The sequence below is a fragment of the Mastacembelus armatus genome, chromosome 8 (genome assembly GCF_900324485.2).
Source record: "Mastacembelus armatus chromosome 8, fMasArm1.2, whole genome shotgun sequence".
Taxonomy (NCBI): domain Eukaryota; kingdom Metazoa; phylum Chordata; class Actinopteri; order Synbranchiformes; family Mastacembelidae; genus Mastacembelus; species Mastacembelus armatus.
This window is the reverse complement of record NC_046640.1, coordinates 13,868,958-14,008,440: the sequence shown is the minus strand read 5'-3', so window position 1 is coordinate 14,008,440 and position 139,483 is coordinate 13,868,958. Positions and strand designations below refer to the sequence as shown.

Sequence of the window (139,483 nt, the reverse complement as noted above, 5' to 3'; positions counted from 1 at the left end):
TTGGACTTCTTGGACTCTTTGCAAAGAGCCAGGAGATCCACACAGAACTGATGACTTAGAAAACAAAGAGAGAACATCTTGAGCTCTCACAGATATCATCCACATTTTTTTCAAATAAAGCTGTCGCAACACTCACTTCTCTTGTGTGGTAAAGATTTCAAAGCAGCTGTTGGCAAGCATCTGATTGAGCATATTAAGAAACGGAATAACCACCCTAAAAAAGACAAGAAAATGCTGCTGAAGATATGTTATCCTATAAGAACTTGATTTGTGGTGACATACTGTATTAAGTGTTTTTAAATTAACTGTACCACAGAATACAGTGTGCCTGAGGTTATACATCTTGCAAGGTCAAGAAAAAGGCATGTGTGTATGTATGTTTGCACCTGTCATTGCGGAGGTTGTCTCTGAAGATACTCAGCAATGTATCTCCAAACTGCAACAGAGCAGCACAATTGTTCTGGATCCCTTTCAGATAGTCAAACAATGACTGGGAGGAAAAATGTACCTGAATGGAAGAAGCAGAATACAGCAGTAACTCAAGAGCAGATGAGAACGGTAGACCAGTACAGACAGAAAAAACTGCGGTGATGTTGTTTATCTGGTGTCATCACTGTCAATGTGAAATTTAGTTAGATTATTTGTACAGTGAGGCTGAATGTATAGACACTACCATGCTATAAAATTTTGTTCTTTGTCAGCAAATAGTATTGGTTTGAATATAAATATGACAAAAAAATGGAAAATTGTGTCTGTAATAAAATTATTTAAGCGCATAAGTGTGAACCTCAGGGGCCTTGAAAAGAAAAACAGTAAAATCAATGATTATCTCAGTCTCATGGCTTTTGCAGAACCATACTGAACGATCCCTTTACATTGCGGCTAGTCGTCAAACGAAGGCTTGGAAAGTTAGTGGATGCTTCATGCTCCGTCTCTCTCTGGCCTGTATGAATATGCGCCTGTGGTGTGAGAATGGTAATCTTGGCTCATGTATCGATGCAGTCTTGGATCAGTTTCCTTCATGCAACCCTGTACAAACATATCAGTACTTCCTGTCTCTGAGGATATATCTAAGGCAAAGACAGGGCTGGAAGAGTACGAGGTAAAAGCAAGATGTAAGCCAGATCATCTCCAAGGGAATTCGTTTACAGCCCCCATTGGCAAATGAGTTCAACTTTACTGACCTTGCTGCCGATATAAACTTATTTTTCTTTATTATATCCACACACTAAAAGTTAAAAATAACCTAACCATGACAAATCTTTGTGGGCAGGTTAGGTCATACTCGAAGAGGGAGAACTTGATCGACCTCAGTTTGGGGCCCCAGCTTAGCCTCCCAAGTGATGGTGAACTTAGGGTCAGGAGTGGAAAGTAGCAGACATGTTTCTAAACTGTTACTGAGAACTGCAATGCACAGATTCATCTGATGGGAAAGTCATTTTTGCCAGCAGCACATAGAACCGTTAGCTCAGGGTACTCTGGAACTGAAGTTTGAATCCATGCTTGAACCTCAGGTCGTTGCCACAATGTTGAGAGCAGGGATGGGGTGGAGATAGTCATGATATCTGTGATGTTAAAGGTTCATTAAAAATCAGGCATTCTAGAGAATGTAATGTTATTATGCTACAGAGGAGTAGACAACATTAGACACATGACTCCCCCTGCTGGTCTAAATTGGTCACACCTTATATTTATGATACATTTCTACAATAAAAGAGACCAGTGCTATATGTACAAATGGAGACCTGCTGATGGTGGTGGAGAGTGCTGCCATACTCATCAAAGCATTCAGTAATACCTCATGTCCTGTATGGAAGTGTCTGCTTTATGTGTTTTTGCTAAATGTATGAGCTTTCTGTACATCATATTGCTCTCATAAGGTCCTTCCATTACTGACTTACTGTGGACTCAGTGATCCCTCCCACAGACACAGTAAGCCCCAGCAGAGTGTGGTATTGATAGTGAGGCAGCCTCAGCAGCTGGGTGATATGCTGGAAAGCTTCAGATGGAGCATTCCAATTCAGGCTAGTTGTGGTCTCACTGAAAGAGAAAGCAAACAGTTGAAGTATACTCTAAATTATTATGCACAACATTATTCAGCTTTTGTATTTTATGCTTATTTGCTAAAGAGACAATACAGTCATGCATAAAAATCAAGTGTAATGCTCCTAAATGAGCTCTGGGCAGGGGTAACTTACACAGGAAAAATGCTCAAGAGCTCCTCCCGGTGGGGGATATGGGGTACTGCAGGCTCTGTGCTGTGCAGGAGATGCAGAAAGATGTTGCCAGCATGAGCCCTGTATCGGTCAATCTTCTCTGCCGCCTGCTGAGCCAGGCAACACATCATACACTTCACCCTGTATATCAGGGAAAAAGATAATATGCCATATCACCATAGTTCTAATAATCATAAAGCCTTCTCGGTTTTCACTCTAAACTTAACTAAGGAAAGACTGAATAACGAAGTTGGTTATTCCAGCTTCTATGGCCTTTTCAGCTGGAGTTCTGGTGACAGTAATGAAAGGTGGCATATAATTAACATGTTTTAAATAGGCATTACTGGGTACAAATTCTATTATGGGGTGACTTTCTGCACATCTAATATAATTACCAAAACTACATGATCCAAGTTGCTATACATTAAGACAGTTGCTATACATTAAGACAGTTGCTATACATTACAACATTAAACTGACACCAAAGATTAATCAAGATAATGAACAAAGCAGTGTGAAAGCAAATGACTTTACAAGTGTTATGGCCAGGTGCTGAGTCGGGAGTGTCAATAAAACATTAAAAGGTTTTTTTTTCAGATTCCTACTCACAGGTCTGGTGAGAGAATCTCTGGAGCACTGCTCGCCACCAGCACAGTCACATCCATCAGACTAGTTGCTGCCGCCTCTCTCACCCTGGGCAACGTGAAGTAATTGAAAATAATCTTTTAAAACACATATACAAATACAAACATAAGGGGGCACAAGGAAGCACACCATTATTTTTAGGAGTGTTGTGTCAGTGTCACCATATTTAGCTGTTTTACAGTCAAATCATGGCTGCAGGACAGGTTTATGTTTGTGTGAAATGGAAATTTGAGCATTCATTCAAAAGTCACACCCTGAAGCAGGTGCACAGATGACCGGTAGTTACTGGCCTGTTGGCAAACATTTCAGGGGAGATAAAAAGGAGAAAACAAGTAAAACAAAATCAAGAGAAAGAATGAAGGTAAGAGAGAAAAACACTAGTAGACAGCCCATCCCTTGTTCTGAGGACAAGTGACAAGCTTGGTGACATTCCTGGAGCGTCTGTAAGTATGGCCTGAGGCTACTAGTGAAACAGGCATCCATGTCATGTCTTTGGGTCCCCTAGGTGGAGGGACAGAAAAATACTAGAGGAACCACCCTAATCCCTAAGGCAAATTAAAATAAAATGCACAGAAGAAGATGTTAACTCACCAGGCCCCTACATCCCCTCTGCTGTCTTTTGTGTAGTCGTTCATGCTTTGGAGCAAAGTGCCGTACACGTCAGCTACATTCTCTGAGCACAAGGCAGAGTCTGGGGAGCCATTGGCACAAACACCTGCCTTCGTACACACTCTGATGGAGAATGAAAAACAAAAAAAATCACAAGAGCCAACAAGCACAATATTACATGAAACAGGGAAATAATTTTTAGGAATGATAGAATAAAGTCTTTGAGAAACCAATGGACAGACATGACAGGTCCTGCAGGTATAGCCAGTCAACTGTTTATTTTAGCATTACAGTCTACACAGCCACTCTGTTAAGCTAGAAGACAAAGGAGGCAGAGGCAGAGAATGAACAGTGAACTTCACAACATACTGAAACCCTGAACCATTACAAACAAACAAAATACAATTACAGGACAAAATGGACATAGAAGGTGTCATGATGAGAAATCAATAAAAATGTGTGCGAACACTCACTGAGCAATGGCTTTGACTGCATCTCTTCTCGCCTCTGTAAAACTCCCTTCTTTCTGGCTTACAGTGCACATCTGCTGGAGCCCTTCAAAGATCTAAAACAAACACACAGACCTCCACCTTATACCTGAACAGTGACAACGTGATGTGTCAAGTAGATTAGAAATATACAGAGTTCAAACACACCTGCTTTAGCTTGCTATGGATCATAAATCTTGGCAGGCACCCAAGGGCAAGGGCAGATCCACTACGAATGAGCATCTGTGGACTCTGCAATCCTTCAATGTACTGAGATACCAGGACATCTACACGTGTTCACAGACATGTCACACAGATTATTTCCACATGTATAGATACAATATAAACTAGTGGAACTAGGAAACATACTCAACCTGCCCTGTATTTGTGAGTCAGCCTGTCCTGCCTGGGCCTGGTAGTATTCCTCACACAAAGCAGACAAGGCTGATACCACTGCAGCCTGCAGACATGGGAGGATGATGATCAGTCATGATTAACCAACACATAGTGTTTCTAAGTGAAGGGCAGTTTTTTTTTTTTTTATATAAAGAGGTCTTGCTGATTATCTGATTATATTATAGATCTGTGCACCTGTTAATATGATTGTTTAATCACTGCCAACGAACTGTTTAAATTGGCAAATAAAAAGGAAAATTCACATTTTTTGATTCAGTTTTACAAAGAAATGTTACTCTTACTATAATGCCATCCTTGGCTCCACTAGAAATGAGATGCAGAGTTTTTATGGTGTCATCAATAAGCCACTGCCAGCCAGCTGAAACACAGTATCACAGGAGTACATACCTTTGGCCCTGATCCTGAATGAAATCTAATACAGCAACTTTCTAAAATAATTAACTTACCAATGACAGGTTCATTCTTAAAAGGCATTTTGGACAGGGACAACTTTTCTATGAGACCACACACTGTCAAAAAAGGGACACTGTCATTAACATTGTCAAAAAGATATAATCACTCATTCTTTACTGTAAAACCAGCAATGCTATTAATGCATTTCAGAATGTTCTTATTTACTTACTTGCTGGCCTCATTAGTTCTCCTCCAAACCCCCTACACAACAAACAAAATCTTACTATGAAGGCAAAACAATGTGTACATTTCTCTTTTTTTTTACCAAACTAACTCGAAGTTAAACTGAATCATTCTGCTTACCTGTACTGTTTCCTGTCATGTAGCTGAAAGTGTGTTAACAAATGAAACTCAGCAACAGAGGACACTGTGATCACAGTTTATTCAGCTTGAAGTAACAGTTGCTGCTAGCTCCTAAAGGTTCACTTACCATCTGGTGGATGTTCTTTAATGCATCCACACATTCTGAGGAAATCATGTCCACCACAGTTCTGCAGGACAAATACAGGGAAATAAAACATGGGACATATTAATGTTCAAAAAAATAAGAGGATTCTTATTGCACAAATAAGAGACATCTCTGTCTTGGTCAATGCTCTTTACAGTTTAAACGATCACAGTAATAATCCCAAAGACAAAACTGCAAAGGAATTCTGTGGTAAGGAAAAATGATGATGACCATGTTTTATCATCATATTTTCAGTGCTGTTGTCAGGGATGTAGACCTATATGATCACTTTACATTACTAGCAAGTCTAAATTGAATAATTCTGTGCATTTACCTAATTAGTTTCTCTACTGGCCTTTGCTTCCTCTGTTGCATTCGGCGCAATTCACAGTCTATTACTGCAACTGTATTTCTGGATACTATCAACTTTGTCTATTTGTACATTGTTTTAACTTTATGTATTTTATTGATTTTTATCCAATTTTATCTTAAATGATAAATCCTTTCATTAGGTTTTTAAATTGTTCTAATGCAATACTTTTCCTATGTAAAGCACTTGGCATTGTGTTTGAAATGTGCCCTACAATTTAATCTGCCATGGTTTGACTTACCTGTTCGTTTGAAGGCCCAGTTTGTACAGAGCATGTGTGATCTCTGCACATGCCAGGATGGCTCCATGGCGACCGTGGAGGTCAATTCCCACTGCCATAGGGAGCAGCTGTGACAAAACTGAGACCAACAAGGAAGAAAGCGCTTGGTATATCTGCTCATGAACAATAATTATATGTTCTAGTTAATCTCCAAAAGACATTTCTCTTTCACTGAAAGCTCTCCTGTACATTGCCTGGGGAAGAGGTAAGGTGACATTGTTTACCAGTTGTTGCCATATAATCGGGCGCTTGAGGCGTCAGGTTATGCAGTGCCTTAGTGGCAAGCTCCCGGATCACACTGCAAAAGAAATATGAATAGCCATAAAAACAGAGCTACACCATTTATTTCTTCTGAATCTATGAGAGTAGGTCAATGCAGTACTTACCTGTGCCAGTGGTTAATCTTCATGGATATTAAATGGTCTATCATGGCTTTGGTGTACTCTGGGAAACTGGCTATGTAAACACTGAGAACAACAAAAAAAAAACATATTTAGCTATAAAGAGAATATATACATTTTTTCTCAATTTATCTTGTCAATTTTGGCTCCTTTATCCTATTTTCTATTTATGTGCATTTCTATAGTCAGTCATACCCTGAGGTTAGCATCTTTCACCATTTTCACTGCTCGAATGTTTGCTCTGGTGACACAATTCTGCCAAAGGTAAATTCCTAAAAGGACTGAAGCTTTTCTCTTAGTGTGAATCCACACATTTCATTCCCTACAAGTCAGATGTCCATGGAGAATAATGCTGTTATATGAGGACAAGCAATACAGCAGAAATAATGTAATGTAATGTAAGTTGTTAACTGAAGTATTAGTTAACATTAACTTAATTAATTGCAACATGTCATTCTATTTTTCCGAAAAAAAAAATCATACATTTGAGGTACTTTAATAAACCAATCTCATGTAATGACCTCTGTACTTTTCTCATTGATTGCTGGGACAAAAGGAAAGGAAGGAATTATTTTGGCCACAAATTTCAAGTAGAAAGTTGGATTCGTTTCTATTACTGTGATAACCATAGGTGACATGAAACCTAAACTAGAATACATGAGGAAGCATGGGACAACACCTGCTGCCACCCTCACTTTATTTTGTTTCAGTCTTCTCTAATAAGTGCACTCTCTGAAGTGAAGCTTCAGTTATATGACTAAGATGATGTAATTGCACAGGACATGCCCTTGCAAACTGCCAATGTGAATACATAGATTCTTTATAGACGCTTACCTAATGTTCAAATAGCAGTTGCTGAGGTTCCCAACAGCGTAGTAGTCTGCTGCAGTCAAGATGTCAATACCATGAGGAAATGTCCCCTATTGAGACAGCAGCAAGCAACAAACACCTGAGACATTTTCGGTGCAATGTGTAAGAATTGTTCAAATTATGAGTATATCATAGTTGTGTTGTGAGATTTGAAATCAGTGATCTGTTTCCAAATTTATGTAATGACATAAGATTCTTAAGAGAAATTTATGGCTCAAGAATTTTGGCAAATCAAGTGTTTGGTTTTGCCCTGTACCTGTACTGGGAGGCTATTTCTTCTTTCCAAAACCTCTCATTAACAAGGCAAGTTTGAGCAAGACCTGGGTGTTTGGCAGCAAATAAACTTCACATCACAATAATACTATTACTCATAATGCACAAGCAGTGAACAGCACTGTCACAAACCTGTCTGCCGACATTTTCCTGGAAAGCAGCCTGAAACAAAATGAGACGTAAAAATGAATTTTTGGCCTGTAACTGCATATCACAAGTCAAATGACATTACGATGTTGACCAGAGAACTTACTGAGGCAGCTCTGCGGCAGTTCACATTTCGATCAAACACAGCTGTGATCAACAAAGCACTGCAAAGAGAAACAAAGTGCGAAGTGTACATCAGAAAATATACATTTTCAGATAAAAGATTTGCACCTACAACTGATGACTGACTGCACTGAAGGCAGCTCTTTAACTGTGCTTCTTTGCTTTGACACCTTGACACCTTGTTTTTTGACAGTTATTACTATTTCAATATTAATTTTACCCTCTATGTTTTTTATGCATAGACACAATTCTGTAATTAATACTTAACAGTCCAAAGCTGAATAACAATAATATATAAAAAAGATTTCATAAATCTTTTTTCCACTTGGAAAAATAGCCACACATTTATGCAAATTTTCCCACATTTCCTTTACTGAGATTATAACCCTATATATCTTTGTCCTGTTACAATGCACCAATAGTGCATCAGCATCTGAATAACTTAAAATGATGCCAACGTCTAGAATGCATCATCACTACAAAACTGATTTTTTTTGCTGCCGTTCACAGCAGATAAACGTAGTAAGACTATGATTAACCATGACTCCCCCTTGTACTGGAAGTTGTGCATGATTATGCTTTGACCTCAACATCTTTCCACATCACATCATGAAGACAAGTTTTAGCAGTGTAAATGTGAATGTTGTTGAGGAAGAGACAACTGACTCATACATCATGACAGCCTGAGACAACCTACTGTTTACCTTTTTTCCTCTATTTTTTATGTTCTCTGTCTCCAGCCTGGACCTCTAGTAATTCCCTCAGTTTGGCTTAACAATCTGCCCTGCGGGCTTCTGATTTCAGTCTGGATAATGCCCTAACGGATCTTCTGACATATGTCTGTGATTGCTACAGTTAACAATTACACAGTGTATCTGTGTAAATGTAACTGTGCATGCAGCCCACATACATTGTTTGCGTACGTGTGTGCCCCGAAGTCACTTAGTCCCACATTTACAAAAGTGAGTTTTCTGCAAATGTCATCAAGCTGTGATGAAAAGAGCAGGACCCAGCTTGTCTCAGCTTTGCTGCCAAACGGCGACCGAAACCTACAGCAACAGGCGAAACCTGGCAATCCTGTAGGCTAGAGAAAGGGAGGGTGTTGTCGCGACTGATGATGATAATGGGAGTCGCAGGGGTTCAATCTGACACCGCAGAGCTGGTCTGCACAGTCAGAGGCCACAGGTCCATACATGTATGGCAAAAAAAAAAAAAGATCCAGGAGGAGACAAGCCATTACTATTAACAAAGACAGAACATACTGTACGTCACTAGATATAATAGCACTTTTCTCTGCACTTGCTGCTGATCAGATCTCCATGTTTTAAGACGTTAGTTACTGGTTTTAAAGCTAGCTCCAGCTTCAGATCCTGGCTATTTTGCGTTCTAGCCTTTGTACCACAACAAAGCAAATGCTGTATAGTAAGACTGTTCACTGACAACCTTAAGATTTGAATCAGATAATTCATAAGTCCTTATCTGGCATGTTGCCTATACTTTGATTTATTTAACATGTCTGTCCCATGTCTAAATATGCACCGCAGACAGAATATTTCGTGAAAGACTCAACAGCAATCAAAGATTAATCTTGAATCAAATGTAACTCCTTTTTGCAAATGTGTCATCATGCCTGAATAAAGATGTAAGGTACGTTAATGTAATGTCCTCTATAACTAATGCAAGCTGCTGTTGTCAGGTGCACTATACCGACAATTCCCAAATTGTCCTGAAAGTCGCCACCAATGTGGAAACTGAATTCACAATTCACTTTCCCTTAACAGTTGGAGTGTATCACTGCTGTATCAGACAGGGCACACAGAAGCAAAAATGAAAGAGCCACTGGCACTGGGCCACAAACCGATCAAGATCTTTCACTACTACTACCAAGAGAAAAAGAAAACTTCATAGGTAATTTGATGTCAGAAAATATATGATGATCACCTTTTGATACCAGTTAAACTGACACAAAGTATGTTTATATATTTTACGTTTTATACAGATACAAAAACATCACACTCATATGTGAGCTGATTACATGGGGACTGGCAAGATTTATGTGGCACTGAAAACTGGTTTAAGGCAGTAAATAACTGCATTGAGGCAAACCATGCAACTGCTATGCAAATTACAATAATAACATAATTCACAATGAGTTGCAAAGTAAACATATTACTGCATTACACTGAAAGCTCTTTATGTTATTAAACCTACCCTTATCGATATAAACTCTTTGGACAAAACAAAAGAAATGCTTGTTAGCAGAAGGCGATGCAATTCCACAGCACCACAAGCTTCCACAGATGATCAGAAAGGTGAATCAACTCCTCTTTATATATGAAATTAATCATTTGGTACAGTTACCAACACATGACTGACTAAAAAGTCACTAAAAGCATTTTGGTTTTACAGCAATTGATTTAGTTGGTTTTATGGGAATGGGGAGTTATGATGGTTACCTGGCAATTTGATTGACAAAAGGCTCGAGTTCCTTGGGTTCATAAGCCCTGGCAAAAGACCAGCACACATAGCAGGCAGCGTCACGCACATTGGAACCAACGCTGCATGCCCCCCTCTTTTCCTCGTAGGTCAGGGACTTGATAATGAGTGGCACGACTGCAAGCAGACAAACACTATTTTAGCCTTTGATTTCACAACAGTACATAATATTAATTTTGCAATTAATTAATTATGGATCATTTATTATACAGTAAAATAATTATTTTCCATATATTTAGCCATACTGTGGTTAAGACTTCCAGATTTGAAGACAATAAAAATAAAAAACTCCTTTAAAATCATATATGGAACTGATATAACTCGTGTAAGTGCATTTTTACACCTTTTCACCGAATGACAGAGGTGAAAATCAGTTTCCAGTTTAAAACAGATAGAAGCCAAACTGAATGTAGACCATTCTCTGACCATCTTTCTCTTTTCAAGGTGAGAACATCGGTGAAATCAGTATTCTCACATAGCCAAGTAATAATTGATACTTGCATGAAATACACAAAGAAAGAACAAAATTATTACTGTGACATGTCTTGAATATTTTCTTTGAACACTGCTCACATAAAAAGAGAGGTAAAAGTAAACAATAGTAGCACCACTTGTACTTCGTGAATATGTAAATACAATGCTGGTGTTGCCAGGGTGCTGCTGAACTTTTCTTGAAACTTGATCCACTGATGTTGAATGAACATGTTATTATCAGGAGCTGCAGAGTGAGCTCTGTGCGGTCATTTCCACAAAAGAGAGAGATGGAGCGGGAAGGAGGAAGATGGAGCAAAAGCCCCCACCCCACCTCATCATGTAAATCATCGCTTGAGGCTTGACTAATATCAGGTACATCGGTGTTGCCTGAGGGCCCTGCTGTTTAGGCTGAAGCCCCACCCACTGGTGAGACAACACCTTAGAGAGAGGAACTTACCACAGTACTAACTAATCCACTCTGAACTCTAAGCACACACTGAAGCAAACGTCCTGTGATACACTAACACTGGCTGGGGAGACTGGAGCAACTCTCTGCGCGCCACACAGAAGAAGCCACTGTTGTTGAAACCACAGCAGGTATTTTTTTTTTTTTTTGCCTTTTTTTTGCCTTCATTAACAAGGAAGCGGAATTAAGTTACATTTGGTTATTACAGTGCTATGTCAAAGCCTTTCTGTGCTTTTGGAAATGACTACCATGAATAGCATTGTAAAAGTGCTTTCACTAGTTTGTAGGATGCATTTAGGGCATGCATTTTGGTACCTGCTACCTGTTACTGATGGACTCTAATTAGACCTCTGCCTCTACTGCCATTACTGATGCTGAGGTAGTACTGAATGCACCTTGCCTCTGCAGAACAGCTAAAAATGGTAAAGCTACCTAGAGAAATAACATAGCCTTTTCTTATAAGGTTGTTATAAATATAGATTGGTCTGTACAGTAACATTTATTAACTTATTAAAAAACACACACATACACCCTTATGCTTATGGGATTTTTCTAGGTTATAGTCACAGCGAACACAATGTTGAAAAGGAATTTTCAAATCAATTTTAGTTCTTAAGAAGGGAGTGGCTTTGCGTGCTACTGCAGTTGGACAGAAACTCGAGTGACAACTTCTTGCGACAGCGCATGACAAGCAGGTTCCTCCACGCGGCGCCCTGCAACACTTAACTCACAGCTTTAGGTGATGTTTCAAGGCAAACCTGCCACCTACTACACCTACTGCAGCTGGCCTGGGACATTACATGAAAAAAAGATATTAAAGAATTACTTCCTACAGTCAAGTATCTCCAGAAATGGGAAGCTCATCAGCATTTGATGACGATTAGGGAGCCGAGAGCCTTCTGCAGGTGTAGTCATGGGAAGCAGGTGGCTGGTGGTTCCCACGCCGACAACACAGTTTAGTAACGTTGAGAGCGAAAGCAAGTCTCTGCATGCCCTCCAGGTCTGTGTTAGCAAGTGCCTCATCTGCCCTACATCTGCCTACCTAGTGCCTTAGCGGCTCTCCGACTTTACAGCGCAGGTGACGGAAGTGATATCAAAACGGCACATGTGAACAGACAGGCCAAGTAGAGACAATGGTTGGTAGCTGCCAATCAACCAAAACCAAACTAAGACATATGCAAACATGCGGGTGAATTTTTACATACAGGAGACAGGTCTTCATATTTAACTATTTCTCTGCTTGGTGTCCTAGCCAGTGTGAACTAACAGTGGCAGAAATACATTAGCCTGAGGGTGCAGTGTTTTGTGCAGTTAGAGATTTTTCTGGCCGAGCAGCTAAAGAAAAACCAACAAGAACTACTCTCCACCTGAACCAGTCAGACAACTCTAATGAGAATCTGGTGCAAAGCCAGTCATGATTCACATGCTGCTTTTACATGCTTTAGCGTTACATTCCCCAACAGTGTCATCATATATGAAAAGAGAAATTTCAAGTAACAATTATTAACTGCTGAACCATAATGTGCTTTGTTTTTCTTTTCGAAAACACAGATTGGAAATGGAAACCCCTCAGGAACGCAAGCCAAAAAGGCCCCACTACATTCCCCGACCGCCAGGCAAGCCCTTCAAGTACCAGTGTTTCCAGTGTCCATTCACCTGTAATGAAAAGTCCCATCTCTTCAACCACATGAAATACAACTTGTGTAAAAACTCCATCTCCCTGATGTCACAGAAAAATGGGCAAACATCCCGACAGGTCAAGGCTGTGGCAACGGGAGTCCCCGTCAAATCTAAGGACTGCCTAAGCCCCCTGCCATTAGCTCAGAACAACAGACCTGAGAAACAGGGAGCTGAGGAGAACAAAGCTGAGAGCAAGGATGACACAGAAGTAGATGTCGGGTGTGACAGTCCAGCCATTAAGGACGGCCAAAGTGTGACAAAACCAAATACAGTTACAGAAGAAGAAAAGAGTGAAAGTAATGAGGCCAAATCTCTGCCGCGCCCATCTGCCTTCTCTCCTGTCACACCCAACCGTGACGGAGCAGAAGCCTTCAAGTCATCTGTGCAGCATTCAGAGGATTCACAAACTCCTGCTCCCACTTTCAACCATCCAGGCTTCCCATGGGGGACAGTTTCATCATCGATTTCCTTAAAACCTTTCCCACCTCCCATCGTTCCTGAATACTCTCCATATCTCCTGCCTGACCGACCTCTGTATCCACCGTACTACCTCTCAGGAAATCACCCTGCAAATGATCCCAACTCTCGTTTCCGGCCAGAGTTTCTGGATCCCCAGAGGCCTGTGATGCCACAACCAATTTCCCCACCTCACACTTCACTCTTTCATCCATACAGTTACAGATACTGCCACCCAATTCACCCAGGACCTCCTCTGCATTATACACTGTACAGGCCTCAGGATCTCTCTATATCAATTACAGGGCCCAGATATATTCCTCTGGAATTGTATGGCCAGACCCTGGGCCCCAAGGATTATGACTTATGCATGCACTCACGTTCCAGTCACAACAGCCTCAAAACATCTACAGAAGGGCAAAGCAACCATGGGCAAACTGGAGACAAAGCAACCAGACTAAGCCCAAAAGAGGGATGTTCAGCCTCAGGGTCCCCTGACAGACCCACCCACGCACACAGCATCCAGAGAGACACAGAGGCCTTGCATTACACCAATATGGATGAGTCACAGACCACCACCCACCCAGGACACACAGCTCCAGCCATGACACTGATCCATTCTGACCAAAGAGAAAAGGAGTCTGCAGAAAGCTTGCTGCAGTTAAGAAATCTGCATGTGGACCGAGGGTAAATAAAAGAACAAATATTTCTTCCTTAGCTGAATTGAGGTATATACTATTTAACATGAATGGTCAGTCTTTTAACCTCTTCTTTTTTTCTGTCTGTTCCAGATCAGCCGAGAGCAGCAGACATTCCTCTGTGAAAGCTGCTGAGCCATGTCATGAAACTACATCAGACCTGGATGATGAGGACAGCAGAGAAGATCTGACTCCCCTCAACCTCTCAACAAGAAACCCAAATAAAGAAAAATGTCCATCTGACTGCAGGCTGACATGCTCAGACACAGAGAAACTGGATGAGGTGCCTTTGAATCTCAGCATTCGAGCCACCCACAACAGCCCTGTACACAGCTCTGCCAATACTTCAGAAGATCTGCAGCAGAAGCCAGGCATCTACATGTGTGAAGAATCATGTGACCAGAGGCAGACTGCAGCACTGGCACTCTGTCAGCTAGCCATCGCAAGCTCTGCTGCCTCTTCACGTGACTTCAGCACTGCTGATAGGCCTCCAAAGGATTCCCCTGACTCTAGAAGCCTTGGATCTCAAGAGAAGACCAAGCACACCAAGGCAACTGGCACAAAAAGAGCAAACAGTCGCCAGGCTGAAAACAACTGCCATAAACCAAACAAGAGAGCAAAAGCACCTGGACGGGCTCTGAGGAGGAGGCCTCGTTGCTGCTAACTGCTAAACTCTAACTGTCATAATATTTAATTAAGGACAGAATATCTCTGACCCTTATTGCTTCAACAGTCAACATGAAAAGATCAACTTACTAAACATTAACATTAATAAATGTTAATTAAGCACTGATTATTCTAGCAGGAGCAAATGTGATATGTACAGAACTGTCATAAGATCAAGTGTAAAAAAAAAAATGTAAAAATGTACTTGTCACTGTGCGCTTGTGTACTCACATTTGATTGGAGTGTAAAAGCAAGTTTTACAGGGGTTTTCAATATTTAAATCTGGACACTTTTGTAATATAAAAATCTGAACATTAAAGATCTAGTAAAGTATTGTAAATGTAAACGCGTTTAATAAAGAAATAACAAAACTACCATGCTTGCAATAGTTCCTATATTCTATAACAAATATGTCACTGCAAATTTGTGGACACACACCATCTGTCAATCTGGAGGGAAGCAGCAGGCCTCTTCTACCAAGTTCTGCCAGTGCCAGGCAGCCTCCATGCCAAGCATTGTCTGTTTCCTGAAAGCTTGAATGAGAACACACATGCAGCATAGGTCAAAACCTGGGAACACGTTAGGGGAATACATGGTAGACAAGTGGAAAACTTGAAAAACTGTTCCCGATTAACAGGTATTTTAAAAACAAAATGGCAGAAAATGGCTGATGAACAGAGGAAATATGCCTCAGGTGTGAACATACCTGAAGCAGTCCATCACTGATCCAACTACCTCATCTGCTAGATCCTTGGGAAGCCTCCCAGTCACCCTCCCAATGCTGAGGAATATTTGGGATAAAGAAAAGTAAAGACAAGTAGCAACACAAATGACAGTTTAAAACAGTTCAGATTTCCTATGTGACATAAGGACAAACTGTTACCCCTTAGCTGCAGACCAGCGCACAATTGTTTCCTTATCTTTCAGTCCCACCAGCAGATGCTCTGTAAAGGAACATGCTAATTTGATATCCCGAGCACAAGTGCGGCAATAATAAACTCTTTACATTAAGTGGAGCCAGAAACCGACCAATAACTGTCTCCACTTCCTCAGGTATGTCATAGTCCTCCTCTTGTTCTTGACTCTCCAGTCCAGAAGTCACAGCACTGGTAGCTGTAGTAGACTGGGACATGGCAAGGTTTGCTGCCAAGGAGCGGCTTCCTCTCTGGTATCTGAAAACCATGCACAGGAACTTTTTTTAAGACACTTAACTCTGGGCTCCTATCTGATCAAGCCAGGTCAAACCAAAAAATGTGTTTAAGATGCCCATGTTTTCAGGTGTTATCAGGTTTTAAGCATTCACACAATGAATATATGTTTTGTATTTATGCTATAGAAAAAAATTTAAGTCAGCTGAGTGACTTTAGGGGTAGACCTAGTTTAACATTACGTATGATTGGATGGTAATACATCTGACATCTGACCTCCAAGTGGCCAAACGTGGTTTCAGGAAGTTAAGGCCAAGTCTCTGAATTAGTTTGACCCCGAGTTTCCTCAGCATAGCCTCACTGCTCTCAGATAGATGTTTCTGTTCCAAGCACTGAAGAACTGTAGGAGCTGGGAAAATTACATGTTGCAATACTAGAATGTCAATCCAGAAACATATAAATGAACATATACATACATGATTATATATATTTTTTTGGAGTCCTAGGTGAAGAAAGACATATTCTTCCAACTAGCAAGTTTGCACTGACTTTTGGCTAGAAATAAAGTAAATACTAGAAATGTGACAATAACATGCTCCAGGAACTCCTGCTAAAGAAAGACTGAAGAATACCATATTAACTCTGCCACCGTGCTGCCATCATTCAAAATAAATTATATTATAGGGATCTGAGCGTTCACCGTGGCAAAAGCAAAAATCAGTTCCATCATAATATTATAACAACTTCACTGAGGCTGAGCTGCTGCTATTCTGAAGATTTAGATTAATGGCCAATTAATTTGATCTTCTTTCATTACTTTAGTGAAAACAGAAAACCTACCATACTGCAGGAGGTCATCTCGTTTTCCATGTTTGAAAACCTTTGCCTATAGGACAGAAATAAAACAACGACCAATTCAATTTAAGATACAGCAGAGGGCACATGACAGCAGTGATATCTGGGACGTTATCAAGTTTTTTTTTCATTTTTGTTTTAACCTTGAATATTTTTTCCAGTATTTTACCTTCGATCTACACACAAAAAACACCTGTAGGCTTGTTGACTGAACACACAGAGCCAGTTTTGAATGCCCTAAGCAACACATAGGCTTGAGCCAGGTTCACTTAACAGACATTAAGTACACAGTGATGCTTTCTAAACATGTTATGCAAGTTTATGTGCCAATGATATCAATGTAATGTACTTGCTTGAGGGCTGCAATACATTACCTTCGCTGACAAGAAGTGATTTGACCACCTTACCCCCCACCCTCAAACTTAACATAAAGATTTGCATTGACAACAGGTGACAGACATCAGTCAGTTTCATTGGAAGGACATACCCTTAACCCTGTTTTCATTTGTTAAAGAACCGTTTAGCTTAAAGCAGTGGATTAAACTGACATCAGTCACTTGAAGTATTAGAGCCTACACATGCAGCAGGTGCACTACACACCTGCCAAACCACATTAGGTATTGTGTTATGCATACCAGGCATGTCAGCTCTTGTAAACTACCCTCTCCAGGTTTTAATACACCAGTGCTCACAAATTATACTGGCTTCAAATACGCACACAGACAGGTGTGCACTCAACACCACATGTGTTAGTTATCATTGGGTATGGGTGTTTACCAGAGACTGCAGAGCCCCATCCAGGACCACGATGTCTCTCAGTAACTGATCATTGGTCTGGGATATGGTGGTGAGACTCCAGTCTAAAAAGTCAGCAAGGTGCTTTTGTTTCACATCAGGGCGAGTCATGAACCTGTACAGTCATGCAGAATGAGACAGGAAAGCAATACAAGGTTTCATATGAATAAACAAACCCAAACACCTGTAAAGACATTTCAAGAACAACTTTTCCCTCTACTGGATAGACTATAGATTACAATTAAAAGCTTTACCAGGACTGTATTTTGCATTACATTGTTTAAAAAAAACAAAATAACACTGAACTGAACAGTGTTCTATGTCCACAGGTAGCAGACAGTGAATCAGAAATTATATCAAAATAAGCCCCATAATGATAAATGATTATCTATATGCTGTATATATGCACTGAATTCATTGACAGACTAATAACAATTACTCCAGAAATTATAATTAATCTGTGCCAGCTATAAATCCAGATGTTTAACAACAGTATTTTCCTTAATACAAAGCTTTCAGTTGTAAAACCTATCTAAACAAGACTGGATGTAAATATTAATTTGAAATACATTTTAAGATTTTTTTAAGATCTACAGACATGTCCTCTAGTGTACAATGAGTGCTAGCACACTTCCATCTCGCTTGTTAATTTCCTCTTATCCAAGAGTAATGCATACCCCATGAACTCTATAGCATTTAGGAAATCAGTTGAATTGGTTGGCTCTCAGTTTTCAGTGGCACTCACTTAATGGCAAAAATAGCGATTTGATTTCCTATTGGAGTAAACTGGGTACATTTTTCAGCTTCACATATTTTATTCATGTGTTATTCTCTAGGCCGCTTCAGGAGAACATCATTTAAGAATATTATTTCCTGCAAGTCCAGTTGCAAATACTGAAATGCTGAAGTTTGTATTTAAAGGAATTATGTTTCCACTGTTTCAAACAATGAAACATATTTTTGGAGATAAACATAAAATGATAATACTATGTAATTATCTGTGTTCTGCTTGTGCACTTACTTAGATACTAGTACAGATGCAGCATTTCTGGAACTGCCTCTGACGACTAGATAAGACTGCAAAAAACAAACATTTGTATGTTCATTAATAGTAATGACACACCAAGCTATCAAGGAAAACAAGGCCTACAGAGCATGTTCTCCATGACAACTGTCACATGTTCAACTTGCCTTTGCAATAGCTAGAATTTGGTCCATGATGGGTTCTCTGGCCTTCCCACCGCCTGACTCCAGATGGCCATCCAGACGGGACAGGTCAAAGGGTATGAGGCAGGTCATGGACAGCCAAAGCAACAGCATGTAGCGGGTTTCCCATGTCTGGAATGAGTACATGGTAAACAATGCAACTGGTAAAGCTCACAACACACATATATATGCTAAATGTGTACAAGAAAATGCACATTGGTGTGATTCTTTGAAGGCCCAAGTTATTATTTTACCCTTGAAAAGTAATGTCTGTCTCACCTCAGAGTCTTTTGGATCCTGTCTGGTCAGCAGGTCCAGAACTGGCTGGACATCTGCCACTTCATGGGGAAAAAGCTGCATGAAGATTTTATAGCCCCTGACCTAGCCACAAAAGAAAGGAATAAATGCAAACACCCTGTGGCCTGTATCATCAAGCAAGATTACTGAATTAGCTGCAGAACTTTGTAATGTGTGCAGAAGAAATAGTGTACAAAAGAAAGTCAACTTTCAAATTACGCATACAGCCCAGTACCATAAATTTGCCTCACGGGGCTTTACAAAATAGCTATACAGCAGGACTCCCTCTTTCCTATATGCAGTGCAGTCTCATAGGTTTTCACTAACATGGAAAGAGTCCAGTTTTTACTGACCTTACAGATGATGTAGAGAAACTTGAAGCCCAAATGAACAAGTGAAGGGGGAGAGCTCTCGCTCCTTACAAAATTCAGAATCATGTTCAACATCCATTCTAGACATAACAGTGAAAATGAGAGTTTTAATTATATATACAGTCTCCAAAGTTGTATGCAAAACCAATACCCATTGATTTCACACTTGTCATACTGCACCTAGATGTGGATCGAGCAGATGAGGCTGCTCTTGGTATCTGTTCATTATCACTGTGGAAAGAGATGGGCATGATGAGTGTGTTAAACTGCGACAGTGCTAAATCCAGACCATGGATTCATTTAAGGATTCATACACGGATGTCTGGCTCACCCAAAAACCGCTGTGTGGCGGGCTCGCTTGTCACCATGTCCCGGTGGACCTCCGGGAGGCTGGAGATCAGGGCTCTGGTCTCGTCGCTCTCAGCGAAGCCGCCCAAGACACAAGTTTTCACAATGACGTCCGAATCGCCTACTTCACCACCGGAACATCCATTCTCTGTCTCAGATAAAGCCATTCTGTCAGGTTTTCAGCCACAAAGAGTGCAGTTGTCGCAGAGGCTAACGCTAGCGTTTGTTACACGTTAACTTATTGGCCAGTTAGCTAAGATTAGCATTTAAGCCTAGCAAAAGCAACGAGTACGGATCCGCCTAAGATGTTTACAGAATGTAATTACAGAATCTATAGCGTATTAACGTGGAAAGTGGCGACTCATATTAGCTTCACTTAACCAAACGTAACGTCAGAAACAATTTCTCAAATCATCTGTTATGATGCTCCAAATGCATAGAACAGCATAGAACAGACGTCCCGCCCCTGTACGGCAAGCGAGAAGGTTCATGCTTCTCGAAAGTCACTTGAGCTCCGTTCAGTAGACGATGATGGAGAGCTTACAGTCTGATTAACATCAGTTTTTACCAGATAAAGCAGGACTGAACAAACACCTTGGATCATTCCATCATTTATTGTTGGTTAAAGCAGTGACCAGCTGTCATTACATAGCAACATTTTGTGGGTATTTGTAAAGTGTCAGGCTGTATGATGTCAACTGTAAAGCTATTAGAATAAAATCTAATGTTCCTTGCACAGCATTAAAATTGAGTCAGGTGCTTGTCAAATATAGGGACTGCAAAGGAAACAAGCATTCCAGGAGGGATTGCAGTATACAAAAAAAAAACACTCAGGTGGAAACTATGAAACTAACTTGAAACTTCTACTACTTGGTACATGTTCTTGTAATTTATTTTATTTCAGTAAGTCCTTCATAATCCTAATTGAAGATTCTCTGTAATCGTCACCAAAGTGATTCCAGTTATTCAGATAGTTGAAAAGTTGGTAAAGCTGGCTTCTTTTTGCAAACCCTGGTGCTTGAGGAATCTTTTTATGATAAGCAGAATAAAAATCATTGTTGAAGCCACCAAATATTCCTGTAATACCCAACTCATATTCTGAATGGCCATAGAAGGAAGAAGGGTCAAAGATGACTGGGCCTTCTGCACACTCTGCCACATTTTCTCTCCATAAGTCTCCATGAAGGAGTGCAGGAACAATGTCCACATCTGTGAAATACTGAGGAATCTTTAGCTGAAAATAACAGACACAATATGTAAATTGCACAGGTTAGTGGTGTAACCATAAACACGTGTAAAGCATGTTTGGTTTTTGATGAGATCACACAGAGGATGCACCTGTAGCTTGGCCCATAGTTCTCTGGCCTCTCTGTCTCCATAAGATTTCTCCACCATGTTAATCTGGTGCTGCAGCCTTTGCTGGGAAAAAAATGTCACCCAGTCATCCTGCCACTCATTTACCTGAAGAGGTAAAAACAACAACAAAGAAACTGAAGTGGAACTGCTGATAAGGATAATAAGCCCAGACTTAGAGACCATGCAAAACCACCCCCTTACAGTTACAGTGTACATATATTTTTACCTGTGACAGATATCCACAACATGTAGTTACACTGAAGCCAAACTTCTCAACACCAGGAGCCTCTGACTGCCCAGCCCCTTTTCCTGTATACAATCAAAGCAGTTATACTGTCAATCTTAATCTGCAGTTAACTTTGACTCAGAATTTGAGAATTACCTATTTAGCAATGTCATTACGTGTACCAGGTGAATAATATTTGTGCATTTGGCTTCATTTGCATGTATTATAATGAGATTAAGGTGAATTACCCACTGTCTGCTGCTCTTTCTTTAATTTTTCCAACTGTCTCTTGTTATAAAGATGCAGATCTGCCAGCTGTTCTCCTAGGTGCTTTGAATACCTACACGTTGGTTTGGACATTAAGTAATTCATTAAAAAATAACAAATATGCTTAAAGAACAATCTGCTTAGCATATTTTCATGATGCCCTCCACTCTAACCTGCATACAATGGTACAATATTGATAATGATACAGTGCCACACAGATGTGAGGGTTCTTACTTGCTAAGACCTCTCATGTCCAGATGTTCCATCACAAATACACAACCTCCTGTGTCAAGTTCAATCACCTTCACAGGCTTGGGGACTTTAACAATTTCTGTCATTAAAATGGCTTCCAAACTGGCCATCTCCCCATCAAACATCAACTTCGCCTGAATACAACAAAAACAAGTTTTGTGCTGATGAGCTGTGTGGTAGCACAGATTCACACTAGTTTGCATATTAACCCTCCTGTTGTCTTCAGGTCAATTTGACCCATTTAAAACAGTTAATATGGGATAACCTTGATTTTCTTTCATATAAATAACTAAAAATAACAAAAAATGATGTAGCCAGGTGGTAAACTTATGGTAAACTCATGCATAAGTAAATGACTAAGTAGTTTACCACCTGTATCAAAATGACCCCTAAACAAAGCAAGTTGTTTGTATTGTTCATGGTTATTTTAAGTTATCACTGTTTAAAGTTGACTTTCTGATGTGGGTAAATGTGCCTCAAGATGGAGAAAGCAATGCACTACATTTGGTCACAAGAGGGGAGTATTGCATACCTATCCCAGCTCTCTCTTGGGTGGAAGGCAGGGCTACACACTGGACAGGTCACCACTCCATTGCAGTGCCAAATATAGATAGACATGGGTTACTTCCTGTTTTTTTAATGTGATCCTGTAATGGAGATGTGCGGAGTGTTATTACGCATTGGTTTTCTATGTGAAATTGGCTGATGTTGGTGAGGACTCTGGAATTCTGGCCGCATGGTGATTACCCCTGTGATGAGGATTAGTGGAGCACCTTTTTAGCAAACTTGTTTCCAACATATTAACATATATTTTACACTTGTAGTAGGGAACCATCCATGACATTTTTTTGTTATTTTTAGTTATTTATATGAAAGAAAACCAAAGTTATCACATATTAACTTTTTTAAATGGGTCAAATTGACCCGAAGACAACAAGGGAGTTAAGGACATGAATAATTTGATTTTTCTCAGTTTCAAAATGTGCACATTCAGATTAATCACACGATCGGTGATCCACCCATGTCAATGTGTTTTTAATAATATAAAATACCTCGCTCTTGTGATTTATTTTCACAAACACTCTCCCTGTGTCGGTGTCATAACTCTGGCCCTGGCTGATACATCCACCTCCTGAGTGACCCGTTGACTTCAGCATGGATGTCCCCAACTCCTTCTTTAGCTTAGCTTCCATAGTTATTCCCGAACTCACGTCCAGTAGGAATATAGTGCATTTAATACAAAGCGCAGTATAAGTTCAGGAGGCGTTGTTTTCCTTCTTCCTAACGACCAGCTTTTATTTCTTCTGCTTCTTCTTCTTAGTTTAGATGCGTCTCGGGAAAATTGCAGCCCTTCGCATTTTGTACAATTAAACAGTGCGATTATATTTCAGTTCATGACGTATAAGATATTTTCATGGTAGTAACCATCTTTATTGGGATTTACGATGATCTTGTTTATTTGTCGTTATATTTATATTGGTGGTGGACTAATAAGCAATGAGAAACAAGACTGAAATTACTGTGTTTTTTTTTCTTTGCCCTATCAGAGCTGTATATCAGTGTCACGTGGACGTGGCCTTGTAAGACTTATTACTGTAAAAGGTGCAGCGTAGTTGTACCAGCAGGGGGCATAGGTGCACTATTGATGTTAAGAGAAATTATACATTGCAAAGCAAAGAACCAAGTGAAGAATGAAGCAGTGTCATAACCTATTTTTACAGTCAACAACTCACAACCAATAAATAAAATATTATCTTTATATTTTCTAATGTTGCCTTGAATTCTAAAGCAATGATTACTCCTCCCAAACTGTAATTATATCCAGTTAACTCGAACATATCATTTCATTATGATAAAATTAGACTTATGTAGATATTTTCATCAACTTGGATCTAACAGAAGTTCGAGAAAGTTAAATGAGTTGACTGATCCAGTAAGATCTCCAGAGCTTCCAAGATCTTTAAATACTGGTGTCCATTAGACATATGTTCTTTTTTCAGGGGCCAGAGATAGTATGGCTGCATAGAAGTGCGGCGACAACAAAATATTATGAAACTGTGCTTTTGTGAAGGTTTGAATTATGTCATGTTAGGCTATCCATATGTACCAGTGATGGTAACTAAGAGGCAGATCTGAGAGAACTGCAAAACGTTGTTTCTACAGGACTGGAAATTTAAAACTGACAAAACATTTCAGTTATCTAGGAGAAGGTATTGGAGGCGGTGGGACAGACAATAAGAGGCATAGTGGGTTTTTTATGATGGAGGTCTTACAGTCTCATTGGCTACATTTTCTAAACTAGATTGACACAAGCCACAGCACAACAGGACAAACAGCCTGGATCATCTCAGGGTTTATTGTTGGTTAAGCAGTGGAGAGCAACATATTGAACAGTCATTCTAACTATGCAACAACATTTTCAAGAAGTCTGTTGTATGTTAATCTGCATAACATTATCAGCCACAGGTGAATACTTAAGTTAGGTATTGATCAAACACAGGAACTGAGAATGACTTAAACATCAAGGAAGACATTGCAGCATATAAAACTTATTGGTACTGTATATGGTTTTCAAGCAAGCCTGATGAAAACATGTTTCTTGCTCTTCCACTTGCAGAAAATGCATGTCAAAATGTCATTGTAGGCAACCAACGCACAAATTGATTTACAGTCTTTAAAATACTAACAAAGTACATACACTTGGACTTGAACATGGATTTTAAATCTAAAGGTAGGTTGATGTAGGTGGAGTAGACCAAATAGAATTCTGTATTATCTACACAACTTACAATCTTAAAATGATATGCATAAACTCTTTAGCAATTAGCCACATCATTTTTGGTCAAATGTGCATATATCGAATATCTACATAATATGTAGAATTTCTGCAAGGACCTATAAGTGCAGTTATTTCAGTAGGTCCTTCATAATCCTAACTGAAGATCCTCTATAGCCACCACCAAAGTGGTTCCAGTGATTCAGATAGTGGAATAGTTGGTAAAGCTGGCTTCTTTTTGCAAACCCTGGTGCTTGAGGAATCTTTTCATGATAAGCAGAATAAAAAGTTTTGTTGAAACCACCAAATATTCCTGCAATACCCAACTCATATTCTGAATGGCCATAGAAGGAAGAAGGGTCAAAGATGACTGGGCCTTCTGCACACTCTGCCACATTTCCTCCCCATAGGTCTCCATGAAGGAGTGCAGGAACAATGTCCACATCTGTGAAATACTGAGGAATCTTTAGCTGAAAATAACAGACACAATATGTAAATTGCACAGGTTAGTGGTGTAACCATAAACACGTGTAAAGCATGTTTGGTTTTTGATGAGATCACAGAGGATGCACCTGTAGCTTGGCCCATAGTTCTCTGGTCTCTCTGTCTCCATAAGATTTCTCCACCATGTTAATCTGGTGCTGCAGCCTTTGCTGGGAAAAAAATGTCACCCAGTCATCCTGCCACTCATTTACCTGAAGAGGTAAAAACAACAACAAAGAAACTGAAGTGGAACTGCTGATAAGGATAATAAGCCCAGACTTAGAGACCATGCAAAACCACCCCCTTACAGTTACAGTGTACATATATTTTTACCTGTGACAGATATCCACAACATGTAGTTACACTGAAGCCAAACTTCTCAACACCAGGAGCCTCTGACTGCCCAGCCCCTTTTCCTGTATACAATCAAAGCAGTTATACTGTCAATCTTAATCTGCAGTTAACTTTGACTCAGAATTTGAGAATTACCTATTTAGTAATGTCAACACAGGTACCAGGTGAATAATATTTGTGCATTTGGCTTCATTTGCATGCATTATAATGAGGTTAAGGTGAATTACCCACTGTCTGCTGCTCTTTCTTTAATTTTTCCAACTGTCTCTTGTTGTGAAGATGCAGATCTGCCAGCTGTTCTCCTAGGTGCTTTGAATACCTACACGTTGGATTTGTACATTAAGTAATTCATTAATAATTAATTCATACCATGGTGGAATATTGGTAATGATACAGTGCCACACAGATGTGAGGGTTCTTACTTGCTAAGACCTCTCATGTCCAGATGTTCCATCACAAATACACAACCTCCTGTGTCAAGTTCAATCACCTTCACAGGCTTGGGGACCTTAACAGTTTCTGTCATTAAAATGGCTTCCAAACTGGCCATCTCCCCATCAAACATCAACTTTGCCTGAATAAACAAAAAAACAGGTTTTGTGCTGGTGACCAGTGTGGTATCACAGATTCACACTAGTTTGCATATTAACGACATCAATAATTTGATTTTTTTTTCTGTTTCATAATGTGCACAGTTACAGTCCCAATGTAGGTAATGTTAGCTACCTTTGGAACATATCCTATTCACTAATATGATGCCCATTCAGATTAATCACACGATTGGTGATCCACCCATGTCAATGTGTTTTTAATGATATAAAATACCTCGCTCTTGTGATTTATTTTCACAAACACTCTCCCTGTGTCGGTGTCATAACTCTGGCCCTGGCTGATACATCCACCTCCTGAGTGACCCGATGACTTCAGCATGGATGTCCCCAACTCCTTCTTTAGCTTAGCTTCCATGGTTATTTCCCGAACCTAGGAATATATAGCGCACTTAACACAACACGCAGTACAACTACAGCACCGTAAGTTAGAGGATCTCCGTTGTTTGAGCCAACGAAACGTCTTGCTGACAGTGATCTTGTTGTGCTTCCGTTATAATTATATAGGTGGATTGGTAACCAATCAGAAACGAGACTGAAATGTCCTCGTTGCCCTATCAGAACGATGGATCAGTGTCACGTGAACGTCGCCATGGTGCCAGAAGAGGCTACCTGCTACATCAATGGTTTCGCTATGCGTGTGCTGTAAAACTGAAATGAGCAGAAATGAAATCTGTTTGCTTCTTGGAGCGACTGGTGTCGGAAAAACGTTGTTGCTGAAACGCCTACAAAATATCCTTTCTGTCTAACTGAATGTTTTATAGTCACATTATTTTAAAGTCAGTAGTAACGTGCTGTGTATCTGAAGTAGTTAGCTAACGTTAGTTACTTTAGCCCGATGAGCTAACGTTTTAGCTAGTGAGTGGTAAACATTAGGTTAGATAATTAGTAAGTGTTACACAACGTTAGCTAACATCTACATAGTAACTCATTAAATATAAATAGCCTCTGTATTGGTCGAGGCTCAGATGGTTTTTCACCACTTTAGAGTACAAATGCAAAACAATGAAATGTTGCAAAACAAATTCTGAAGACGGGGCAGAACTGGGGCATGAAATTTTCCATCCCTGCTTGTAGATATTTGTATGTAGTAAGCTATACAAACAATAAGGTAATGGTACTGAAGTATAAAAAATTATTTCACATAGAAACCATTTGAAAAACGATCACCACAATGTTTTTCCTGACAGATCTTGTTTAAAGCTCAGTTTGCATGGATCAGGTGAGCTGGGAACACCTCCTTCTACTCAGCCAACGGTGAGTGTTAATAACATTTGTTAAAGATAAAGGTTTTAAAGAGTTTTTAGACTGTTTTGATGTGACTGCCAACCTTCCACAGGTAGGAACCAACCTGATAGACCTGACCCTGAAAAGGAAGAAAGTGACAGTGAGAGAGCTGGGAGGCTGCATGGGACCTATATGGCCCAGTTACTTTGAAGACTGCTCCTCAGTCATTGTATGTTTGTGTATACATACTGCATTTATTTGCTGAATTTAACAATAGTAAATAAATAGAGAAATTGAATAAGTTGATCAGATGTTTGTGTTTTTCCCTAGTTTATGGTGGACTCTGCAAATATCGCTCAGGTATCCTCCTCCTGTATTCAGCTGCTGACAGTGCTCTCTGCTGAAGCTCTGCGCAGTGCCTCTGTGCTTATTCTCTTCAACAAGATGTAAGACCCCTCCCAATCGGCCAAGGCTCCTAATTCTGTTGTACTTGCTCTTATGTAGTTTCTTTGCTTGTTTTCTTCCAGAGACATGCCCTGCAATATGGGTCTGGTGGAGATTAAATCCTTGTTCAGAATGGATGACATCATTGCATCTGCTACTCAGCCAATCACAACACTGGAACTCAGTGCCCGCTCTGGGCTGGGACTTCAGGAGGTGCTCCGCTGGCTGGAGTCCACCACAGTCAAGTGATTGATCATATATAGTATGTTTGTTCCTGAAAAGCCAATGCTGCATCTTAAGACTTAGAATAATGGTTTCAGGTCTTTTGGCAAGAGATTGTTTAATGTTGAAATCACTAAAAATGCAAGACTTATTACAAGAAAATGCAGTGAATACTGCATCTTAGCTATGTATTTGTTAAATCTTCACAATGACAAATCTTAGTGACTGTTTTTAATTCTGGCAACGTTTACTAATTAAATTCCGAACACAAGCAGTGAATTTCCAGGTTATATGTGCACTCATAGGACTTACATGTTATATTCTACAATATAGAATTTCTGCAAGTAGCTATGAGTGCAGTTATTTCAGTAAGTCCTTCATAATCCTAACTGAAGATCCTCTGTAGCTACCACCAAAGTGATTCCAGTGATTCAGATAGTTGAAAAGTTGGTAAAGCTGGCTTCTTTTTGCAAACCCTGGTGCTTGAGGAATCTTTTTATGATAAGCAGAATAAAAATCATTGTTAAAACCACCAAACATTCCTGCAATACCAAACTCAAACTCTGAATGGCCATAGAAGGAAGAAGGGTCAAAGATGACTGGGCCTTCTGCACACTCTGCCACATTTCCTGCCCATAAGTCTCCATGAAGGAGTGCAGGAACAATGTCCACATCTGTGAAATACTGAGGAATCTTTAGCTGAAAATAACAGACACAATATGTAAATTGCACAGGTTAGTGGTGTAACCATAAACACGTGTAGAGGCATGTTTGGTTTTTGATGAGATCACACAGAGGATGCACCTGTAGCTTGGCCCATAGTTCTCTGACCTCTCTGTCTCCATAAGATTTCTCCACCATGTTAATCTGGTGCTGCAGCCTTTGCTGGGAAAAAAATGTCACCCAGTCATCCTGCCACTCATTTACCTGAAGAGGTAAAAACAACAACAAAGAAACTGAAGTGGCACTGCTGATAAAGATAATAAGCCCAGACTTAGAGACCATGCAAAACCACCCCCTTACAGTTACAGTGTACATATATTTTTACCTGTGGCAGATATCCACAACATGTAGTTACACTGAAGCCAAACTTCTCAACACCAGGAGCCTCTGACTGCCCAGCCCCTTTTCCTGTATACAATCAAAGCAGTTATACTGTCAATCTTAATCTGCAGTTAACTTTGACCCAATTTGAGAATTACCTATTTAGTAATGTCAACACAGGTACCAGGTGAATAATATTTGTGCATTTGGCTTCATTTGCATGTATTATAATGAGGTTAAGGTGAATTACCCACTGTCTGCTGCTCTTTCTTTAATTTTTCCAACTGTCTCTTGTTATAAAGATGCAGCTCTGCCAGCTGTTCTCCTAGGTGCTTTGAATACCTACACGTTGGATTTGTACATTAAGTAATTCATTAATAATTAATTCATACCATGGTGGAATATTGATAATGATACAGTGCCACACAGATGTGAGGGTTCTTACTTGCTAAGACCTCTCATGTCCAGATGTTCCATCACAAATACACAACCTCCTGTGTCAAGTTCAATCACCTTCACAGGCTTGGGGACTTTAACAACTTCTGTCATTAAAATGGCTTCCAAACTGGCCATCTCCCCGTCAAACATCAACTTCGCCTGAATACAACAAAAACAGATTTTGTGTTGATGAGCAGTGTAATATTGGCTACCTCTGGAACATATCCTATTCACTAATATAATGTTCATTCAGATTAATCTCACGATCGGTGATCCACCCACTAATGAAATATGTCACTGTATTTTTAATAATATAAAATACCTCGTTCTTGTGATTTATTTTCACAAACACTTTCCCTGTGTCAGTGTCATAACTCTGGCCCTCGCAGATATAGCCACCTCCTGAGTGACCCGTTGACTTCAGCATAGATGTCCCCAACTCTTTCTTTAGCTTAGCTTCCATGGTTATTTCCCGAACTCACGTCCAGAAGGAATATAGCGCATTTAATACAAAAACAGGACAACTACAGCGCCATAAATTCAGGGGGCGTTTTAGGGGATTTCCGTCGTGTCATCCAAAGAGAAGTCTTGATAGTGAGCTTATTGTGTTTCCGCTATAATTACATAGGTGGATTGGTAACCAATCAGAAACGAGACTGATATGACAGATTTCTTCGCTGCCCTATCAGAGCGATGTATCAGTGTCACGTGAACGTCGCCATGGTACCCATCGAGGCTACATTTCACTATTCTTGAGCTGTAAAACTGAAATGCGCCGAAATGTAATCTGTTGCTTCTTGGAGCGACTGATGTCTGAAAAACGATGTTGCTGAAACATCTGTAAAATATCCTTTCTGTCTAAATGAATGTTTTAGAATCATTTATAGTAGAATCAAGTATAATATTAAAACCGATCATGTGATTTTTCAGTAACTAATGTAGCCTGTTAATATGTTAGAAGTAAACATTAGCCAACGCTACATAAACATAACATAAAGTCTAGCATTCCCCCACTGAAGGTGTTACAGTAATGAACCTGACTCAGCTGCTGACAGTGCATTCTGCTGAGCTTCTGCGCAGTGACTCTGCTTATTCTCTTCCACAGAAAGTGAGATGCACACACACACACACACACACATACATCAAACCTCATATGTGTCCAGTCTTATTATTCTGTTGTTCTTGCCATTAGGTGTTTTCTTCTTTGCTCCCCCCTCCCCCCAGGGACATGCCTTAAACTGTAAATCTTGTAGAGATAAAAGCTGACCACATCTGATCCAAGTAGTCTGCAGTGAGTACAACTGGGATAGGTGGCATGGGTTGGGTTGGGCACCCTTGCTGTAAGAGGTGCAGCATAGTGGTTATGAGTTATTACCAGCAGGGGGCATAAGTCATACAACAAATTCTCAAACTAGTACTGGGTGTGTCTCTTGTGATGATTTCACATCAAACGTACTGATATCAAGCACGATACAGTGCAAAGCAATAAACAAAGTGAAGAATGGAGAATTATAACCTTATATTTTTGAGAAATCAGTAGTTCACAAGCAATGAATAATATGAGTTCTACTTTTTCTAATGTTACCTTGAATTCTGAAGCACGTACAGTCCTCCCAACTCTTACTGTAATCAGTTAATCCCAACAATTGATGTGTGTTTATCAGTTCTGATCTAACAGAAGCTCCAGCAAGTTAACAGAGCTGACTTATGGAGTAACATCTCCAGAGCTCGACAGGAGTTTTAAGAAATGGGTGTCTATCACAAATATTTCTTTCAAGAGCCAGAGCATATGAGAGCAGCAAAGACCAGCTAAGCCAATCATACAGATAGCTGAGTAAACAGACTTGTTGACTAATTGAGAAGTCGTACTGTAACACATTTTCCAGGTTAATGTGGCTGTGCAGAAGTGTAGAAACATTTTTTCCAACTGTGCTTTTGCATAGGTTTGCCTCTGATTTCAGTTAGCAACAGGTTATGTCCTTAAAGACATTCACATGACAGTATTTTCTGATCTGATCTGTTATACCTTCCTTCTGTACAGCATGTGACAAAAGGAGCAGTGTAGGTAAGAGCAGAACCAGCTTGCATCAGTGTAGGGGTATTATACTGCAATATAAAAACAACTGGTTTTCATACAAGGCCTTGGGGCTGCTGTTTGGTCTGTAGTTATAGTGATATTTGAAGAGCATAACCTAATGGAATTCCCCTTTTTCTAAGCTGTTCCAGTTCATTTGGTCCTCATAAGAAAGGGTTCTGATTGCTCTGTGCAGCCTGTGGTCCCTGAGTGCTGGCTGAAGAGAAGGGCAACAACGGCTCAGGGAGGTTCCCTGGCAGGTCCAGACCAGGCTGGGTGGGATGAGTAAGTGACGAAGGGAGGCTGGCAGGCTGATGGCTCATAGGCAGGGGCAACGAGGCACTGTATGGAAGAGAAGTGGTGAGAGAAGCCGAGGAGGTGGAGCTGGATCCCAGTTGATTCAAAGTTAGTTTGGGCTGCTCAGTTTGGAATGGGTTAGTTGGTGAAGGAGCACTCAGGCCTGGACAAAGAAACAAAAAGAAATATTTTTTTTATTCAGTGATCCTTTCCAAAACTAGAATTACTGTTACTATAACTTTAGTAATGCTTAAAATACAATGACTACCTAAAAGCTCCAGTACATGGTTGACAGCATTGTACACATCATTTGCATTTAATGGGCTAAATTATAAAAAATGCTTAGGTGATTAAGGTTGCAGGTGCCAGATCACCTACTTTCCTGTCTTTTGCTGCAAAAACAACATACCTCGATAGTTAGTAGTACTAAAATACCTGATAAAAAGGGGTTCTTGTTCTTGGCTGCAGGATTCGCTGGGATCAAGATGTCAAGGTTTACCAAGGAAGCTCCTGTAGGGCCCAGGAAGGCCTCAGGTGTCCGGCATGTACGAGGACTGGGTTCAGCCAGACTTTCCCTGAGGTGTGACAGATCAAAGAGCTCAGGACTGTCATCACCTCGACCATTGGTATGACCTCCATCCATGGCTTCATCAAACAGATCTCCATCTAACAGAAGAAAAGGAGAGTGACAGTATAAGAAGATTGTAAGCGTCACAAAACCAGTATGAGTAAGAATAGTAAGAAAATGCAGTGTTTACCTGATGGACTTCCAGTTCGGGGTGAAGGTTCCTTGACAGTTCCCCTGACTGTTGTTTCTGATGGAGCTAAAAATGGATCAGTACCTGAAGAGGTTTGCAATAAACCACAATTCAGTTAATTATTTTGAAATATATAAAAAAAATCTTCGTGAAATTCTACAACTTTAGTCGTAGTTTGAATAGTTTGAATGAGATGTATGAGCACATGTATGCACATACATATACTGTACAATAACCTGTGTTTGCAGGGTGGGTCCATACTCGAGCTGTGTCATTGAGGTTGGAAACATTTGGCGAATCCCAGGGTTCAACTGGTGGCTCCCATGGTGGTGGGGGGCTGTTGGAAGTTGGCGGTACCATCCAGGGAGAATCTGCTCTTGAGGTGTTGGTGTTTCCTTCTTTAATAACAGTAGAAAGAAAATTTATCATAACGTGAGACAAACAAATTGTGATGTAAACTTGAAGAAAGAAGATCTGTGTTTCAAACACTACACTGTCCTGTAAATCCATTTTGTAAAGGACAATATAGTGAAATCAAAAATTTTATGAACATTGTATAATTTCATACATACAATTTAGAACTTTGTGCATAAACATGTCAGAGTAAGTTAACTATATGCTCACCCAGAGAGTCCCAGGGGTCTCTGACCCTCTGATATGCTGCTGATTGCTTGGAGGCATTATTCCAGCGATGGCCACTAGGAGGTGGATCTGAGGGCACTGCAAAAACTTCTACCAGGTCCATAAAGGCAGTCTGACCAAATCAACACATAAAGAAAACCAGTATAAGTTCAGCATTTTGCCTCATCACTCACTGATAGTTGCCTAATAATTTTATAGTAAAAGAATTGATAACTTATTCATTTTATAAACAAACATGTTTGAAGTTTTTACAATGTAAGTGAATGTTGGGCTACAAAACCTTATCAAACCAAAAAATCATAAAGTATTAGAGTTGGCTTGGTTTTGGTCCTGTTCTCAGCTGCACTATACCCAATATTTCATACCCCGCCTTTAGACTCCATCTCACGTTTGCTCTCCTCCAAGGCTTTCTGCAGCATCGACTCATCTCCTTGGCGACTGAGTTGCTCCTATCAACAGACAGAAACAAGGGTGCCTTTAGGTATGACAGCTTCAAACAAAATTAATATATTGTCCAATCATACTATATTTATGACTCAGCAAACGCACATAGGCACAAAAGCTAGTCTGTATTTTTCCTAGGCAACAAGTGACCTAGAGAAAGATGTATGCTATGAGCACAAACCAGACTTAATTGGTCAAAAAGTGGAGAAAGGATACAAGGATACTAGGACCATCACAGTGACCTCTAAGATCGCAATTCTAATATGTTACAATATATACGCATAATGAGAGAGAATAAAAGAATAGACAGAGTGAGACAGTAATAGAGAGGTGGGGACAGATTAATTGCTTAAAAATCATAAAGTCTAGCATTCCAATAAAATAAAAACAATACAATATCAAACTGTTAAGGTGTGACCTGTGTGATCTCCCCCCCCCCCCGAAGGAACACTACCTGCTGGTGCTCCTCCTTGCTGAGGCTCAGAGCCAGCTGGAGCTGGGCTTCCTCATCCATATCCACTGTGGCAGGCCCACGTTGGACTGGCTGTGGATGTGTTAATCGTGGAGGGAATAGGAATCAGTATTTGGTCAGCAAAGGTGGAAACAATGCTTAGACATCCCCGCAGTACACTGCATGCAATTCTACAGTTGCCTCAAGCAGAGTCAAACCCTTTGCCCTTCCATGACACCACAGAGGAGGTCAGTGCATGGGTATCTCTTAGTACTTGTCTAAAAGAAGAGATCAAATAGTTGGAGGAACACAAGGCCAAAGGCTCAATTGATTAGTCACTGGAAAAAAATACTTGTTGCTGTTCAAAAGTGAATAAGGAAGGCCATTGATTAAATTGAGGGAGGACAGAAAGTGAGTAGTACATGCAGTTGTTTCTCAGAAAAAAAAAGAGACTGTGCCATGATGTTGGTTTTAGTGAAAAGAGCAATAGATGTACTATAGAGCGAATGATGCAAAGGAAGGCTCATCCCTGGTCCCAGTGTACTGATACCTTCTGTGTCTCATCCTTGCTCAGTCTCATAGCGATCTGAAGCTGGGTCTGCTCATCAATATCCACTGAGGGAGGTGGCTAGGGTCAAGCAGGAAGGATTAGGAGGTAGACTAATCAAATGGAAAGGTAAAATCATTCTAGACCTTTTTGAAACGATTCATTAAAAATAATGAAAAGAATACAATTATTTGATATGACTGAAAAGAGAAGAATAGCACAGAGATCTAACATATAGATCTCAATTTTTTCATTAGAATTGCAGCCGATTTGCTTGATTACAGAACTGGAAATTGCTGTGCTCTATTATTTATTCCCATACAAACAAACAGAAGTCACACAAGGCAATGGCTGCCCTTGTCAAGGAAACTAGGGCAGGCCGTGGATCTCTGACTGGCTTCTCACTCTTTCACTCACTGTGTCCTCACTTCTCCGCAGTTATCACACTATTTGATCAAAATGCCATTACTGACCACATCAAGGTTGATGATATCCCTTTCTGCATCGGGTTTTTGGAAAATGGTGGCCTAGTCGACGGCAGTAGGAGTATTTCATCACCATGAAAGTGTCCAAACATGTGCAGAAGCTATTTAATGTTTAACCACAGAATTTCAATATAACATGTCAGCGCAGTGACTAAGGAGCCTCTTTCTGCCAGGCACACGTGTGCTACAGACAAGAGGGTTTGCTCAGTGTGTGTGTGTGTGTGTGTGTGTGTGTGTGTGAGATCCCAGTTAGAGGTACCTTTTCACTTTCTTCTCGGCTCATAGCCAGGGCCAGCTGCAGCTGCAGCTCCTCTTCTCCACTGGTTGCAGGCCGAGCTTGTTCCAGGTCTGGAGCAAGTCGAGGAGAAGAAGAGGAGGCTATAGGGAATTATATATAGGGTATTGAGGAAGGGGGAGCAGAAGAATGTAGACAGACATATTAGTAGAAAGAAACAGAGGGGGAAAGGAGAACGGAAACAACAATAAAAAACACTTTTGGATGATTTTAGAGCTGGCACTGTTTTTGCATGTTAATTTCTCCTCCATTGCCTGTTGTTTTGGGCCTTTGCTGGCATTGCTTGCCCCAGTCTGCCTAACTCTGCCTGAGAACAATGGTGTGCCTGTGTGGAGAGTTAGTGTGGTGGAGGGGGAGAGGAATGGATGGTTGGAGTGGGGCCCATCTTATTACCCTGAATCCTCTGGGTGTGATCCAGGACTTAGGTCCAGGTTTGGGAGAGGGGTTAAGGGAGCCAACAGTATACCAGTATAGGTGCCAGGCTGTTGGTCAGAATGGGTAAAAGGGGGCAGCAGGCCACACACTGGCAAAGTCAGGTCTAAGAAACTAATCATTTCCACTGTGTTGCCCCTCAATAGCCCCCATCTGAGCTGGAATGCTTACTGGCAATTAGCTTCTGCCAACCTCCAGACCCACACCCACACCATCCATCAGCATTTTGTCCAACACTCCAACCAGGTGCCAGTGCTCTGGAGTCTCTGAGAAACTACCACTACACCACTTCTTTTGCCTTTAAAATCACCCAAAGCAGAGTGAGAGGGTGCTGCTTTGAAGCAAAAACTGAATTAAATGAATTAAATTTAACAAATGGAATAACTGAATTTACTCCAGCTGATGGCACAAATACATGGTCATCACACCTGCCAATACACATTTGCACGCACACAAACACAAGTCTAAGTATTTAAACACCTGCAGCACACCAACAGTGCTTATTTTTTGTCTTTTATGCCATTTGATTGCATTCCTTTTTAGATAAAGTTTTTACTTGTTATGACGTTATGGAGTACGAACTTATTCAGCATGAAAATGAACCACATACACTTTAAGGCTTTAAGCTCAGCATTTTGCAGCGTAAGCTGATGTATTTACTGTTATGTGTACTGTAAACCATGCTTGTATTATAGCACCACTGAACCCCAGATCTTGAGCTTGGAAGTTGTATCTGGCCCCATGTTTCCACTGGCATTTGTCTGTCTATCAAGCAGAAAATGTATTGTAGAAAAAGGCCATTTAGGGAATAAATGGTAATAAAACATCCAGATACCATCTGTGTGCACGACACTGTTTACACCATGAAACAAGCCAAAGACATCAAAGTATAACATCTTAACCGGTGCCCTCATGAAGCCAGACTTGTGCTACTAATACCTTTGAAAAACCACCATACACCACACAGACCACTCAAAGGCTAGAGTTTATGGTGCACACCAGCCACACCATATTTACAAAGGCTACATACAGCTACCTGATGCTTACATGATATGCTCTCAGATGTGAACAAGTCAAGGGCATCAGATGTCCCTAACCCCTATACACCCACATCACTTGGGTCTTAAATAAACTGTCAGCAATATCGCTACAGGAGCAGATAGTATCACCACAGTCAAGCATGTTATCCAGTTCACATTAAACTGACAAATGCGTAACTACGGCCTCCTCTCTTTTGTGCATCCAGTTTAGCTGACATGAGTAACAGAAGAATGAAAGGAATGCAAATGTCTGGCTGTCACTAGAGAGCAAAACTGAAAGAGTTTCTATTACTGTACAACTCAAAGAACAGGTAATTTATTAATACTTTATTAAGGCTTAGAGTTGGAATGGTTTTAAAATAGCCTCTACATCAGTGAGAAATCACAGCTGAGAATAGGTTGAGGATTAATAAAGTTGATTTTATATTGTCTCATGGGGCATAAGCTGAACAGAGAATGAAATGATGTAAATGACAGTGTTGTCATAAATTTCCCTCCTCTTCACTTTTCAGACATCAAGTAAAAGATTGGAAGGTTTAAGGATCTAGAAATGCTGTTGCTGTGTTACTTTCATAATCCATAAGGTTTCATTTGAATTCACCTGATAAAGACAGGACCTGTCAGGTGCATTCCTGACACACTATCTGTGTCAAAAAGATCACGTCAAAGGAAATATTCAGGTATCTTACAGATATTTGTCCTTTGACACACTAAAGTATGTTACACTTATATATGTGTGTGTGTGTGTGTGTGTGTGTGTGTGTGTGTCAGATGTTCCTGCTACTCACAGTGAAAGGAGGATGGTGAGCCTCTGCACCTGCCAAAGTCATCCCCATACACTCCTGATGAACTGGGCTGGCTGGTGCGGCGGCCTGGATACGGAGGAGGCAGAGATCCAGAGCCTGCACTACTGCTAACCCCTGCCATGCGCGTCTTGGTCTTCAGTGCCTGGCTCCTCTCTTTCTTCAGCTTTTCTTCATCCCTCAAGAGAGCAACCAGCTGTTTGGCCTTCTCTCTGACATTGATACCCTGGTCACGTCCATCCCGATCTATGTACTGGAAGTCTCTCAGTGTCTGGATGGTGTATATGTTCTCCCGGCACTCCTGTGACACACGCTCAGAGCCCGTTTTGATCAGGTAGTCCAGCAGGGTCAGTGCCTTATAAACATGGCGCCAGTTTTTGCCATGATCATTGAGCCGCTTCCATATCATACCCATAACCTCAGTGAAAGCCACTACATTAAAAGTTAAGTCTGCTATTTCTGACATTAGCGTGCTGGACGGTCCCCAGTGGTCATTGGAGGTGGCCTCCCGGACCTTAATCTCAGCCTCTGTGTAGTTGTTGACCATGTTTTTCATCTGTCGGCGGAGCGATGAGGTCTGCATGATGGCTTGTACTGCTCAAGTTCAGTTGTTCAGATGGCAAAACAGTATAACAGCAGACCAGCTCAATGTGTCACCTTAGGCAAGGTAGCTTGTTAGAGATCAGTTCAGCAGAAAAATACAACTAAATCGTCCTTCACTCAGCAGCTTTAGTGATGTCCAAAAGTGTATTCCTGCTGGAAAGGAATACACAAATTAGAGCTACAGAAGATCTGAAACTGCACAGGGTTTATTACTCACATGTAGACATAGACTTTTCCATTGTAACAAATACAACACATCATCAGTATTGTTACTCCTTATGTAGGCTAATAGTAACAGTTACTGCAACTCTCACATATGATTTCACTTCGTGTTTGGAAGGGTAGAAGAAACAACTCAGCACCTCTGAGCATTGTGAAACACAACACCTGGGCTCTGCTTTCTCTGAAATAACTTCATCTGCGTGTGAATCATTCCCAATTAAGCAATGACACAGGGATCTTTGAAATTCAGTTTCACAAAACAAACTTTCCTTCCATGAAAAGCAAATATTAGTTTCAGACCATGGAACTACAGCCCAGTCTACTGGTTTACTTCAGTATTATTAGAAACAGGAGGGGTTCCTCCTCCCCTGTTTTTCTGACCTGATTACATCACTATATTAGCAGTTGGGCTTCAAAGTATTTGAAGACTCATAAAACTGAAATAAAAACAGATGAACTTCTACAGAGATAAAGTATCACCATCTAAGTTTTTTTTAATTATTTGACTTCATTAATACTAGATCAGTTTATTGTACCCTGAAGTATCTTTCCCTGGACAGTGGACATTAGCTAACATAAGAGGAATGAGTCAGTTGAACCAATAAATTGTCACGCCCACATCTGTCTCCTCTGTTTAACTAAACACTGTGATAGCATGAACATGAAGGATCATTTCCTTCACCTAAGAGCCAACGCTGTGTCATGAGTAAGCATTGCTAAAATATAGATGGGCTTCAAAGTGCTTTGTATCAACCCACTGAGTCAGTGAAATATTGAATATGACAAAATAACTTTTATCAGTATAAAAGTCTATTATGTTACATTGTAGATATTAGCCCTTAATGCAAAATTATTGATAATGTAATATGAAAAAAACCTCAGCAGCCTGTGGTTGTACTATGAATAAAAAATGTGGCAGTATTTGGTTGACCTGTAATATCTGGCGTAATATGAAAGTGCTTTCTATGCCCTAAGAGGACTGTAACTAGATTGTGGAGTAGGAGTCAAAAGGTTTAACCGCAGGTTAAATCTCAAGTGATGACCAATGCAGGCCCATTGTATATTTCATGCTGATTCCTGAGAGCACTTGTCTGGAGTTTGTGTGAAGAATAACTACTGGAATGAGATGGTTAAAAAACACACTTCCTGTACCTCCCCACTAAATGAAGGTTTGTAAAGTGGAGAAAGGGGCTTTAACACAGCTAAGGACAGAGAGAGCAGCTGTAACAGGAAGATGAAAGAGTTTGTGTGGCAATTAAACACACCCTCTGGCCAAATTTTCTCATCCACTCTGGGTGCTTCTATTACACTCAGAACAGAGATAAATAAACTGTGTGACGCATTTGGCACTTTGATTTAGACTAAGACATTATTATCACATAAGTCAGACTAATAGCAGAAGGGGTGAGGGAGCCAGCACCCTTCACTACACACACACACACACACACATATAAATAAAGAAATCAAACACACATGCCCTCACTCTATCTTTCCCAAATCCTCATACAGTTTCATATGGTATTGTGACCTTGACATGGTGACACATGTCACTAAAGTCCTTGTGTGCTCCGACATCTACTCTAAATGTATTTGTTAAACTGAGTGTTACATTCTAAAATGGTTATACTTATAGGAAGCAAAGTGAGAACTACTCACAGATCAGGCCTGCATCCTCGCTCAGGTATTTTTCCCTACAATCCTCTAAACACTAAACCACCGGACCGAAGCAATAATCTCGATTCAGCTTGTTTCTTTGACATGTCCTGTTTGTCCCAAACTAGGACGATCGGGTGCATTACCAGGCAAGTTGCGTCAAATGGGACGATCGGGTTAGATGAACTGTGCGGCCGTGACTCAGCTACGTTTCCGAGTTTAAAAGTTGAAACCCCGACCAAAAAAAAAAAAAAAAAAAACACGACGGGAACTAAACGGCGACGACCCTCTCCACACCTTCCACTTTCCCTCTTACCTTCATGTCATAGCGCGTCTGCGGGATCCCAAGTCGGGGGAGGCTTTGGGGCAGAAAAAGCAACGCCTTGGATTCTCGACATATCCCGCTGCTTTCCAATAGAGAAATGAACTAGTACACAAAAATATTTTATAGCGCAGGAAAGGGAAACCTCCGTGGAGAGCGCTGTGTATGGAGGAATCCGAAACTAAAACGAGGCGTTGCTGATTTGTTATCAAACTAAGTTGTGTGGGCATATCCGAAATCCAGACACCGGACTTGCAGATGGCACAGCCCCCCCTGCGCCCCCCTAAACCGAAAACACGCACACACACACACAAATAATGGATGGTGTGAAGAGGAGGGAAGGAGGCCGGCCTGCACGGTGCATGCAGAGTCAGACTTAACCCTTCCACTGCCTGATGGAAACGCATCTGTGGTGACAGGAGCAGGTGAGCAGGGCGCGCTAAGGAATCACTGCAGGCACTGCAAGTCAAAATAATTACAGGCTGTGTGGTGTAAATGCAGACACATTGTTAGAAGCCTAGAGCGTGGATTTGAATCTGCAAATACCCTATCTCATATCCTAAAGAACAACAGTGGTCCCATATTACATTTCAGGAAAAACTCACTGCAAGTAATATGATATTCAAATAATACAGAAACTACACACACACACACAGAAGAAGATAAATGGTGACATTACAGTTCTGCACTGGGAGGTAAAAGGATAAATAAAATATGATAAGGACCCTGCCATTTCCTGCAGAGATATAATAGAAAGGCTATGCTGTAATACTTCCCAGCTATGTGAGTGAACATATTCCAGAGGGATTTCACAAAGAGCCATGTTTCCTTTTCAGCAGTTTCATCATTGCATTTCAGCTCTTTACTTATTTATCACCACTAATGGGATGTTGTCTGAAGTCACATCCTTATGCATTATACAAGGCCTAACCCCTTTCTGTATTTACATTGGCTTGGATTCAGTAATGGAGCCTATAAGCAACTACAAGTTGTATTCGAAAGTACAGGAAGATCATATTGTGGTGTTGCGTGAATAGTGATTACCTATCTCAGGGAGAAGCAGCAGCAGAAAAACTGTGGGTCTTGTGGCTGCTTGACCAAGCAGGATATACAGGAAATACCAGCTCCACCTAGAAATAACAAAGGCATGACTCTTGGTAACGACAAGAAGTTTATCAATCAGATTGAACCTGCCTCTATTAAAAGGACTTTGGTTGAATTTCTCTGGGTCAGATAAATGGTCCAAATAAGTTTTTAGACAGGTTGGTCGAGCTCAGCTTCATGCACTGCCTCCATCCCTCCGCCTCCGACTTAGCACCCTATGTCTTTATTTTTCCTGCACACAGATGCCTGAGCAGTCTTTGTTTCCCAACAAAAGCTAGATGAGGTCAGTGCAGTGGGGGTCATGCAGGCAAGGTCTAGAAAAAAAAAAAAAACAGAGGGGGAGGAGAGAGGGCCATTAAGTAGCACCAGTCTACTACTGCCTGCCAGTGACGACATGCATGAAAGGAAATCTGACTTTACGTGTGTGTGTCTGTGAGACAGAGAAAAAACCGACAGATAGATGGCTCCACTGGTTTCCAAAACTTTTAAAAACACATCAGTGGGTCACACTGTTCCACTGAATGACACAGTAATTCATCTAAAAATGGCTGCACAGACTAATAATAGCAGCAACTTTCACAGTCAGAGAATAATTCTGATAAACCACAGACCACTGTCCCTGCTCTCAAACATGTAGTCATACCTATATACCTATATTGTTTGTCTTTTCAAATTGTACAAGGTTAGCATTAGAAAATAAAGAGCTCTGTTCCTTGTGAGTGGGAATGCCTGGACCATATGTTGTTTTGACAATAATCAAAAAAGAAAAAATTGCCAGCCTTATATTTCCAGTAGGGCAGTTGTCTCTCTCTGCTGCCCTCTAGTGAGTTTTTATGTTTGTTTCCTGCTGCATAACTTTGTGCTTCTATAAAAAGATACATTTAGATGGATTTTTAAAAAGTTTAATAAAAATATGTACTGGATTAAATATAATCTAAATAAAAGAATTACATTGCAACTTTAGTGCAGTGCAATCAGTAAGAGGCAGTGGCAGAAAGAAAAGTTTGGAGCATATTGAAAATAGATTTTGGCCCCAAATCACTCAGTGCTTGTGTAAAGTAGTATTATGAGTCCTTATAAATAAATATCTGTATTTTATCTATTTTTTAAATCTAATTTATTAATAGTTAAATTGTTAGTCATGTTTGAAATGTTATTTGTTTTATATAAGCCTCTTTAAATTGGGTATTACTAAATGACCCTGACTGTCGACTGTGGATCCTGGACTATCTGCATCAAGATCGTGTTTGATACAAATGCCTAGTCCAGGGCTTTTGTGTGTGTGTGTGTGTGTGTGTGTGACACTTAAGAGAAGTACAAAATGTTCATTTGTCTCACCACTTTTGCGTGGTGTTGAAACAGCACCATGAAGAGGGCTATTTAGTTACGTTTACTTGAAGACCAACAAAAAGTGGTGAGGTGAGGTGTGAATCTGCTCCTGTAATCAAACAAGTGACTGGTTATTCCTAATATATGTGACAATTTGTTGGGATAGTGATGGGATTCAAAAATGTCCATAAATGCACACAGAACCGTATTTGATGGTTGTGTTCTATATTTACCCATGTAACCTGAGTGGGAGCAAATGAAGCATGTACATATACAAATAACATCATTCCAATATCACATATAGTGAAAATGTGAAAACCATATATTCATTTTGTTTATAAAGTCATTTGAAGACAAATACATGTGACAAATATATTTGGTATCAGATCCTTCCCAAGGGAAATCCAAGGTCTTGATTAAAGTAGAAATTCCTCAGTTCCTCCAAAATGAGGATCTGTGCAGCACAAACACATTGACTACAATATAAGTCACAGTTATCTTGGTGCTAGCTGCTGACAGGGTCATGTACTGTGAGTATTGAAGGCAGCTACAGCTTGCCTTTCATCCATTTGTCATCTACTGTTTTTCCTGGCACGTCAACGAGCTAATCTTAGTTGACATTGGGCAAGAGGGACAGATCAACTCAGGGTTCCATGAATCCAGAAATAATGAACACATTGTCAAAATGTCATCATAAATTTGACTGCAAAGTAAATGTACCTCTATCATATCTCATCATGGTTTGGGTTTGCAGTACTGAACCTCACTCCTCATGGCCTGTCCTTTCTGTTTGACTGCATGCACCAAATTCTTCACATCTCCAGGAAGAATCTTTTATACAGGCTGTTCATTCAGAGTGGCCTTGGTTTGTGAAAAGGGTTTTAATGGAGAAAGAAAACACGGCATTGTAGCATGCTCTGTCTGATGCAATGAGCTGACAAAGTGCTGCCATTAGTGCTAAGGTATGACACGTCCTTTGGCATTCACTGTGTGTTCCCTTGCTAGACCTTAACTGTAAATTGACCGTGTATCTATTGATGTGAATAGATACATTCACCTTCTTCTCCATAAAGAAACATGTCTTGATTTATGGTCATAATGTCCCATATAAAATGTAATATTTCTTTATACAGTGGAAACAGGGGAAAGGAGCATTTCATTATATTGCTGAAGCTGGTGATGCTGCAGAGGACTCATCATCAAGCTCCATGAATCATAGAGCTGAGAGGGATTTGTGTCTCCAACTTTAGCACTAGAGCAAGTCGTGATCACTGCAGAAAACAATAAGGACTGTTCGTATGGGCCTCATAAATAATAAAACCCCAGTTGCACAGTGATATGTAGCAGTGACTTTTCTTATGAAAACGCACTGTGAAGGCTACATGAACATGAGTGGCTGCTGTCGCCATGGCAGCATTGCCAGAAAACAGACTCATCTAAATTCATGTGTAGTCTTCAGATCTCCAGTGCCCATCGCTAAAGGGATTTGGACAATTACTGTATCTGGATACTATGTCTAACAGGTCATTCATCCATGTATCCATAATGAAACAAGCACTTGCATGTGCAGTGCTAAAAATAGACTGGCACAATTAGTTAGGTTTGAACAGATCAGGGTGCTTTTTGAAGGTTTGCCTGAGAACAAAATGTTCAAGAACATAATTTAACTCCGATTTTTGGGGATTTTGAGAAGTTGTACCAAGTGAAAACTGTGCACTGTTTCCAGACTTTTCTAGAACTCTTTTCTTTCTAGAATAACAACAGCTTAAAGATGTGGTTTTTTTTTTTATTTGGAGGGTCATTTATACTTCTATATAGGGAATGTGTACTGGATGACACTCGGTGACGCAAAAGCTGCGCATGGTGTGGGTGTATAAAAGACAGCACTCGGCTAGGTTAGGACGCACGCATGGGGAAGCGACTGGACTGGTAAGATTTTGATCGGTGCCTGGAGACGCTTGAAAGAACATGGAGGTGAACACAACTGAGAAGTTTTACCTTCCCGTTGATGGCATCCTCGAAATGTTCAGCTCTTTCACCGGGCATCACCAATCCCCCATTACGCACTCAGTTCTTCATAGCACAGCCCTTACCGCAGCTCTCCAGCATCCCAAAGTCTCAAACATATCGAAGACGGGTATGGGCATCATCGAAACGGTTAAAGGGCGATGGAGACAACAGGATAAGAAAGCGGGTGCAATTAGATCGTCGAGTTCTGGCAATCCGCAGGTGTCGAACGATCGAGTCCCCAAAAGATCAGTGGATCTGCTGGAGTTGGGTCTGACCAAGTCCAGGAACTGTCAGAGAATAGTTGTGCTTGGCGCACCCAAAGTAGGCAAAACCAACATCCTGCGGCGGTTCTTGGGTAACGATTTTGAAGAACACTACGAGCCCACAACCGAGGAGTTCCACAGAAAGCTGTTCCACATATGCGGGGAAGCGTACCAGCTCGACCTCCTGGACGCAGCAAGTGAACGGGACTTCCCTGCAAAACGGAGGTTATCCATACTGACTGGTGAGCCAATATGATTACTATGAATGACTGTTATAGATAAGTATTTATATGTATTTAGCGTTGCTAAAATACAAGCACCAAAAATAATAATCTGTTTCTTCAGGTGACATCTTCCTGCTCGTCTTCAGTTTGGACGATAGAGACTCTTTCAATGAAGTCTGTGAGCTGCTAAACGAGATCAAAGCTGCTAAGGCAAAGTTACTCAAATTAAAACATCCCGCGAGAGTGCCAGCTGTGATATGCGGGAATAAAGCCGACCTGGACTCACAGAGAGTCGTCACACGGTCGGAGGTAACAGAAATCTTCGGTGAAGATGTCCCATTCTTCCAAACATCGGCTAAAGACGGTACCGGACTGGAAGGTATGTTCAGAGCTCTTGCGTCTCTAGGCGGACTGCCTGACGAGACCAGTCCTTCCGGGCATCAGATCATATCCATCCTCACCTACCAGTCGCTGTGCATCAGTCAGCGAGGCAGGAGGGGAAGTAAGACGAGGGGATCCGGTGCGCCCTGTGCCGCCGTGGATCCCCTGGCGCGCCGCCCGAGTTTCACCAGCGACCTGCGGCTGGTGCTTAAACATAACAAACCCGAGAAGTGTCAGATTCAATGAATTGTGATTCTTCTCGTAAAAACAAATTGTAGTAGTATGCTGCAATGTCGTACTATGTAAGGAGTCATACTCTGTAGCACCTGGCTGGACCAGTGCATTCATATCCTGCTTTTTGTATATGTAACTGTATTATATTAAACTATAATAAATGTTTCTAATTGTTACATATGTATTGACTCGCTTATTTTATTTCATACCTGTAGTCCATAATAAACCAGAGACAGAGACCGGTAATGCTAAATTACACTCATATATGTAAATAACCAATTGTTTTCCAGTGATGACGACAAACCTCACCATATGTGAGTGGGAGGGAGTTCAGCTACGAGAGACATGACTCAAACTCTAACAGGCAATCTGTCTTCAGACACCAGAGATTATTCACTACTCAGAGCCCACGCAGCTGCATCAGAGACCGATGTGTGACAATGCCTGTTAATCAGCGCAAGTATAGTTCACACACTTACGCATCAGCAGCGTTTAGAGACAACAAAGAGTTATAGAGTATCATCTGTTAAAGAGGGGCAGGTGGGCGAGAGGAGGGAGACGTGATGAACTATGAGATGAATACAGCCCATTGATCATTAGACTCAGCCTGATTCAAGTTATGTCCTTTTCAGATAAAACAGCATGTTTTATCTATAGCATAAAAGTTTTTATTGGTGAAATATCACCTCAGTGTCGGCCAGAACATGGTGGCTGCTTCCAAATGGAGTGGTATGGAGGTCATCTATTTAGAAGGCGTATTTACAAATACAGCAAATTGTGCATGTATTAAAAGCATACACAGAAGAGAAAAGCAGGCATTCATATCAACTCAGAACAATTTCCTGTACACTGGAAGAGTAATAATTATAGTAAAGTATTTTTAGATGGCAGTAAAATGATTTCATGTTAAATGTTTCAGTCCCAGATGTAATTACAAAACAGATTCTGTGTCTGTGTGTCCGTTACCACTGGGGTCCTGTAGGATCTGTGTTTCTAGCTCCACTAGTAGAACTGGCAGTATGCTGTCGAGTAAGGCCAACCCGTCCCAGGAGCAACGCAGGCCTCTAATAAGGAAAAAAAACATGTAAGATATTCAGACAGTGCAACACTGATTAGTTATTGGCTGACTGACTGAAATTCAGCTTCTATTCAGATGATTAATTAGTAATTTTAGTGATTTTTCAAGTAAAAAAGCTGGGAGCTCCAGCTGAGTATCTGATTCTTTGTCATATACTAGAAATCACTGAATATCTTTGGGTTTTTTGCCATTAGTCAAGTAAAATCCACTATGAAAATAGATTATCATGGGATGTGGGAAAATATAATATTATGAAATATAATATTTCTGTTTCATGAACAAAAAATCTGTCTAATAAAGATAACAATGTAAATTTGTGTTTGCAGCCCTACATGTGTACCATCCTACAGTGAAAAGTTTAAACTTTGCATTCAAGTATTATAAAATGATGATAATAAGTCACCTGTCATCAAGAATTAGTTGCCCACCCTCTAGCAACTCTTGAACATGGACAGATGTACCAAAGACTTCACGGAGACCCAGCTGAGGGCTAAACAGCTCCCAGTGCTGTTAGATAGAAGAAAATGACCTCAAAGAACATTATCGCAGTTCAAAACATTCACCGAACACTGCATCACCTTGACTGATTAAATAAAAACTGTGCTGAAGAGAAATTATTTCCATGGGATCATTTCATGCAGGCATAAAGGCTTTATTGTGAGTGTTTTACCTTGTGATTAATGCCCTCAGTCATCCTCATTCCCATCACCAACACCTCCTCCAATCTGCCAAACAAACATCTCTCAATTCAACTTTACAAGGACAGGACACGGTTGGTAAAAGGACTAAATGGATGTGACAGTTACTAGAGTTTCACAAGGACAGAGTGTTTGAAAGAACCAGCATATGTAGAGGGAACACTATGTTTCTCACGCCGTTGAATTACCCTCTGTGGACTGGCTGATACATTCATACTACATTTAACGTGGGCATAGAGTTTCGAGACTGAAAACTGGAGCTTAAACATCTTGTGTAATAAGCAAACACTCATAGCAAGGCCCAACACTACTACGTGTCAATGTGCATCAGCTCACAGTTCAAGATGACGAAGCTGAATCCTCCTCCGTGTGCCATGTCCCCTCTGCTGGACTTCACGGATCCACACATCGGGTTCCAGAGTCTGGGTCCGAGCCTCCCGAATGACACCTCCCTCGCCGACAGGAACAAACCGCCCATGTGCTCCTTTTACAGGGAAAAATATTAAAAGCAACTTCCTACATGTACACTATTCATCAGTGACTAGGTTTTAAACCTTAATGACAGATCACCTGGTCCGACACCAATGTATTGTCTTCCCCTCCAGTAGCTCATGTTGTGATGACTCTCTGCCTTCTACATAACACAAAGAAAGGTTTTATTGTGATATGACTGCTCCATCTGAAAATAAATAGATACATCCTGACCCTTGAATAAATATACTTTTTCTCTGATGACTTTGAAGGAAGTGCCTCTTAAGGTGAGGACAGTGAATGAAATGTCATTCTGCTGAGGACTTACATGTCTTGCAAAGTTTGACACCTCGTACTGCAGAAAGCCATGCTGGTGAAGGGTCCTCCTGGCACACCGATACATCTCTGCTGTCACATCATCAGTCGGCAGAGTCACCTCGCCTCGTTGCACCTGCTTGAACAGCTGGGTGCCTCGCTCCAGGGTCAGCTGATACAAAGACACGTGGTCGTCACACACCTTCAACAGCTCAGACAACTCGTACTCCCATGATTCGACGCTCTGTCTGGGACGTCCGAACATGACATCCACCGACACCTTCCCGGGGCACAGCCGCCGAGCCTCTTCTATAGTTCGCAGAGCCTGATGAGAACTGTGGTCTCTTCCCAGAAACGTTAAGTCGTCGTCCTGCAAAGACTGAAAGAGTGAGAAGGTTATATCGGGACTGGTGTTACACAGTACACCCCTCATCAGTCTTTCAAAGATTATTTTCACCTGGATCCCTATGGAGAAACGGTTCACCCCAGCACGGTGATAGTCCTCTAATTTTGACATTCCTACAGGAGTAGGGTTGACCTCTAGTGTGACCTCAGCATTATCTAACAGGTCCACCCGCCTGGAAACAGTTTCCAGGATCGCAGCAATCGTTGATGGGTGAGCCAGACTTGGAGTCCCCCCACCAAAAAACACTGAGGTGATACTGCACATGAAATCAAAGAAGGACACGTGTTGAATGTTGCTGATATTGATCCAACAGCAGATAACTTCCTTTGGAATAACTTAAAAATCCCCACACCTGGACACCTGACTGAGCTGTAGCAAGGTCTCAGTCTCCCGCTGAAGGCAGTCAGCCATGATGTGGTTGTTGTTCTCTCTGGGTATGTACTTGTTAAAGTTGCAGTAGGAGCATCTCCTCAGACAGTAAGGCCACTGCAGCAGACAGCAGGAAGACGTCTATTGGATAAACCTTCTACACATGACATCCAGATAACTTTTTAAAAAAAATATAAATTAGATCTACTTCAGATAATGCATTTGTAAATGTAAATGTGTGTCCCTGCATAGAAATATGTCACTAGTGCAATGGACCAAACGCTAGCTCACGTGCACATAGAGAGACGCGTGCTCAGTGAGATGTGAAGAGCCTGCACGTTCAGACGCGTCGTCATCGATTTGTCCGCCAGAGAAGCAGCGCACACCGGGACAGAGGACGCGTCTCACCGCAAGAAATGTAAATGTGCGTCTGATCATTCTCCTCATAGCAGCAGCGACTCGCATCAGGCTCTAAAATTAAGAATCCAAACTGCATCACACCTTCGATGACAATAGTGCGATCAGTGTAAACGCAAAGTATCGTGAAGTCATTTTGTCTGTTTGCAGAGTTTGAACTCGCTGTCACGTTAACAGGAAATACATGAACGTGATTTCCTCTTTGTGTGTTACTCAGCTGCACCACAAAGAGGCGCTGTTGAACTGATAAGGAAGAATTAACTGTCAACAAGCGGTAATACTGTCAACTATTCTGTATCTCCCACTGCAGCATCAGATGTTATTATTACCAGATATAGACTATGCATTTACATGCAGGGTGATAGATAATAAAAGAATGGTCTGCAGATATATATCACAAAACATTTAAATATCTGTTTCTTAGACTGGGACTTTCATATGCAAAATGAAAATATCATTGATATTGTGAGGAATACTCAAATTTGGCAGATAAACACAGGCAGCAGATAAAACTATAACAACTACAAGAAGTCCCTGAAGTATCCTCCCAGTGTTTTTTTGTTTGTTTGTTTTATTAAAACTTTTATTTGTTTACAATACATCTCAATACTGAATGCAGCCTTTGTGGTGGTCTTTTTGCATGAGGCTGCATTACACAGGTCTGTGTGTGAACAGTGATGTTTATTGTTGCAGTGAAGCCACATGAAGCCACAGGTCTATTTTTGGAATAAATTCATGGGCTACTTGCACGAGATCAAACTAATTTAATGAGCTATCGATTTCTCTGAACCCAGGCAGATAGTGACATAACCTTGGAGCGTCACCTTTAAAAGTGTTCATTTTAACACTGGGAAAAATATCAACACCATTCCTGTATTACTAAACACAATATCACAATAGAACAACACAAACTAAATGCGACTAAAGTATCTTCATCATTTTGAGCTCCAGGTGTACAAGCAATCCTCCACTTCTCCTTGACTGTTGCCACTTGCAAATAAATACCTCTGCCCAGGACTCATTAACACTGCAGAGTTAGCTGAGAGTACTATCATTGTATGCATCAGCTGTAGTATAATGTGTATCTGTAAATAGGTTATCCAGTATTCACGATGATGAAAGTGTAAAACTGCTATAATCTCTGTTATATTATTTCCACATGCTGACAATAGTAATATATTAGAGTTGCAAGATGTCAGTAAATGTGAATGCTCTCACTGCCAGCTTCTGACCCTGGGGACATTTTCCACTGAATATTAAATCTGATACCCAATTACCTCATGAACACAGAGAGAGACGAGTGAGAGAGAGAGAGAGAGAGAGAAAGAGTGAGAGAGAGAGAGAGGTAGGGAAGAGAACAGGGATGTGCTGAATAGACTCAGTCCAGTGAGGAGCTAAAAAAGTTTCTGATACTTCAAACTGTAAGAGTGGATCTGTGCTGTAAATCTGTAAATCTGCCGAATGGATAAGAGGAAAAAAGGTAAGACTACTGATTTAATAGATAAAGACAGTAAACGAAAATGACACGGGAATAACTGCTCTGATTTCTTTTCCCCTGACATCAAAACTCTGCCTCTTATCAGCTAAATGAGATCTAGCATTGGGGCTTACAACAACAATTGGATGAACTGTAAGAAAATCCTAAAATGTTTTAAAAAATTTAAAACCTTCATAAAACAAAACTCTTAAAACTACATTAACACAGAAAAATAGCAGTAAATGGCAATATTGGTAATTAGCATTCACAATAAACAACTAAGGCATTTCACATGTTCTGTTTTAATTGTCTATCACCTGTATATGGTATACAATATTAATTTGGTGCACTTGGAAGCTGAGGATTTTATATGGAGTCAATGTACAAACATAGTTTACAACAACTGTTCATTTAATACAATGTGTGTTACCTTTGTGTATTCAAATTATGATGCATATTTGCAGGATGCACTACAGAATTGAGGCTTATGGTGGTTGGCAGCAGTGGACCCTCACAGTTTCTACTAACCAATGCCATACTTGACAGAGAGGAGTTTTCTAAGGATGTCGCCAGCATTTCTGGCAGCAGGAAGAATATTGGCGAACTGGCCGGTAGACGAGTGGCTGTGATCAATGGACCAAACATCTATGACAAGGATATATCTCGAGCCAAAAGGGAGATGGAGCTGAGAAGGTCTAAATGCTTATGTATCCCTGGTCCCCATGCCTTTCTTGTTGCCTTTGACATGGAAAAAATCTCCCCAAATGACATGAGAACCCCCAAACTGATGAAGAAACGCTTTGGAAGGCATTGTTTAAGGCACTGCATGGTCCTCCTGGCCTGTGAGGGAAACCTGGAGGGAGCTGCCTTAGAGGACAGGGTGAAGAAGACTAACTGGCACCTGAGAGAACTGATTGAAAAGTATGGTGGACGCCTTCACATTTTCAATGTGAACTGGAGAGATCGCAGCCGGGACAGTGAGCTGCTGCAGAAGATAGAGTGGATGGTGGCCTCTTTAGGAGGGGGCTATTTCTGTAGCAGAACTTTCCAGAGAGCGGAGGAGAGCGTGAAGAAGGAGGAGAAGAGGCTCAGGAAGAAAAGAACAGCAGAGATTGAAAAGGCATGGACAGAGATGGAGAAGCAGTACATAGCAGAGGAGTTGTATCACCGGAAAGATGCCTACACAGCCAATGTTGGCGCAGAGATCAGAGCCAAGGCTGAGATAGACAATGGCTGGCTCAGGACTTCCCTGGCTAGAGGACTTGGAACTGGTATTGTTGTGGGAGCTGTCATGGGAGCACTGGTTGGGTCTATAGAGGGGCCAGGGGGGATGGTTCTTTATGGGATTATAGGTGGTGCAGTTGGAGGATCAGCAGGAGGAACAGCCCAGGTTGCTATAAATCACATGGAGGACAGAGTGGCTCCCCCTGCTAGACTCAACTTTAACTCCATCTTTATCAACCGATTCTTTGCAACTCCGCGACCATGACAGCAAGAAAAAGAAAAGAACGACTTCAATTCATATGTTCTTGGTATTTAATTACTGTAGCTTTTGGGAATACTTGACAGCAGATTAAATGTAAAAGCTCCCTTTACAATTCCCTTTAGATTAAACTTAATTCCCCTTGTCACTTTTCCAAGAGTTATTTTGTCCTGTATGTACTTGGCTGTTCTATACTACGCTACTATTTTGGCACACACTGTAGCTTAAAGGGATTACTAGTGATCAAAAACAATAAATCCCATGGCTGATTAAAACTGAGAGTTAATAATGTTGTGATTTTTTTTTAAAAAAAAAGCATGATTGCTCTTTGGTTTTACACTCACTGGGTAATTATATGAAAATGTTATATGACCTCCAACGTTTCCTGGTGTTTTGCTGTAGGTTAGTTGAAGTGTAGCTCAGATAACAGCTGGGTGGAGTGTCAACGTCACAGAGCACCATTTTCTAAAGCAGTTTTCATTTCCTAGAAAACCCAGACAAACGTTAGCGCACCTGTTGAGAGCAAACCATTAACAGTCTCTTTGTTACAACCTGAACCTGTGAATAGAAGCAGTGCAGGCGAACGGCAGTGGTGTCCGGACAAGCTCAAGTGAGACAGGTAAGACTGCACATGGCTCGTTCAGTCTTTCTTTATTGGTTTCTGTTTCTCTGAATCATTTATGAACCTGTTACATAATCTGAGATCCTTTTTTACATGGGTGTCATAGTGCAATGCAATCAACACTCAGCAAATACACATTTAACGAGAAAAACCTTAAGATATCATATAATTATTTTGTGTTGTGTTGTAGCTCCCCTGTGACGTAACAGACAACTAGGTTGCTACCTGTTTGGCTACATACTTTAAATCTTTTTCTTGGCTGTCTCCATTCTCTGTTGGTCTATCTGATCACAAAGAAATTCTTTTCAACTCAAACATCTATAGTAATGCTAATAAGAGTACACAATGGTAAAAAATAATTAGTGGGCTTGCCTTGAATGTGGGGAGATTATACCAGTGAAAATAATGTCTTTCTTTGGTTTCATTCTATATCATTATATAATATGAAAAACATGGTATGTTTAAGAACATGCCATCCCATTTGTCCTGACAGTCTCAGCGCTGCAGTTAGGGTGAAAATCATGGTGTTTTAACATTCATGTAGGCTGTATATTATTCTTTATGGCTCTATATACTTCTTTTTTTATACTTCTTTATGACTAGTACCTGAATATTTTATTCATATTATACTTAATAATTTACCAGAAATAACATATTCGTAATGACAAAAATGACCAAATTTGCAGTTTGCAGATTTAAGTACAGTTTGAGGTACTTGTACTTTACTTCCATTTTGAGCTACTTTATACTTTTGTTCCATTACATGTCAGAGGCAAATAATGTTAATATTAAAGATCGGTGGCCTCCAGCCTTTTTGGGTTTGGGAACTGTTAAATCACCATAAAACTATTTGAATTTGGGCTTCACAAAATAAGTGTAATCATCTCATGACCTTTATATGACCTGACCTCTTGGTTAGGAAGCTAAACTATCTAACTGTATATACCGCTATTAAATCAGGCAATACCTCTTCCAGTAAAATGCTGCTTACACACCACTACATCAGTAACAACAATCTCAATAATATCACAATTACCTTTTTCACCACTGTACACTTGTATAGGTAATAATAAATACTCAATATTTACTAGATATTGATATTTTAGATTTCAATTATATATATTATCTCAGTAATGATCAAGCTCTTTCCTATATTATAACATAATTATTGCCTAAAAAACAGCTATCCACATTAGCTGGTTACTAATAAAACATAAAGATGCCCTCTTTTGTTTATCACATGATTTCTATGGACGCGTCTCAAGCTGTGGTTTTGTCTGTTGTCTTATTTACTGTTTAAACAAAACACACAATGGCAAATTAGGCCACAGGGGCATCTGAATGACAAAAAGAAATATTCTTCGTTGACATCTCTTTATGAATCTTTTCAGGGTATGGCCTCTACCATCAGTCTCCTCTCTGAGAAGCACTTCTTGTGCTGTCTGTGTAGAAACATCTTCAGCAGCCCAGTGACCATACCATGTGGGCACAGCTTCTGCCTGTCCTGCCTCTGCCGCTACTGGGCACGACATCAGTACAAGTACTGCCCTCATTGTAAAAGAGTGTTTACCGACAGGCCTGATCTCAGTGTCAACTGCACTCTTGCAGAGGTCTGTGACGACTACAGAAAGACTCGACCACAGAAACCACCTGAAGAGGAACCGGTACTTTTATTGCTCTTGTCATTAGTTTAATGATATGTGATATGAATAATCATTTATATTTCTAGTGTATTAATAGTCGTGTCACTGTTGCAGGTTATAGATGTTAACCAACTGGTTCAGGAAAGGCTTCAAAAGATTGAAAGGTTGAAATATTCCCTTGAACTTCAAAAGGTACATTTAAAATCCCTATAAAACAAATAATGTCACTAAAATCATTAGCTTCTTCTATAATAATACCCATTAAAAAATAAATGGGTATTATTGAATAATAATGATGATGATGTCCAACCAGAACTCTTATCTCAGAGAGGTGCGAGAGAGCCAAAAAGTCTTCTCTGCCCTGGTAAATGCTATGGAGAAGAGCCACAAAGCAGTTGTTGCAGCAATTGAGGAGAGACAAAGAGAGGAGGAGACGAGAGTCGAAACACTGGTGAAAGAGTTGGAACAGGAGATCCAGGAGCTGAGGAATGGGATCATTGAATCTGAGCCTAAGATTCCTCGAAACAATGATCAAAGTGACTATACTAATCAAGTTACTTTGGTAAGCACCTTCAGCTACTACAGATAATATAATAATAATGAAGCAATTACCATCAGTGAAGTGTTGACGTCTGTGTTTATTTCATGTAGAGCATAATTTCTACTACGTGTCCCCCTGAGATGAAGGACTGGTCCAAGGTCATCATAGAAACTGATCCTTGTGTTGGGGTCACCAGACGAACATTGTCAGACATAATGGAGACCATAAAGGCCGAAGTCAACAGGCTCTCCAAATCTGGTCAGTAATACATTTTTAATCTTATGCTCCAAATAAACATCCTACATTATATTCAGTGATAATGATCATCCTTTTCTTGTGTCTCTTCTTTTACAGAGCTTAAGAGAATAGAGAAATATACAGGTAAGTGTTTGGCTACAGCTGAACAAAATAACAATAAGTTATTGAGGTGGGAGGACAGGTCAGAAAACGGGAAGGGATATGTATTTCCTTACTTTTTGAGAGAGTAGAGAATGTTTTTAACACCCCACATGTTTGCTTCAGTCATGTGGATTGTGTAAAAAAGAAGGAATCACATAGTCACAAATGGAGGGTTCTGTGCACAGTGGAGATTTATTTTTCCAGCCACCCAGAATCTTCTCTGGTGCAGTATTTTGAAATATGAATATGATTTGTGATAAATATGTTTCTGCTGTTTGACCTGTTCTTGACCTTTTCTCCTCCCTTTCTCTTAGTGGATGTCAACCTGAGTGCTAAGACAGCCCACCCCTGTCTTTCTGTCTCAGATGACAGAAAGCAAGTGAGACACACAGACAAACTTCAGGAGGTACCAGATAACCCCAAGCGGTTTGACCGTGTGGCAAACGTTCTGGCCAAAGAAAGCTTCGACAGTGGGAGGTACTACTGGGAGGTGGAGGTTGGAGAGAAGATTGAATGGAACCTAGGTGTCGTCAGACAGTCCATAAATAGGAAGGGCAAGTTCACCGTATGCCCTGCAAATGGTTTTTGGACTTTAAGCCTCAAGGCTGGAGGCCAGTACATTGCCAACAGCTCTCCTGTCACCTTGTTGGCTCTAGAGCAGAGACCTAGAAAGGTGGGCATATTTCTGGACTACACAGAAGGCCGTGTTTCCTTCTTCTGTGGAGACTCTGGAGTCCACATTCACACCTTTGTAGATACTTTCTCTGACAGACTTCATCCATTCTTCAGTCCTGGTCGCTTACATGGCGGCAAAAATGCTGCTCCACTAGTCATTTGTTCGACTTTTTGCAGCATTTGAATATCAATCCCAAATACAACATGCATAACTTTCCAGTTGTTCTTGTGATTATGGATTTTGTATCTTTTCTGTATAATAAATATGTTGATTATTTTAGAAATTAACATGAAAATCGACAATGAACTACCCTGTCCCTGTCAGGACTGTGATCCAGAGGTTGCATAACGACCAACTCCCTATACTTCAATGAAACCTATACAAAAACCTAAAAAGGAAAGAAGAGGGTAGAAGAAAAGAGAAGGCTCTCAGAAAAGAACAAGTGAGTCAAAGTCAAAAAAGAGGAGAGAATAGGGGGCTGCAGGGTTGCGGCAGATATTGACGAGGAGCTGGAAGGGAGGGCACAGAAAAACAGCGGGGCATTGTGCTGGTACACCAGGCACTGGGGGACACACTCAAACACATTCACGCATTCACACACTGACACGGTCGTGCACACAAGCGCATGCTTCTGCCCACTGCCACACAGACTTGTGCTGGCATCTCGGAGGGCAACCCCATCTCCAGTAGAGTTCTGGGTGTTGAAGCTGATCGACCCTCTCTGCTGCAGTTCACCTGACCTCTGAGATAGAGCCTCCTCTGCTCTCCAGCATTGCTGTGGACTGAACTGAATTCTCAGGGCCGTCATTCACAACTCCAGACATCAACGCCTTATCTACACGAGGAAAGGAGCAGTAACCGGAACGTGTGGACCATCTCCAGAGACAGCAGTGAAAGTCAAACATACTTTATTAGAGGTAAAAAAAAAAACAAAAAAACTGAATGTTTTCTTTTGGCATCTTAGAGGCATTTTCAAAATTGTCATAAAATAATTTGACTGTGATAAAACTATATATTTGTGTGATAGGTAATGAATTTGCAGTACACAGTAATTCTTCTACTATATGTTTGGCTGTATCACAATTTAATATCCATGTTTAAGTCAGAATAGTTGTGATAGTGTAGCAACAGTCTCAGTGTTGGAGGCAGGTGTACAGGATGTTATCAGCTGATTTTCTGGAGAAAGGGTTTGATTCACAGAATTGATCAAATATGGTTACATAGAGCTATGATAAATATATGATACAGGCCCTCCTAGCCCACTCTGCAAGCTTCATGAAAGCTGCTTGTGTTCAGAATCTCCTCATGTTTTTCTGAGATAATCCACTCACCCAGCAAGGCGTAACTGGACACCCACTGCTGTGTCAAAGAAGGCTATTCTCTGTGGTTCTCACTGGAATCCACTAAACATGGGCCTCCCAGCCTGTTTCCAAATATTTATGATAAATATATGTTCCATTAGTCTTCTCATAATTTACTGTCTATCTAATGCTGTAAGTTGTTGTACAAAGAAACACATTGACAGTATATTTGTATGTGTATATTTTGGATAGTGTATTGAATAAAAATGGATTGAAAATGTTTTTACTTGTTTTTCAGAATACCTGTCCTTGTCTGACCCAAGCTGAACTCGTCAACATCATCGCTCAGAGACTGAGGATCCAGTGGAGCACGACATTTCCTGTACTGTAGACTGTCACATTTCTTTGTGGGGCTATAAGTGAGCCCTCTGAAATAGACCAAGACTGAAATAAAATCAAGACAAATCTATTTCAGTCAAACAACACTTTTGCCATGGCAACCACAGGCATGCAATTGCTGGGCCTAATTCTGTCCATTGTGGGCTGGGTGGGTGGTGCAATAGTGTGTGCCATTCCCCTGTGGAGGGTCACTGCCTTCATCGGTAACAACATAGTGACAGCTCAGATCATTTGGGAAGGCCTTTGGATGAATTGCATTGTGCAGAGCACAGGTCAGATCCAGTGTAAGGTGTATGACAGTTTGCTGGCTCTTCCCAGTGACATGCAGGCTGCCCGGGGCCTCACCGTCTTTTCCATCCTGCTCTGTGGCCTGGGTCTGACTCTGGGGGTCCTAGGAGTCAAGTGCACTAAGTGTATCGGTGTAAACAGCCTCAAGGCCCGTATTGCCCGCATCTCTGGAGCCCTTTTTGCTATTGCAGGGTTCCTCTACCTTGTGCCAGTTTGCTGGACTGCCCACTCCATCATCAGGGATTTCTATGACCCTCATGTGGCAGCTCCACACAAGCGTGAGCTTGGCCCTGCCCTTTACATTGGCTGGGGGGCTTCAGCTTTGCTACTGATTGGGGGATCTCTCCTCTATGCTGGGTCAAGTCCACCTGGCATCCCAGGCTCACCCACCTTCAGCAGTGAAGAAAGTAGTCCTCGCAGGGCACCTGCCACACAAGTGAAAGGTTATGTCTAATCTCCCAAAATGTCTGATTACCTTCAAGCCCCGCAAATCTCCCCAAAACAACGACAAACCTGTTTTTCTCTTCTCAATTTTGCTCCTTGTAATTATTTTGTATTTAATGTTATTCCAGTTAGCTTTATTCTTTGAAAAGCTGCAGGAGGCTGTTCATTTTATTATTTCGTACTTGATGTGCTCAAATAACCTTTTTTTTTCTCTGTCTGTCAAAAATACAATAAAATTTTTTGATTCTCCAAAAAAGAATTTATGTGTCCACATTTTTACTATTACAGATATAAAGCTATGGAAAAAAATCTCATTTGTTTGAAAGAAGTGGCATACTAGTTTTAAAAGGAAAATCTTTGTTTGGCTCATTTATGCAAACACTACCATTGACTCCTGTTGAGAGGAACAATAGAACAATGGGGATGTGTGTACATTTGCTTGTGGTGACATATTGTTGAGAAGTGTGTGTGTGTATGTGTGGGTCTTCATCTCCCATGTTCCATCTACGCTTCCCTGTCTCAGCTACCCTGTAACAGGAGCAAAAAACATCAAAACATATATTATCTTTCTAAAATTCAGTTATACCTTCAATTAACAGCAAGTTCAGTAAACCAGGCCCTCTTAGCACCCTTGATCTCAAATTACCTCAAAGCACGGCCTGTGTTACATTCCTATCATCTATCTTGGTTAACCCAGCTGAAGACAGGCCCTCACATGATGTACGTCTTGTACTACATGTATGCATTCCTATGTTTCAGTATCTCTGTAATGTGGAAAGTTACAAGCCTCAGTGACAAAATCTTTATTCATAAGTCATTGTTCAGATCCCCCAGACACTGTGCATCTTTCTATTGAACTAAAGGGTTATCAAGAGTTTCAAAAACTATTTCAGAGTGTTAAAAACATTGAGAACCCTTGGAATATACTGCTTCAAATTATGGCATGATGTTGCTTTTGAAGTTTAATACTTTTTTCCAAGATCAATTTGTATTAAGTGTATTAATTGTATAGGAAAATATACCCTGGCGTTTGCTGTCAACAGCAAATTTTATTGTAGTTGTGAAGACATGAATCTCTGCATCAGTGGTTTTCGTTCTGTCCATAACAGCTGAAGACAGACTAACACAATGCCACTTTATAGAGCATTACAGCACCACATTAACAATGGGCACCAGTGTTCCAAGTGCCAGGTAATGACTCACACATGACCTAAGCAGGCCTATACCAGTGTTGTAGAGTAAAGTTGTGAATGCAGTCAGGGAGTCTGTGCTATTTGTAAGGGGAAAAACATAACGAGACAAGTGGTGTGACACTGTAAATAATCAGTGCAGTGTTTTGAATATATATTTAAGGCATGGTACCAACACTGTTTTTAATAACAACCAACAACAGAGACTGTACCAGAGAATTATATGTCATATCTTCAATCAATATAATTACTCATCCATAGGATCATGTAGGCTATACAACACTGACAGAGCTGGGATTCAACTGGGCAGTTCTAACAATTTATTAACCCAGCAAGGATCCAGCAAGTTACGGTAAATTTGTGATTAATCAAATTATGCAGACTCTAATGGCACACCTGGGGCTTCATATAACTTATATTAACCCTTGTGTCTCTGGACCGTTTTCTACTGTAAATGTAAAATGAAATGTAGCTGGGTAGAAAGTAGAAAGAAATATTACATGTAAATATTCAAGTTAAATAAGTCACTGCATCTCAACCTGTACAGTAGTAAATGTTCTTATTTCCACATATATAAACCTTTTGTAATTTCGTTTAAAAATGTAGTTTTATTTATCTGCCACTAGAGGGGGGAAATCCGTGCGCGCTGCTATTTCTGTGACGGAAACAGGAAGTAACATTAGAAAGAGGTTTACAGCTGTGCTAGCAGAGAAGCTAACAGGCTAACCTTAGCGGTGAAATATCAGGCTCCGTTGATCAAACAGGACACCTAGTTACTTTAACACTTTGACTCCAGTATGGGAAAAGGTGGCGGTACATTTGAGAGGCTTCTGGGTAAGTTATCAGCACAGTCATTAAAGTTAATACTTTATTAGCCAACTAGTAAGTGCGATGTTTTCCAGCGTATTGTTTTGACAGACGCTGGGGCTGTGGCTTTTGGGCCAGCTAGTGTTTAGCCTGCTAACAAATTGGCTGCTATTGTTCGGAGGCCCAGACGGGATCACTCAATTTAGCAACCGATTAAGCAGCGAATACAATATTTGTTATTATTTTTTATTAGTCAGAGCTAAGTTACCCATGTAATTAGTGCTTTTAGCCAGGCTGAACCAGGCTGTCTGTTCCCTTTAACTAAATTATCTGACATCACCAAACACGATAATTTATCTGTTTTAGCTGGCGATTCATACCAGCATTGTTAATGTTACTGTTTTACTGATGACATGACTTAACTGGCTTAGAAAGGCAGGCAGCCAAGAACAGCATTGTCATTTATGACCGTTTAAGCCATAAATTTTAGTCTTTAAAGTCAACAACAGGTTGCTTAGGTAGCTTCTAGGCCTATATGTTTAGCCAGATGGGTACTAATCTCAGATCAATGTTACAGTGAATTAAAAACTTTTCTACTATGAGACAATTTGTCAGTAACGAAAAGCAACTGTGGCATATTATGCGGCTGGTGCGCGTAGTTTCATCAGTCATGTTGGAAATTAACATTCATTTGAAATGAAACCAAAAATTTATGGCTTATGTTTTCTGCGCTAGTCTGTGTGCCTTAAATTGCCCCCTGGGGTTAAATAAAGTTTTTTGAATTGAATTGAATTTAGCAGTCAAAAACATTTGAGATGGTACAGATTGACAGATCAACCTGCTAGGGTAAAAAAAAAAAAAAGCAGCTGTCAAACCATGAAAATCTCCAGTGTGTAAGCAACTTTCTGTGCAGTGGTGTGGTAATTCACCATCAACATGCATTAATTTCAGATAAAGCCACCAGTCAGCTGCTTCTGGAAACTGACTGGGAGTCGATTCTACAGATCTGTGATCTTATTCGACAAGGAGACACACAGTGAGTTTTTCTGACAGCTTCACATGGCTTATTTGGGGATTTGGTACATTTTTTTTTTCAAATGTAGAAACCCAAACAGTTTAACTACCATCACGTGTTGCCTATACATTTGATTGAGCTATATTTTTTTCGCAGAGCTAAATATGCTATTGGAGCCATTAAGAAGAAGCTGAATGACAAAAATCCCCATGTGGCTCTGTATGCACTTGAGGTGAGATGTGTGTATAGTTTTTTTAGGTCATAAAAAAATACAGTACAACATGCAAAGCAAAACCAAATGTAATTAACTGGAAACCTTCAGTTTGTGTGTTATTTTTGTGTTTTTTGTGAGAAGACCACTTTGAAGTTTGTATGACATAGTTGGTGCAGTGAATCACAATGTGGCTTCACACTTCAGGTTCTGGAGTCAGTAGTGAAGAACTGTGGCCAGACAGTCCATGATGAGGTGGCAAGTAAACAAACTATGGAGGAATTAAAGGATCTGCTCAAGGTGCTATTCATTTCAATTTCTTCACGCTTCATGCTCCTGCTCTTTTTAATTCCTACTATAACATTAAAAAACAAATCCTCATATTTATTACGTTAAAGTCAATGAATATTTGGTATCACATAAACTGACTAATTGTTTCACTTCTTATATGGTTAGGATCTGTGCAACTGTGCCTGATTCTCCTAAGTAAAGCAGCTGTGCTGAATGTGTTTTGGCAGGAAACCTCACCACATTCCTCATCCTCTCTCTTTACTTGATAACTGAGGCAACATGAGCTAGCAATATTTTGATTTGATCCTTGCTATACCATGTGACATGGACTCAAGTAGTCCATGCTAGTTCAGACTTCCTGATGATGTCATTGTCTTGTGACAGGAACATTTTTTTCAGACCACAGCAAGGGACTTCCCACTTCTTCTCATCAAACACAGTGTTGTTTAGTTCATTTTGCTCAGTTGTACCAATGTTTTGTGACAACACTTGAAGAAGATAAAAACAAGAAGGACCTAAAGGTGTAAATACTTGTTTTTGACATCATGGTCCTTTACCATTAGAAACAGACTGAACCAAATGTCAGGAACAAGATCCTTTACTTGATCCAGGCCTGGGCTCACGCCTTCCGCAATGAACCCAAATACAAGGTGGTTCAAGACACTTACCAGATCATGAAAGTGGAGGGTAAGTGAACAAATGCATATAATCTGTATTTTATTATTAATTTTGACTCTAACTTAGTCAACACCTAAGTATCTCTGGCCATTCAATGAAGCAAGTAAATGTTGTCATTACCTTAGTTAATTTTAAGAAAATTTGTTTCTCAGGGATCCAATTTATCTATATTACACAACGGTTATTACATATATATTTGTTGCTGTCGGTGATATAAAATCTCACTAAATTAACATACTCATTAACTGTAGTCCTTACCGTCCCTACTGATCTGATCGTGAAGATTATACTGCATCGCTTATTATCTGATATTAAAAAGTCCTACATTTAATTTGGCGAACACCTTGGAAACCCATTTTACTCCAAGCATACTCTAGCTTAACACGTTTTTCCTTTCTCACCAGGTCATGTGTTTCCAGAGTTTAAGGAGAGTGATGCAATGTTTGCAGCTGAGAGGGTGAGATTTTGTTTTTCTGGTTTCACTGAAGTAGTTTGTGTTTGAGAGTTATTTGTTGAATCACATACATTGATTGGTAAGGGCACAAAAAAAAAATTAGGCAGTGGTTATGGCACTGGACTATTTTGAGCAGGGCACTGTATGTACATCAAGCTCTAGTGATTTTTATTATGCCATTATATCTGTAGTAATATTTGAATTGTCCTTTGTCTAGGCCCCAGACTGGGTTGATGCTGAGGAGTGCCACCGGTGCAGAGTCCAGTTTGGAGTTGTGACAAGAAAGGTAGGCTGGGCTTTCTTGTAAGTAGGCCGCATAGAGATTTTATGGTTTGTTCATTCACTTACAGTAAGAGGAGTGTGTATCCATAGCGCATGTGCAGAGGTTGACCTTGTTTTTTTGTTCTGTGCTTTTCCTTCAGCACCACTGTCGGGCCTGTGGTCAGATTTTCTGTGGCAAGTGCTCATCTAAGTACTCCACCATTCCGAAGTTTGGCATTGAAAAGGAAGTGCGTGTGTGTGAGCCCTGCTTTGAGCTTCTTAACAAGTGAGTTCAGTGAAAAGTATGAAGTATGGTGTCTTAGCACATTACCATGATGTCTGCCTACAACAATAAAGTACCACATTACTTCAGCATGACATTTCTGGTTTTATGAAGTCTTTTCCTGCTCATGTTATGTTGAATGTTTTTTTTTTTTTTTTTTGTAGGGCCTGTGTGTAGTGATTTGTGTGTGTGTGTGTGTGTGTGTGTGTGTGTGTGTGTGTGTGTGTGTGTGTGTGTGTGTGTGTGTGTGTGTGTGTGTGTGTGTGTGTGTGTGTGTGTGGGTGTGTGTGTGTGTGTGTGGGTGTGTGTGTGTGTGAGGGTGTGTGTGTGGGTGTGTGGGTGGGTGGGTGGGTGGGTGGGTGTGTGTGTGTGTGTGTAATCAGTTCATAATGTAGAAATAGTTATGTTATGATAGTTGATATCACCATGACCTAATAGCACATTGTGTACTTTAAATGATACATGCTTGCATCTACTCTGAGCACTACTGCAAAATTTGGAGGCATTTTGCCTACAAATGGCACTACAAAAATAATATCCATAACTCTGTAACAGTGAGTATGACTCCCTTGAACCTTTGCACAAATAATTTTAAGTTAAACATTTGTGTACTCTCAATTTTCTGCCACTATGTCTGTTTAAATGCAGATCCAAATCTTGACGCAGATTTGAAACCTGTGTACGTTTCCTCTTGCTACAAAATGAGTTTGAGGATTTTGCAGCATTGCCAGAGGTTTGCACTCCCTGGGTGTTTGACTATTCTGTTCTGTCTGTGGAGAGTTCTTTGTGCTCCCAGCAGCATGTTCTCCCCTAATTTACAAGGTTGTTTGTCCTCCCTGATCCCTTTTCCTCACCAGCCACCCCTCCCTCTCTCCTCCACTTAGGAAAGCTGAAGGGAAAGCCGCATCCTCAGGCTCTGCTGAACTGCCCCCTGAGTACCTGACCAGCCCGCTGTCCCAACAGTCACAGGTAATTGTTCAGAAACTATAGGTGAAAAAATTTGACAATTTAGTTGTCACATCAGTTCAAATGAAATTAATTTGAGGATGGAAGTCAACTGTATTAAGCACTCCCCATGGGTGCCCTCACCTAGCTCTGTTTTGCATCACCAATTTTGAAGTTTTAAACTCTGATCTTTCTCATATTTTCTGCTTCCTGTATCTTTGATTCTTACCACTGCTCTACTCTCTCATCAGATGCCCCCGAAGAGAGATGAGGCAGCACTGCAGGAAGAGGAGGAGCTGCAGTTGGCCATTGCCCTTTCCCAAAGTGAAGCAGAGGAGAAGGAGCGCATGGTGGGTTGCATGATGAAATGTTAATTTGCATTTTTACAGCCTGATAATAGAAGGAAGATCTGACACATAGCTGCATGTATACTTACAGAGGCATAAGAACTCCTACACAATGTATCCCAAAGCTGATCCCACCCCAGTGACTTCTTCAGCACCACCAGTCAGCACCCTCTACACTTCGCCTGTGGTAAGACTTCTCCCTGGAATAATGAATTATTTACACTACCAAACATTTTTAACATTTAAACTGTTGATTTTTTTTAATTTTACTAAAAATATCTTTAAATATCTTTTGTTACTGACTGGTGTAAATTATTTACTGCAGAACTCCTCTGCTCCATCAGCTGAAGATGTAGACCCTGAGGTATGTCTTCAATACCTGTGTTCTTGTAAACTAATCAAAATGTCACAGTAGGCTTACACTTATATGTCTGTCACCATATTGCAGCTGGCCCGTTACCTGAATAGAACATATTGGGAGAAGAAACAGGAAGAAGCTCGCAAAAGTCCCACCCCCTCAGCCCCTGCCCCTGTGCCACTGGCTGAGCCACTTCCATCAATCAGTCAACCTGTAGAAAGTCTTGTCCCTGTCCAGCCAGTCAGCATAGTGGAGGTATGCTGAAAGGTTGTGCTGAGGGTAGATACGAAAAGTGGTACTTAGTATAGCTGAACTGTGAGCAAACAGCAAATGACTCTATTTTCTTGGGCTTCCTGTCATCCCTGCCTTCAGCAGCAATACCAGAATGGGGAGTCAGAGGAGAACCATGAGCAGTTTCTGAAGGCTCTGCAGAATGCTGTCACCACCTTTCTTAACCGCATGAAGAGCAACCACATGCGTGGACGCAGCATCACCAATGACAGTGCTGTGCTCTCCCTCTTCCAATCCATCAACAACATGCATCCACAGCTGTTGGACATCCTCAACCAGCTAGATGAGAAGCGACGTGAGTGTAGCTGTTCACACATGCATGTTTCTATGTACATGTTTGCATCGTCTCTCTGTGTCCAGTCTCTGAAGATCATATTGTGTCTGTCATTGGCAGTGTACTATGAGGGACTGCAGGACAAGTTGGCTCAGGTGCGTGATGCTCGAGCTGCTCTAAATGCCCTCCGTGACGAACACAGAGAGAAGCTGCGTCGTGCTGCGGAGGAAGCAGAGAGGCAGAGACAGATCCAGCTGGCACAAAAACTGGAGATCATGAGGCAGAAGAAACAGGTAATGAAAGCAGGCTCTGTAAGCAAAATGTAAATATTGGTACACCGTTCATTATGATGCTCAGCAGTGTTTGTCTTTGAACTGCAGGAGTACCTGGAGATGCAAAGACAGCTGGCTATTCAACGCCTCCAGGAGCAGGAGAAGGAGAGGCAGCTGCGCCTGGAGCAGCAAAAACACACAATCCAGATGAGAGCTCAGATGCCTGCTTTCTCTCTGCCCTATGCCCAGGTACAGTGTATGTTCCATCAGTTGTCAAACTAAACAAATTCCAGAGTTATGTAGTCTGTTGAGGTCTCTGTATGGAGCATTTGATCCTAATCACTGCCAGAATCTGGATAAGTAGGTTGATCGAGAGGGTAGAACTTGGTGTGAATATAGGCCTTAATGGTGTGTGATTTAGAATAACTATGAGCAATGTGATTTCAGTCAGTAGTTCATTTCATTTTATTAGTCATATTTTTATTTTCATTTAAATAAAATGGTGATTGTGTTGTTTTCAAAAGTATTTGGGAATAAATGTTTCATGAGATCTTCATGTGCTTTTACACAGATGGGGTCTTTGCCCCCCAGTGTGGCAGGAGGTGTGGTGTACCAGCCTGGTGCGCCACCCAACTACCCGGGCACCTTCAGCCCTGCTGGTTCTGTGGAGGGATCACCTATGCATAACATCTATATGAACCAGCCTGGGCAGGCTGCACCACCACAGTACCAGGCCATGCCTGGTGCTGCTACAGGTGAGGAGGCCAACAAAATTAAAAAATCAGCTATATTTGGTTACTGCATCACATTCAGTCATGAAGCATTTAGTGTGGTACTTCAATGTTGTATTGCTCCTTTGTGTGACTGACTGTCCTTACCTCCTCCAGATCCCAATATGGTTAATGCATACATGTACCAGGCTGCAGGCACTAATGGGCAGCCTGGTCCTCCTCCTGGTCAGGCCCCACCCACTGCAAGTCCACCCTACTCTAACTATCAGCCCACACCCACACAGGGCTACCAGGTCTGATTGACTCTCACATTCAGTTTCTGATTACTTCATACTGTTTGCATATGTTACATACTGTTAGAATACCTAATTTATAAATAATCTTGTCCCTGTTGTGTGCAGAATGTGGTCTCTCAGGCTCAGAGTATGCCTCCTATGTCCCAGGCTGCCCCCACTAATGGTATGGGTTACATGGCCTACCAGCCATATAGCATGCAGAACATGATTGCAGCATTGCCAGGACAGGACCCTAATATGCCCCCTCAACAGCCATACATGCCAGGCCAGCAACCCATGTACCAGCAGGTCAGATATTTATTGTTTCTTCATTTGTTACCAAGATTTATTATAAGGACAATCTTCCAGCATATTTTATCTATCTGCCTCACAAGAACCTCTTCAGTAACGACTAATTTGTATATAATTTTTGAATTTCACTGTTGTGGTTTATTTTAATCTTCACTATTATGTTTTACTTGTGTATCCATTTCTTGTTAGGTGGCTCCCCCTGGTGGCCCGCAACAACAACAGCAGCAGCAGCAGCAGGCACAGCAGCAGCACCCTCAGGCTGTGCCTGGGAGCGCAGAGGCCCAGCTCATTTCCTTCGACTGAAAGCCGTCACACTGCAGGGTCTGACACACTACACCCTTTCTCCTCCTTTGGTCTCCCCCCTTCCACTTTGGACTCTGAGGATGCCCTCTGGAAAAAACACACCTCCTACCATCCACTTTGCTGTGATGTTGTGGCAATGTGAAATATTGTGATGATGTTGCAGAACTGTTGCACTCCTTTGCCTCTTCCCCACTAAAGTATGGTAATGTGGGTGAAGCAGCAAGAGAAAGCACCATAACCCAGACCCTTCCACCCTCTTTCCTTCTCTTTTAACTGATATGTATGTAGTATTTCCTCACTAAATAAATAACAAAATCTCAGAAATAGTCAGTGGTATTAAAGTTAAAAATGAAAACATGATGGTTAAGAAGGAAAAAAGGCATAACCATTCTTTCTCTCATATTTTTCTAAAGCAGAAATTGCATGTTAAATTTTAATTTCTGGACTGGAAGTGAAGTGACTGAGATCTGCATATGCTGAGAGGTTGTGGGTTTGTGGATAAAGTTCCATCTTGGCAGAGAAAGCACAGTCAAAGACCTGAAATAAAACCCAATGACTCTCCATCAGGTTCACCACTCGACATTCTGGTTGTACTTTCTGGTGTAATCCCATTAGATACACACAGTCTCGAACTGGGGTCATCTTATGTTATTTTGGCCTTTATTTGTATGCACTGCTTTGACTATTGGGTTTCTTAGTCTTGATTCTGAGCAGAAACATCTGACAGGACTCATACATATTGCTGGGATTGTTAAATTTAGCTTGGTGTGGTTTAACCTTCACTAAATATACTTTCATAGATTAAATCATTCAAATTTCACACCCTGTAACCAAAAGATATACATGTTAACGAAATCTATGAACTATTTAATATCACTGTGGACATTTGTTAAAATTAGTCATGTTTCAGAGCAGAACACTCAAAGACAAGACTGAGAGAATCATAGGACCATGATATTGCCTCCAGGCTCCCCAACCCATGTACATTTGGTTGCGACTGTCACAGATGAAGTTATGTACATTGTAAGTACAGATGGGCACTTCTTCTGGCTCTCCAAATGTGGAAATGCTTGCAGAGTGAACATGATGTGCCGCATGTATCACACTCTGTGATTTCTGTAACCTTTTAGTTGCTATCTGTAAACTCTGTTTCGTCATGCTGATCTCATCTGACCTTAAAGTAATTTTAAAATTATATTTAATAAATATCTGGTTCTTATTGTCAATTGCTTCATTTTTTGTGTACAATAACAGTGAATGCATTTTTCCATATGAATTGGGAATTACAGCATACAAATAAACTTCCTTTTTGTGCAGTTTAGCCTCTTTAAAGTTTTCTGAAGATGAGGCACTTGTAGTATTCTTCCATCTCAATCTGAAAATAAAACATTACATGGGTAAAAATGAAATTCTTATTACCAATCATCCAAACAGTAGCATGTGACTCACTATTCTCTCCATACGCATCCCATTCCCATAGGCCAGCTGTCTCAACACATCGATGTCTGGAAGGCCCCAGTCTGGATTTCTGTCACAGATTGACACGTCAGTCTATTTAGACTGAATCAACAGTTTTACATTAAACACATTTATCGTCTTTGACTAGTATTCTAAAACTAAAAATGGATGTCCACTCACATTTTTCGAAGCTCTGCATCCAGGTTTTCGTTACAGCTTGGTGTAATGGTCCCATTAATAGCAAACACCTGGGACATATTTGAGATGGAAAGGTGTTGTTTTATTAAAGTACATGTCAGACATTAGCACTTCACAAATAATGAATGGTGATATTTTACATGTATAATAAACTTAAAACTACTTTTGGCACTCACTCCATATGTTATCAAAAGGCCATTTTGTCGTAGGATCTGACCTGCTCCATTGAAAACACCCTTGGAAAATTAACAAATAAAAATATCACAGGGAGTAGCACGTTTCAACTGATTTTCTTTGTTTTGAATCTAATAAATGAGCCAGTCTATTTGTGTCAAACAGTTTTTCTTGTCTGTTACTCAAAAATTGGATGTCAGTGTCCTACCTTTGCTGTTTTGAAAGAGCTGTATTGCAGCAAGTTAATGGCAATGACAATGTCACAGGAGCTTCGAGAAAGGCCTGCCCATTTCTCCCATGGTTCACTGGCATCCAGGTGGACAGGTTGCAGCACTGTCTTTGCATGGGTTGCAGCAATGTACGCTTTGATACTGTAAATAGGGGGTGCAGACTTTATCTTACCGTTTTGTTTGGCAAATTCTTTAGGTTCTCATAAATCACTTACTACCTTTTCATATTTATATATTACTGTATGAAATGGAAATTCACCCATGAAGCTTACTGTAGCACAGCTAATAGTATCACTATTGAAGCAATTCATTTTGATTATTGATTGATTGCTGAATGTGTCTATGACACAACTGCAGAGAGAGTTTCTTTGTAACACACAAACCTGTCCCGAGACTCTTCTTTGATATCTGATGGCTGCCAGGTGACGAAGGGCATCTTCTGAGCAAACCGTATGACATGCTGTCCTGTTCCAGAGCCCAGCTCTACGGCAAACAGCTGCCTGTGGGCCTGCTCTTCCAACACATCTTCAAGCACTGAGCACAGGTCCTCCCAGTTCCTCTCGGCCTGAGGAGACAGCAGCATGATCTGAAGGGGAGAAGAAGAAAAACAGGTCACTCTTTCATCTTTTGCTGTAAGACCTTTCATTGATTTTTTAAACTTTATCAGAGGATCCTTCATGTTGTACCTGCTGGCTGACAGAGACTTGTAGCAAAATGACATGGTGCTGGATGGCTGTAACAGCAGATGGGTGCAGGGATTATCTAGTTAAGAGGATTCCCTCTGTGCTCCTCTCCTTTGTCCAACACTGATAAGAGTACAGGTGGCTCACAAGCAAAGAAAACAGAGTGATTCAATTTGTATTATTTATTGTGTTTTACTTATGTACAGGAATTAACAAGGTAACGTGATAGTATTATTCTATGGTGGACAATAAATACAATTTCTCAAGTACTGTACTTTAGTAATTCTAGTTTACAATATACATTATTACACTACACTACATCACAATTTGATACTTAGATTAACTGGTTATTTTTAGGTTAGTATTTCATATTGAATAAAACAACAACACAAAGACATTTCCCTTACATGATTTAATTTAATAAGAGGGGCCCAAATAAGTCAATGCTTAATAAAAGTCCATACTAATAGTACATATAGTGTCAGAACTTCAACAGCGGAGGTTTTCTTTACTACACTTTACTGATAATACTCATATACTTTAAGGACATTTACTTCTAAAGAACTATGTTTATATTATTGTATTATTTGAGTGAAGTCTGGTTTCATCTATCGTTTATATATATTTGTAATTTATTTTTCATGTACCTTATGGGCCCCCGTAGATGTTCTCACAGGTCATGCAATGCATTGTGGGTAGGTCAGGACGAGAGGGGACGCCATGTGCTTTTGAGGCAGAGGGATTGGAAGGGACCTGGCCGCCACAGACCTGCAGTGTTTTCAGAGGGACACCGGGATAAATCGGCTCCAGTTGTCGTTAGCATGTACTGCACCAGACGCTGCCTCCGGTCCGCGCTGCGGGCTGCAGCCGCCGCACAGCGGTAACGTTACGTGCCATAGTCACTCACGAAACACCGGAGCTGCGGTAACGGTGCTTCAGTGTAGCGTCAAGGGCAGACAGCCGGTGACTGCTGCCGGTGACTTGTGTTTTAAACAAGCCGTGACTTCTGTATGCTGTGGAGATGTAGAAAGTGTTTTTTTTTTTTGTCTGCGCTTGGAAAGAGGCTGCAGGTTTCACACCACAGTGTTTAGTCGGAGACTGTTAGCCGCTAACTTTAGCCAGCACTTCATGTTAATGTTACAGTTTTAAAACCATGACCGACTGGTCGCTGCATTTAATCCTGTGAGTCACGTAGCCGAGTCTTTAGCTCGGCTGTAAAAACGAGATCGATGTGGTCCTTTGTTAAGCTGCTGTTCCTCTGACAGCCAAGGTCAAACCTCTGCAGCTGGAAATCCATGTTTTCCCTGCTCACATCAGCTCAAGCCGCATCTCCAGCCTTGTTGCTGAGCAAAGATGTGGCCGCTAATGTGACCTAAAGGTTAAATATGAAGGAAGCAGCCACAACTGGCCATAATAGCTGCTTCTTGCCTCTGACACCCAGCTGATTATTTGTTTGGTCTATGAATTGAATTAAGATTAATGCCCATTCATTGAATGTATTAAGTCCACTGCCATATTGTGCAATTAAGAAGCTGCAACAGAGGAGTAATAATCAATATCAAAATAGTTACCAGTAAATTTTCTAATTTGGTATTTTAGCTTGATCTTTACTCTGAAATGTTGTAGCTTTTTTTTTTTTAAACTGTGCAGTTAAACCTCCCTGAGAAGGAATAATCAGCTGAGCTGGTGTCAAGCTGCTATGTGGGCTCTAATTGTTTTACAGGCTACTGAAGGTTGGGACTCTTTGCTTTTCAAACACTTGAAATGCATCATTTGTGAGTTTAATACATTTTACCTGCTCTAGATACATGTGTGACAGTGGATTATGATACAGATTGTTTGGGTACACTTGGATTAAACGATCAGCAGTGCATCATCAGTGACAATGTTCTTTAACTGTAAGCTGATGTTTTTTGATAAACAACAGTCACTGATAAAGCTGCTGCGTTACGTCTGATCAGATATGATCAGGATAGACACAGATGTATTCTGATGCCAGATTTGAACTGCAGATGTTCTCAGCTAATGATGTGTTTTGTCCTGAAGAACCCGACTCAACTAGTCATTGTCATTTTCAGGCAACAGATTCAGCAGCAGACACCAGCCCTGTGTGCTCTCAGGCTTTTGAAGACCAGTCCAGTCGTTCATTCAGATGCCATTGCCACCCCTCCATTAGATGGCGCGCCCAAGCAGTATTCCCCCAAAATCCAACAGCTCGTCAGCGACATCGCCAGCCTCACTTTGTTAGAGGTGTCGGACCTCAATGAGCTCCTCAAGGTTTGTGGGAAACAGGGAATGAAGCCACAGCACGCTTTGTCAGACAGACTATTGTGGCTCAGCTGTGTCATTTGCCACGTTGAGTGACTGTTGAGTATTTATTTTTTGTTGTTTGCAGAAAACTCTGAACATTCAGGATATTGGAATGATGCCGATGGGGGCGGTGGCTGCATCACCACTACCTGCAGCACACGTGAGAATCATTACAGACTAGTTTTAAAGCAGTTACAGAGGAGCGGCAGTATAACCTCTCCTGTTACAGCTTCATCTACTGCAACAATATACTGTAACGCTGCATCAACATTTCTCTGACAGTGATCACTACAGGCTTCACTGATCCATTATTGTTTTCATGCCAGTGTCTAGACTTTCTTAGTAGCAGCTAACAGTTGCAGTCCTTGTGCACCAATAAATATACTAATTCTTCCCCTGTGTGAAACTAGGGCACAGAAGAGGAGGAGGCACCAATGAAGAAAGAGAAGACTCATTTCACAGTAAAATTGACAGAACTAAACGCTGCTGAAAAAGTAAAACTTATAAAGGAAGTGAAGAACTGCATCCAAGGCCTGAACCTGGTGCAGGTAAGTCTCATCATTAGTGTCCAGTGCTCAGTCCTGCTTTTGAAGCTACTCTGTGGAGGTTTTGTCCAGTAGTTATGCTAAGGATGCAATAAGGGTGTGCTAATCTGCTGTCACTAAATTTTGCTTTTTTTCTGTCCTTGCTAAATCAGGCAAAGAAACTAGTGGAGTCTCTTCCCCAAGAAATCCGGGCCAACGTATCCAAAGAAGAGGCAGAAAAACTGAAAGCAGCCCTGGAGGCAGCAGGCGGCACTGTGGTGTTGGAATAGATCATGCACTTCTTCGTTCTTCATTGTTTTTTTTTTTTTGTTTTTTTTTTTTTTACACGAAGCGAGGATAAGAAGGCAAAACAATGCCTTCTGACATCAGTACAGTCTCAATAGTATCAGGTGGGGCGGTACAACTCTGACTGAACTTTCCAGGCACTCAACCTGCACAAATGGCTGCCCTGTTGTCCATTTATATGTTCATCTGTCTGTTTGATACTTGCTGAAATACTGGCCCCGATGCCAAGAAAATCAGTTGGCCAGTGTGTGTGTGTATGTTACACCTTACACAGAAGCAAAGGTGATGCTGTAGGGACATGGTTTCCATTCCCTATGTTGAGGAACACCAGGCACTAACATGGCGGGGATCACTTCTGATAGTGCTCATAGACTTGATAATAAGGTGATTAAAGTTAAAATATCCATATTTTTGCCTTTCCTGTGTGTTACATTGATTTGGTTGATTTTATGCAAGCTGGTACAAGTGAAATTAAAGCTAGTGAATATCTTTGCCTTCAGTAGATTGCACCCTGCTGTACTGCTGCTGACCACTGGAGGTCAGAAGATATCTCTTTATTACCTCAGACAGGATGAGTGGCTGATTTCATTTTGACATGCAGGTAGACACCAGTTGCAGTACCAGGACCCTGACATGTTAAGGTGTAATTCAGTGTATTTTATTTTCTTGACTTACGACAGACATTAATTTTGTTTACAGTATATCGTCAAAGAAAAACAGCTTTAACATCTGTTGTACTTCGCAAAAACAAATGCTAGCAGAGATGGAGGAGAGAGAGAACAGAGGGTGATGAGCACCTTGTTGTTGGGATGAAATATCAAGAGGAAGCATGACTCACAACTGACTAAGTTTGTGAAGCACGTATCATCTACTCCTCTCAGTGAACAAACTGCAGGTCAGTCCAGGTGAGACCTGGTGAGGGAGAAAATTGTCCTGGAGGATGATGCGCTGAAAAGGAAACCCTGCTGTGTTGGTGATGATGGTTTCAGGTTGGGAGACAGCACATTATATCAAATCAAGTCGCAGGCTCGGTTTTGGCTGGATGAAAATAACTGACACTAAAATCAAGCGACATGTAAAATATGTTGAGGTCTTGCACGTAATTTAGTAGACAAACACCGTAGACTTCTGAATCTTTCACAGATTAGAGAACATCAAATTAATTCTTGGCAATGGTAGAATAGAATTTCAAATAATAAGCTCTGTCTATAAATCACTGGCTATAATGTAACCAACAAATATATAAAAACATTTTGGAAATAAGGATCATGTGGATGCTATTGTGGCTGAGTCTTTGTCAACAGCTCAACTGTTTTACAGTTTATTCGCTCAGATTGAGAAGACTGTTGCTGGTTGTTATTACACGTGTCTGCCTGTGTCTGACCCTGCAGCACCAAGTGTTTGCTCATGTCTTGCCTTTGCTCTTGGAAGGGGGTATCCAGTTACTGTTTCTATCAGTCGTGAGTCCCCTTTCTCCAAGTCTGCCTCTGACTCAGCACACAGTGCAGTGCCAGTCTGCCCATTGATACCACTGCTGCACTACTTATTTAAAACCATGTCACATCTAAGAAACAAAACTTGCACTTGGTCTTCAGGAAAAACACAAAATTACTTATTGGCGTTAAATGAAAGCATGATTTTGGAATGGGAGCATGGTTTTGACCTCCTCACTGTGTGTGTGTCTCTGAGATTTCATGATCTAATAGGACTGCTGCATCTATTCTTGACAACTGTTTATTTGAACACTATGACCTTTGATCTGTGTTAGTTGAATCCTGGGATGCAGGCATACCACATTCACAAAACTATAGCAGCAGTCAGACTGACTTACTATTTTTATATTAGTCACGTACACTTCCTCCCAAACCAGCTGCACCTCTTTCTTGGCAAAGAAACATGGAGTAAGTTCGAAGGCTCTGGACGTACTCAGCCATATGGTCTTTTAAAATCTCCAGCTCTTAATGAGAAAACAAAAGAAAATGCAGCTTCACACAAAGGTCATATGTACTGAGATAGTCTGTTGTGCGTTTAAGAGGAACGGTGGCCACCAATCACAAGCAGCACTGAGTTTAAAGGATGAAAAGAGGAGCCTTGGACAAAGCTGTCCCAGCAACCTCTGAGAAGCCAAAACGTTTGACTTTTGCTTTGGACTTACAACATGCAGGAGAATCGCATTTCTCGTTGGTATTTTGGTGGAGTCTCTTCCAGCGCAGCTGCCTGTTTAACGCACCCACTGGATTTAATTAAGGTAAAAGAAAAAAGCTAATTGATTTTTAATTTAATCACCACTTTAGCACAACCTTTCTGTTAAGAAATGAAGACAATGACCCACTTAAGCCACATTAACCTGTCTGGGGTGTTTTTCACATGCCTCTTAATTGCATTGTGGAAAATGTTAATAAAATGATTTTTTTTTTTTATTCTTTCTTCCCCTGATGATATTGACTTTCAAAAACTAGCCAGTTGTTTTATGGCAATGTTCCAGTTGATCTAAAAGAGCAAAAAATTTCATTAAGTTGACTAGTCACTTTGGCAATGATTTGCCAATTTACCTTGATAGTGACCATAAATAGGCTTGTTTGGATCCCTTAAAGTGCATAAAACGACTATTGGTTAAATTCTCTATTTCCTGCAGCTATTAGCCAGCTATTGAATCCATTTTCTTTTTCAGCATGCTGGCTGCATGTTTGTGGTGATGATTAAAATAGGCCGCTGACATTTCCACTTAAGTTGTGAGCTATAATTTTAGACTCATATTTGAAACGGGGTCATTTGCTTGATACACACTGGGACTTGTTTGAGACACGTGCAGCTAGTTGTTGCTCTCGCTGATAAGTGATTGAGCCACTTCCATATTTCCAGGTACATTTACAGACGCAGCAGGAAGTACGTATGAGGATGATTGGGATGACAGTTAACGTGGTCAGGAGAGAAGGTTATCTGGCTCTCTACAGTGGCCTCAGTGCATCCCTCTGTCGACAGGTAAACACACCCACATACCCGTATAAAAAAAACTCACTATACAGACCTGTCCTGCAAATTAATAGGAATTTTATATATATGTTTTTTTTTTCCTCCTTTCCTCAAGATGACATATTCTCTGTCACGGTTTGCCATTTATGAGACTGTCAGGGATGAGATGAACAGAAAGTACAAAGGTCTCATGCCTTTTTACCAGAAAGTCCTGCTGGGTGCCTTTGGAGGTAGAGTATGTTTTAGTTGCACATCTTGATAGTATCTGACTTTTTAGCCTTTCCATTTTATTTGATCATTTCATATGTTTTATTAACAGGGTTTGCAGGAGGTTTTATTGGGACCCCAGCTGACCTGGTGAATGTTCGGTGAGTTTAGTGGATTTATTAATATTGTAAAAAAAGATTTTTGTTTTAAAATGTTTATGATATTTTTGTGCTTCACATTATTATTGTAGAATCAAAAGCTTTTACACTCAATTATTCACCCATCCTGACAATCAATTGGCTTTGAAATCTTTCAACTTGCAATTTCCCCACTGCGGGACAACTAAAGATTGATGTTATCTGTTCAGAATGCAGAATGACGTCAAATTACCGGTAGAGCTCAGGAGAAAGTAAGTATATTATAGAACGCATTCTGTACAGATCTGTTTTTTAATTTAATTGTATGTGGTTGTCCATAGTCCTGTAGTCATCACCCTTTGAGACTGTTGTTATGTGTGTTGCAGTTATGCTCACGCACTAGACGGACTGTTGCGTGTTTGGAAAGAAGGTAAGATTCATAAATGCTTCCTGCTGAAGTTTCTGTTCCATCACACACAGGACAAATGCCCACAAACTGACAAAATCTGAGACCCACTGTTTCTTAAAATGTGAAAGGAAAGTGAGCATTTCAATATTAATACCAATGTCAGCAACCTTTATAAACTGATGTTTTTTTAATCATCGCACAAGCATTTTTTTTTTTTGATGGAATGGTGTTTACCCTTGTTTCTTACTCTGGTTACATCTTAATTTCAAGAACAAACCTTTTTTACATTGCCTGTGGGTGTTTTTTTTTTTTTTTTTGTCATATCTTCTGCAATCTGCTGTCCCCATTATAGAGGGAATGAGGAAACTCTTCTCTGGTGCAACTATGGCTTCTACCAGAGGTGCACTGGTCTCTGTTGGACAGGTAAAAACCTCTTGTTGCACGACTGTTGTGTCACAAAAAGCTGCTGTACCGTTTTGCACTGTGTGTGCATTTTGTCCCTGTAGCTATCTTGTTACGACCAGTCCAAACACTTGGTTCTGGCTACTGGTTACCTGACTGACAACATCCTCACCCATTTCCTGGCTAGTGTGTTTGCAGTAAGTCACTGACCTCTCTGACTATATGTGATATTAAAATAACACCACATTTTCAGAAATGAGATCTTTTCTCCTTTCATACATAGGGGGGCTGTGCCATAATCCTGTGCCAACCACTGGATGTTGTTAAAACAAGGTTAATGAACTCAAAAATGGAATATAAGGTGAGTTTCTCAAAAAATATACTTCATAAAAAGTCTTTAAACACTCTGAGTCTGCCTTTGACTCGGATGTTCTATTCATGTACTGTGCGGAGAAATGTCTTAGTTTTATGTCTTTTTCTTGCAGGGCGTGCTTCACTGTCTAACAGAAACAGCCAAGCTGGGCCCAAAAGCTTTTTACAAGGTTGATGTCATTTTCATTGTTAATAGCACAAAGACATGACGTTTTACACTGGTCCTTTCTGTCAAATGCATGAGCTATACTTTTCTTGTTTAAATGTTGTTGTATCTTAAACCTTTTTAGACTTTTTACTTGACTTCTTACTCACTTCTCACTTCTGCAGGGTCTCGTTCCTGCAGCTGTCCGGCTCATTCCTCACACAGTTTTCACCTACATATTCCTCGAACAGCTGAGGCAGCATTTTGGTGCAGTGGTCGTCGCCTGAGAGGAGTGGGTCATACGAAAATGACTGGTTGGTCTTTGCAATTTCACTTTTCCTCCATGTTGGTCAGCTTCATAGTCATTGATGCTACATTTTCTTTATTCATTACATAAAATCGAAGAAACAAATTTATTTCTACACAAAACTCCAAATAAGACACAAATGAAATATATTTTGATGCCTGATTTATTTATTTTTGTTTTTTGGTGTCAATGTGCCATACTAGTGATTATGAACATAATCTATGATAAATTATCCAACTATAAATATGACCCAGGGCTGTACAAAAAGATGATTGATCAATTTGTAACTGTGAAAGAAATTGTGTTTTAAATCAGGCATGTATATATTTCTTTGTCTTATATGTCCTCTGGGGGACAGTGTTACACAAAAATTAGTGTGCCTCTTGTTGTATGTACTCTGTATTTGTAACACAGTGAATTATTTGTAGCAATAGTTTTTTTTTTTTTCCGAGACACTACCAAACCATTATTATATATTTTTTAAAATATTTAATCAGCATGATCTTAAGTTTGTTGCATGATTTTTATATTTTCAGTACAGAATGTATTTCGCCCTGAGAAAACATTTCGGTTTTAAATCAATTTCTGAAAAGTGCGCATCGGAAAAATCCATTAGTTCACAACAATGAAGACAACACTGGTTTAATTAATTAAACATCCTCTCCCTGTCTCTTTCTAGGCCACAACTTTGTTGATGTTTTGCTTCAGCTGTTTCAGCTGCACATATTGAGTGACCTGTCAGGTCTCCTCTCTCTTAAGTGGGAAAACTTAAAATGGCTGGTTTTGACTGAACAAAAGCTCCAAATTAGGAACACTTTAATTCAATATGACAATGCTTTCATGAGCACACCAGCAGCTTTTTAATGTTCATCTGCAGATAAAGATTTTGACTCCGAAACTCGTTAGAAAACTATCGTGAGTTCAGCAGAAGTATGTGGGTTTGTGGCTTATTATTTAATATTGTTCCAGGCATTTTTCCAAGTATTACTTTTCACAGTGATGCACAATCCATCATGCTGAGCCTTAAAAGACACCTGATATTTTTCCATGTCCCATGGTTTACTCTCTGTCTATATCAGTGTCAGTATTTGAACGATTATAGGCGTCTTCAGAGTCAAACCCTTGATGGTTTCGCTTTTGATGCACTTTCTGTGATGTAAAAGTGAGGAAAAAAGACAGATTAACTTTCCATCTGTTGTCCAACCTGTTGATTGAAAGATATTAACAAGACGTTAATATCTATAATAACATTGTAACTAAATCTGCTGTTTTGATGGACAATATACTGCAACTTCATTGGTCACGGTGTAGAACTCTAAGTTGCCTATAGTTAATAGACATGTTGCGTAACCTAGTTAAACCAGTGCAAAAAGACATTCAATGGCAAGACAGTTATCATCTGTGGTTGTCATGGAGCTCACCAAAAGAGCTGCATGATGACATAGGTAGGTAATAGGAGATAATGCACTGTATGCATTGATCTCCCCCTCTTTTTCAGTAAATCTCCTATTTTACCTTGTAATAAAGTGACAGGTCCAGGTTTATGTTTGTAGTTTACGCTTTATCGAGCACTCTGTCATTACAGATAATCTCTGTCCAGGAAAACATAATTGAGGGTACAATTAATCAGTGTTAATGTGCACACCCAGAGATATAAATATATATACCTTTTTTTTCCTCTATCTTTGTCTCTGGAAAGGAGGAGAAAGAGACTTCAAACTTTGGTTTGAAGCTGAGAACTGACAGACTGAATATCTTGGAACAGTCCTGTCAACAGAAACAATTTAAGATTTAAGATTTTAAACTGGAATTGATATTTATACCAGATGTTGTGGATTCATATCTCAACAGAAGGAAAAATAATTTGTAGCTTTGCTTTTTTACCTGAGGGCGGCACAGTGTTAAAGTGGTTAGCCTCACAGCAAAAAGGTTCCGGGTTTGATTCCTTGTTAGAATCTGGAGCCTTTGTGTGAGGGGTTTGCATGTTCTCTCTGTGCCTGCTTGAGTTTTCTCATGGTACTCTGACTTCCTCCCACAGTACAAAGACATGCAGGTTGGGGTTAGGTTAATTGGTGACTAAATTGTCCATAGGTGTGAGTGTGAAAACGTGTGTGTCTCTGTGTGTCAGCCCTGTGACAGACTGTCCAGGGTGTTCCCTGCTAACTTATAGGATACTCACTATGTATATGAACAAACATCCGTTTCAGATTTCTCTCATGTCAGCCACTCCCTTGAAATAGTCTGAAAATGTTTCAGTTTCTGTGAAGGTCTTATCAAACTGGACACATTTCTCTTTCACAGAGAAACATGACCTAAACCATGACTAAAGAGAGTGCTGACAAATGTTTGTCATGAATGTGAAAATCATCAAAGAACAGGCATTCAGCTTCATTGTAATGAGACAGTAGCATTAAGGTTTCCATTCCACTCTTACAATGGCAAACATAGATAGTATATAGACAGATAACACAGGTAAAATATTTGCCTCTAAATGGAAAGTCAATACCCAAGCAATTCAGGACTTTTGTATATCACAGGGTTAATCCATTACACAGAGCGGAGCTTTGTGGCTTTTATTTTTGTAATGTGACATTTGAGACTGTGTAGCTTTTTTTTCTGAAATTGAATTAGAAAGAAAATATTGAAAATACTCATTTTTGTTTTTTGAATCAGTATAAGGGAAATTACCAACCCAGATTGAATGAATGAATAATATATAAGGAATATACAATATACACTTTTAATACCTAACTTTTATTTTGTCATTTGAACTCTCCTGCAAGCCCTTAAGGAAAATATATGACAAGATAATGTTTACTTAATAACTGTTCGGCTCCCAGTAGTTACCAGCTCATTATAAAGGTTTGTTCATTTAAGAGTAATCTTAAAACATCCATCTTTAAAACAATCGGGGGTCACAGAATCTGTTGAAAAATGAATGAGCTTATTAAAGCAGGATGTGATTTTATGTTTTTCAGCTCAGTTCAGATTTAGTAATAAATATACACCACCAACATGCAGCTGTTACACTTTAATACAATAAAGATTAATTTAATTGCATTATATTTCTACGCACTCATGTGCGATAAGAGCCAGTGAGACAATAAACATCTCAGTGATTCAACTTGTGCCTTAATTTAATTTACTGATGTGGACATTTGCATGGAGTGATGTATCTGGCTACACTTTTCAGCTGTGCAAAAATATTCCAAATGAAAAAGTGTGAAGCTGCCAGTTGATCATTCTTCACCCATTGTTTGAACAGTGACTGTCCAACAATTCTGTTACTCTAGCCAAACCCACAATCCGAGAAAGGCTTTGTTCGCCAGTCTCATTGCTTTATTCTTGTAATGAAGCATAATCACTATACAAGCAATAAAGCATAAATCTGAATTCTCTCTTCCTTTTCCAGAAATGTAAGTTAAGCATAAAAACTGTTTTTTTTACATCGTAATAGTCTTATATTTCCCTTATCATGCTTAAAACACTATAACTGACTACCTCCAAATTGCAACACAAGAACAATGCAATTTCAGCTTACTCTCATTTAATGTAGCAAGCAACAGTAACGCTGCTTTAACAGATTCTTGTATTGAGATGAATTTAATTGAAGATCAAATTTTCAGCTAACTCATGAAGCTAATGTAATCTGAAAAGCTTGATGGTTAAAATATGCTACCAGCGGTTGTCATGTCAAATCACAAAAGTGATGGTTAGAGGCTAGAAATGAGCTTGTCAGGGTTGGTAACACTTAGCCAATTGAAGTCCACACTCATCGCCACTTCCATGTAAATCTATTTCCCATTAACTTTCTTTGGGGAGGTAGATGATCTTTGCCTGTTTAATGTCCTGCAGGACTTACACCAGTTTGTGCAGGACCACTTGTCCCTCCCCGGGGCCAGTTTTGACAGGTTGTGTTGAAAGCAATCCCTCCTGACCCAACGGTACAGGCGATGCCATGCCACTTATCCAAAGTGTTTTAAATGGGCTTTGTAAGACCAAATGTGTGCAACGGAGGAGCCATAAATTCATTCGATTATACTCAAACAGAACAATATCCCAAATTTCACTTCCCAGGTTCTCACTTGAAAACACCGCTGTGCCTCTCTTCCTCTCTCTTGGGATATTTCGCTGCTTGTTTCTCACTGGGTGGTAAGAGTGCTGATCTTTTTGGTTTGGACTGATGACAGAGTTGAGAGAATGAGCGATGGTTTCACATTATGGAAAAGTTTGTGGGATGGAGAGTGGGAGCCAGGCTTTTCTCTCGAGGTCTGAATGTCGATCTAAGCCTACGTGCCTTCCTTTTCTGCTTCAGCCTCCAGCCCTATGCAGCCAGCCAGAACAGCAATCTGCACACAAACAGAAACTGAAGCCAAGGGGAAGGATGTCACAAAAATATTATATAAGGATGATAGTGGGTTTTCTGACTGGCAGACTGGAGCATCAGACTGATTTTTTTTTTTTTTTTTTTTTGTATTTGGTCCAGAATCAGGCTAAACATATCAGAAACATAATAGCTTGTTTATTCTGTTTATCCTGTCACATCAGCGTCATACAAATTTGAGTACGCTGGGTATACGTACATTTTAATACTATTCTTTAAACTGGGAATTAGTCTAAATGCCAAACAAACAATGTTAAATTGTGTGGTCCAAATAAATGTGCATCTGTTGCTATGTTCTCTCTTTGAATAACAATTTCTTTAATTGTGAATCGGAGCTAATAAGCACTTTCAATCTGACAGCAAAATTATAGTGTATACTCAGTGGCCAGTAGGAAGAGTGAGAAAAACAAGAGGCTGCTACAGCTGCTACTGGTAATGATGAAGATGGAAAACAAACAGAACTCACCAGATTGTTCTCAGTGAAATATTAAAATGATGACAGAAAAACACCTGGCACATTAGTTAGTCTGGGCCATCAGTGTTTGTAGAGTTTGTTGTCTTTTTTTTTTTTTTTTTTTTTTTAAGAACTTCATATATCAGTGCAGGGGCAGCATGGGGGCTGAGTGGTTAGCACTGTTGCCTCACAGCAAGAAGGTCGTGTGTTTGCAACCCGGCCTTTCTATGTGGAGTTTGGATGTTCTCCCTGTGCTTGTGTGGGTTTTCTCCAGGTACTCCGGTTTCCTCCCACAGTCCAAAAACATGTATGTCAGGTTGATTGGTGACTCTAAATTGCCCATAGGAGTGAGTGTGAGTATGTTTGGTTGTTTGTCTCTGTGTGTCTATATGTGGCCCTGTGATGGACTGGTGACCTGTCCAGGGTGTACCCCTGCCTTTCACCCAAAGAGAGCTGGGATAGGCTCCAGCAGATCCCCGTGACCCTGGTTAAGGAATAAGCAGGTATAGAAAATGGATGGATGGATATATCAGTGCACCTTACCTCTGTCATCCAGTCTCCTTAGAAAGGTCAGATATGACTCTTACATCCAAAATAACAAAAGCTCCAGTAGAGACATATCAAAAATGGTTGAGGTCTATTTTCTTTATCTCAGCAATTTAGTTTTTGCTTTAATATCAGTCAGTTTGGCAGCAGGAAGTACAGCTATAACAATGATGACTGAAATGTGTATGTTTACATGTTTAACAATGCCTAATTACATTAGTGGACATACAGAAGCTATTAGTGGACCAATGTAATTAAATTGCTTAGCAACCCGATATAACCTAGACACCGAATCAGCGACACTGCACATTCTTATCTTTGCTTTTCCCATTGATGCAACAAACTGTCCCTACTTTTGATGGTGCAATCTGCTTGTTTACTTTAAACTTCACTTGAGATTATGTGGAAGTTCATAAGAAAAAAAAAACAATTGAGTTGACTCATGCAGATGTGCAGCTCGTCTGAAGGAGGTCATCTGGATGTTTGTTTTTTTTTTATTGTCTCTTGTTTTCCCTCAGGGAATGCTATTACATAATGATGCTCATTAAAGTTCACATACATTTCTTCAGTTATACATGAAATTTACCTAAAAATCCAAAGACAACATGTGCATAGCTGAATAGCTATGTTATGTTTTGGTTGAATTGTTTAATGTTTAGTGTAATAAAATAAATAAAAAAAAAAACAGCCAATTAATTTGTTAAACATAATTAATCTGAACTGAGAAATGACCCTGACAACTTTACAGTCTGACACATGATTTTACAGATGAATGATTTGCAGATGTCTGAAACTGGCATCCAACTTGTATTATCATAGTAATAATATAACATTGTGCACTTGGGCAATAACATTTAATCCTGGCTACTTATACAGCCCATAATAAAAATCAATTTGTTTTTGAACTAGGAGCTATTTTGATAATAAATGTGGCATGATCTCATTACTATAAGTGTTGAGGTTAGAAGCTGCCAAGTTGGTTCCAGTGACTGGTTACTTTGGAGAGAGTAGAGGCATTGGTCTGATCATGGTGTACTCTGGCGGCTGAGTCCTGTGGTGACAGTGCAGTGGTCAGAGTAGTTTTCTCCTCCAGCAGGATATGTTGTTTTCACCACCTACCCAAATGTTGTTTGGGTTGTCTGTGTGGTTTAATAACATTTCTAACCAGGGATAGATATTTCTTTTATGATGCAAAAAACTGTGGCATTCAATTTCTCCAAATTTGACAAGTGGAATGGTATGTCAATTTACCCTGATAAATATACAGAGTGCAAGTTAAATTCACTTGACTTATACTTGAATAGGGCTCAATGAGTGCAGTGACTCCTGTACATTCCTATAGGGAAATATTCAGAATAACAGCTGAATAAGCTGTAGTGCTCCTTCAAATGTAAGTAAATAAGTGTATGCGAATTCAAACACATCTGTCTGCGTTGAAATGTAATTTTTTTTTTAAAGTTCCCCCAGAAATGTAGGATTGGGACAATCTTGAGATAACAGTGGTGAGAGGCTGTTGGATTGCCCATGTTTTTAAGTATAAGTGCCAACTTATTTCTAATGGTAAAATCCTTATATTACCTTCAAGTCATTTTTTAAGGATGCTATAGATTTGTAGACTGGAAATGCATTTTTATTTGTTCCCAAACAGCAGTTTTTTCACTTAAAGGCAGCATCTGATGCTGGTGACATTGCACTGCAGACAGCCATAATAATTAGTCACATTTAATGACTTCCAATTTTATGACAAATATTCATTATACCATGCAACATGTGGAAAATTGGTTCATTTTACGACCATAAAATCATGTTGTTGGATTGTAAAGCCAGATTACACATAGGCTATACCATATTTAGAATGTTTATGGAAAGGTCAATATAAACAAAATGTGGGGGGAAAAAAAACTACTTTAGTTGCATTCACAAATTATTGTTAATTTGACTATATGAAAAATCATATGTAGACATTTTTCAATTTCTTTCACATTTGCTTATTTATTTCTATTTCTAAGAAACATTTGTTGATAAGCACTGCATCTTAATCTACTGAGTTGATCGATCTAATCTCTCATCCCTGTTTCTGTTTATTCATCGCTCTCGTTATTCATCAAAACAAGGTCCAGCCTTTTAAGAAATCTTGGATGAATGAGAGCGTTTCTGTATTTTTCGCTTTTACTTGCAGCAACATTGCGTGAGGTTTAATGGAGCTTGAAACCACAAACTACCAAAACAAATTTCTGAAACATTCCAGAGATAATACAGAATGCATTGAATATGAACAGTCTTGCGTTTATGGTAGCATGTCTCTGGATCTTTAAAAAAGGCTCATGTATTTTTGTGAGACATACTATGAGTTAAATGAAAACAAACAGAGCAGTGTTTCCTTTCACTTAAGCCTTGTTTGTCATAAACTGGCCTGACATTTAGTCTAAATGGATTTCTAAAATAAAGTCACATTTCCCAGACTCTCTCTGCTTCTAACTCAGGTCTGTGTTTTGCATGAATGTGCCTGGGGACAGTTCTTTATCCATTAACACATAACAGTCAAATAATGTTTTATTGCCACAAAACAATTGCTTTCATTTCCTTTCTTCATGTGTTTTGCACCTTTGGCCAAATTGACGTGATTTAAAATAAACAGTGGATTCACCTATAAATGCATATTTCAGTTGATAGAAATAAAACCCAATGTTATAGATAAAACATTTCTCTTTTTGGAACAACTTGCTGAAGATGTCTTTAAACTTGTCCTTACTAACTTAATATGCCTCCGCTATTAAATGGCAGGAGAACAGAGTTAGCGTGATATTGTTTCATTCACACATTGGCCTCTGCTAAAGACAAGAGTCCTGAGGGAGGCGGATATTAGTCATTAGGGAGCTGTGAGTCACTGACAGGGGACAGAACATTTTCTACCAAAAATATGACAGGTCAGTAGGTCTCAGCACTGTGTATTTGGACACACTAGTCTGCAACAGGCCAAGTACAGCTGACAGCTGAGTTTAGTGTTGTAATATTCTGCATTCGTTACAAGAATTTGTCTTGTTTTCATGCAACACTTCACTTGAGTATTTTATGTAACTTTCACTTTTACTCCACTGCATCTATCTGATTTGTCTTACTAGTTACTTTTCAGATTAAGATTTCACATAGAGAAATCTGACAAAATAAGATACAATATAGTTTTACATAATAACATACCTGTCACAAGAGTTAGCTTTCTACTGCATGAGTACTTTTGATACTTCAAGTATTTTATTTTTTTTAATGCAGGCTATTTTTACATGAACTATTACTATCATTATTACTTTTACTATTATTTTACTCTTATTAAGCAACGATCTTAGTACTTTTTCCTCTGATGTTTTCACTCGAGGTGTTCTATTTTAAACAAATGTAATCTACGCTACAACAACTTGTGTATATCTTTAAGAAATATAAAGTAGAAGTGTGTTTCATGCATTTAATTGTTGTATGGAACTGATTTTATGCTGTTTCCCTCATGTTTGATTTTGATAGCTTAACTAATGAGGTGCACTTTGTGTTGCGCTGCACCCACATGTGGCCAAAAAAGGTAGAGGAATGTGGTGTACTCTGTGTGCACATGTAATACCCCTGATGACAGTACTTCAGATACCGGAATGGCTAGAATGGAGGATATGATTGCCTTTGTTGCTGAACATCAGCCGTTCTCCTTGATGGGGTTATTTGCATTTTATGTCCAGTATTCATTACCCAGGGCAAAGAATGGAACAGGTAAATGATCCAGAAAGATGATACTTGAGAATTATGACTAGGCCTGAATGGGAACACTGCTGGCGCTTATCAAGCACAGGCAGTAGAACATGATTAGTACTGACTAGGTGGAGATTTAAACACTAAACTCAGATGCATTTCCCCCTCAGTTTTGTCTGCATGCAGCAACACAGCTTCAAAATCCCTGGTGAAAGCACTGCCGCGTCATCACATAAATGGTCCCATTAATCCCACTCAGCACCGGACAAAAAGCCTCTTACGTCTGTAATTGATTAATTATCCCAGCTGAGATTCTCTCTCACAAAAGATATTCAAACGGTGATGAGTGGAAATGTCAAAAACATAAACAATAGCATGTTTGTGTGTGTTTGTAAGTGTGTGTGAGTGGCTTTCACCAGCTTCTGCTCGAAAATGTGACACTTGGCACCGTGATAGCCCGGCACAGCAGGAACAAATCTGTCCATGGAGAGTTTGTGTGAGGGGTGGCAGGATGTTAGCCATGGGCAGGCTTTTTTCCTGCTTCTAGCACTGGATAATGATTCCCAGCTGGACTTCTGCAGTTTGTGTGGTTACAGTGAGCAGAAGGACAGGCAGGACCTCACACCTTTCACCACATGTACACACCTGTTGAAATGCTGATTGATACAAACACACTGCTGTGCATTCTGAATAATACTTTCAAGACCATTTTGACGGTCAGACACCATCTTAAAAAAACAGCTAGATATCATTGGGAAATATGCATTTGTTTTCATGCTGAGATTTATATTGTAAGACTGACTCCACTCTGTATGGTAAATGCCAGCAGATAGTGAGCTCAGTTTCACATAAAGATTGAAAACTTAGAAAAAGAGATGGCTGTTGAAGAATTAAAAAAAAATCTCCCATTAGCAACAAATTAGTATACTATATCTCATTGTTTGATCCAAACACAGAAATGTGAAAATTCACCTTTTTTTTTTAAAGTTACTAGAAAACAGCCAATTGTTTTTACATTTTAGTTTTAGAAAGTTATAAATGCCCTCGTTTAAATCTTCATAGGAAAATGAATAAGCATATTTCCATATCGCAATCTGTGAGCAATTGCTTTAAATTGATATTGGTTTGCGGATTCAGCTCCACAGAATATTTGACGTTTCCTTTAATGAAATGAAATTTAAGTGTGCAATTACACAGTCTGCCCAAAAGTCTACTGAGTAAAAAGAGCTTTACTTTTTCATTGCACATCCCTGGATTCTATTAAGCGTGCACTTATACGTGCACTTCTATATGAGAATCCTCATGCAAATAACACATATTCATTGAACACTTTGCAGCCACTTTTTAAACACACTGCTTGCTTTTGGATGGACAAGAAAAGTCCATCAACTCTCTACTTGTCGTTCCGCTCTTGCTGCATTGCTGCTGTTTTCATCAGTGTTGCCAGTGTTGTTTTTAATGGGCTCTGGGCACAGCACCTCATGCTGTTGAACACAGGCAAAATAAATAAAGAAATAAATCATCACATCTTAGCAACACCTTTCTCAGCTCCACATTCCCCCAGAACTGGTTAGCATGCATGGTGTTGAATGAAAACAAAGTAAAAACATGCATAATCACAGAGCCTTTAGCTGACAGGGCAATCATCTTGTCATGGATAATGTCTGTGCCATGGCACGACCTGCACTGTTAACACTGGAGCGTGAAAGGGAAAACATCCCAGAGAAAATAGCGCTGGAGCATCCTTTGAACTCATATAGCAGGAAAGGGCTTTTAAGGGTCTGAAGTGCTGCTAGGATAAAAATTGCAGAAAGTACGCTAGTTGACCTTTACATAATGAAATGCAGATGAAGAAGCCAGGGCCATTTTTACAGATATTCATGGAAAGAAGCTCACATCACAGAAGCTAATCGAAACTACCATTTCTGAAGCATGTTGTAGATGGTAATTTACAATGAACAATATGTCTCAGTCTAATTATGTACAGTAGTCCGTACCAAGAGTATAATCGGTTGCACATGGCACAAGTGTGTATGTCACAAAATATTTTAATATAGAAAATCACTGCAAGCTGGCCATTATGTGAATCCTGAGAAGAAAAAAAAATTCTGCCTGAATTACTTCTAGTAGTACGATACGAAATGTGATGTTTTTCATGTCTGTGTTGTTTGGAGCCGCATTTCCTTAGTTTTGAATGTAACTGGGTAAATATGCGTATTTGTCGTGGCCATCTACAGTGGAGCTTTACAGAATATTTAAATTTATAGCGTTTTGGAGACTAATGTTAAGTTACTGCTTGAAGATTTAATGCCTGAAGAGACTACCTATTTTTCCTGTAGCTGTATTTATTGGAAGAAATTGCTGAATATAGTTCCTAGCCTCTTTTATAATTGATGAGTAATTGTTCATTTTCCCCCTCAGTGTTTTGGTCCTCATTAGTGATGACTGTGAAGAAGGGCTGCCCTGTGGCCCCGGGTGTCTGTCCCCACTGATGATGTAACACAGCTCTAAATTAGGAAGGGCTCTGTTACAACAGGCTCTAATTTAAGCTGACTCAGAGGCGACCATGCACTATCACGCCTCTGTGGTTAAGATATTAAACTCACATATGAGCGACATCCGCTCTGCAGGTTTAACTCCATGCTTTTGCATCCTACGTGTGGATTGACTAACTGTTATGTGCCTTGTTGATGTGTTTGTGCTAGTCTGGCTGTCTACAAGTATCATTGTCTCCTAACTTACAGCTGCAAACAAGCTGTGCAGGAAATGTAATACCTTGCAGATTCATCAACATAATTATAAAATAAACTAAAATGCTCACACTGTATGGATCAATGGACTGGGCCAATAGGTGGGTGCTCACAGTAAATGTTTGCATGGAGCCCCAGATCGGTTTTGTCTGTCATCCAATTGAGTGGATTCAAACAAGACCACTGCATTTTTATTAATGTGCAAAGGAAAAATATGAAGCTGCAGGTGGCTCAAGATCCAGACAGTCTTGGTCATAGCAAAATAGGTATAGCAAAATTTCAGCCATGCCAGAAATCCAACTAATCATCAACAGTCTGTTTTTCATTCATGTAATGAACCTGGCAGAAATACAAGGATGACATTGGGCTTGAACTAGTCTCCACTTTTGTGTGGCATTTATGTTGTGGGCATATGAGAGTGTAGGGAAAAAGTGGCTAATGGTTGTTAGAGGATGGTTGATATATTTAAACCAATTAACATTTAAAAGATTGATGAGTAAAAATAAAGCATAACTCTTCGCTGAGAGAATCTATTCTTTACTTTGGTGCCAGGAAGCATGAAACAGGTACAGAAAACGCAGTCATATAGAACAACACTTCTTGTACCTGAGGGATCGATAACACAGTAAAATAATGAAGCTGTACTCATGTACAGGATCGCCTTGACAACTGTGACAAAGTACAATGCTTCTTTAATTTAAAGAAAGCATCTTTAAGTTATAAGTTATATATTGTAAATTTCTACTACAGACCAATTCTAAAATAGAGTTTAGGGATAGACAGGAAGATGAATGTCTATGATGATGTTTTGTAATGCAGAATCCAGAATAAATCCATGTACTTGGTGTTATTTGTGGACAGGAGGGTTTGGATGGACAGCAGACGACAGATGTCGACATAGCGGATTGGCAGAGTCAGACCTAACCATGACATGGGCTGTTTGTACTTCATCCAGTTGTCTTCTCAGTGGACATGTTTGATCAGCTGCTGGACATTATCCTTCTCTCCGTTTTCCACTCCACATTTCTTGGACTGCTCACCTAATTCCACTCAATCTGCACTGAGGTGTGAACTGCACCGTTTCCTGTGCCAGCGCTGAATTACTGCAACCTGTCTTCCAAAGATAACTCCCTGCCTCCTTTCTTTCCTCAGCTCCCACCACCACAATGCTCATACATGTTTCACACCCTACCAGTGGGAGAGTCAAACTGTCACGGCTGTGAAGTATTTTGACATCCGTTTTATATTCACGCACCTCATGTGAAATATGGACACCCTGGAGTCTAAGGAAATGGCTGATTTGTCAGGATAAATATTCCTGGGAAATGACACTGTCAAGCAGATTAGGACCAGCAGTGAGAGTGAGAAAAGATACAGAGATGAGGCAGAAATAGAAACATGTACCGTCTCTTAAAGTGATTTTCCATTTCATCCACAACAATGTGCCATTCTTTCTGTACATAATTCAGTTCCTTCTTTGATTGGAAATGTACACAAAATCCTTTCTTTAAATGTTCATAAATCTAACATCAGTCAAAGGAAATGATTCGCTATAGTCTCATCTTCAACATTTTTTTTGAAAACATGAGCTAGAAAAGTCGTACTCAAAAGTCTTTGCTTTTTTAGTCTTTAGTTGTCATAGTTTTATTTTAATTTCAGCAGCATAATGCTTCTTTATCCCATTTCATCTTAATGTTCATTTTTGTGTTTTATAATACCCAAATAATCTGATAAAAAAAGAAAGCCCTGATATAAACTTTTACTTTTACTCTACAGTTTACTGTCTTCTTGAAAAATGAGGCTCTATAGAGAAAACCATCTGTACAATCTTTGTGTCTCTGCTCCAGTTGTTTTGCTGTTCAGGGCAGACACACATTGCAGTTGGGGCTCCTGAAAAACTGTGTGTTTTAGCAGAACAGAAGGCTGGCACTTTGAACCCTGCTGTAAATGAAGCTGAAGATTTGCAGGCAGAAGAACAGGGAGGGCTGTTTGGGCAAAGACAAGGACTCATCTTCGAGCAACACAAAATAGTGTTTGGGCTGATATTGTGATTTCCTTTGCAGAAAATTCTAAATTCCACCAGCCTCCTCTAAAACTTAGGCATCAATAAAAGCAATTATTTCAGGACAGAATCTGTTTAAAAGCAATTTAGCTGTACCTCTCTTAATTGCATTTAGAATAATTTGCCATATGTTTGCTGCATTTGATAGATATATTTTTAAAAATTTTTAATAACCCAGTAAAGGAGGGGGTCTGAACAACTGTCTCTTATGTATTACAGTGTGACATAGCATACAATATGGCTTGTTCCTTTAGGGAAAATTTCATCTTGATGATGATAATACAGTAGAAAAAAATGTGCCAACTGAGAATCTGAAAAATTAAGGAAATTTTGTGCCCTTATGGCTCACACCATCAACACACACACACACACACATATACACACACCCATTTTATGTTTCTAAGAATTCATTTTTATACTGTGATTAAGTTCTCTAATGCTTTCCTGCTATATTAAAATGCAATAATTTTTTCAGAAAATGAGAACTGCAATGTTTAGCCATCCGCACATTGTTAAGCTATAATTACACTAAATTGTGTTAATGGCACTTTTGGGATCATTGCCCATATTCAACAGCAAGACTCCCTAAAGCCATCTTTAAGAGCAATTCGCACTGCTCTGTCAAACTTTAATACTCAGATACATAGCATTTGCTCTTCTCTTAATGTCTCTCATCGGTTATGTTAGTGAAGATGATACAACATTAAATTCTCTGCTGTTCTGCTGCTAACCCAGGGCCCTTAGTTACTGGTGCTACACTTGTCAAAGTTGCACTTTACAGTGAGATCGGTAATAGATTTTCCACTCAATATGCTCAGGCAGCATTTGGTTGAAGATCGGAAAACGTGCTCTGGTTTAATAAGGGAAAGTTTCACAATGAGTTGAAGCACAGCAAACTGTATTTATTAACATTTAATATAATTTCTCCCTAATCCTAACCAAAGGGCTCTTGTTGCCTGAAACTAAGCACAGATGGGACTCAGGCTATAAACTTAGTTCACTAATCATGTGCTTCATATGCCCACTATCCATCCCAGCTCTCTCCTTGCAAGTCTGGTCTGGTACATAAATCTAGAGCTTCATTCACTCAAAAAAACATAATCCAGGCAACAGTTACCACACCATTATTGGAAAAACTATTAAGTAAAAGTAAGCAAAATGCACCTATAAATATGATATTGTGTTAAATGATTGAGGCCAAAGCTCCATGTCCCAGCCAATCCATCTTCACCCCCTGATGATCCAGCCTTGAAAAAGGCCTCTTAGTTGTAGTAGGTTAGTAAGCAGTTAACCATCTATGCAAAGTTTTCCTGTTTAAAATAGATGCTGGAGGGTGTTTTTAATGAAGCACAGTTCCGAATCTCAGCTGTGAAGTTCCTTCGATTTCATTTAAATTTAATCTGCAAGGCAAACTAGCTTTCATTCTCCTGAGGCAAACTAGTTGATACTCAAAGTGATAAAGTGTGCGTGGCAGAGGGAGAAAGAGAGAGGACCCAAATGCTTTCTACAAAGCTCTTGGGATGCTCCATCACCTCTAAACAGTGCAGATTGAAAACACTTAACCCCAGGGCAGAATATTAATGCCATACATCCATACAGGGCTGGAGGAACCCATAACTAAGTGAGGGGAGGCATAAATAGTGCCCTCATTCTGTCTACAATCAAGTGGCCTGACTGCATCATATCAGCCTGTTTCCATTACACTGGTCCTGGTTCCCATGGCCCTTTAGAATGTCTGGTAATGAAAACCTCTGTCACAGCCGAGAGAAACCCCAGCCAGTCTATCTAGTCAAATTCTGCGCTCATCAGTTATGCAACCTGCAAGCAGTGGGGCAAATTATTTATTTTTAGCCTAATGGACAAGCATGTGCTGATTAAATGTGAGAAAAGAAATATAATCTAGCCTGACATGTTCACACCTGCTCTCTAAGATTGTGAAAAGATAATGTGGCAAGCATAGGAAATACTGCTAGTGAGGAAGCAGTTAAAGTTAAAGTTAGAGCTGCTATAATCAATATTTTTTACAATGGATCATTGTAAAAAACATTGAGTCAAGTCATTTGCAGTTGCTTACAAGACAGCACCATCCAAACATTTGCCAAAACTGTTGTAGTGTTGTAAAAGGATTCTCCTCATATTTGGATCATCAATGATACATCACTCAAATGTGGAGACATGGTGTCTGTTCAGAAATGTTCTTGACAAACACAGGGACTCGCTATTGTGCTGCATGCTCCAGCAAAGACCATGTTTGTTGATCTATGACGTTCTAATGGTATGGTGTGAAGTAACAAATGAGAAACTGTCACTGGAGATATAGTGTGCTTTGCTCTTTCATTGCCAAGGTGCCTGATTGATGAATTCCTCACATCACAACTCCTTCGAAACTCCGCTGGCACTGTGAGAGCGACATCAAGGAAACAAATGGATGTGTGGCTAGAGTGGATGTTGTACAAAACAAAGCCCTTATGTAAGAGGAAACTTGAAGTCCCAATACTCTCAGGGCAAAACCACCACATCCCATCAACAGATACTACTCAGCTTTTCTTCCATCTCATACATTTGCTAGTTGTCACTTACATTCTGGCCGCAGGCGTGCAGGCTGTGCTTCACTTCAGGATTCTGCTTGTTGTGCTTTCCTAGCTTGGACACATACAGAGATGAAGATCCTCGATAAGACGGGCAGTGATTTAGCATCGATGCAGGTCATTAAGAAAAGTTGTGATGGTTGGAATATAAAGTAAAAGACATGTTACTGGAGGTTCACTGTTCATTGTTTCAGGATAAAAGTGTTTTTTTCGGTTTTCTGAAAGCACTTTAGAAACATGCATACAGTATTCTCATTACTGACATATAAGAGCAGAATCAGTTGGCTTATTAAATAGAATAGTTGCTTCAGAAGTTTTCAAATCATCAGATTTTCATGGTGTAAAATTGGTTACAGATCACGTTATCCCCAGTGGACAAATCCTAATGATCGTGACTCTCATCTATCAGTCAAATAGATACATTTTCATTTATGTTGTGAAATATGAAACATCTCTTTGATGAACTGAAACACGGTTTACAGTCATTTGTGATCCTCATACAATAAATAAGGACTTTATTGTTTTCGGTAGTAAAATATCTCAACAAATATTACATAGATTGCTATGAAATTTGTTTGCCACGCTGCAATGATTTTTTTTTACAGTAGATGCTGGTAAATTGTTACAGTATATAAGTAAGATGACGATATACTGTACGCTGGTGATAAAATATGCAAAAGTATGACAGGTCTATCAACAATACACTGAGTTCGACTTTACAGAGAGTTGACCACACCAATAGCAAGTTCTCCCTGTGCTTTGTCCGGCTTGTTGCACCATCATTTATTACACAAACAACTGCAAAAACCCCAAACCATTAGGATTCTGGCCTGGTTAGTCCATCCATCACTCTCAGGTTTGTGTGGTTTAGAAAATACTAAGCTGGATATGTGAACATTCACTTATTTAGGTTTTCCAACTGAGCAGACCCACAGATATGCTATTACCACGGGAGCAAAATACATCATTGTCGAGTGTTGAGGAGAGTTCTTAGCACGGAGCACCCATGCTGGAGAAAAACAACAGGCAGAGCAGGTAAGGTTGATAGAGTGTGACGTGCTCCTGTGTCCTGCTGAATCTGCAGGCGGGATCAGGGATAAAACCGTAGATGAGTCAGATGAGCAGAGTAATCATTCTTACTCCTCAGATTATACAGGCTTGTAGGCAGGCAGCAGATGCCAACCACAGAGAGGCTATACACTGAGAAAGGAGTCTGTGGTCAGAGGAAGTGGCTTTGTGGTTAGGGGGCAGCAGCTTGTTTTGTAGTCAAGGGCCTTACACTAGATGAATTAGACAGAATGGAATAAAGATTGGCTTAAAGATTTCTTTTTTTTCCATTTTCGTAGAGCAAGACCTTATAATTCCTCTTTTGGATAAAATATCTGAACCTGTGTCTGTATAAGGAAGAGTGGAATTTTTAACTTTTAAAGGCTAAATAAACAGATCTGATCTCAAAAACTGAGATAGCAAAGGTATTCTAAACACCTTAATGAGGAACTGAGGCAACAAATCAAAAAAATTATATAATGTTTGTTATAAAAACCTGTTTTTTTCCATTTTAAAGTTTCTTCTTTGCATTGTGAATTTCGTCTTTGGCCTTTGTCAAGCAATCAAAAATCACCTCAACCGTGACCTGCAACAGATCAGGAATTCTGTTTTAGCCCACATTAATGACATGTCTGAGTTAAATACACCATCTGAGAATGACCTCCCTGTGCAGTCAGGCTAGCGCTGACTGCAACACTCCTCCGCCCTGGTGGGGCCACTGTACTGGCACCAGGGATTTACCACACTCATGGTCCATGAGGTGAGACACAAATTTAAAGCAGGGACCTTTCCGTCTTTTCCATGAAGCTACCTGCTTTGTAGATGAGCAGGTACATATAATCCAACAGGTAGATATAAACTTATAGTATTACATAGTTAGTTATTTACCATCTCCTGTCAGTGTTACATTGCACATCAGTATCCACTCACTGGGCTGCTGAGTAAACTAATGTGCAGAGAGCAGAAGAGACTACTTTAATTTCCTGGCAGCTTCTGTTCACTGAATCTGTTTCTTCAATGTGGATCTGCAGCAGGTAGCAGAGTAGCATGATGCTAATGCAGCTTCTCAGTCAACGCTCAACACTCTTACTAAGTACTTCAAGGCCAGATGGAAACGACGTATGTTTCTGCTGAGGCTTTACTGAGATCATCTCCATGGTCAGGAAACCTTAAGCAGGAATTCTCATTTGGTCTTTAAAGCAAAGGGTTCATCCATAGTTGTGACGTAATGGGAATATAATCTGGTCAGAAAATCCTATTAAGAAATTCACCAAGACATCAGGCTGTGTACTTCTGGTCTCAAGGCTTCTTAATTCCAGCAGGAAGGAAACCTAATTCGAGTAAGGGCAGTGTTGATCAATTTTGGAGGCTTACCATTCTGGTGATTTGTACTTCTACATCTAATGCAGGGCTTTTAATGATTTAATTCAGATAATGTTTGGAACTCCCAACTACTACTGTTAATATTCAATAGAAATACTAGTTTTTTCTTATTTTTCTTTTTGTACAGGAATATATATAAGACCTGACAAAATACTGACAAATATCAGAGATGTTAAAAATTTGAAAAAAATCTTTCCATAAGAGTCCATTTTCTTCTTCTTATATTATTATTATATATAATATATTGGTCAGTTTGAATATAATGAGTGTTTTTATGACGATGGATTATCATTGGGCATCCACAGGTCAAATGTTTAATGCCACATAAATGTCATAAGTTGCATGTGTTCAAATAGAAGCTAATTTGGCAGTGCAGGAGTAACAACCCACTTACTTTACTGCAGTAACATAGGTCATACATAATTAGATTATTGTTTTTCAGTACACCTGACATTAAAGCTTAAAATGAAACATTTGTCCTCCTAGAACTAAGAGGAAGATCTGTCCTCTTGTAAGCTGCAATAAACAGTTTCACTCAAGCGCCACTCTCTGACCTCACCATCATGGGAGTACTTCAGGCATATGGGACACAGCTGGTATCTGATTTACTATACGACAGAAAAAGATTTACTGGTCGACAGAAAAACATCATTGGCCTGAATGCCTCCAGCCACACTGGAGCTCGACTGGGGATATTGCAGACTTAAGTATATAGGGAGAGTTTTAGGTCTATTGCCAAATAGGGCAGACAATGAGCTAAATGAATATATAAGTTAAAAGAAGAATGTGTGTGCAATAAGTAATTTGCAGAAATACATGTTAGTAAAACATTAATATGACATATCATAGCGAAACGATCAGGACAGGTACAATAAGTTTTATTCAGAGTCTGAAAAAGGCCAAACAGTCTTGACGTACAGTGGGTTCACTGGCACTGTCTGAGGTTTCCTCTAGGAAACTTCTAAGTTGACCAGTTGATTATGAATACTGCGATTTCCCAGAGAAACCATGAAAATCAGTGGCATGAGTTGGTCGTAACGAACTGTTTGGAGGATTGCCATGTGCCTAAATTGTTTATATCCTTGCAGCGTAGTGTTGTAATTGAGACTAGAACACACACTAGTACCTAAAAATCTATTTTATTGAATTGTGATGAAAGACTGGACCACATTTGTTTTTCTTTAACCGTGTTTTATGCAGTGTTTTGCCCAAATGGATACACAAAAGCCACATGCGCATTCTGTGGAATAAAATTAATGATGTATTATATTGAAATCTTATACAAGTGGACTTTGGCTCATTATTGATTATCCAACCAGTTAGATACATCAAATCCTATAACCTGAATATTGAAAAAAATGCCTGAACAAAAGTCATTTACTGAGGTTTAAGGTGAAGATTAAAGCAGGAGGACAGAAAACACTGCACAATGCCCTCTTGGTCTGCATGCAAGGTTTCTTCCTGACCTCACCTTGTAGCCTCCCAAGAGACTCAATATGGACAAATCTGTCTCGCTGTTGCTGCTTGAGTTGTTGCTCTGACTTAGATGAGACACAGCAGATGTGAAGTGGTTTACTGACAAAGGGACACAAAGTTTATTTGGGTGTAAAGTTATGTAGAGTCAGGGTGTACTGCAGTCAATGCTGCCTTCACAGTATCAGCAAACTTTGTGACTTTAAGTAGTGAACTTTTCAGCATAAACTGCGCAGTTCAGCATTTTCCTACCTGCCTGTTCCGACCTGTTTTGTTTTCATTCTGCAAGTGCACATTTGTCTTACACGGTGCTCCAGATGAGGTCGCCAGCTAAATTATATGCAGCTGTACTGTAAAGCCCATTTTTGATGTACAATATGATTTTACAAAACTCAATGACAATAAGCATTGACAGAGATCTTATAGAATATTATCACCCACATTAACATCAGTTTAGGTATTATCTAATCATTCTCCTCACATTCTTTTGAGCATTGTGATTAATTTATCGTGTCCAGAGTAAAAAAAGTAAGAGACTGAATACATCAATTACTCTCATCAGCTGCCTGTTATACACTTCAGTGTGTGTGACAATCACCAGCTGTTATGCAAAGTTTTCAAGTCATTTATCAGTAATGGATTAACAAATTGGTCAAACTGCGCATGAACTTCCAACATAATAGAAATGAATTAGTGTCTTTTAAATAATAGCAGGATGAAAGTAATAGAAGGTCCATTAATAGTACATGTTAAATTACCTGTCACTGTCAGGGCTTCTTGAGTTACTTTAGCAGCTACATCCTGATTTGAGCAAATGATTGTGAGTCCAATTGTCTTTTTTTTTATTCTAATATCCTCTGGAAATGAAGTGAGCAAGATAGAAAACCATTTTAAATTGAGATGACTGTTTAAATAAACACTGGAAGTTTTGAGATCGGTCCAGTGTGCAACTTGCAGACTTGAAAGAACAGTTAGGCATTCTGGGATATGCATTCTCTGGTGGGATCAATGGAGCACATTGACATCAGTCTCTGTCAGCTGTCTCTGGTCTTTGTGCTAAAACTAGCCAGGTGCTGGCTGTAGCTTCCCGTTTCTCTCATATTTCTCATATACACTGAGTAAACAACATGTGTCATTTCTCTGAACAATAAATGATTTCTTTAGAAGTAAAATCGAACTGACCCGCTACTGTGAAATATCAGCAATAGCATTTTATTCCTTTGGTTATTTTGAGCCATACTGCTGAGCACAGAATGGTAACGTGCACTAAAAGCTCTTCTTTTAATCTTCCTCTGAGAGAAGCTCGTGGTGATCACAAACCCATCCAGTCCACTGAATTTGCCCAGAGACATGTCAGTCACTCTGCGTCTGTGCTTCCGCCTCAACCGCCACACTGTCTATGATATTGGATTTATTCAACCTATGCTGTCTATAATCTGATTGCAGATTTAGTTGATTTAATTTGGAAAGCTTGTGACCAGACCATGCAGGGGTGTTGACAGATAATTAGGCTGTTGTGAGGGGAATCTCTCAGATGAGGCTGTGGGCATGGTGTGTGTGAATGTGTGTGGGTAAGATGAGAGGCTCTTCTTCATATTACATGGGGATGCAGTTGGTAGATTGGGTTGCTTCGACCCACCATGTGTGTACCCAAGGGACTCTGTTCTGCTTGAGAGAGATGATAACACAACCTCTCAAACACAGCTAATGAGCTCTAACAACCTGACTGATGACACTCATGCATTAACCAAACCAATAAGTCTGGTCTTTCTCTTAGCAAAGAGCAGTTTAGGTACACCTCTAGTTTTCCATGATTGTTTCCAAAAAAAAAGAAAAAAAAAAAAGAAATGTTTTCTTTCTCGTTCTAGCTCTTTCTATATTTGACAAATAGAGACAAACAGAGAGGATGCATGGGAAAGGAAGATAGCACAGCAGAGAGAGAGAGAGCAATTGGAAAAGAGACAGTGCCAGTGGCGCACTTTGTGAGAGCAGCATTTTCATGTTGGGAATGAGATATCTGATATTTTCTTGCATAAGTGCTCTAGGCATTGTCATAACTTCTTAAAAACCTTGATTGTTACAATTCAGTGACTATACTGCTCTGAACCAATTTGACATAATTAATATAAACTTCAGATAAACAGCTGAAACTGTGAACTCCGATTTGGATTTTACCTATTTAGGCATCACAGAGTATATGACAGCAGTGATATCATCATTATATCATTATAGGATAATATAACGCAGTTCACTTATGTCACTAAATCTGATTAAAGTTGAAGTCATTTCTAAACAAAATGCTGATCTAATCCCTTCAGTTATTTTAATTTATTATGCCCTACAGCCCAGTTCACTGACAACATTTAGTAACATCTGTGTGCACTACATTCAGACATATACAATTAAGCACACTGCTGGCTTGCTGAGATATGCAGATGTTATGAATTCATTCACAAATGCACACTGTATGTGCACTGTGCCTGTCCAGCTGTGCCACATTTAGGATCCTGGTAAATAATGAGAGCCATGAAGCTGCACTGAAAGCCTGTCAGTGAGCTAAGGATGGAGAATAACTCACTGGCTTTATATTCCAGTCACACACGATCTGTCCACATTAGGACACAAGCCCAGGTCACAGGCTTTAGAAAGACATGGCACCACACTCATTGACCTTTCCCCCAGTGCATTTTCTCATTCTGCATTTTGGATGACAGAAAGCTGTTCCTACCATTTCCAATCTCCGTATACGCAAAGGACTTTAAATTATTCATAGCTGACATAAGCCATTGCGATAGTTTCTTACACAAATACAACCCCGTCTAAAAAGATACTGTATGCACAGTAAATAGTCAGGACATTTCAATCATTTTTAATAAATATGCCAAATTTACTCAACATTTTATTTCCTTGCTTGCAGAGTCACAACTTCAGAAAACTACCTCAGATATCTAGTAGTTCTAAAAACTAATATGTTCTAATATGCATATGTTCTAATATGAATTGCTGTGAAATTTTAGAGTTAGTATTGAGCATTGAAAATTAGGCTGAAGTCCCATCCATCATCAATTAGGCTTTAAGAATTTGATGGATAAATGGGGAACAGTGCTTCAGAAACATTTGTCCTAACAACCGACATTATGCTGGTCAAAGAAATCAATCAGCTGTAATAAAAGAAAATAATTAACAGAAGCCTGAATACAATCAGTTCCTCTTTTCTGATTTTTAAATCTTCTAGAAGAAGACTAAAACAGGCTGTTTGAACACACCTCGCCAGAAAAATTTTTCAGGTTTCTACACTTTTGGACCCATAGAGCACGTGCATTTGGCTCCTCTCACACCTGACAATAATTTACTACTAGTTTGACTTTGAGACAATTTTTATTCCAATAGACCTAATTACTCAAATTATGATAATGTAGTCATTTGAGAAAGATTGATGCTAATGCCTTTTTTCACCTTTTTCATTTTGTTCTGTTAATGTACGGGGGGTGTCATTTGACTTGCAGTCCCTCTGAGTTGTTTTTGTGTGATATCGTACTATACAAATAAGCTTGAACTTGAAGTATATTGAAACTGCCTAACAGCCTGGCTCTGTGCTTGCAGGGGACACTGAAGAACTGTACTCCCTCCCCTGCACTACGCAAAAACAACTATTTGTTTGTTGCTGTGTTGTTTTCAGGGACATCAGCTGATGATCATCTGATTTGTGTGGTGCTACTGACTTCATGTTCCTGCCTGAACCAGCGCTGTGTGCTCTATAACTGCCTGCATTTCTTTCTTTCTAACATTAAGTACAAATATGGCAAAAACAGCTGTTTCACAATTTTAAGGTACATTCATTTGCTCAATGTCTAAGAAAGCATAAGTCTTTTTATTCCAATGGCCTGCTAACCGTAGCCACTATATGGCTTGGGCTACACTCAAAAAGAACTGGTTCAACAATCTCATCACAGGGCAAAAGGTTTGTGCCAAACACCCACACTCAAAGGTGTGGTGCAAAACCAACCTTCATAGAGAAGAGGCAATTTTTAAAGCAGGCGGATAACAGCAGACATTTTCAAGTGTTTTCTGAAAGGCTTTTCTCCACTTTTCATTGTTCACCCAGAATGTGAGAGAAATCTCAGTGTAGAGAAGGATAAATGAACGCTGGAGATAAAAGTTCAAATAAAAGGAACAGCAAGTTGAAAGTGTCTTTTACAATTTATTCTCCCACCATTTGGACAGAGTTTGATAAGTGAACACATTATATGATGAACTGTATACACCTGAACATAGTCAGCTTTTACTGATTGCTTCTTTACATCTAATATATTGTACATAACCACCTTTAAGCTAAAATAATAAAAAAAAAAAAGGAATGTACTGACTTGGGCCTTTTTAAAAATACATTCAGACAGAACCACTTTGGTCCAGATAGGGGAGTGACCCAAGCAGCTGGGTTCAAAAACATACATGGCTATGATCACAGCTTAAATTACATGTATTGATTTAAAATATTAGCAACATTGAATCCTTTTTTACTCAAGATGCACAACATTCCTCTGCTACTGTCAGTTTCCAAACATCTTTCTGGTTGTGCAAAAAGAGAAAAAAACCCCACTACAAATTCACCTCTAAGCAACAGCGGCACCAGTGTATGCCTCATACTCCCAGATCATTTCTGAGTATTTGGGCATTTACCTGCTCTATTACAATCCTGAACAACTGTTGATTAAAAAAATAGCCTCATCTTGCCATGTTTTTACCCACTCAACACCAGCATCTAGTTGAAATAAGAGCTGTTATCAAACTGACAAACACATTGCTGTTGTGCTTTCCTTCTTCCTTAAGCCTTATGTAGGCATGACGTTTGGGAATGTCCTGTGGTGCAATACTGTAAATGCTAGAGTAGGACTGACTCAGAATGACCTCTGACCTCTGACCTCTGAGTGCAGACAGTGGCACTTGTTCATATCAGCACTAGTTGGCCAGTCAATGATTCATCCTACTGTAAAACATCCATAAATCTGGAATAATGACATTACACACATTCAAAAACACACCTGAAAATATAGTCATTCATACACACACGTGTACATGCTGGCATACATGAAAACACTGACAGGAACCAAATAAATCACCTCTATAAACACATATACTGTACACAGTTCTTTGCTATTATAAATTAGCAATGTGTAAATAGTTTTACATATAAAGTGAAGTTGTGTTATTTCTGGCGAAATATTTAGCAACTCAAAGATTTGTTAATGCTGCAGGAGGTGTCCTCTTTTAAAAGAATAATTAATTAAATGCAATATATTCAGAAGCAAACGCACCACTGCTAATTTAGCTTCCTGTGTCTCTGGGTTGCTTACCAGAGAGGCTTTGTTCGAATTTTCAGGTGTAGTTTTATTCCAAAGGTGCCCCCTGCCCCTGCAGACACAGAATACTGCTGAACGCTCGACACATGCAGTCATTCCTCTGTCACCTGTCACATGCACTCATTCCTCTGTCACTGCGTCAGTATCCACACATTTCCCCCGCTCTACAAAAGAGAGAATCACTGCAAATTCACCTCTGAGCAACACTCTGTGCGTCATGCTCCCAGCTGAATTCTCAGTATTGGATATCTACCTGCTCTATCACAATCCTCAGCAGACGTTGATGAAAAATAGCCTTGGCATGCAATTATTTTTAACCCACTCAAAGCCGTTACCTGGCTGCAGTAAATGCACACAGCTATTAACTCAATTACAAACACATCGCTGTTGTGCTCTTATAGAGATCCGGGGCAGATACGGTCATTAGCACAGTCTGTTCTGCTTTTTTGTGCATTTGTACAGTGAAGATACTGATGCGGTGGCACTATTTGACAATGACACTAAATCTGTGTTATCTGCATGCATGACAGCTTATATTTAACAATGCAAAAAGCACCCCTCAGCCAGAAGTGACATGCCATTTTGAGTCAGTGTTGAATTCAAACTTTATGCATATGTGTATTTACAGGTCATATCTATATGCAGTGTATTTTTAGCTTGGATTTGAATGAGCGGTTTACCCTATCAGCTTTCATCTTCAGGGAAGAGTAGGCTATTGTGTAGAAGTTCATATAGCAAATGCCAAAGAGAAAAGAAAATATATTTAATGGCACAGAATTGCAACTATTCCACTTAAAAACACAACTGGCACATTTACAGTTACAACTTTAGCACTTAGCAGAATTCAAGGTTTATACCTATATATAAAAAAAAAAATCAACTTTTATTGTAAAACGCCCAAGTACATCAAGCATTTAGCTTATTTTTAGTTTATCCCATAGCATCTCTTGATCTGTATTTAGCCTCCTTCAAGGTTTATATGTAATCCAGGAATAACCTGGTGAGAGCAGCTGCCAATTTCCCAGGGACCCTGGAGGGGGCCACTTGAGCATCACTGTGGTCACCTTACTGTATGAGGTACAGACAACAACATATGCATTTTTTGTACATTTTCATCAAAGACAGTATAGATAAGAAACCCTTTAGAGATATCAGAGCAAATAAAAAAGCAGTCCCCCCTGTTCCCTAATGTCTAGTTTTCTGCCACTTGTTTGGTCTTCTTTGTGTATGCAGTTCAATGTCCAGTTTGTCTTTAACGTCCAGTACCACAAAACACAGATTTGATACACAGCACAAATTAAAGCAGAGGTTCAGCCAAGGACCCTGTGTCTTTTTTTTTTTTTTTCAGTCGTTGAGGTTTTAGGTTTTTTACGTATTATTTTACATGGCTGTCTGCCTTGAGATGCTGTTGTTGCATTGTTCAACATGCAGCAGCTTCTTACGCTGTCAGACGAACATACACAAATCCGTTCACAAAGCTCACATCACATTACACATCTCAGTATGGATGTGTGTCATATTGTTCTTCATTCTCTGGCTGTGGAGAGGGCTGAGTGCTTGGTCTCTCTATTGTATTGACGCTGATCTTAGAGTGAAGACTGCTCCGACAGCCCTTTACAGCCACTCAGGGCAGTAAGTCAGAGCCAGATAAGAGCACAAAGCCCACCAACCTTCTTCATCAAGTTCTCAATCCCATTCCTTTTTACAGGTGGCTCTCCACATTCTCTCTCTGAGTTTCATAACACTGCACCTTCTCCGTAAGACTGATGTCTTCTATCAGGGTGCAGTTGCTGATGGGTCCCTCATGCAGCAGGGAGACACACTGCCCTGGTCCCTTACTGTGATCCATGCCATTGTGGCAGCTAGACACAAGCATGTGCCTCTCCTCAGGACTGCAGATGGGAGCAGAGGTTTTGGCGATGTCTGGTAGGTGAGGCAGTCGGGAGACGTGGTTCAACAAGCTGCTTGTCTTCATGTTGGGTGTATTGCTGTAAGTGTGGCGATATTCCTCCTCGATGTTCCTCCCTAGCTTCCAGCGTTTCCACTTCTTCAGGATCTCAGACTGCACCTAGGAAATGGTCAGAGACAAAAGTAGATGTAATTTAAAGTGTTAATGTGAAAAATCAGGGGTTAACAAAAGTATTTTGTCATCGAAGCAAGGAGACTCACATCTTTGTTGACAAAGCAGTACAAGATGGCCACCAAGAGACCCTGAGGAGACAACCAATACTGAGTCAATCCACTGCATTAACACATTTCTTTCTTGCACCCTAGTGCACATATCCATTTAGCCACCTGTTTTGCAACAATGGTATTTTGCGAGTTTGTCATTTTGTAACTGAAACACTTTGCAACCACATGGACACTAAAGTATTTTCTGTCTTAAGCCCCACAGCTGCGCCTGTATTTGACTTTGAAATTCTGTTTATCACTGTCTTTGTTAAGGCGATTCCCTTGTTGCTTGACTTAGTCTTTATGTTTATCATCTATGTCTTCTGTCAGTGTCATTACGTGACTGTGTGACAAAGCCAGTTTGCAGTGCAGACAGCATATAATACCTCCTGACACATAAGTAAACACAGTACTTCTCAGTTCTCTGGGGGAAGGAAAATGCAGAGATGCAAACAGTTTTGAGCAGATTTCTAAAGACGCTCGTGTGTGACAACACTTAGAAAAATGGAATTAGAAAGAATTTTGTGGTTTGCTGTTAACTGAGTACAGCATATTTTTGAGATTTGGATTTGATTAAGAATATTTTACATCTGATCTGCACTTGTGCATCTTCTAGTCATCTTACTGACTTCAGATTAAGGCAAGTTAAGACAAGGGCTGTCGTTGCTTTCAAATTTAAGTTAACCCTTTATCTCCTGCATTGCATCTCTTCCCCCAAACAAATTAGGGGAATTACACCTTTGGTATTTCAACTCTCAACCGTTTATGCATTTCACCAGCTAACTCTCACCAAAGCCACTGAGCCCCTGATTCATGTACTCACAGCTAGGACCCAAGATATTTTCCCAAAATAGATTGATGATGCTGTGATATTTGTTAGTGAAAATAAAATTGAACCCAACCTGAAAGGAGGAGAAGAAGAGGTCAGTGAAGAGCTTGGTGAGACGCAGACCGATGGTGGTCTTGGTGGATTCATCAGTGACCAATATAAAGACCACCTGATGGATACCCAGGAGAGGGATCAGGGTTAGAGTCGACTTGGCCAACCTGAGATACAGAAGATGAGGACAGTACAGAATAATTCAAGGGAAAGAAAACACCACAAGTACTGTAGATGGAAGAAATCATTTTAACATTTAAACTCACCTGAACTTGTAATCTGTGTATCTCATTTGGTGCGCTCGTAGTTTTGATACAAGAATTTTGATGATATGAATAAAGATAAGGAAATTTATCTGTGAAAGACAGAGACTAGTCTTAATGGTAAAGGTTTTGATTACATAATGAACAAATCTTAAAGCTTCAGTTCGCCAAAACAGCTAGTTTCAAGATAAAAAGGATTCAATGAGAAAAAACAGCTGCAGCTTTTCTCCTTTTCCATGTCCTTAAAAATACCAACACATTAATGGATTAACTAGCCCACACTGTACACTGTGCAATGCATAGAGTACCTATTTAGGAATTTCATATTTGCATAGACTTGAGCAAAAAATAAAGAAGGAAAGCATGTTCATGCAGGGACAGTTACAAGCACACACACAGACATGCACACACACATAAGGGGAAACTGAAATGGGAAACAGCCCTCCTGTCCCTGTGACATCTCAAACACAGGAATTCCTGTGAGATACAGGCCACTTAACAGAACCTTGAATGCAGGGAAAACGCTGGAACGGCTGTGTAACTGGCCTGACACAAGAGCCATGATAAAGGACTTGTGTAAAAGCACAGGACTGACTTTTCCAGAGCACACCTACAACAAAAGACCTGGTCATAGCATGGTTAGGGTGTGGCTAAACCGAGCAGTTTCTTTAATCAAAAAAATGTTTAACATGTTTCCCTGATGTTAGGTCGAAAGCACAGACAGCCATTTACACGTATTAATAAATGAGATGTGTTTAATATTTTAGAAAAGTGGCAATGCAAGAAGAAAAGTGGCAATGCAAATGCAAGTCCTGGGTACATGTGTAGGATTTCAGAGTGAATACACTTTTTTGCAATAGCATTTTCAATGAAAAATAATAAACATACTTGGCACTCCAGATTTAGGAAATAATCCTTATTATTACCTTATAAAGATGTATAATTTAGAATAAAGAGGGAGACAAAGTAATGAAGATCAGGAGGAAATTACCATAACTGCCAGAAGAATCGGGGAACGGATGATCCACCAGTAATTCATGTTTATATTTTGTTCCCAGCACCTGCAATTAAAAAAAAAAATTTTTTAAATGGATGTAAAGAAAAAAATCCCCTAATTTAGATGAAACTCCTCACATTCTTTTAGATGAGACTTTCCCTACAACACATTTTGTTACCAGCATTTCTCTACCTGGCTGATGAGGCACCACTTTTAAAGCTTTTAAAGCTTTACATACCAACACAATGTTTCCAAGATTTAGGTAGCACCACTGAGAGATTGCATAATAGACATTTTGAATGCTAAATGTTAACATGAAATATTAAGGACATGATAACACACCTGCTCTTCTGATTTCACTTCCATATTTGGCAACAGGGCAAAAGATAAAAAGTGTCTGTCTGAAATGTTAAATTGCAGGCAACTCTTCATGTAGCAGTTACGTGTTAAACTGACCATGAGTTGCTGAGTGTCAACATTCACGTGTTTTGGACCATCTGCCAACTTGATATAATGTGGTGCTGACATGAGTGAGGAATCAACATTAATTGACTGAAATGTAAAATGTTCAGGATATTTTCATACTGGCTACACAACCAACAGTGAGGAAAAGAGAAAAAGGCAGAGTACTGTGGAAAAACTTACTCTTGATTTTCATACAGGTATTTAGACATCACCCAAGGTACAAGGAAAATAAATGGGGTACCTGTGAAGAAATGAGAGCTGACTAAACTCATTTTGCAACAATGGAAATGGACTGTCATAGCTTTTATCTGTTCTGAGATTTCTAAATTCTTTTTTATAGAAAATGCATCATATAAGCACATCTACACAGACACACACCCACAGACACACAAATCAGGCCAGCTCACCCCAGCCAATGCACAGGTAGATTTTGAAGTAATTCTTCTCAGTAAATACAGTGATGACCAGGAGGTTGTGAAGGTAGATGCCTTCCACTAGAAGCCAGTAGCTGTTGGCCATGATACTGTACTGCATCATCACCACGGCAATGCGACAGCTAACCGTTGTCTGCAAGACAGCAGTGAGCTTTTTTTAAAAAAAAAAAAAAAGTTCCAATATTGAACCGTGTTGTTAAACGTTATTTAGTCATGCGTGATGTGACGTGAGAGGTCAATGCTGCAGCAGATGGGAGCCCTGTCTTCCATCGGGGTTTCCAGTGTTGTGTTGTGCTTTTAGTGATCAAACTGTACAACAGCAGCAGCAACTTTAACCCTTTAACCCAACTGTGTAACACAACAAAAAATAACATAGCACTACACATCGGCCTACATGGCAAACCCTCCCCCATTTTATGGTTGTGCCAAATTGCTAAGGACTGTGGCACAACTCTTCGCAAAAAGATCAATTTTGATTTAGAAAAAAAGTTCAAGACCTTCCCTCTTAAAGTACAGTGCTGGGTAAGTACAATTCAGTCCAACATTAATAACAATAATAGCTCCCCCTTAGCATGAATAAAAAATATTTTTCCCTCCCCACCGCTTTTTCTGACCTCTCTTTCCCTTTAATAATCTGTCTGCAGTGCCATAATGATCATTGTAAAAAAAACTTGTTGAGTTGCGGATCAGTACTGACCTCATTGTTGACCAGCAGCTCAACTGGAGGCATAGATGCCTGGGGAAATCCCTGCTCCTGGTCTCTTCTGAGGTCCTGCGATGTGATGTTGGCCTCCCACAGAGCATCCTTGATGAGGATAGACAGCGCTCGCAGAATGAATGAGGCAAACAGGTTCATGTGGATGTTGTTCCTCATGCAGTGCAGTTTCCTGATGAATGAGAGGCCACAAGGGTCTAAAAGGTGTTTTCTTTCACCTTAATTATTTTTCCACTTCCTGCTGCATTTAAAGTAATCTTTACTATTGCAACCATCTGGAATTGTTTCCTAAAACTTCACTTTTATTCTTTTAACTGATAATCACCACTACCTGAAGAATATGAGGATGCCAAGTGCCAACACCAATGCAACCAGTGATAAGGAATATCCCACTGTGTACATGATCCGAATATGGCCATAGTACGGCTGTAAATAAAAAACACAGAACAACACACAGACGTTAGATACTTCTTGCAGTTGTCTGAGAGAGGCAATACTGTATGAGACAGTGGTAGCAGTCTACAGTACTCTGTTGCTTTGCATCTAATATAAACACACTGCTCTACTGATCACTGCCCCCTCCCCATACACGGAGTGACTTTAATTTTGGCAATACCGTTCTCAAAGGTATATCTAGTATGACATACGCATATAACTAAAATTCAGTAAAACAACTTTTATTATTTTAATCTAATCCTTCATTTGAATATTTACACTAATATTCAAAAGTTGCTTCAGTCATTGATCCTGATGTTGCTCTCCCTTGTTTATTGGTTTTCTAAGTGCCATAGTTGTCATTACTGTATAACTGAGATTATATGTCATAACTTTTTCCTGAATGCAAATCTATAGGGATCTATAGGGAAGCATATGGAAATCTTCTTCTCCTTTCGGCTGCTCCCTTCAGGGGACGCCACAGCGAATCATCTGCCTCCATTTAACCCTATACTCTGTATCCTCCTCACCCACACCACCTATCCTCATGTCCTCCTTCACTACGTCCAAGAACCTCCTCTTTGGTCTTCCTCTAGGCCTCCTTCCTGGCAGCTCTAACCTCAGCATCCTTTTACCAATGTATTCACTGTCCCTCCTCTGAACATGTCCAAACCATCTCAATCTGGCTTCCCTGGCTTTTTCTCCAAAACATCTAACATGAGCTGTCCCTCTGATGTCCTCATTCCTGATTCTATCCATCCTTGTCACTCCCAGAGAGAACCTCAACATCTTCAGCTCTGCTACCTCCAGCTCTGCCTCCTGTCTTTGTCTCAGTGCTACTGTCTCTAAACCAGACAACATTGCTGGTCTCACCACTGTCTTGTCCACCTTTCCTTTCATTCTTGCTGACACTCTTTTGTCACACATCACACCTGACACTTTCCTCCACCTGTTCCAACCTGCTTGCACACGTCTCTTCACTTCTTTTCCACACTCTCTGTTACTGTTGACCCTAGGTACTTAAAATCCTCCACCTTCTTCACCTCTACTCCTTGTAACCTCACCGTTCTACTTGAGTCCCTCTCATTTACACACATGTACTCTGTTTTACTGCAGCTAACTTTCATTCCTCTCCTTTCCAGAGCAAACCTCCACCTCTCTAGATTTTCCTCCACCTGCTCCCTGCTCTCACTACAGATGACAATGTCATCTGCAAACATCATGGTCCACAGAGATTCCTGTCTAACCTCATCTGTCAGCCTGTCCATCACCACAGCGAACAAGAAGGGGCTCAAAGCCGATCCTTGGTGCAGTCCCACCTCCACCTTGAACTCCTCTGTCACACCTACAGCACACCTCACCACTGTCTTCCAGCTCTCATACATGTCCTGCACCACTCGAACATACTTCTCTGCCACTTCATACTTCCTCATACAAAATCACAGCTCCTCTCTTGACACCCTGTCATACGCTTTTTCTAAATCTGCAAAGACACAATGCAGCTCCTTCTGGCCTTCTCTGTACATCTCCATCAGCATTCTCAAAGCAAATATTGCATCTGTGATACTCTTTCTTGGCATGAAACCATACTGCTGCTCACAAATGCTCACTTCTGACCTCAGCCTAGCCTCCACTACTCTTTCCTATAGCTTCATTGTGTGACTCATCAGCTTTATTCCTCACTAGTTTCCACAACTCTGTACGTCTCCCTTGTTCTTAAAGATGGGCACCAGTACACTTCTCCTCCATTCCTCAGGCATCCTCTCACTCTCCAAGATCTTGTTAAGTAGCCCAGTCAAAAACTCTACTGCCACCTCTCCTAAACACTTCCATACCTCCACAGGTATGTTGTCAGGACCAACTGCCTTTTCCACTCTTCATCCTCTTCAACACCTTCCTCACTTCATCCTTACTGATCTTTGCTACTTCCTGCTCCACATCAGTCACCTCTTCTACTCTGTGCTCTCTAACATTTCCTTCATTCATCAACTCTTCAAAGTATTCCTTCCATCTTTCCATCACACTTGTGGCTCCTGTCAACACTTGCCATATATTTCCAACACAAGTTGGTCACACATGAAACAGCTGTGGTGCTGCCTAGAGACCCTATGACAAAACAATACATTTGTTTCTTTTGACTACATCTAATATCTTCCAGAATGAACAGAGGTATTTCTTACCAGACTGGGATGATTAGAATCACACTCACTGGTATTCTTCATAGTCACCCACTGGCCGTTTGCATCACATTCCTGATATACCATGCCGTGCTGAACTACACACACACACACACACACACACCCACACACACACGCACAGCCTCTGTGATTTACCGAAAAGTCCAGTCATCAAAGACAGCTGTTTTTCTCTGCAGGATTTTTAAATTTACTCTGCAGCAACAAGGATGTCATAAAGTGCGTATCTATGAAACTATTATCTTTTACCTTGATGGTGCCATGGCAGATACCATGGGCATGGCACACTCACAGTGGTGTTGGGCAGTCCATCAGGCCAGCATGCATAATTGTCAAAAGTCCTGTTGCATACAAGGCCTAAAAATAATACAGGAGTTATTTTTCATTATAGTCACAAAATCCACACAATATTCTCTGCTGCCTATTGCCTAGAGTGGCCTTAGTCATGCAAGATGTCTTTGAAATGATGGCTTCTGTTGACCATTATGGCATCAGTACACATCATGCTTTTTCATCTTGACTTCAGAGTAAGGTCCTCTATCAGTGATCTTCTGCTTTAATTATGTAAGTGCTGCAGAGTGAGAGAGCAGCGCGACATGCAGTTTGCCTTTTTGAAAGATGGAGTGATCACATCCTCCTACTTTATCCCACAACCGTAAACCATGCTAACAGATTATAATGTAACTGAAGGGCACTGTTGTTAGAGTGAACTGAAGTCAGTTTTCAGGCTGTGAAGAGAGCAAGTGTGGTGCACATAGAAAACAACTAAATTGATTTTACAATGGTTTGAGCAGGGGGCAAAAAATGCTGCTGCTTCATAGTCTGGTGCAAATCATAGCTTAGCTGTAATTTTGCACTTATATGTCTAACTGAAAAAAAAATTACCTTAATGCCTACAGTGTTATGTTATTATGGATAACTGGTGATGCCAATCTAGTCAAAAGATAAAGCTACCATTGCTCAGTGGATCTTGGCTGTTGTTGTGTTCACACTCCTCCATGTACAATTTCCAACTCTCCTTCAGCTTATCCAGGGTAGCAGCAGGAGACCCCTAAGAAATCAGTGGTACACAAGGTTGTGAACTTATCGACATAGTATGAGCAGGTTGTAAAGAAAAATGTTGAGAATGTGAGCCTCATACACACCATGAGGATGAATGAAATGCCATTCATCCATTACACTTTACATCGATGTACACAGTAAACTAAGCTAATAAACAACCTATTCTCATGCTGAGGATATAATCCATCAAGATGACAGTGTGTACTACTAATGTGTTGTCAGTATGGGGGAGTGCTTGACTATTGTATGGACAGACTAACTTTTGTACACTGTAATACTCAGGTCATTACAGTTTGTTTAAGCTCTAACACCATGATGCTCTGGCTTATTCCAGAAGGCAGCAGCGCTAAAGAAACAACACCAACTGTCAAGTTCAGCAACTAATGGAAGTTCACAGGGTTGCATGAAGACTGTTTATCCCTGAGGGATGTAGGACCCACCTGGATTCTGCAGGAGACAATGAGGAGTGCCAAAAGGAGGAACAGCCGTGACATCCCTGATTCCTGCTATTGGTGCTGGGAGGGGATTTTGCAGGACGGGGAAAGGGTTTCACCTCATAAGGGGGCTTATCTATGTTCGCCACACTGCCTGGATGACAGGGAGACACACAATCCATCAAAGTTCATTGCAAACACATTACTTATTATCTTGGCTCAGCTCAGCTGTGCAAAGCAAAGGGCTGGGTAAATCTATCACACTACAATACACTAAGAGGTATACCAAGTGAAAATAAAGACGTAATGCCACAGATAACAAGGTGTACAGCTAAATGATGCAGCAGGATAGGCTACCTACAACCAGAACATCAAGCACAAGGGCCATAAGCCTCCAGGAACTGGAGCTGTTTGTCCCATCAGTGGGACAGCTGCGGCTCAGCAGAGCTGCACTCAGTGACTCACAGTTGGCTGCTGTCCACTTTCATCTTAAAGTGTTTGGTTGAGCATGTATCAGTGTTTGCCAGAGGTGACTCACCTGCATATTGATTGACGCCACAAACTCCACAGAGAAATTTGGTTGAAGTCGGAGAACGAAACGAAATCTGAAACGTTTCTGCAAAAAACACCTTGACCATGGAAACATTTTTGGCTAAAACGTTTCAAATTCCATTCTGTTCTAGTCTTGTGGCAAGGAGCAGGATGGTGGAATTTCTTTTGTTTACAGGGTGTAAGGTATTTTTTTCAAGAGATGAGAGCACAATGTGCCATGACAGATGTATGTAATGTATATCACTGAGAAAGCCTGACTTCAAATCCAAAATCGTTTCAGTCTGTATTTTGACCAAACATGTCAACAAGTCTCGGGTGAAACAGCCACCGGGAGATTCCAGTCTAAATGTCCGTCTTTTACGTTACAAAGTTTTACTGGAATTTAGATAATATCAAACTCTAAATGGCCTGTCCAGTGTAATGAAGTTAGTATTAGCTGTAGTACAGACTAAATTTCTTTCCACAGGCACCTGAGGGACCAGAGATACTCTTGTCTATTTTGAGAGTGGGCCAGAGCTGGACCACCTGATATCATATCACTCACCATCAGGCATTAAGACTCAATTCTATTTCCGGGGCTCTTTGTATTTAGATTTCTAGCAATGTACGAGGATTAATACAAAGAAACAGAGGAGGTTTAATTCAAATATCCAGCATCTGTTATTGCTCATTAGCGAGACGAATGTCTGCCAACCACTCTGCATGTAACTGAGTGATGCTTTACACCAACAGCATGAACAAAAAACACCTAAAGTATGTCAGATTGCATATTAAGCCCTTTGACATTAAACATCTGTAAGTCTGAGAAATTAGCTCTTACCAGTGTAAATGATCAGGCATCATTCTGTGAGCGTAGGACTTTTAAGCATGTGTCAGTACAGTAGAGAGGCTGAGAAGCATGTGGGCGAGCACATGCTTTTACTTACATGACTAGTTTTATGCTGGTGTGTAGTGGTTTTCCAAAGATTTCCCCCTTTCTGTCTCTTTGCCTCTTTCTCACACTCTCTCTTGATTCCCAAAAACACATAGACTCATTTTCTAACACCACTGCCTGCACCATTTTCCGCAACTTAGCACCAAGTAGGAGCAATGATTAACCAGACTTCTGCTGGGGTATGATGAAAGAGAGACAGCCAGATAGAGACGCTAGGTTAAAGAGCGAGATCAACCCTTTGTGGCCCTTGACACCAAACACCATTCAAAAATGTGACTAAAAATGGGAGTAAAAATAAAATACATGAAGTAACAGGACCCTTGTTTTCCATCTCATGGCCTTTACATATAACTGTTTTCTTCTTTTACTCTCTAAGATTTTCAGAAGTCTGACATCACACTTGTGGCAGTTTCCTGCTGTGATTCTGCATATTTTTAGCTCAAGAAGCAACAAATGCCCTAAAGTTGAATACAAAATGTGATAAAAAATGATGTTGCATAAAGAATGCAAAATCAGAACGGGGGGGGGGGTTAAAGACATACCCGGAAGACATAGTATGTTCATAAATATCTCATGCTTTATTTGTGCAGATTTGTCACATACAATATGTCTGCTTGGATGCCTTTGATGCAGGATGATAGGAATCACATCAGCCATTTGGAGGGAGCTGGAGTGGAACTAATGGGCTTGGAGGTATGAGGATAATTAGGCTTATATATTCTGTTGTTATGATATCCTGCCAGAGCTACAGACAGATCTGTGCTCCCACTTAGCTGTGAATCATTCAGCTTGCTGTAGATCCAGACCAATCAAGGCCCCCTGGAACATTTGTTGTTTAAATCTGCTTGCTCTCTGTTCCAGGAAATACCCCGGAACTTTTATCACTATTGTTACACATCTGATTTAAGAGGTGGAATGATGGATGAAAGTCAGGCAAAGCCAAAAGGACCTCTTGAGTTGTCTGAGTCTATTTCTTTTAGTGTTTTTTTTTTTTTACTGAAACATGTAACCAAATTGTTTCTTTGTCTTGGAATATGTGAAATGTTTGAAAACATTATGTAAAGGTAAATTTTCAGATAAACATCATAATGTTGATGTATTACCTTGGACTTATAGCTTTGATGCTTTGCCAAATATTAAATCAAATTTTAACAGAAATGCTAAAGGGTCATTGCTCTCTTTGACTAAAAGAGACAGCTGCTTGAATAGCTTAAATTGCTTTAATAATGCCTGGTCATTTATTTATACATGTTTAAAAATTATACTGACAATCAGAAATAAATGATGCAATTTACCTGAATGTCCAAAACAACAAAAAAATCCTCTGTGTTCGAGTGCATTTTGGATGGCTCGATACAATGGCCACTAAAATATACTGTTGTCTGTTGGAGAGTACTTATCCTTCATTTGATTACGATGTCTAACAAATAAAATTAAAAAGTGGAGTATTCATGATTGAATGTGGAATAGCAGAAAGCAGCAAGGATTAAAAACAAACCTCTTGGAAAACACAATAACTGGCCAGTTTAGCAAATGCCCCTGGGCAGCAATCCCTCATGCAGATTTCACAATATGGAGGTGCTAGTGAAAGGCAAGGCGAAATTCTTGTGCATCATCCATCTTAGTGAACTTTTGATGCACCTCATCCCATTGATGAGGTGCATGTGAAACTGTGAAATACTAAAGTAAATTCATAATCTAGCTTTGTTTCTGAAGTATCCAACAAAGACAGAGAGTAAATAGACAGTCATTAAAGCATGAATACAGCACAACTCATAACCCCATGTATTCTTCTTGCGTTGCATGCTTTGACTAAGTACACCAAGGCAAAGCATGACTTGCTTATACCTTGAGGCTGCAGATGTTACACTAAGCATGGCAGTACTGGATGAGAAGCTGGCTATCTGATAATGGGGTGACACAGAGTTCAGAGGAGTTGAAGCATCAAGCAACTCCATGGTCTATGGCTGCTGCATGGAAGACAGAATATTGCCTAAGTCTTGGCATCACACTAACCTAATCTTCCATTAGATACCTAATTTTTCTCTTATTGTGTATATGCTTGATGAGATGATCTGTTATTTGGCTTTTCACTGTCTGAGACTGCTTGGATGTGTGTTTTCTGAACGCAAGCTGAATGGGAGCTAAAGTTCTCTCAGCAAACTAACCTAGGTCTTTGTTTGCTCTTAAGGCTCACTCTGTGAGATGTTTCTGTGTGATGTTCTGCAACCATTAACATACCACAGATTGCATCTTATTGGATAAACTCTCCACTGGAGATTCATTCAGTGCATTTCAGGAATTCTTTCTGATGCAGTGTTTTTATCTGATATCTACAACCTGTCTACCTTTACCTCAGGAAGTAAGATTTTCCCAGAAATTCTTTTGCAAAACCTCAGACAACATGCCTATATTTGTTGGGCAGCATTGGGCTGTATTTGATCTGATTTAACCCAACTGCAAATTGTCACACTTAGAGTTTTGTGCACATCCCTCAAAGTTTTTACTGCTGGAAATTTCTGTGGTGACATGTACCATGAATCACTAAAGCTGTGGTTGAAGTGAACCAACAACATCACATTGGTCGACAGAGTTACAGTTGAGAACACTGTAACTCAACAGGAAATTCATCCTCACAAAAGTTTCCTGTTGGTGTCCTACTTTACCAAAAGCACATTTGAGCATCACATAAATGAAAGTAGACCAGTCGTACAGTTTGAAGTTAAAGCACCAAAATGACATTAAAACTGCAGAAGCACCTGGGTTTTCCCAGGAAGCTTTGTCTCAGCTTTGTCTCAGCAAAAAAAAAAAATATTTTTTTTCTGGTGAATGTCACAAATTTTACTTTAATCTGTGAAAACTTTGGTTTTTTGTCACAATAATCTGTGTCATTATGCTTTTCTGGTGTAGTCCTTTCTTTCATATCTGACTCTGGTTGAGAAACAGTGCCCATCCTCAACCCTTGTTTCTTCTTTGTCTGTTAAATAAAAAAACAGAATAGAGACTCCACACATTTCAGGGAGGGGTTCTTTTGACACAACATCTCAAAAAAATCAGCTGTCTCTTTTTGCCAAGTCTCCATGACGTCCCTTTGAAGGATAGTATCCCCTGTTTAAACATGTAGTATATACACTCTTCAATCGCTAACAACCACGTAAGTGTCCTCACCATGTCTGCAGCCTAATTTGGTCAGTCTGTCACATGTCAGGGCTATTGGATTTGTTAAGATGATATGACATGCACAGCTCGACTAATCGTTTGCTGCCTGCTGGAGTTTCTCTGTTGAATGGTGTTTGGAAAATGTGCCAGAGCTAAGGCTTTGCTTGTCTTCTGTCTCTTAACCAGACATCTACATTTTAACCTCTTCCACACTTCAGTGAATATGATCATTTTGATCAAAGAGATGCAAAGTCATTTTCCTACTCTGCTCATGTTTGTACTTTCGCCAACATCTAATAAATAATATACAAATTGCCGAAAGTGTACTTTTCAGAATTTCCTAAATATGGATGGAAAATTATGTTACTGTATCTTCTAACACAGTAAACTTAATAGGGAGATAATGTGTGCAAGATACAGACAGTGTAAAGCCTGAAAACACATGAAAAAGAGTGGTTCAGATTTCAGTAGCTGAGTAATGCGGCTAAACACTCAACCGCTCAAAACGTTTGTCACTGACCCTGTTACAATGTGGGAGAGCAATTCAGAGTGTGTCCCGTCTGTGGCTGCACACACACACAGCTCCAATAACCCAGTGGCTGGATGCTCCAAGCCTCTTCTGTACACTGGTTATTCATGTTTTACTAAACATTCATCTTTCCTATCCAGAGGCCATGGTGATAAACGTGGGTGGGAAACAATGACAAACGGTTGTATAACGTTTGAGTTGTACCTGTATTGTTTGAGTGTGAGGGTATAGGGCATTCTACATGGCATGTGTGTGGGAAGTATTTGGTTGTTTCAAACACGCTTTTATGAGGTATGTTGGATCTACAGTCTATACTATTTTATCTTCCTACACTCAACTGACTGTATCATTGTCCAGTTTAAAAATGTACCTCTTTTATGATATATTGTTCACTTTCACATGATAGGTTGCTTCGAGGGCAGCACGGTGGCTTGGTGGTTAGCACTGTGGCCTCACATAGATCACAACACAGATGATATTCTGTGTAATTTGATCAACAATAATTCCCTAAATCAATCAGTCTGTTTGTTAGTGTTGTTTGATTATAGTCAAAACTGTCCCTGATGTTTGCTGCTAATTACAGCAAACTAACTTATACTGCTCACTGACTTTATCACTGACTTATGTCATACATATGTGAACTCTCGGCTATTACCAGAGCAGGAAGGTTTATCTTAAATATAAGGTGATTCTTGAGCTTGTTCGTGGAAGAACTCAGTTTGTGTTGAAAGCAAGAGTGTGTTTTTCATTCAGAATGAACACAAAGCTCACAGATTTTAAGAGAGGATTACATTCATCATGAGCGTCAGCTAAGCCAAGGCCAATCATGATGTCTGATAACAGGAGGTTTCCAGCTGTGCCATGTAGCCTCTCACCATGAAATGAACAGATTAGTGACCTAATAATTACAGTCTGTGTTGCCAGTTTCAGAAAAGAGCAGGACTACCATCATGTAGATACTTTACACCCGACAAACAAGATAAGCTCTTGTTTGCCTTCGTCCATGTACTTGCTTGTGTTTATTGACCTAGCAAGCACAGAGATGAAGAGAAAAAACTCACGTCACACATATAACTTGTAGCTTTGTGTTGGACTCACTGTTTCTGTGGTAACCAACCTTTCTCCAAACACAGACTAGGCTGACCTATACGGGGGCCTCGACATGGCAACACATTTGTGCAGTGTTTACAATAGACGCCAGAAATAATATGTCAAAAATCAGACTTACAACTTAATAAGATTCAGAAACAGTGAATCAACAATGAATTAATATCATTGTATGTAACAGTCTATTTTGTTTGACTTACTGTCGGCATTGATTAGATAATGCAGGTTTAACTAATTAACTTGAAAGACAGTGCAATAGAACTCAAATTTGTAACTACACACAATTTTGAGTGTTTTGGCAACTTTCCCCCCCTGCACCAGGCAGGAATGGATAATAGATTATATCTGTTTGTGTAAAACAATGCTCATAGACCTGCACAGGCAGTGGTGGAATGTAACTATTATAATGAAGTACTTTACTGTATTGTACATGTAGGTCCTGTTTTGTACAGTTTTGAGATACTTGTGCTTTAGGTATTTATATGTCATCTAACTTTATAATATAGTACATTTTTCTAGAAACTCATGTTTATTTTAATGTCAATTTAACTTTTGCGTAAAATTTTTAAAAATTGTGAAAAATATTTGTTCTGATTATGATGCATTTAAAAAAGGCAAAATATATGACAAACAAAAGGAAAAAAATCCTCAGATTTGAAAAGTGAGCACAAAAAAGTTCCACTTTGCTCTAAGTAGAAGAGTTAAAACATTAGTTACAATAAAATAAATTAGCTTCACTTTAAATTAAGTCATTTTCTTCTGATTATACTTTTATACTTTTACTCATAAGTAACATCTGGATTGCATTATTTATTTTGTATTTTTTAGTATTCTTCCACCACTGAAATAAAACAAATATTCCCTAGCCCTCATTGGCCAGTGCAGTTATCTTGAACTCACCTGAACATTCAAATCAGAAATCAATTTAGCCCTTAACAACTCGTGAATCCCGTCAAGAGCTGCTTACTAAATTCATGAAGGCAAATCATTGTGTAGTAACTGTACATTTCTAGAAACAAAAAATAAAGCACACAGCTAGTAAAGCATTTCAGACCTGTCTCCTGAGAGAAAAAATAACTGCTTTGTCACAGCAATAAATCTCCCTGTGACATTTGCAACAATCAATGCTTTTTGGTATATATAAACAGTCAAGCAGCAAAGCACACGCAGCAATTTCACCTGTCAAAATTTGCAAATTACATGACAAGTCACTGATTCAGCTGTCTGGGGGAACAGTTTGCCTTTACTGTGACGGTTACTATAAGTATTATCTGTACCAAAACAGTATGCTACGACATTGCAGCCCTGAACAGTAAAAATAGTGAGTGTGTCCTAGCAGTGATTCAGTGATGCTGCTGTTTTCCATTACAGTACATGTTGGGATTAGGACTGAAACAAGAACATTTCTTTTAAAGACTGGGTTGCTTTACCCTGTAGATTTGTGTGAGTGTGTGTGTGTGTGTGTGTGTGTGTGCGTGCGTGTGTGTGTGCGTGTGTATGTGTGTGTGTCTTATGATCTTATGATGCTCTGACACTGTGACACTGTGCAACTTCATTTAGTCCTTATATTAGTCCTTATAAAGGATAAAGTACAGGGAGAGGAGCATCTGTTTGACAAGTAAATACTGTTATCAGAACCAAGACCACATGATAAACATGCCTAATTAAGACCAGCAGGGACCAGACATGTTAAGGGAAATAAACAAATATGAAGCTTATACAAGACAAAACATGCCTTTCTCTCTCTCTCTCTCTCTCTCTCTCTCTCTCACACACACACACACACACACACACACACTTACACAAACATTTTCCAAGGAGAAAAAAAAGTAAAAGTACATAAGTTAAATCGCAGAAGAGAGAGCAGGAGACAAACAAATCTAAAAACTAAAAGTTTTGTCACACAAGGAAAATGAGAAAATGAGAAATGCGGCTCCAGATCAAAAAACGAGGCAGATGAGTAGAGAAGCAAGACACAAAGAATACAAAGGATATAGTAACTTGCAGAGGACCTCAAACAAGACCCTCCAACAATGTCCTCTAAAATGTTTAATGTTGTATGAAGTAACGCCAAATAGACCTGCTGAATTATGAAGGGCCTGGGTGTTTCCTACATCGTGCCTCGCTACCTCGTGGCCGCATAGCTCTGTCGTACAATGTGCTCCTACAGATGCTGGCAGGAAATGTTTATGTGCAGCAATCCCTTGAGCTTCTCTGCATTGCTCTGTTACTCTGGAATTTGACAGCCATCAGCATGGAATTTATCAAACACTTGGAGAAAGGGGAGGCTTGTCATAGACAGTGGCACAGCTGCGCAGCACAGAGGACCCCATACATTAATACGCTGAATCTCTTAAACCTTATTTAGGTAGGCAGTCAAGTCCCCAAAGGGTGGAAAAAAATACATCATTTATGTGCTAGGGGCCTGCTTGATAGGAACAAACTTGGAACAATATTTTGAGGGTTGGTAAATAAACCAAATCATGGGAATTTAAGAACCAGTGCAAAGGATGACTTCATATGTTTCTTCTCTGTTTTTTTTTTATGTTTTACCTCAAACTGTTTACCGTTTTTGTTTCCATAAACACACTCCACATCTACTCCTGTGCAGCAGAATTCGTACAAAAGATTAGAACAGTACATTAAAGCACATTTGAACTTGATGTTGGTTGCATCACTACTGAATTGGAGAGGTATTGTTTATGTTGCCAGTCCAGTACCCTGAAGAGACCTAAACCAATAATGACTTTATCCCAGTAATACGTACTGTCTGTGCCACTACAGCCTGATGTTTATTTACAAGTCTACTGCTACTGAATATAAAAAACTATGCAAATATACCTATATCCTACACTAATATTTAACATTTTAAGAAGTATAGGAACACGTAATAAATAATCTATAACACACTACGCTTGTTGGCTTATAGAAATGTTTTAGCATTGTCTTTTTCAGCTGCTCCTAAATGATTCTTTCGTTTTACAATTTTCTTTGTAAAAAAATAATTTGATCTCTTCTTCATTAAATATTTGTTTTTCCTTTTCACTGTAAACAGGTTCCAAACACAGGTCAGAAACATGCTAACCTATTAAAACTGAAGAAAGAACTAGAGAGATTTATATATTTAACTTAAATTTCAATTTAATTTAAATTTTAAAATAAAGCAAAAAACATAATATTGAATTTGGTTAATGTCTAATTTGTGCTACAACTTTTTTTTGATGTTTTAAGATTTTTAACTCAATGCATTAGCTCTTTTTCTTCTTTTACATTAAAAAAACAAATACTGGTAAATGTCCTAATTTGTAAAAGTCCTAACTAGTTTTATGATTTTATCAAAAATTCACTTGTTTCAACTTCTCAAACGTGAAGATTTTTTTTTTCCTTTTGTCTTCTATAACAATAAACTGAATCTTTGCAATGTGAAGATTTGAGCACCTGTTTATAAATATTTTAAAAACAATGAATAATTAACAAAATCATTTGTATAATTTAACAATGAAAAGATTTGTGACAAACAGTGACGTCAGTGATGAATTGTAGACTACGGCTGTGGATTCAATCATTCTTAATCGACATTACGTCTACAGCTACCAAACTGCTTTTTCTTCCATTACTCCCTCTGCTGCTGGCTGTTGCGTGACATGTTAATATCTTGCTTGGCTTGAACCGCACTTTCTCATGAATTACTAAAGATATTGAAGCAGCACAGTGCATGTCAGTCCTGCAGTGTTGAGAGGTAGGATACGTTATTTTACAGTCTATGTAAAGTTAATGTAAACTATGTAAAGTAAAGTGCAGACATGGGGAAAGATAACAGTGTGGTTCTTTCTTGTTTAATTAAATGACTAAAAACAAACGGAAACAATACAAAGTCCAAATTCATGGCTTATTTCTCTGTTTTCCTTCTTCTCTGTATCGCAGACTGACCATGAGGATTTGTACTTGTGTATAATGTCCATTGCTGTGAGCGAGACTGTTTATGTGGTTAATTCATTCATAAGTGGGGTCATTTACAACAAGTGAACTCATAGCTCTTCATCGGAGAATGAATGATGCTCGAGGCCTATTTGGGTATCTCAGAGCAGAACAAAAGCGTTGACACTGCTGCCTCACATGCCTCACACAGACTTTGAGCAGCACAGACAGCTCTTCAGGATTAAACACTGAGGCAACTTCTACTTTGTTTTTGCTTAACAAAATGCAGAAATCAGCAACAAATCAACAACTTGGCTATACGTAAAGAAAAACACACAAAGAGACACCTCTAGCAAACTCAAGATATTTTAGTAGCAATGCAGAGCACTTGAAGGAAAGTTTACATAATATCTTTAAGCTTCTACTGTTAGTGTGTCTTTCTGCGGCAAGCATGTGTTTGTGTTGTAGCGCGTGCATGCGTTTGAGAGGTGAGCGAGAGAGCGAGCCGGTGCATAATGTGTTAAGGTGCTAAGTGGGGGAAATGGGGTGAGATAACACAGACGAGGAACACAGGTGATAAAGAAAAGGAGTGACAGGAGCAGAGGGAGCTAAATGAAATCGAGACAAATATATGTTTAACTACTCTTTATAGATATATACCGGCTTTTTTTTTTTTTTTTTTTTACAGCTTCTCAAGGGCAGAAACGCTAAACCCTGTGGCAATGATAACATGACAGACCCAAAAAGGGGTATGCAAATAGAAGTTCAATTATATATGAGCAGGATTGAAACTGAATATGCCTGTCCCCCACTCGCTTGTATGTTTGCAAATATTTTGTGTGTTGCTGTTGTGCTCATAGCCAAAAACCAAGAATGCTGCTGGAGGGATGTAGTATGAGGCTGTCTCGAAAAATCCTCTGCAGTTCAGCTATGGAGAACATGAATTATTCTCTGCAGCAGCAGAGTGTTATGTTGTAAAGAATATCTGATGTGTTTAGTGTATGGCAGCACGGATCAGGGAACAAGGGAGGGCACAGTTCATGGCAACGCTTTTAACGAGAGGAGGTGAGATTTGACCGCAAGGATCGTACAGCTGATGCAGCAGGGATGAAACCCCGTTCAGAAATAAGAAGCCACAGATAGGTGAGCAGGTTTACGAAGAAATAAAATAAAATAAATGCTCGAACACTACTCGGTTCTGCAAACTGTCCACAGCAGTTTTTCTGTAGAAAAACAAGACTAAGACAGTAGAGCGTACCCGACGCTCACTGACTACCCAACACGTAACTCAATAATAATAAAGCACAAAACCCTATTTGATGAGCATGAGAGTTTGATGACAGTTTGTTATTCTGTACACAAAATAGCACTGTTGACTGCAACATGGGTGACATGCCAGTGAATTATGTATAAACATGTTTTGTCCTGCAAAAATTATTCTTGGCAAGCGTGTTTTTATAAGTAAGCCTAAAGCAATATTTTAGTGTCTGTCAATAGGCATTTTTGTACAGAGGGTTGATTAAGTCATTATAAACAAAATGCTAAACTTTGCTTTCCTGTGTCTGTTTGACGTCTCACAGCAAGAAGTGTGTGTTACATATGGATGGAGGTCAATGTCTCCCACTGTGTACACAGCACATGGAGGCACACATTCAGTCCCTGCCGCCCCCCCCACCCCGGGTCAAAAATACGCTTACATCAGCAGTTTTTTTTGGTGACGCAGGAGGACATGTTGTTTTTCAACTCCCACTAACAATCAACGCCACTGAAAACTGAAAAGAAAGGCTTCATTCATTGAAAGGAAACACAGGCAAAACGCTCCTCTGGAAGATATTAGTCTGACACTGTTTGTAATTTAAATCCCTTAATTTCTGTCCAGCCCTCACTGCAAGCCGTTTACCTGTTACAATGCTAACAACAAGAAGGGCTGTAGCAGCGCTGACTGCTGCAATTAATTCAAGATATTGAGTCTGTGGATATTTTGTCGTGTCGTGGTGATTTTTCTGATACACAAACCCAGTTCTGCTAATGCCAAAAATTAAATGTGTTGACAAATCACCTGACAAAGCCCAGTCTAGGCTGAAAATTTTACGTTTCAAGGTAGCACAGTCTACTGAGACTTTTCTGATATCACATCACGACATTTTTACAAGTCACCAAAAATTCATGGTGTGCATGTTATTCTATTTGTGTCCTTATCTTTTCCATATCAATAAAACAAAGGTCATTCTTCCACATGCACATCTGCATTGTGTCATCCAGGCTCCTCCTGTGGATAATGTGTGCTGCAGCAGCCTATCGCACATGAACTGCACTCACTCTACAGTTTGGAAAAGCATATCTTGTATCAGAGTTCACATGTGTAATTTCTGCAATCATGCAGAGCACATGACCACTTGTGAACTCACCTCATCCTTCAGCAGTTTCAGAGTGTTTTCAGAGAATTTTGGCAGATTGTTTCGATGAGACCCATTAGCCAAACGATGATCTAAAACTCTGCTGGATGCAAAAACTATAACAAATACACCAGAGTTATGATTCATTTCATGAGAAATACAGTACCTGGGTAGGAGAGTTGTTTTGGTTCCAAATTTTTTGAGCTGCTGAAAACTGAACATATGTGCCTGTATTTTTAGTTTTCAAAAACAAATCTACAAACTCATTACACTTTATTCTAAATACTACACTTTGTAAGTATTCTCATAACTTTCTTTTACCAACTATCTATACTTGTTGCATGAGGACCCTGTCAACCGTGAACTACAGTAATACATTCATTCGAATTTAAACATTATGCAGTAGATGCCTGGGGACATAAAATTTGTATGAATTCATTTAAAATCATTCTAATCCCCTTTCTAAAAGCTTTATGATGTTTTTATTGTGTTCTGTTTTTAATATTTAACAGTATTTACGTGTAGGCTGTGCTTATTCTTGTTTAATTCAAGAAAAAATTATGTTTTATATTCCTGATTAAAAAAGTAGACAGATTCCCTTGATGCTTTTTAAGACGCATGTCCTCATGCATCTTACGTGATTTCTCTCAAAAATCAAAACAAAAATGCTCAGTCAAGCAGAGAGCAGTAGACAACAACAAAACTTTACTCTAAAATGAGCAATGGAGCATTTTTTAAAATCATGTGTTTGTGGCTGGAGAAAAGTTAAGTGTGTAACCCAAAGCCCATGGCAAAGTCATGTTTGCGACAGTTTCCAGTTGAGTTGTTGAGATAGAGTGACGGTTGTTTGTGCTCTCTACTGTGATAATAGGCTGTGTTAGGAACCAAAAGGAGCTACACTTGACCCTCGACCCACACACGTTGCGAGGGAGGAGGGCGTATTTTTAGTGCCTCACCAATGTCAATCTGAACAAATAGAAAATGGCTCAATATGGTTACCTCCTCCGGGGTTTACAAAGCAGTTCAGAGAATAGCAAAGCCTGTCCTTCTATCTTTTGAAATACTTTGCTATCCCCCTGCCAATATCGATTTTTCTGCAGTCAATCTTTTTGCTCCAGGCTCCACCCAGCATGGAAATATCTCTGTGTGCACTTATGGGGAATTTACTTCCCACAGGACTAGTATGGTAACTCCCCCACTGAGTGAGAGATGTACCAGACATGTACACAACTACTATGTTTCAAAATATCAAATCTGATCCACATTCTGACCAGTAGTGACCCCTGAAGAGCCATGTGCACAAGGTCCCTGTTCAGACAGCACTGGAACATGGTTAGTGAGTAATCATATAAGCCACATTGAGCTTAGTTGTGTGATTGATTTTAAAGAAAGATGCCAAGTGCCAAGTGATGTGTTTCTATCATCGCAACCCTCTCACGTCTGGCACGTCTTACCCTCAGAGGCAATTCCAGTCATGACCTCCTGAGTATTAGGCCACATATCTCTGTCTATCTACAACACATAAGCCTTAATTGAATTTTATGGGCAGACTGATGGTCTGTGGAGTGCTATTTACCAGAGACTCTAAGAAGTTAAGTACGAACACATGGGAGGGTGCAATAAATGATTATCTGTCCACATCTGTTGAGCTCAAATATCAAATATCAAAGGCCATCCATTCTCTACATCATCAAGGATGTTTAAAGTTTATTAAATGTATGTGTCATATCAAAATGATGTTTGGATTTTCATTTATACAAAACGCAGCACTTTAAACTATTACAGTAGTTTTTGTTCTAAATGCATTAGGTCAACCATAAGAAAACCTACGTATGGCTTCATACAATAGCAAATTGAGTTAACACACCTCATTTTGGAGCACAACATCTGAAGTAAAGTGTCACTCATATCACCGGTAGCTTTGGACTAAATAAAGTAAAGCAGGAATTCATTTTTTGTAATAAATCAGTGTAGGGACATGAGTTTAGGGACCTGACTGACAATGTCAGTACTGCAATTTAATAACTCCAGTATCTGTGTAGGCAGCAGTTCATAATTTCATTTTCAGACGCCACACAGGCTTTAATCAGCTCGAGGGCCAATCCTGTTAGCTGTTTCATTTTGCTATTTGCCTCATCTGTGATTTCAGCACTCTGTACTCCATTTCAGGATGGAAGAGACTAACTAGACCTCCCCACCAACTTTCTAAAATACAGGATGAATGCAATACTGATAGACGTCTGTGCAGAAGTGTCCAGGAACTCAGGATGTGTTGACCATAAACAAAAAGCACAATCGAATGGGAAAAACTGCTTGTATTAAATATCTAGGTTAGCTTGCTCTCATTTTCTATGGCTCCTCCCAAATGTTTATTGCTGACAGATGTCTTACATCACAGTAGATAACCAGTGCTATGTGGGTTTGTAGAGAAAAAAAAACATCAGTTTAGCTTATAACAAATAATGCTGACCACACATTACAGTGCCTGAATCAATGTTCTTTAAACAATCTGTAAAAAAAGGTATTGTTGGAAGTTGTTGAAAGAATCTAGTTCTTCTGCGGAAGTAAGTTCTCTGTAACTTGTTTGGAACTTGTCTGCAAACCATTAGCTGTTCTGTAATGAGTAAACAGGACAATGGGTTAAAATGTCATCATTAATTACACCAGCATTAAAAGTAAGCATGCGGCCTATTGATTTAAAATATTAGAAGAATTCATTCTTCACTATTCCCTTAACGGCATCACCACCAACACCTTTCAAAGACGCCTTAGAAGCTCTTATATTCTCATAGAGCTCTAATCCTTAAACTATTCCTCATGGGACCTTTGTGAACTTGACTGAAGACAGGAAGGATGTGATTTAAGTCTTTCGGTGTCTGGCTGATGCCCAAAGGGAATGTGGTCAATCTTCGTGCTGTGAGGCTCAAATAGCTAAACTCTTGCAGAACCAAGTATGAAATGATACACTTGGGTTACTTTAGAGCACTGCATCTCGGGTTGTGTTTTATTTACTACTATTTTAATGGGTTTCTTATGTTCTGCGTGTGTGAAAGTGGAAAAATAAATGGTAAGCCACATACTTACTAAAAAACCAATTTATATATATAAAATTAATTTAAAAACTGTGCTTAAGCTCGTTTCTGTTGACAACAGTCAAAATTCAAGTCTTGATCCCTTTTCACTCGGGTTGCAGAAACAAATCAGCCTGTCCACCATGAGAGGACTCTTTTGAAATGTCAGATTGATTAATCTAGCCGTTTTCCCACTGCTGAGAAGGCAACATCAAAACATTGTCTGGATTTGTTCACAGGGGCAGGAAGGTAAGATGTTGGCAGCCACCCAGACCACAGTAAGTGATGGAATGTGTTGCACTTCATATCTGATTCTGGTCATGGTACTGAGCAGAGAACAGCAAAAAAAAAAACAGGTTATCAGATGCTAGCCAGAGACCACAGAGCCACGACAGGACACCCTTCAGATGGACAGGGAGGGGCAAAGCGCTCAGCAAATGTGTGCACAAGACACGAGAACACAATCTGCTCTGCACTGTGATCTATATGAAGGCAACTGAAGACAAACCAAAGGTCGCCAAGGACACAACAAACAACAAACAGTAACAACTCAGTAGCAACATACCTTAAAATCTCCAACAATAGTAAATCATAAACTAAACACTGTGTGTATGCGACTCTTTCGCCTGCAGTATTCTGTTGCTATAGCAAATATATGTGATTATTGCTCTAAAAACAATGAAATAAGTAAGAAAATGTTCCTCTGGAGGTAAAGAGCATGATTTGAAGACAGTTGCTCTGCTATTGGTACACCGCTGGTTGCACTTGGGAAGATTTAATAAACTCTTAACTTATCCGTTTAACCCAGCATATGCCTGAAACTCAAATTGTTGCTCAAAGCAACATGAGAGTCGATGTCTATTCAATAAGCAGTAGATGTTTCCTGCCACTAACAGGAAGGGATTGGTTCTGATCCTTCCCATTCAACTGTGTATATCAACAATGTGTATCTGCACAGTACATATACAGCATGTGAGGGAGATAGAAAGGAGTACACATAGATTATAACTGTGTTGCTATATTTCCAAAAAATTCAAAAAAAATAATGTCATGAGAATAATGTGTATAATTACTCTTTTTTTTTCTTTTCAGAAATGCCATGACTGGTCTAAAATGAGTCCTAGATTTGCTCAGTAATATGTACACAAATATCTGCATGACTGTTACCGACAGGATTTTCTTAAGAGTGCGATGCCTCCAACTGTTTCTTATTGTGTTTATTAAAAGTGACACAAATTGGCCTAAGAATGGAAACAATTTGTTGACTTATTATTTGGCTCAAGTGATGCGTGCGTTACTTGTGAAAGGATTACTATTTTGTATGTGTTGAAAAATATTATTTGATCAGCATTTTTAGAGTTTGTCCATTTATGTTCTGTGTGTGTACAGGTTTGTGCATTTGTGGATAAGGTGTTATGAAGTGAATGGCATGCAGGGCTACGTGAAGCCCGGTGGCAGTATCCAGACTGGCGCTTATCATCACTCCTACAATCCAGAGTGACATTTCTTTGTAGTGGAAACTATTCTTAGCCCGTGTGGTTCTATTGTCTGGATTTGTTTGAACCTGAGCCCGTAAAGCCTCATAGGACATTTGTGGTTGTATGCTCACTCAGTGTGTCTCTCTGCAATTTAGATTCTTTCTATGCATATGTCTCTTGTCTTTGCGTCTCTCCCAGCTTTATTAGTATACCCAAAGAAGACGTAGAAAGTAGAACAGCAAGAAATAAACAAAGGCACTGAATTTTTCTCTCACTCGCTCTCAACTTGTTAGATGGTTCATGCTCAGGAAACCACAAAAGGCAGAGATATGCAAGACTGTCCTCTCTTCCTTTCTCAAGCGTCAAGTCTTTCATCGCATTCACCTCTCTTTAACCTCAATCCTGCAGTGTGCCATTTACGTGTCGCAATATACCTTAATGGACCAACCAGATGCATTTTCTAGTGTTATATAAAAATGTTCCTTCCCTTTTTGCAGTGACAGGCTATCCTGAAAGCATAAGTCAAAAAGGTCAACGCAGCTGCTGTCTAATACACCATGTTTCTAACAGTGGCAATCAACTGGGAAGATGCACTGTACACTTGAGTCCAAAAAGTCAAGTAATATCTGTCATGTGTCCTCCCCATCTTTGATTTATCCTTCAGTGAATGTCATCCCCATAGTTCTGCAAACAGCCTGAATATTCAACACTCAACTCAGCAAGTTACAGGATGAACAAACGTTTGTGTGCTTTGCAGTCAGTGCTCTTTTACAGGGTGTATGTCTGTATGACCTCGATCTGAATGCGTGGCCAAGTGTTGCTCCAATAGCACAAACATCAAGAGACTGTATGAGAATTATTAGGTGGGATGATGGGGTCAGAAATGTGTTGCAAGGATATTGCTTTTTTTTTTCCTTTTGGCTGAAGGTAAAAAAGTTTAAGTTTTTTTGGAAGAGCAGAGGAGGGTCTTTGTATTTGTTTTCATCCAAATACATATTTGCAATTAGTTAAATAAGTAGTTACATCAAAAACTTAATGTTCACTTACACCATCATTCATAAAGATGCACTCTATTTAAGAACGGCAATCATAAGAAGAGTGCAATCATTATCAGTCCTGTATTGGGTTTTAATTTAATGTAGTTGTTATTTTAGTTAGTATTCGATTCACTACTTTCTAGACACAGTCCTGTAATGAACTCTCATTAGGATATGACATGCATTTACGTCAGCTGCAACATCTGTTATTATTCATCTCTGACAGTTCTGACAGGAAGTAGCAAGAGAGATCTTGTTTCTTCAATATTAGCTTCTCTTCACTGCCTCCCTGTAAAATCTAGAATAAAAATAAAAATCCTTCTCACATACAAAGTCCTTAGTGATCACGCGCCTTCATGCCTTAAGGACGTCATAGTACCCTAATAGAACACCTCGTTCTCAGAGTGCAGGTCTACTACTCCTCTTTTCTCTCCTCTCTCCTCACAAGTATATGCCACCACTGAATGTCACTAACTTTGTGCCTTCTCTCTCCTCCCTCTGTGTGCTCTCTGTCTCTACCATCTACAGGTATCCCTGGTCTTGGATCTGTATATTGCTGATGTGCAGTTACTGGCCCCACAAAACCTACATAGTGTTTATTTGTTGTTTTTTATTGCTGTTCTTTTCTCTCTGTTTACTATCCACTCAACCCAGATGGCCGCCCAATCTGAGCCTGGTTCTGCTGAATCCTGTGACCTACTGCTGAGATAACTATATCTTGCTACGGGGCCACAAAACCTCAAGTTGACAGAGCACAAATGTACAACAGAGCAGTAACTCTCAGCAGATTGTTTACACTGTGATATAACATCAGATGTGACCATTTTAAAAAGGTACTCATATGTTTTTGTGAACAGAAATGTTCCAACAATAGCCTTGGTTTCCCACCACGAGTACACTCAAGCCTCAGTGACAAATTGCAGCTGAGATCACACTATATGATACTGTTGCTGTTTTGCTCAAGCCACAAAATTACACTTACAGAGAGAGAGAAAAGCAAGAGTGGCGTATTCCATCCTTATCCAACACAGGCATGGACTTTAAATGAATGAAAATCCCTTCTTTGACAGACCCTGGGATAGTGGATCTGAATAGTCTCATACGGTGTAGAGTACTGACATACAGTACACAGGGAGGTGAAAAGAGTAGAAAGCGCTGAGTGTTTTCAGTTTTCACCCCTTGATATCAGATTAGTCTACATCCTTTAGCTAGCGAGCTTTTAGACTGCATATAGTGGTGTATGCGTATGAGGGTTGAATATAGATGTAACTTGTAAGAAATGCGTTCCCTAACCCTGTATTATCCGTCAGCATTTTAATCTACATACACGGTGGAACTCACAACCGTGAAAAGTTGACCCTATTGATTGTAACAGCATTTAAAGAGCAGGAGATGACTTTATACATCACACAACAGCACTAATGTGTATTTTGTATGCATTGAAACACCTGCACCACCTGATAATGTTTGCAAATTACCACTAAAGAGGCATTACTCATTCATGGAGTGTACCCATATAGAGAGAACATGCACTTCTTATAGGAATGACTATTTTTGTTTAGGTATGTGAGAGGTGTTTACCTAACAATGGGCATATTTATTAACCACACTGTGCAGTGGGAGATGCACAAGGGACTGGGGACCCACATGTTGTTGTCTCATTTACGTGATGTTGCCCAACTGGGTCTAATTAAGATCAAAATCACTTCTGGACAATTACCTACCCTAACAATTAAATTAATATGTATTCAGTTTTACGTTATACACTGAGAAGCATTTATGCATTTCATCTGCCAGGTACATGTGTTTTTTTGTTTTTTTTTTTCAGGTACAGCACAGGATGCCCACTCCATATGCTTCTGTCTTACAATTGCAAAATAGATAATAAAAATATAAATAAATGGGTCATATAAAATATTTGTTTAGAGTGGTGAACCTGTACACATCCTGGCCTCAGTTGATTAGGTTTTACTAGATTTAATAATTCTGAGTAAGACATAGAGTAATTCAAACCAATGCCATGTTCAATTAATCCACATTAAGCTGAGTTTGTCCAGTGTGTTGGTCACAGGTGCAAATTCTGATGGTTTTGGACTTGGTTCAGTTTGACATTTTATTTTTCATTGCATTGATATTGCAAACTTGTAATTTTGTTCACAGGTATGCAGCAGTTTTCATTTTTGCTCCTAATTAGCCAAGATTATTGTAAGTATAGGGTGCACAGAGGAAGTGTGTTTAATAAACAGAACAGCCTGTAATTTATGTGTATGCAGCAATAAATGATGCTGCAATTTAAAAATATATTTTTAAAAAATTTGCCCAGTTGTGTTTCACCACAAGGCTCCTGCAGACCCTGGCAAACAGTACAACTCTGTTGGGCTGTGATATAAAACACCGTGCTGCTGTGTTTGTGCACAGTGCACCTTGACATCCACTTATGCTGACTAAAACTCACTTGTGGATTTGACAGTGGGCAGCAGACCAAGCACAGATAGAAACCAGAAGAGGAGCAATATGTGACACTAACTGCAGTTGCTGGGATTATGAAAACATTTCCAGAAATTAAATTGTGTCCCGCAATGTGGGCTACTGAACAACCAACCACAAGCCCACGGTGACCGACACGCTATTTGCCTGGTGTTCGCCTCGATGATAATTTCGTGTTTCTATAAATCATATAAATGTTCGTGGAAAAACAACCACATAGTTGCTATAAAGTTACATTTGTATTGATATTTGTGTTGCTGATCTTGTTAAGATTCATCACGGCCTTAATTGAGTTATTGCTGACGTTGGCAATGACATGACATTTATCCCAGTTGAAAGATGTGGAAATATCGTTAGACTAAATAAAGTAAATAAAAAGAAAATTACCGTTGACAGCACGGGATTCCACTGATTTCCCCAGCCTGTACTTCCCTGCTGCTCATCTTCTGAGCAGCATCTGGCAGACGATATTTCCTCCCAGTTCAAGTGTCTCCGCTGTAATCCAACTTTCAAAATAAATTACCGCCTGCGTTCAGCTTCGGAAAGAAGTCTTCTGTCCTGTCTGCGACTGCAAAGAAGTTAACTGTTTCTGGTGGAGGGGAGGAAAAAAAAAAAGCAAACGAAATAAAAAGTCAAGTCAAAGGCTTATGTCCGCGTGCACCGGCTGGCTGAGTGAGCGCGAGCCGCGCTGCTTACTTGCGCTCCTTGTACCCGTGTGACGTAACAGCACCGGGGGGGGGGGGGGGGATCTAACATGGGACACGGAGTGTATCGTGTGTGCGTGTGTGTGTGTGTGTGTTTCACAAAGCTTCATATCCATTATGACGACAGTACTGACACAGGACTTCTAGTTTTATAATTTATTGTGTTTGACTCAGTAAATGTGACGCGCAATGTTAATTAAGAAAAAACTTGTTGCAAAATATGGAAATTAGATGTTTCCTGTCTGGATAGAGTGAACAGACAGATTTGACTGTTTTTGTGTTTGGATGAATAACTAAATAAATAAATAGGAAAGAAAAAGAAAACAAATTCTATTTTATTGCTGAGAGTTAGACTATAAGATTCATACTGTCATATCTCCCTGGTAGCCTAAATACCTTTCATGAGCCAGGTAGTTTAGCAGAGCTAGGTCTATAGCAGCCAGCTAACTTCAGTCTCTAAGTGGAAACAGCCTGGTCCTGGCCAAGGCATAAGAAAAACGAACAAAGCTCTCTAATACATTGTGTCTCATGACTTTAATTCATATAAAACAGAACTAACAAAAACGTCACTTTCCAGCTTTATGTACTTCATGGTTAGAACCAGTTGCCAGGCAACCAGTGCAAATTTCAGTAAATTGCTGGTCCAATGTGAAACAGCAAAGTGCACGACCTCATAAAACAAGGAATTGTTGTTTTTAAGTTTCACTTTATACGCTCATGGAAATGCATGTTAGTAAATTGTGTACAGGTAGTCTAGTGTTAGGTGGGGACTGTTTTTGTTGGACAGCTTGTTGTGCATCAATCTGCTTCTCTAACTCCAAGTAGCTAAGCAAAATAAGTGCAGTGCCCATACTGTCAAATTACTTCTTAAAATAATGAATAATTCATGAACTGAAGAGTGGGTTTGCGTTTGTGTGTGTGTGTGTGTGTGTGTGTGTGTGTGTGTGTGTGTATTTGGGGACTACATTAAACCATAGTATTTAAAGAATTTCTTCACTACATGTATTACTATAATAGTTTGGGACCTGTGTGTGTCCAATTTTATGAATAGTTTATTGAAATTATTGAATGCTGTCATTTCACCAAAGTGTGAAAGAGTCTTCACCGTTGCCACGGCCCTTTCAGTTTTTATACTGGGCAGAATTCTTTTATTAAGAGCATTTGAGAAATAGTTGTTTACTACTGAAATACCAAGCTCAAATAACCTTATCCCTGACCTTTCCTAAGTGATATTCATTCCTTCATGTTCATTCCTTAGTGAAATTAAGGTTATGTTCTGAGCAGAAAATGAATCACATGAGAAATGTGGATTGTGCTGTAGTTTTCCCATTACAGAACCTTATAGTATATTAGCACTCAGTCTGGGGAATTTCTTGGATGCTTAGCCAACTAATCAATCACCTTGCCTTTCAATGAATTTGAGCACATACGCCACTATAAATACCATTTGTCCTAATGCAACTTAAAAGAAAAGGGGGCTGAGACTGGTTTTTCTTTGTGCAGTAAAATCCCTAAAACATACACACACTTTTTAACATGAACTTTGCCCATAAACAGGGTTCAAGGACCTTCAGCCTGTGTCAATGAGCTAAATTCTGCTAGACAGAATCTTGCCTCAAATATGTCATTATAAAATTCTGATTTCTGCCCTAATAAATCAGCTTCTCCTATGATTTAATGCTTATTGCATAGGAGCATTGGTGCATTCACAATTTATGTCCTCTCTTAATATTCTGTCATTTGTTCACACTTGATTGCACCAAATGTTGCTTTTGACCTCGTAACCCATTCACCTTTTGTTAAGTAATCTTTCTTCTTTATTTGCTGTATTGACGAGAAAAGCCATAAATTGTCAGTACCAGTGGTCGACAACAGCAGATCCAGTTTCTCCACCTGCACTTTATTTTATCAGTCATGTGCTCTAAGCAGCTGTTGTTGAAAATACCTAACAAAGGAAAATATGGATTGCAGCAGCTTCTGTGACTTTTGTCCTCTTAATGTGAAACATAGGAATTGCAAGAAGAAAATTTGGCTGAGCTGTGATGTTAAAAATTCCACAAGCTTTCTGAAGCCACAGTGTCACTCAAAATGCTCCACTATCTGTATCTGTTTTTTTTCCGGAGGCATTCCAAAAAGTAAGAGAAATTATAAATAAATCACAATAATGTAGTACCAGAAACTAAGAGATCTAGGCTTACCTTGTCCTTTAAAACAGACCAAACACAAAATGACCAAAAATGTCACAAAATGCCAAACATAAATCTACTAACATATGCAAGAGCCTTCTGGCAACTAAGAATAGCAAAAGCAGTGTTGTATTAACCAAATGGTAGTGTGTGTGTCTGTGTACGCGTGTGTGTGTGTGTGTGTGTGTGTGTGTGTGTGTGTGTGTGTCTGTGTGTGTGTCTATCTGTCTGTGTGTTGGCAATGGAAGAGTGGGGAGTTCCCAGATGGTCCAACAGAGGGAACCAGTGGACCAATGCAAAAAGAGTAAACACACACAGGAACACAGCTGGATGTATATTAACAATCTAAACTCACTGCAGAAAGCTGAGCATAAGAGAATGAGGATTAAACTGTTAGCCATCATGAGCAACAACCCCCACCCCCCGCAGGACACCCTGAGTGCTCTGAGCAGCACCTTCAGCGACAGGCTGCTACGCCCATGGTGTGTGAAGGAACTGCTGCAGGTCCTTTGTGCCTGCTGCCATCAGACTCCACAACTGTCACTAAATGTATGATTGTTCACCTCTGTATTCATTTTTAAGTACAGACTGACACGATCTGACACTGACATCTGAGCTGTAGATATTTTTCATATAATACTAATTATAATAATACTAACTAATGATAATAGTAATAATAATTCTTAGTTTTTTACCTTCATTAGTCGATGTTACCCTTTTCGTGTCATTTGTATGGTTTAGTGCTGTAACAACTGAATTTTCCTGCCAGGGCATCAATAAACTGTTATGTGATCTAACCTAATGGCACAAATCTAATTATTAAATATTAAAATATGGCTTCTGGTGCATAAAAAGATACACATGCAGGTATTGGTATTATGCAAGATATTCATTCATGTTAAAATTAATAGATTATGCAAAAACTGTT

General features: G+C 39.8%; 15 protein-coding genes across 30 annotated transcripts in view; 8 read left to right on the top strand and 7 right to left on the bottom strand.

Moving 5' to 3' along the window:
- tbcd (tubulin folding cofactor D) overlaps positions 1-20,156 on the bottom strand; it is a 21,160-nt gene extending 1,004 nt beyond the window's left edge. The window contains exons 1-35 of one of the 3 annotated variants that reach the window (XM_026324940.1): positions 19,680-20,156; positions 19,529-19,579; positions 19,331-19,428; positions 18,960-19,061; positions 18,666-18,812; positions 18,496-18,551; positions 17,457-17,589; positions 16,665-16,710; positions 16,101-16,233; positions 15,706-15,848; positions 15,560-15,620; positions 15,383-15,457; positions 15,115-15,209; positions 10,197-10,353; positions 7,724-7,781; positions 7,603-7,632; positions 7,162-7,247; positions 6,313-6,393; positions 6,151-6,224; positions 5,888-6,005; positions 5,259-5,319; positions 5,132-5,154; positions 4,998-5,029; positions 4,822-4,884; positions 4,657-4,733; positions 4,337-4,418; positions 4,127-4,245; positions 3,944-4,035; positions 3,453-3,593; positions 2,826-2,909; positions 2,199-2,357; positions 1,902-2,040; positions 387-508; positions 137-214; positions 1-54 (exon numbers count right to left, since the gene is read on the bottom strand). The exon at positions 1-54 is cut by the window's left edge and continues 33 nt beyond it. In XM_026324940.1, coding sequence (XP_026180725.1) covers positions 1-54; positions 137-214; positions 387-508; positions 1,902-2,040; positions 2,199-2,357; positions 2,826-2,909; positions 3,453-3,593; positions 3,944-4,035; positions 4,127-4,245; positions 4,337-4,418; positions 4,657-4,733; positions 4,822-4,884; positions 4,998-5,029; positions 5,132-5,154; positions 5,259-5,319; positions 5,888-6,005; positions 6,151-6,224; positions 6,313-6,393; positions 7,162-7,247; positions 7,603-7,632; positions 7,724-7,781; positions 10,197-10,353; positions 15,115-15,209; positions 15,383-15,457; positions 15,560-15,620; positions 15,706-15,848; positions 16,101-16,233; positions 16,665-16,710; positions 17,457-17,589; positions 18,496-18,551; positions 18,666-18,812; positions 18,960-19,061; positions 19,331-19,428; positions 19,529-19,579; positions 19,680-19,863 — 3,254 coding nt within the window. In that variant the 5' untranslated portion in view covers positions 19,864-20,156. Of the gene's footprint in view, positions 55-136; positions 215-386; positions 509-1,901; positions 2,041-2,198; positions 2,358-2,825; positions 2,910-3,452; positions 3,594-3,943; positions 4,036-4,126; positions 4,246-4,336; positions 4,419-4,656; positions 4,734-4,821; positions 4,885-4,997; positions 5,030-5,131; positions 5,155-5,258; positions 5,320-5,887; positions 6,006-6,150; positions 6,225-6,312; positions 6,394-7,161; positions 7,248-7,602; positions 7,633-7,723; positions 7,782-10,196; positions 10,354-15,114; positions 15,210-15,382; positions 15,458-15,559; positions 15,621-15,705; positions 15,849-16,100; positions 16,234-16,664; positions 16,711-17,456; positions 17,590-18,472; positions 18,552-18,665; positions 18,813-18,959; positions 19,062-19,330; positions 19,429-19,528; positions 19,580-19,679 lie in introns of those variants that run through there. The other 2 variants (XM_026324942.1, XM_026324943.1) reach the window with 2 other exon arrangements.
- Positions 10,896-15,050, top strand: znf750 (zinc finger protein 750). Its single transcript, XM_026324944.2, has 3 exons — positions 10,896-11,307; positions 12,728-13,999; positions 14,104-15,050. Exons 2-3 carry the CDS (start codon positions 12,735-12,737, stop codon positions 14,672-14,674), a joined length of 1,836 nt encoding a protein of 611 aa, XP_026180729.1. The 5' UTR covers positions 10,896-11,307; positions 12,728-12,734; the 3' UTR covers positions 14,675-15,050.
- A 435-nt stretch (positions 20,157-20,591) lies between the features above and the next one.
- LOC113141276 (ketosamine-3-kinase-like) lies at positions 20,592-23,155 on the bottom strand. The gene is made up of 6 exons (XM_026325595.1): positions 22,850-23,155; positions 21,780-21,931; positions 21,527-21,618; positions 21,279-21,361; positions 21,035-21,157; positions 20,592-20,930 (listed from the first exon to the last, which is right to left on the bottom strand). The coding sequence occupies exons 1-6, from the start codon at positions 22,988-22,990 to the stop codon at positions 20,592-20,594; spliced, it is 930 nt and encodes a 309-aa protein (XP_026181380.1). The 5' UTR covers positions 22,991-23,155.
- Positions 23,156-24,161: 1,006 nt separating this feature from the next.
- Positions 24,162-26,534, bottom strand: LOC113141483 (ketosamine-3-kinase). The gene is made up of 6 exons (XM_026325920.1): positions 26,236-26,534; positions 25,833-25,984; positions 25,638-25,729; positions 25,390-25,472; positions 25,146-25,268; positions 24,162-25,043 (listed from the first exon to the last, which is right to left on the bottom strand). The coding sequence occupies exons 1-6, from the start codon at positions 26,374-26,376 to the stop codon at positions 24,705-24,707; spliced, it is 930 nt and encodes a 309-aa protein (XP_026181705.1). The 5' UTR covers positions 26,377-26,534; the 3' UTR covers positions 24,162-24,704.
- An 88-nt stretch (positions 26,535-26,622) lies between these two features.
- On the top strand, positions 26,623-29,742 carry arl16 (ADP-ribosylation factor-like 16). 2 transcript variants are annotated; one of them, XM_026325923.2, is made up of 5 exons: positions 26,623-26,750; positions 27,220-27,275; positions 27,358-27,474; positions 27,576-27,691; positions 27,773-29,742. In XM_026325923.2, exons 1-5 carry the CDS (start codon positions 26,642-26,644, stop codon positions 27,936-27,938), a joined length of 564 nt encoding a protein of 187 aa, XP_026181708.1. In that variant the 5' UTR covers positions 26,623-26,641; the 3' UTR covers positions 27,939-29,742. The 2 variants fall into 2 exon arrangements, with proteins under 2 accessions (XP_026181708.1, XP_026181709.1); XM_026325924.2 differs by lacking the exon at positions 26,623-26,750 and adding an exon at positions 26,779-27,129 and having other exon boundaries at positions 27,209-27,275.
- Positions 28,237-30,356, bottom strand: LOC113141484 (ketosamine-3-kinase-like). The gene is made up of 6 exons (XM_026325922.2): positions 29,716-30,356; positions 29,401-29,552; positions 29,206-29,297; positions 28,960-29,042; positions 28,716-28,838; positions 28,237-28,610 (listed from the first exon to the last, which is right to left on the bottom strand). The coding sequence occupies exons 1-6, from the start codon at positions 29,854-29,856 to the stop codon at positions 28,272-28,274; spliced, it is 930 nt and encodes a 309-aa protein (XP_026181707.1). The 5' UTR covers positions 29,857-30,356; the 3' UTR covers positions 28,237-28,271.
- Positions 30,357-30,895: 539 nt separating this feature from the next.
- rsad1 (radical S-adenosyl methionine domain containing 1) lies at positions 30,896-49,949 on the bottom strand. Of its 6 annotated transcripts, none has more exons than XM_026325059.2 (11): positions 40,456-40,800; positions 37,647-38,417; positions 35,351-35,469; positions 34,610-34,687; positions 34,063-34,152; positions 33,530-33,613; positions 33,147-33,276; positions 32,759-32,920; positions 32,523-32,606; positions 32,200-32,430; positions 30,896-31,927 (listed from the first exon to the last, which is right to left on the bottom strand). In XM_026325059.2, exons 2-11 carry the CDS (start codon positions 38,242-38,244, stop codon positions 31,632-31,634), a joined length of 1,872 nt encoding a protein of 623 aa, XP_026180844.1. In that variant the 5' UTR covers positions 38,245-38,417; positions 40,456-40,800; the 3' UTR covers positions 30,896-31,631. The 6 variants fall into 6 exon arrangements, 5 of the variants coding, with proteins under 5 accessions (XP_026180844.1, XP_026180843.1, XP_026180845.1 ...); XM_026325058.2 differs by having other exon boundaries at positions 37,647-38,414; XM_026325060.2 differs by lacking the exon at positions 40,456-40,800 and adding an exon at positions 40,143-40,316 and having other exon boundaries at positions 37,647-38,414.
- Positions 49,950-51,137: 1,188 nt separating this feature from the next.
- Positions 51,138-52,787, top strand: LOC113141406 (GTPase IMAP family member 9). The gene is made up of 2 exons (XM_026325806.1): positions 51,138-51,240; positions 51,702-52,787. The coding sequence occupies exons 1-2, from the start codon at positions 51,222-51,224 to the stop codon at positions 52,724-52,726; spliced, it is 1,044 nt and encodes a 347-aa protein (XP_026181591.1). The 5' UTR covers positions 51,138-51,221; the 3' UTR covers positions 52,727-52,787.
- A 414-nt stretch (positions 52,788-53,201) lies between these two features.
- btr02 (bloodthirsty-related gene family, member 2) lies at positions 53,202-56,804 on the top strand. The gene is made up of 7 exons (XM_026325832.1): positions 53,202-53,339; positions 54,734-55,006; positions 55,100-55,177; positions 55,299-55,547; positions 55,637-55,784; positions 55,881-55,907; positions 56,240-56,804. The coding sequence occupies exons 2-7, from the start codon at positions 54,737-54,739 to the stop codon at positions 56,782-56,784; spliced, it is 1,317 nt and encodes a 438-aa protein (XP_026181617.1). The 5' UTR covers positions 53,202-53,339; positions 54,734-54,736; the 3' UTR covers positions 56,785-56,804.
- Positions 56,805-58,357: 1,553 nt separating this feature from the next.
- cldnk (claudin k) lies at positions 58,358-59,219 on the top strand. Its single transcript, XM_026325834.1, has one exon. It carries the CDS (start codon positions 58,396-58,398, stop codon positions 59,041-59,043), a length of 648 nt encoding a protein of 215 aa, XP_026181619.1. The 5' UTR covers positions 58,358-58,395; the 3' UTR covers positions 59,044-59,219.
- Positions 59,220-60,902: 1,683 nt separating this feature from the next.
- Positions 60,903-69,557, top strand: hgs (hepatocyte growth factor-regulated tyrosine kinase substrate). Of its 5 annotated transcripts, none has more exons than XM_026325603.1 (20): positions 60,903-61,057; positions 61,982-62,066; positions 62,202-62,277; positions 62,464-62,556; positions 63,111-63,234; positions 63,630-63,682; positions 63,897-63,965; positions 64,102-64,226; positions 65,081-65,192; positions 65,420-65,518; positions 65,607-65,702; positions 65,841-65,879; positions 65,964-66,128; positions 66,246-66,459; positions 66,559-66,731; positions 66,819-66,959; positions 67,282-67,465; positions 67,598-67,734; positions 67,843-68,025; positions 68,218-69,557. In XM_026325603.1, exons 1-20 carry the CDS (start codon positions 61,021-61,023, stop codon positions 68,329-68,331), a joined length of 2,319 nt encoding a protein of 772 aa, XP_026181388.1. In that variant the 5' UTR covers positions 60,903-61,020; the 3' UTR covers positions 68,332-69,557. The 5 variants fall into 5 exon arrangements, with proteins under 5 accessions (XP_026181388.1, XP_026181390.1, XP_026181392.1 ...); XM_026325605.1 differs by having other exon boundaries at positions 63,117-63,234; positions 68,218-68,359; XM_026325607.1 differs by having other exon boundaries at positions 65,108-65,192; positions 66,249-66,459; positions 68,218-68,359.
- Positions 69,558-69,644: 87 nt separating this feature from the next.
- On the bottom strand, positions 69,645-70,974 carry LOC113141285 (methyltransferase-like 26 B). Its single transcript, XM_026325608.1, has 6 exons — positions 70,775-70,974; positions 70,370-70,532; positions 70,164-70,223; positions 69,970-70,037; positions 69,781-69,859; positions 69,645-69,706 (listed from the first exon to the last, which is right to left on the bottom strand). The coding sequence occupies exons 1-6, from the start codon at positions 70,972-70,974 to the stop codon at positions 69,659-69,661; spliced, it is 618 nt and encodes a 205-aa protein (XP_026181393.1). The 3' UTR covers positions 69,645-69,658.
- Positions 70,975-71,778: 804 nt separating this feature from the next.
- On the top strand, positions 71,779-74,703 carry mrpl12 (mitochondrial ribosomal protein L12). Its single transcript, XM_026324108.1, has 5 exons — positions 71,779-71,954; positions 73,153-73,351; positions 73,470-73,544; positions 73,795-73,932; positions 74,082-74,703. Exons 1-5 carry the CDS (start codon positions 71,896-71,898, stop codon positions 74,196-74,198), a joined length of 588 nt encoding a protein of 195 aa, XP_026179893.1. The 5' UTR covers positions 71,779-71,895; the 3' UTR covers positions 74,199-74,703.
- Positions 74,704-76,043: 1,340 nt separating this feature from the next.
- slc25a10a (solute carrier family 25 member 10a) lies at positions 76,044-134,676 on the top strand. 4 transcript variants are annotated; one of them, XM_026324345.1, is made up of 12 exons: positions 76,044-76,462; positions 77,077-77,196; positions 77,303-77,417; positions 77,507-77,555; positions 77,762-77,803; positions 77,918-77,961; positions 78,293-78,363; positions 78,447-78,539; positions 78,626-78,703; positions 78,828-78,884; positions 79,045-79,173; positions 133,707-134,676. In XM_026324345.1, exons 1-11 carry the CDS (start codon positions 76,373-76,375, stop codon positions 79,144-79,146), a joined length of 861 nt encoding a protein of 286 aa, XP_026180130.1. In that variant the 5' UTR covers positions 76,044-76,372; the 3' UTR covers positions 79,147-79,173; positions 133,707-134,676. The 4 variants fall into 4 exon arrangements, with proteins under 4 accessions (XP_026180130.1, XP_026180128.1, XP_026180129.1 ...); XM_026324343.2 differs by lacking the exon at positions 133,707-134,676 and adding an exon at positions 114,898-115,028; XM_026324344.1 differs by lacking the exon at positions 133,707-134,676 and adding an exon at positions 91,894-92,805.
- On the bottom strand, positions 105,684-115,140 carry gcgra (glucagon receptor a). Its single transcript, XM_033325332.1, has 13 exons — positions 115,004-115,140; positions 114,456-114,552; positions 113,751-113,858; positions 113,487-113,581; positions 111,203-111,297; positions 110,854-111,043; positions 110,130-110,289; positions 109,903-109,963; positions 109,252-109,321; positions 108,264-108,352; positions 108,020-108,164; positions 107,115-107,156; positions 105,684-107,013 (listed from the first exon to the last, which is right to left on the bottom strand). Exons 1-13 carry the CDS (start codon positions 115,055-115,057, stop codon positions 106,648-106,650), a joined length of 1,572 nt encoding a protein of 523 aa, XP_033181223.1. The 5' UTR covers positions 115,058-115,140; the 3' UTR covers positions 105,684-106,647.
- Positions 134,677-139,483: the final 4,807 nt, after the last annotated feature.

Coding starts and splice junctions, on each gene's coding strand:
- znf750 (XM_026324944.2), top strand. CDS start 12,735: ATGGAAACCCCTCAGGAACGCAAGCCAAAAAGGCCCCACTACATTCCC. Junction 14,000..14,103: donor AATCTGCATGTGGACCGAGG/GTAAATAAAAGA, acceptor TGTCTGTTCCAG/ATCAGCCGAGAGCAGCAGAC.
- LOC113141276 (XM_026325595.1), bottom strand. CDS start 22,990: ATGGAAGCTAAGCTAAAGAAGGAGTTGGGGACATCCATGCTGAAGTCA. Junction 21,619..21,779: donor GACATGAGAGGTCTTAGCAA/GTAAGAACCCTC, acceptor ACCAACGTGTAG/GTATTCAAAGCACCTAGGAG. Junction 20,931..21,034: donor AACTATGGGCCAAGCTACAG/GTGCATCCTCTG, acceptor TGTTATTTTCAG/CTAAAGATTCCTCAGTATTT.
- LOC113141483 (XM_026325920.1), bottom strand. CDS start 26,376: ATGGAAGCTAAGCTAAAGAAGGAGTTGGGGACATCCATGCTGAAGTCA. Junction 25,985..26,235: donor AAATAAATCACAAGAGCGAG/GTATTTTATATC, acceptor TTGTTTATTCAG/GCAAAGTTGATGTTTGATGG. Junction 25,269..25,389: donor GTTGTGGATATCTGTCACAG/GTAAAAATATAT, acceptor TTACCTCTTCAG/GTAAATGAGTGGCAGGATGA.
- arl16 (XM_026325923.2), top strand. CDS start 26,642: ATGGTTTCGCTATGCGTGTGCTGTAAAACTGAAATGAGCAGAAATGAA. Junction 27,475..27,575: donor AAGACTGCTCCTCAGTCATT/GTATGTTTGTGT, acceptor GTTTTTCCCTAG/TTTATGGTGGACTCTGCAAA. Junction 27,692..27,772: donor CTTATTCTCTTCAACAAGAT/GTAAGACCCCTC, acceptor GTTTTCTTCCAG/AGACATGCCCTGCAATATGG.
- LOC113141484 (XM_026325922.2), bottom strand. CDS start 29,856: ATGGAAGCTAAGCTAAAGAAAGAGTTGGGGACATCTATGCTGAAGTCA. Junction 29,298..29,400: donor GACATGAGAGGTCTTAGCAA/GTAAGAACCCTC, acceptor TCCAACGTGTAG/GTATTCAAAGCACCTAGGAG. Junction 29,043..29,205: donor GAAAGAGCAGCAGACAGTGG/GTAATTCACCTT, acceptor GATTGTATACAG/GAAAAGGGGCTGGGCAGTCA.
- rsad1 (XM_026325059.2), bottom strand. CDS start 38,244: ATGCAGACCTCATCGCTCCGCCGACAGATGAAAAACATGGTCAACAAC. Junction 35,470..37,646: donor CTCACCATCCTCCTTTCACT/GTGAGTAGCAGG, acceptor AATTCCCTATAG/CCTCCTCTTCTTCTCCTCGA. Junction 32,607..32,758: donor GACCCACCCTGCAAACACAG/GTTATTGTACAG, acceptor AAACCTCTTCAG/GTACTGATCCATTTTTAGCT.
- btr02 (XM_026325832.1), top strand. CDS start 54,737: ATGGCCTCTACCATCAGTCTCCTCTCTGAGAAGCACTTCTTGTGCTGT. Junction 55,007..55,099: donor AACCACCTGAAGAGGAACCG/GTACTTTTATTG, acceptor TCACTGTTGCAG/GTTATAGATGTTAACCAACT. Junction 55,548..55,636: donor ATACTAATCAAGTTACTTTG/GTAAGCACCTTC, acceptor TATTTCATGTAG/AGCATAATTTCTACTACGTG.
- cldnk (XM_026325834.1), top strand. CDS start 58,396: ATGGCAACCACAGGCATGCAATTGCTGGGCCTAATTCTGTCCATTGTG.
- hgs (XM_026325603.1), top strand. CDS start 61,021: ATGGGAAAAGGTGGCGGTACATTTGAGAGGCTTCTGG. Junction 65,193..65,419: donor CGCTGTCCCAACAGTCACAG/GTAATTGTTCAG, acceptor CTCTCTCATCAG/ATGCCCCCGAAGAGAGATGA. Junction 66,960..67,281: donor TCTCTCTGCCCTATGCCCAG/GTACAGTGTATG, acceptor GCTTTTACACAG/ATGGGGTCTTTGCCCCCCAG.
- LOC113141285 (XM_026325608.1), bottom strand. CDS start 70,974: ATGCTGCTGTCTCCTCAGGCCGAGAGGAACTGGGAGGACCTGTGCTCA. Junction 70,533..70,774: donor AAAGAAGAGTCTCGGGACAG/GTTTGTGTGTTA, acceptor CCCTATTTACAG/TATCAAAGCGTACATTGCTG. Junction 69,707..69,780: donor GGATGCGTATGGAGAGAATA/GTGAGTCACATG, acceptor TTTTATTTTCAG/ATTGAGATGGAAGAATACTA.
- mrpl12 (XM_026324108.1), top strand. CDS start 71,896: ATGTACTGCACCAGACGCTGCCTCCGGTCCGCGCTGCGGGCTGCAGCC. Junction 71,955..73,152: donor GCTGCAGCCGCCGCACAGCG/GTAACGTTACGT, acceptor TGTCATTTTCAG/GCAACAGATTCAGCAGCAGA. Junction 73,545..73,794: donor CACCACTACCTGCAGCACAC/GTGAGAATCATT, acceptor GTGTGAAACTAG/GGCACAGAAGAGGAGGAGGC.
- slc25a10a (XM_026324345.1), top strand. CDS start 76,373: ATGCAGGAGAATCGCATTTCTCGTTGGTATTTTGGTGGAGTCTCTTCC. Junction 78,540..78,625: donor TCCTGGCTAGTGTGTTTGCA/GTAAGTCACTGA, acceptor TTTCATACATAG/GGGGGCTGTGCCATAATCCT. Junction 78,704..78,827: donor ACTCAAAAATGGAATATAAG/GTGAGTTTCTCA, acceptor TTTTTCTTGCAG/GGCGTGCTTCACTGTCTAAC.
- gcgra (XM_033325332.1), bottom strand. CDS start 115,057: ATGTCACGGCTGTTCCTCCTTTTGGCACTCCTCATTGTCTCCTGCAGA. Junction 108,353..109,251: donor CGATTCTTCTGGCAGTTATG/GTAATTTCCTCC, acceptor TGTCTTTCACAG/ATAAATTTCCTTATCTTTAT. Junction 108,165..108,263: donor TACACAGATTACAAGTTCAG/GTGAGTTTAAAT, acceptor TCTGTATCTCAG/GTTGGCCAAGTCGACTCTAA.